Here is a 144,179-nt window from a genome sequence, read left to right as displayed (position 1 = left end):
ACACACATACACACACACACACAGACACACACACACACACACACACACACAGGGACAGCGATGCCGGGGAGTCTGGGTAAAAAGCAACATATAGGACTGTTTCTTTTTTAATTATATCACGTCGTTACGGGAGATGAGCTTTTACCGTTGCATGCATTGTAAAAAGATAATTTAACTCCGACAGCATACACAATTATTGTAACACATTTGTACGCTATAGTCAGACTCAAGAGTGACAAACGCATCAATTAATACTGAGGATGACTTCATCCCAAACGGCTCCCTGCTATAGAGGGCATGCGCGTGACATCATCATCATCATCATACCCGTAAGTTATGCGGGGCCTGTTGGGTGGCAAGAAACTACTTTCTGGCCTCGACAGCCCCATACATCCAAACAGACAAGTCCTATCAGATTGCATTAACACGACATTAAACAACGTTAAACTCCCTTTGCCATTCACTTTATGCATGCCCATATACCCTCAGTCTATCGAGCTCATCAGAACCATGTGAGCAGTAATCAGCTATATGGGGTGAGGCTGATAACAGAAACTCACCAGCAGGACTATACCTAAAAAAATATGGTAAAATGGTGCATTTAGCCATTTTGTTAAACCGCGCGCACTCAGGCTTTTGCTGCTGTGGAGCCATCTCGACAGAGCCTCGGCCGCTCTTCGCTTTCTGAGCAGTGGCACACAGTCTCCAATGCCCAGCGAGGTGTGTCTGTCTGTCCGTCCGTCCGTATGTCCCCCTGAGTAGGACCTTAGACTCCTGTCTGAATGACCCTGTAGCTGCTTACGTCAACAACTGTGCTTGGCTCCAAAGCACTCCAAGGCACCACACACACTATAACACAGTATTAGAGCACACAGTCTATATATAAATCACCGACAGGGTGATTTATATCTAAACAATGGCCACCTATAGCCATACATTATCGCGCTTATTACACAGCTACTTAATACATATACCGGTAAATTCATAAATGGACCCAAAAACACAACAAAACAAGGTATTTCCTATACGATAATGAAAGTGTCGCGCTGGCCGTCTGCCCAGCTGCAGCACAGTCGTAAAACAAGGAAGTGAGTTGATCAAATAGAATCCATTTCCGGGTACTGCATCGTCTATATTTCTCGCTTCAAATTGTGTGTGATTTGCGCCACATTGTTCACGACCTTTCAAAAATAGCAGACCTACAAGCACGTAGCGCGCGCTATATGAGCTTGTAGATCTGCTATTTTTCCAATAGCTAAAGCATGACATAATGATTAAAACACCGACATAGGGTTAAACAGCCGCCGTCAACAGTCCTTAGCGTCCAACGTGGCTGTCACAATATTACTGCCACATTCATGCAGAGTGAGGCTGACCTAGTTGGAAGCCACAACGTTTCTGATGGTTGATGGCTTTAAAACTAGCAAACACAAAACCAAAATGGCCACCCAGACATCGTGGTTAATGTTTAAACGTGGGCACACACGTGTGCACATACGCACGCACGCACACACGGCGCTGACAATGTCCGGTATTCAAAACATACTTGAGTAACGTTCAAATATTCTTAAGAAAAAGTCAGTTTGCAGAATGTCCCATTTCACAAGTTTCCTGACCGAATGTATCAAATGTATTTTCAAGTTCAGCATATAGTGCTGAAGTGCTGAATGTATGTTTTGCAACAATAATACAAATCTACAAAGTTAACAATAAAGTTTTCAAATAATTGTAGTGGAGTAAAAAGTACAACATTTGCCTCTGAGATGGTAGTGGAGTAGAAGTAAAAGTATTGGAAATTGGTGTACTCAAGTACAGTACTTGAGTTAATGTACTTATATTTTAAGTCTTTATATACTTTAAGTGGTCTGACATGGGTGGGCACGAGTGCAGTTTCAGGTTGACGCGCAAGCGGCGCAACTGCAGCCGGTTTTTGCCCAATTGCTAATGGGTTAAAAGAAAGGCGTCTTGCTGTGGTCGGTGTGGTTCTGGACACGGACATGTGCACTGCAGACATGTACTGTACATGCAGGGTATGGGGCTGCCAATGTCACTCTGAGGTGAGGTGGAGAGTCTGGTGATGCGAAGGTACAGTATACTGCCAATGTATAGGCTATCTTTTGTTGTTTTTCTTGTTTTTTTGCTCCAGTATTTCAGAAGCTATAGACTGGGCAAGATCTCAATTGCCTGGGCCTGCAATCCTGCATGCCTGAGTGGCCCAATGGACACTACACGCTTCTGCTTGAGAGAGCGACGCATAAGTGCTGGGTGTGTGTGTGTGTGTGTGTATGTGTGTGTGTGTGTGTGTGTGTGTGTGTCTCAGTGTGTCTCCGTGTCTCTGTCTGTCTCTGTAGAAATGATTGCATGTGTGTCTCTCTCCTATAATCTGCCTCAGTGGGACGTCCTGGATTTAACCACCAGTTTTCAATCAAGTCCACCCAGATTCACCCTCCTCTGTGGCCAGTGACCTGCAAATCTCACACACACACACACACATGCTCACACACACACGCCCGCCCGCGCTCTATCTCTCACTCTCTTACACACGCACGCACGCACAAACACACACATACACACACACACACACACACACACACACACACACGCACACCAATCTGGCCCTGTCAGAGATCAGGAGGTGGACATCATTCAGTGAGAGTGTTGCATGTCACTCATCCCTCTGACACTAACAAAGGGAAAAATTACATTTTAATCCCGTGATGTGAGGGAGAGGTGTGTGTGTGTGAGTGTGTGTGTGTGTGTGTGTGTGTGTGTGTGTGTGTGTGTGTGTGTGTGTGCGCGCACGCGTGCAAACTGCATATGCGCGCTCGGCCACTTGCCTTGCTTGTGTGTGCAGCTTACTATGGTGTTTCTGCCTGCCTTTCCGTTTGTCAGCCGAACAATGTGCGTTTCCCCGTGTATGTGTATGTGTGTGTTTATGAGAGAGTGTATTCTTATATTGTTGTGTGCGTGCGTGTGTGTGTGTTTCTATGTACGTGCACATTGGTGCGGCCAGTGCTATCAGGCCAGTCGGAGATCAATTATATGATAGGCATGCTCAGGGCCAATGCAACCAGCAGCCTGAGCTGTGTGTGTGTATATCGTCAGCGATGGGAAAATAAGTACTCACATGTATTACTTAAGTAAAAGCATCAATACTGCAACGTAAAATGTTACATTGCTCCGTTTACGCCACACGTCATTCCCGCCATTCAAAATGTATACTTCGGTAAAAGTATCGGCATCAAAATGTACTTATAATGTATACCAAAACGTATAGTAGTATACTTATCGAGACGTACCATGTCTGAGAGAGGTATAGACTAGGGTATATAGCCAACAACGCGGCCGGCCATGGTCAGGGTTATTATACCATAATATATTACCTGCTTCTTTATGGCCTCCCGTTTACCCAAATGAGACCATAATAGCTGTGTCAACACCACGGGTCGCCATGGAGATGGGCGGTGGGAGGGGAGGGGAGGGGGAGGGGGAGGGGGGGGGGGAGGGGTCGCCACTCCGGGTGACCCACTTTGTGCTTGTCGCTGTGTGTCAAGCACCTCTTCCCAGCACTCCACTCCTCACGCACGCACGCACGCACACACGCACGCACGCACACACGCACGCACGCACACACGCACACACACACGCACGCACGCACACACGCACGCACGCACGCACGCACGCACGCACGCACGCACGCACGCACGCACGCACGCACGCACGCACGCGCGCTCTCTCTCTCTCTTTTCACATTAGCTCCTCGTCACATGCACCCTCTATCTATTGATCACTGATCTCAGCACAGCTATATAGTATCCGTGTCACTGGCCATCAACTGCTGCAGTCCTTTTAACCCAGCTGCTTTTCAACCGTTTTTCATATCAAGGTCCATTATATATATATATATATATATATATTATTATATATATTATTATATATATATATATATTCGCCATTTGATCCACGGACGGGACCATACCGTTTGATGAGATTTATATAGCCTCTCAGACCCCAAAACTATGAAGAATGTGTTATCGTCGGCACACAATTCCATAACAATTCTTCTATACATTTTCTATAATTGTGTACATTTCCAAATTCTTGTATATTAAGTATAGGCTAATGCAGATAAGTGTAAGAATAATGTAACTCTAGAGAGATCTACACAGAGTCCATTTGGTTACCCACTCCATCATTTAGCTGGGTGGAACCCCCTCCTCAAGGACCACTGGTTGAAAACCACTGCTTTAACCCATTAACCTGTGTGGCCGATGTCTTCTAAATCGTAACAGTTTTGTGAAAAACACAAGTTGCTACGTCAGCGGTGCTCAAACCTGTTCATGTCAAGGACCACCCAGCATCATATGTATTTGACTAAGGACCCCCCCCCCCCATCTCCAAATAATAGTTGTTCCCCCAGAAGCCCAAAAGTCTAAAATAATTCAAGATCTTTCAAAAATGTGCCACGCTATGAGTTGTACGGTATATATCTGCTATTTCTGAATAGCCAAAAATCATGTTTTTAAGCTATACGATCTCAAATGACACAGATGCTTTCCCAGTTTGAATGGGTTAAAGCCCAATGTATTGCCCGGAAGTATATATACGACGGCGTCGCTCGTCGAAAATAACTGCTGTTTCAAGGTAACTGTATAAACGTGCGATGGAGGATAAACTCACTCAGTTTTACTCTCCTGCCCTTGAAGCTTGATGAACACAGCCACTGCTGAGACGTTCGCTCTTTCAGGTTGAGTGCGTTTGGTGTAGTTTCTGGTCCAGTGGAAGTCTCCTATAGCGCGTGAACCTGGGTGAATACATTGCAATTTATGAGGGTTACAAGATAAGAGTGTAACTGAGAGTTCAATTGATACCGAGGGTTTTAATTTGTATACACTTCAAGGCGGTCGACTCCTCATGCATATAGAAGGAAACATGAGGTCATGTCCGTTGCTCTCCCCAGGTTGACAGAGGGAGTGTCCCATGGTTTACATAACTTACATTAGATAATTGACACTGTGGGGAAAAAAAGGTTGCACAATCAGTGGGATACAACATAGTAATTTAACCCAGTACTCGATTACTATTAATTATTAGACCATTATTTATCCAGTTAACCCATTAAAACCGGGAAAGCATCGTGTCATTTTAGATTTTAGCAGTGTCTATTCAAAAATAGCAGATATATACCGTGCTTGTGCATCTGCTATGATGAAGTGTTTGAATCATTACAAAAAAGTTTGAGAACTGCTGATTTAGAAGGCATATTATGTTTATTTATATAGAAGGCCTCTTAAAACTCTTTCAGCGCCACCTGGTGGTCACCAGTTTAGGCTCTGAGTGCCAATTCTCCCATTATAAAGAAAGAAAGAATTTGTAATTCTATTATGCATGTAATGTGCATGTCATCACCTGTACACCAGATTAGAGGAATTTTCAAAATATGGATGCATTTTTTTTATTTTCATTTTAAGGGAGAGATGTCTTGACGCCCGTGGCATCCATTACTTAATAGGCAATTAGACGTCTTGACGTTTTTGGCTACTGAACAGTTTTAATGGGTAAACTTCCTGTTGAAATCTGATCGTCATTGGTGTGTGAATGCAACCAAAATCAACTGACCCAATGAAATGCAACAAAGTAAAAAATAAGGAGCGTTCATTTAACTCAGCTATATATGTAAACATGTTTACATATATAGCTAAATGAACACTGTATTTTACTGTGCACTACTAATTATCCTGATAGCAATGTCTTTGACCTCTGTCTCCAGGGCCACGATGAAGCTATAGTGGAATGCAGTGGCGTGCACAGATAGACACTAGAGGGTGCTAGAGCATACCATAATGCTAACACCAAAATGGGTTCCCGCCCCAAAATGGGTTAAGGCAACCAGCCGGTTCCACGCGCTGCACAAGGTGCCCTTTCTTTTCCCACTTGAGCACCTGCCCCTCTAAATGTCTGTGCGCGCCACTGGTGGAATGGACTCATATAGTGACCTCTAACACACACCCTGGCCGGCAGATATTCCGAGCGCTGCCCTCTGGGAAACCAATAGCAGTCTCGGGTCAAAACAACCTATAGAAAGGTGTGCTCAGTAGAGCGCGAACCTCTGCCAAGAGGCATGATCTATAATAATAATAATAATAATAATAATAGGGATGTATATGCAGTAAAGTTTCTATCTTTCTACAGCCATTAAAGAGTAGCAGGGCCACGGATTTCCAGTTGTTCTGTACCTCCAGTGGTGGAAAGTACATTTACTTACTGTACGTGCAATTTTGAGGTCGTTTTACCTATGCCCTTATACCAAGTACAGCATGGGCCCTTATGTAAACAAGTCTTGGTCATTTTTCTCGTTTTATCCTCTTAGCAGATGTTGTATCGACCTGTACTTTTCCTTGAACTGTACCCATTCTTGCAAACTGTTAATTACATTTTCAATCAATACTTGAGTATTTATATTATAGGGCCTATATACTTTTACTCCACTGCAATTATAATTTCAGATTACCGTGAAAACCTGAAAAACCTGTCTGTCAGTCAAGTCAGTCCCTCGTGAGTCGCGACGCACTCCATATATGGCCGTCAGTCCGTCACGCCTCGTGTCAGTCCGTCACACCTGGTGACACGCTCCATTATATGGCCGTCTCCATCTATGAAGATCACAACACTGACCTCATCAAACCCTGGATCCCTGCCCTACAAGTCCCAAAAACATAAAAATAAAAAAAAAAGTAAAAAAAAAAGAAAGAAATCCATATATGGGCATTCCCATGCAGACCTGTTTTAGGACGAGGTCACTTCTCGCCCCTCAGGGCGTCTTACTGGCTGGAAAACTGTAGTTACTATAGTTACTTTGTAGATTTACTTTAGTTACTTTGTAGATTTTGATTAGAATTACAAAAACACAATAGCTTCAGCCTGTATACTGTACATTTCAGCCATTTTAAACTAGCCGATCTACAAGCTCACAATGCATCACAATGCAACGCCTTGTGAGCTTGTATAGATCTGCTATTTTCGAAAGATTTGTACACATTTTATTCATTTGAAAACTTGCGTAATGGGATATTCTGCATAATGAGTACTTTCTACATGTGGCACACATGTTTATTACTTTTGTAGTACTCAAGTAATTATTTTCTTCTGGACTTTTACTTGTAATAGAGTATTTCTACATTGCAGTATTGACACATTTACATAAGTAAACGTTACTTTTCCACCATACTGTTTACATCGCCACATCGACACATGTTTTGTTTCTTTAATTCAGAATGATCGTTATACGCAAGTGTCAGTCAGCTGTGTACAAGGGCTCACTGACTAAATATCTGCAGACATTAAGACTATTGTAATTTGACGGGTAATTTAGTCACATTTAGGTTCATTTTGGTGTTAATCTAATGGGAAGCTCACATGTCTGCGATGGTTTTTGCACAAGCTGGAGGTACAGGAACAATGCAATTAGGCCTATCTAGCCTGGTAGGGCGCTTTTCACGTACTGTATAGTCTGGAGGGATGATTGCTCAAGAATTACATAATGAATACGATTGTATTATTAAAAACGGCACACCTTATCCACACATGTCTTCCCCAACAGATTTTTACACTACTACTGGTATCCAGCACCTGCTCTGTAAGTGCATCATCATTTATTTATATACATTTGCAAGTGTTATATTGTGTAAATTATGTACAGATGCGCTACAATACATTCTGTTCGTCTATGTGACTAGATGCCTGCAATATTCAATGCAACGCTAAGTGCACATTCCTTATTGCTCCTGAAAACACTGTTACACCAGCCAATGGATAAAACGGGCTCAACCTTACAGAGATTATTATGCAACCCATCTATTTTTACTTTTTTTTGGGTTATGTTTTGTATTGCGATTGTGTACAGAGCAACAAACCAAATCAAGTATGCATTTCCACGAACCAGAATAACGAAAGCTGCTTGTTTACCAATACAGATCTCTGCGTAATTCTTGAAGTAAAACCCTCTTGTCTTAAATCCCACAGTGTTTGCATAGTTTCATCCTGTCCCCTCACAATATTTTTCTTTCACAGAGCATGTCGACTAGGCCGTGCGGTTTCCAGCCCGCTCTCGTAAACAACGAGGTGGCTGACCTCTTTTCCACATGCCTGTCTGAGTCGCTCCACCAGCATAAACAAAACGCCGGTCACACCTCACGGTAGCAATCACTTGAGTCAGCCACCGATGTGGAGAAAAAAAAAACATCTCAGAGGGGACCGCAAGGCAAGGAATCCAGGCCTGTAGAGGGGACACACGCAGCTCCCTCGTCCCATTTTCAAGATTTTGAAAGGCCCAATTAAAGTGAGTTGATGTGCTCCGTTGTTGGATTGAAGGTGCACAAGAGTGGGAGGACATCGTTTCAGAGAGAGAGAGAGATGAGATTCTTACACGTGTAAACAAAAACAAAACAGAAAAAATCACACCCGTGTGAAGTGAGGGGCGCTCTTATCACCTTACATCTATACATCATCTCATTCTGGCCAATCACAATTTGCGTCCAAACTTTTGTCATGGCGCACTCATGAACTAGTCCTATAACTGTCCCTGAGAGACAGCTGTCTCCTCTGTGTCGCATGGCTCGCAGTGCATTTTCAATGGAAGTCACGTGGTTTGACGAGACAAGCTCCCCCCCCCCCCCCATGGAGCAAGCTTGTCTCCGTCAAACCACGTGACTCCCATTGAGGCCCCTTGCGTACACACTATTGAAACGAAATCGCTCGATCTCTCTGTTCCGGGGGGGGGAGAGGAGGGGCAGAGCAGCTCGCAGTTCATTTTCAATGGGAGTCACTGGGTCTCAGCCATGGAGCAGCTCTGCTCCACGGCTGTGTTCTCTTGACTTAGGCCCTAGGAAACTGTAACAAAACAATCAAAAAATAGGAACTAAAAAAGAATCCAAAAAGGGCGGAACATTGCTTTATTGGCTCACACCAAAAAGGAACGCTTACGTGTTTGGGCTATGCGGCCTTTCATCAGAGCATGATGCGCAAGCTCTTTTTCTCATGTAGCAAAACACCATGTTTGTGTTTACACTCTAGTTTTTGAGTGGTGCAACCACTCCAAGGAACAGCAATGTCCGTGTTCACCTATGTATGTGACGTTCACCTACCTATATGTATGTGATGTTAATGAGCACCAGTATAATGAGCACCAGTAGGGGCGCTGTTTGTCAGAAACAGAGAGAGAGAGACAGTGCTGCACTGTTGCCTGCTAATGAGAGAGAGAGAGAGAGAGAGAGAGAGAGAGAGGAGGGGGAGGGGAGTTGCACCACTCAGTTCACACGGGTGTGATTTTTTTACACACACACTCAAAATGAGTTATAGGTGGTAGTGGTGGTACTGTAGGAAAACAATGTTTGTGTTTACACAAACCCTCAATGCTGGACATAGGACAGCGCCCCTCAAAAGAAAAAGAAAAAGAAAAAAAATGGATGTCAACACAGAGAAGCTTGTGTCCCATCTTCCAAACCCTGATATGCCCCCCTGGTTATTTGCAGATGCTAAATGGTCTGCACTGTTCTACAATGCCTTTATCCAAACATTCACCCCACACCCGCACGCGCGTGCACGTGCACACGCACGCGGCAGAGGCCATGCAAGGCAATGGAGCCAACTGCTCAGTTAGGGGGTTCAGTGTCTTGCTCAAGGAGCTGAGGATGAAACCATTTTATCATTTATCATTTTTGAAAACTTCTGAAACTTAAAAAAAATAAATAGGGACAACAACTTGAAAGCAGTTCAAAATCAGGACACATTGGCTTCATAGTTGCCACAATTGCCTTAAAAATATATGACAATGGCCCACCTTCCGGTTCAACCTCCTGAACTTCTGTTTGCTGTCCTAGATGTCAGGCCAACATCAGCTGACTGCAGCGTATCAGAGAGTGGATTATGTTGCTGAACTTAATGGCCTTATAATAGACGAGGATAGTGTGCAGATAAGACAAGATCAATAGCACAGAACATGTCCCCCTCCCTCTCTCTGTCTCCCTACTGCAAATGCTGTGCTACAAACAGACTCTAGGTCAGCTGATAGAACATATCAGATGTTCTCTCCATTTCTTTTTTTCTTTTTTTTTACCAGTTGCTTTGAAGTTGTTTATATTGATAATAATTCATTTCACTGGACGGAATGTTGCAAATGTCTGTGGTATCATCACGACAAAATTCACTGCTGCAAATGTCTCATAAGTAGACCTAAAAGGGAGTTTATATTACATAATTGCACGCATTCTATAGAGAAATCTCACATTTTTGAGCTGGAAATCATTGATTCCATGAGTCGATCAAATTGCGTGACAGTTATCTGAAGAGGAATTTATTTTTATCGACTCTCTCTCTCACTCTCTCTCTCTCTCTCTCTCACTTACTCAGAAGGCTGTATAAAGGGTTTCTGAGAAGAATTCCTAGCATTCTTTCCCCCTCAATCCACTGGTGGTGAGATTTACCAAGAGTTTCTGTGGTTGCTGGAAATAGAAATGTACAGTCACTTGAATGTCTCTTTCTCTCTCTCCTTCTGTGTGGTTTGGGAAGTGGATATATACACCGCTTTCAGGTTGTTTTTGTAGATCTTTAGATCCACGTTCCTCCTTCCCAGAGAGGAACGTGGATCTAAAGATCTACAAAAATATGTTGGGCTGAGACAAGAAAGAAACCACATCATTTGTCATCATTACCGGTGTTACTACACTGTCTCCATTGTCACAATCAACCACAGGGTTTACATAAACCTCCACCATTTCCCCCAACAAATTGCTTTATTTATATACATTTTAGATATTGTGTTTGTTTACGCTTTGTCTGTATTCAATAAACGCACCTGCACATTTCAGTCAACGTTATAGCTCAACTTAGCGGTAACTCACTGCATCGTTAAAAACCTCACGTTCAGGTGTGAAACGCAGCACTTGTGGAGAACATTCTTTCCAGGTGTATTGATTGGTATAAAATGCAAACATTACTGTAAAAGGCTTGTATCAGATTACATAATAATACATCCCAATATATAACAGCGACAGCGTATAGTGACTACCAGAAGGGTGAATTATGTATAGCAGAATGAAAGCATTAAGCATTAAGATTGATATGGTATATGGAGGTTTGGGGAACAGAATAACATCACGGGAAGTGGAGTAGTGCCTGGTTTATACTTTATACTTCTTATACTGATTTGTACTACTCAAGTAGGCCCTTACTGCACTTAAGTAAAACAACAAATGGAATTTCTTACTTGGAGTATTTTCACATTTCTAAACTTTTACTTCTATTCTAATACATCTCAGAGACAGAGATTGTACTTTTTACAATTGCTTTAAAACTTTTTATTAGTTTAGATTTTGATTATTTCGACCAAACGCACATTAACCACTTTAGCCCTTGCCCTTGCATAGTTTCACATATTGAACATTCTGCCGCGCTCTCTCTCTCACTCTCTCTCTCTCTCTCATTAGCAGGCAACAGTACAGCACTATCTCTCTCTCTCTCTGTTTCTGGCACAACAGCGCCCCTACTGGTACTAATAGTCATACTCGTGCTCATTAACGTCACATACATAGGTGAACAACACGGACATTGCTGTTCCTTGGGAGTGGTTGCACCGCTCAAAAACCTTGAAAGTGTTGAAAAAGCTTGAGAACTACATGGTTTATATAGAAGGCATTCTGTAGAAATCTTCACGTCACTGTTGGTATTAGAGGACAGATGCTGCATGGATGGAGGAAAAACCTCAGCTGGCTGTTTAGCTCGCGTTGTGTCACTGCCGTTTAGCGTCTATGGCGGGAGTAAAGTGCACGGGGGTAGGGTGGGGGGGGGGCTCTAGATAGCGCTGACATTTTGCACGCCACTGCACGCCGTCTCGTGGCGTTATCTGGATCACACGACCACGCACTGAACATATGACAATACACGCATGCTTAACTAAAGGACCACTTCACCCGTTTTTCAAAACACATCTTCATATTCATATATCGTTGGTCCTCACTGATAAGACGGTGTCATTTTTGTCTACTCAATCATTGTCTAGGCCTGAGTCTCAGAGGAGGGCTGTGGACGGTTCAGAAACCATTATCGGATGGTATAAGGCATGTTTGGCCATTTCAAACATGTTTATTTTTATTTTTCATTAATGCCAGAACAATGGCTTCTATGCCTGCTATATCTTTCCAGGAGATACCAAAGAGTATTAAAAAAAAAGATCACCCCCGTGTGAAGTGAGGGGCGCTAATATATTGTTGATTAGGTGATGTAAAACAGACGGTGCCAACACAAACATTAAACGCCCGTAACAATAAAGAGACAATATGACGTAATGAGGCATTTTTCCCTTCATTGTCAATGGCGTTTTTAAAACAAACATTGAAGGGAAACAAACCGGCTATAGCGCCCCTCAAAAACAATATAAGATTGATTCCTGCTGGTTGAGAGTATCTTCTGTACCTCAAGCTAACGGGAATCTAATAAATAAATCAAATCAAATGCGTACACATGTCTTTGCAGTTCTCTCTCTCTCTCACTTAACGCTATACGCTTAATCTACTCAGACTGAGATCTGATCCAACAAGCTAAGGACACGTTGCGTGGCTTTGTAGATCAGTACTGTCGTTATAGCACGGAGTACAAACTATTAAGTGGGCTGCAGATTCTCTCACACAACGTGCATTATGCACGCCCGCACGCACACACACACACACACACACACACACACACACACACACGCACACACACACACACACACACACACACACACTCTCTCTCTCTCTCTCCTGGGGCATCATTCCTCTCACAGATGGCCTGTACCCTCTGGTCCTGTTGCTGAAGGCTACATACATCCTCTCTCCTTCTAGCTCGCTGGTTCTCAACCTGGGGGCCGGGGCCCGCATGGCGGGCCGCGGCGAGGGTATCGCAAAGAGGACCGGCACAAAGTAATAATGCAACAAAACAACAGAAAGAGTGAAACGCCTTTCAAAATAAGACGCTTCTCCCATAGAGAATCAGAGATGAATGCTTTGCGGTTCTCGTGTACACACAGATCAGCCATCAGATGGTGCTGCTGGCGGTGAGCGAGTTTAAAAAAAAAGATATCAACAAACAAGAACCTAAAATATATATCACTTTTAGTTCCGACACACGCACAGTCGATTAGTTGATCATTAGATAAGCAATTCACATGCTCTGAAAGTGAACCCAGATGCAGGGTGAGCTGGCCGTGAATGCTTTCTATTGTGACTCCTGATCCAGAAGCGTTTGGGTATACTGTTCTGGCTTCTTCCTCTGTGTTCGTCTGACAGCTGCCACCCTGACCCTGCACTGCACTGCGCTACGCTCTATTGAGACCTGAACTTTCACCATTATTCTAAACTTCAGTTGAAAAATAGCAAATCTACAAGCTCTTCGTAGATCTGGAACAATCCCTGGAACAATTATTGTCAGATGGGGGTCGGTGGCCAATCATTTTGTGGGGTGCACAGTTTGAGCACCACTGAATTATAGAAACATTTGTTTTTCAAAACTGTCTTTCGAGTCAAAAGTCGTACACGTTAGTCACACACGTTACCGCAGTGAAATATGTTCTCCGCATTTGACCCATCTCTTGGAGCGCTCTGTAATCATTTGTTGATTTGAACCAATCCAACCCATTGATGCTCAGTGCCAAGCAGGGAGTCTTTGGTATATGACCCGGCCGGGGATCGAACCCCCGCGACCTCCCAGTTTCAGGGCAGACACTCTAACCACAAGGCCACTGACTGGTCTGGACTGTCTGGACTCTCAAGTGGGCCCTGGATCTATATAGAAAAGGTTGAATAGCAGAACCACTGAGTTCAATGAACACTGAGATGATGTAGCAGCATGCTGATGGTAGGTATAGTGGGCTTTGTGGATGTAGCCTATATATATCACCTCATCCTCAGTGGTGTATGTGTGTGTGTGTGTGTGTGTGTGTGTGTGTGTGTGTTCAGATACAGATGGAGAGAGGCAGGGACGCTAGCAGATGCCAGATGAGCTTATACAATGTTAGCTATAGCCGAGTAAACAAAAACAACTGTGTGTGTGTGTGTGTGTGTGCGTGTGTGTGTCTATACTGCGTGCATGTACTGTATGTGTGTGTATATGCGCATGCATGCTTATGCAAGAATGTGCATGTGTGTGCATGTGTATATATATACTGTATATACACACACAGAGAGAGAGAGAGAGAGAGAGAGAGAGAGAGAGAAATATGTGTGTCTGTGCGCTTGTGTGTACAGTACAGTCTTTGCATGCATGCTTGCAAGTGTGCTAACGAGTGTGTGTGTGTGTGTGTGTGTGTGTGTGTGTGTGTGTGTGTGTGTGTGTGTGTGTGTGTGTGTGCATGCGTGCGTTTGCGTGTGCGCGCGCTGTACAGGCAGGTCTGTAAGCGGTAATGACATTGACATACTCCACATGTCTGACTCTAAAGTGATTATAGGAGGTCGTGGATGTTTGGCCACATTCTTAAACCACAAGCACCTTTTGTCTCCGTGCATCTGCACGTACAAAACATCTGCTGTCACACAGTGCGTGCGCGTGCGTGCATGCGTGTGTGTGTGTGTGTATATGCGTGTGACCGTGTGTGCATGTAGTACGCGTGCGTGCGTGTGTGTGTGTGTCAGTATGTGCATGTGCACAGGGCAGTTTGTGCTCCAACGAGAGGCTCAGGATGCCAACCAAACCATGAAGACATGCTGGACAGACGGACAAAGGGAGACCACAGCTCCTATTTGCTGAGCACCAAAGTGCAACAAGGAGACTCTAAAGAGAGATAGAGAGAGAGAGAGAGAGAGAGAGAGAGAGAGAGAGAGAGAGAGAGAGAGGGATTTCACCGTGTAGAATGGGATAAGGTCCCACTGGATACAAATTGTATCAAACAAGTTTGCGTGCCTAACAGCGTTACACTAAAAACTGTGAACCATAAAATTAGGTAATGGCTGCAGTCCCATCAGGCACCTGTAACCCAGCATGCATTGCACTGACTGCATGGATGCGTATGTCACGTGATCGGGTTGGGCCCAGACAGCCATCTAATAGAGGAGTTGCGATATTGAGGGGGCAGAAAACAGCCCGGTCACGTGGTTTATATGGTTTATGTACTCGCGCGAGCCCATAGACTCCAATGCATTCCATAAACGTCTGGTTTAAAGTAAAAAGAATCCTCTCAGGTTGGACAAAATGGGATTATTTTGTTTCTCAACTGATTCTGACCGGACATGAGGTCTAATAGCCAGGATAAAAAAATGCTAATACCCTAAATTTGCCTTAATCTATTTATTATATTATAGGGCAATATTTTCTAAATTTCATTATGCTTTAAGTAGCATGTGACGTGTCAAACTAGGGGGTTTTCATGATTCTGAATCCATTCCAAGCATTAGTTTTGCATGAAAAACACTCAATTTGACCATAGCCACTTACCCAAATGTCCCCAAAATCTGCTGACGACTATGGCCGTTTTTAGCCCCAAGGAGTGTTTTTTTGTGCAAAACTATAATGCTTGGACTGATGAAAACCCCCTAGTTTGACACGTCCCCCTGATACTTAAAGCATAGTGAAAGTAAAAAAAAACATTGCCTTATAATAGGTTGTCAATGGTGGCATCCTGGCTAGTAGACGTCCTAATGTCCTGTCAGAATCAGGTGAGAAACAAAATAATCCAATTTTGTCCAACCTCTGCCATTTAATTATCGTGGACTGTATGTGGAGTCTTCAATTAGGGACAAACCAATAGCAGTCTAATATGTAGAAGAGCCGCCATTGGACTGTCTGGCCCCATGAAGTGTTTGCGTAACTCTGTCTATACTCTATGGCTCTGGGTTGGCCCACAGAGCACAGACGAGGCAAAGAAGACCATGAGGACAGAATGTCCAGCAAGGTAATTGTAGTGCGTTGTCTGAAAGAAAATGCTGTGGTATAGAAAATACACTGCGCATGCACACATAGTATACTGTATGTGGACGACTGTCTTACTCCCTTATTAGCATCAGCCTACTGTGTTTTGCTGGCGTTTTCCTTTTCTTTAATTGCTTTATTATTACCTTATGTGCTTTTGCAAAGTCTTGTGGACACACACAAATATGTTTTACACAAGCTGTAACAATAAAGAAAAAGTTTATAAACTGTTCCTTCCATCTGCGCGTGCACGTGTGTCATGTATGTACTTGCATTTGTGAGAGTTTGTGTGTGCGTGTGCGTGTGTGTGTGTGTGTGTCCATGTGTTTTTATGCGTGCAGCTGCGCACATGTGTGTCTAGTGGACAGATGCTCATGCTCGGATCATGTGTGTGATGTACATTCCAGAAGAAGTCTAAATGCTTCTCTTGTGCCTGTCTTTAACTTGACCTCAACTTCGTTATGATGTCAATCAGCTCTGAGAGTGACCTCGTCCCCACTCCTGTCCATTCACAAAATAAAACAACTCCTTCCGAGTACAGTGCCCTCTTTCTTAGGAAAAAAAATTGACTTTTCCTTCCTTTCCTCACATTCTTTAAAAATTCCAAAAACACCCCAGGCTCAAAACATCCTGCAAAATGACACGCAAAAAAAAATGACCGCGCCCTATACAGCATTCCACAAAGATGATTGGACATAAACAAGAGATATGAGAGAGTGGGCCGGCTGAGATTTTGGTTAAGGTATCCTGTTTGGTTTATTCCAAAATGTTGTGACGTCCCACGTCCGTCTCATCTCATTTCTGCAGTTATTTCCCATGGCAACCACATTCACAAGTTCCACATGGTTTATCAAGCGTATCCGACCTCTGTGTGAGATTGAATCTCGCACCGGCCGGCCTGTAGCCATCCCCAGAGTTGTTTTCGTCGACTAAAACGAAGACGGAAAATGTTCGTCGACTACCTTTTTTCACTGACAAAATCGAATGGAAACTAAATGAAAATTTAGAAGACTAAATATACTGACAATTTCGTCGACAAATAAAAACTAGACTAAAATGTTAGGAAGGGACTATAGTGGACAAGAGATCCAGTATAAGTAATTTTACACTTTGGTTGCATGCTGAAAATAGCCGATCTACAAGCTCACAACGTGTGAGATTGTAGATCGGCTATTTTCAGTAAAAACACTCATTGCGACGGCATCAAGGCCCGACAAAATACATTTTAGTCGACTAAAACTTATGACGTCTAGTCGACTAAAACTAGACTAACACTAAGACATTCCAGGTGACTAAAATATGACGAAAACTAAATGAAGTTTCAGTCCAAAGACTATGACTAAACTAAAATTGAAATTTGCTGCCAAAAACAACACTGGCCATCACTGCAAGAGTCCTAGACCTGGCATTGCCGCATGAGTGGTGGAATAGCCGGAAGTACATGCTTTTAAAAATACTTATTGCGACAGTATATTATCACAGTTTACTATGAAAACCTGCATTTGATGTCAGTCAGTCCGTCACACCTCCGAGTCCTGACACTCCATACATGTAGATTGTAGAGTCTACACTTTCTTTTTTTTTAAATGCCAAATGGAACTCAACAGCGGAACCCATAATTTGTTCCCCCTTTTTTCTAAACTGGATCACACTGGTTTAAAACGATTACCATGGCTTTTTCCCTCCACAAGTAGCCTATAAGTGTTCCCGCGACTCACCTCTCCAGATTCCACCTCACCCCCCCCCTATAGCCCCCCCTCCTCATACCCTGTTGTCGCCTATTTTCTGATAGACGTTATACTATGCGGTATAATGTTCGTCACATGTTCACATTATGTTATTTAGATTCGGTTCAGCTTGACAAATGCTATAGGAATGCCGTTTAGAGAGAGAGAGAGCACGTTAATAATAATTAATTGTCCCGAAGGATATTCATCTGATCCCGGGTCTGTTCAAACACCCACATCAAAACAACACGCATCACCAAGACAATACGTGGACATGTGATCCCCACAGTATGCAGAACCATCCTATCGACTGTCTGTTTAACCCATTTTGACCTGAGATCAGATTCTAAAAATTGTCTTCTTCATCCTGACCGTTTTCTGAAAAAGCCATGTTTCTATGTCAGTGGTTCTTCGACTTTTCAAATATAGCAGACCTACTCAGGCCACTCGGTGGCGCGCTATGAGCTAGAAAGTGCACAGTCATATCAGAAAGTGGGTGTATATAGGAGAAGTCTGATGATCTTGGAAGCAAGCCGGACAATACTGAAAAGTTTGTTTTTTTGTTGGATATGGACAGTATGGCGTAGAAATACGTTCTCTAGACAGATGCTAGCTTTGATGTTAACCTGATATCCTAGTTCTTCTTTGCGTTCCATCTGTGTGACCATTTTTACCCTGCCGTTTGTTGACTCTGGTTCGTGCCATTAACACTCGCACTTTTAAGACGCTTTGGATACAAGTGTTTGCTACATGCGTAAAATGTTAATAATTGTACTACAGTGAATGGAACAGTAGACCCCGGTATCGCTCTGTACCTGCCACCCTTGATAACAGAAAATCATTACCTCTCTCGCGTTAACGACTGACATAGAAACATCGCTTTTTCAGAAAACTGTCAGGATGTAGAAGACATTTTTAGAATCTGATCTCAGGTTGAGAGAGGGGGGGGGGGGGGGGAAGCCCAGAGAAAATAGAATGTAGGTTATCAATCAAGGACGGCTTGGGGGTGAGGTGCGCGAGGTTGAGAAACGTAACAAAAAAGCAACTGAATTACGTACATTACACAGCCTAAACTCTAAAGTCAAGGAGTTTAGAGGAAAATGGAATGGCAAAAAAAGAGCCAAGTGAATACCGGTAAGTGAAATCTAATAAGTCAATCAGTTCAACTTAATGCAGACAATTCGGTATTTAAGCCGTAACGTAAAGCGCCTCCTCCAGAGCCACTCTACTCCACCTACTGTTTGCGCCGCTTTTGTGTCCCCATAGACTCTATGTATGGGGACACAAATTCCTTTGAACTGACCGAAGGAAGGCATAACTCTATGCCATAGAGTTATGCCCTCCTTCGGTCAGTTCAAAGGAACGCTCCAGAACATTTTTCACCGCGATTGCTCCTGCCTCAATTGATTTATGTTACTGGTTGTTCTGCATTTAAGTTTTAACTTTGTAATTGTGCATCCTGATTTACAATGTTGTCGTGTTGATGTATTGTTTTGACTGAATTGTAACCTCGGTTACATTGAAAATGAGGGCTTGCCCTCAACTGTATTTCAGAGAATAAATAAAGCTGATGATGATGATGATGATGATACCGTGTCCCTCCGTCGGAGCGGTGTTTGAACCGATCTGAGACTAGAACAACCACTAAAGTCTCATTTTACCGCTTTCCTCGCAACAACAAAGCTACTGCTCTCCAAAATCTGGCTGTGACAGGCCGTCTGCCTCACACTGAATACTATCGCCATTTTATTTCATTGAGTCAACTAAATCCTCCATTAGAGATCGTATTCATGCAATATATACTGTAGATTCAACGTACTCAACCCTGCACACATTCTAAATATGCCCCCCTGAGCAAATGGACTGTTACCACCTTCAATAATAATGATAATAATAGTCTTTATTGTCTCCACATCATATATTTTCTTTGTCATGGACACATGTACAGAACATTAATAATTCTACTCGAGTTGGAACTAAGCATTAAGACCCATTTAAACCCTCAATGGCTTCCTTTCTGAAAAAATAACGTTATTGTAAGAAGATTCACACGTTTAGATATTGCTATCTACAATGAGAAGCGGACGGGAGCTGGTGCCACTTGGACCCGGACGGAACGTATAGGACTACAAAATGACGTCGGGACTAAAATACCGAATTAGATCAATCTCTAAGTGGGGGTGAGTGCGCATACAGTACATGTGTATACCAGCATCAGTCATTGACTCATCAGTGCTCTCAGCTCCAGACTTCCATGGCAGAACCAGGCCTTGACGGCCTATTGCCTCCAGCTTTATAAAACACATTCTATTTTAATGCGGCGGCATGGGCGGCTCACAAGGTCGTATGTCACTTCAGAATGACAACGCAGAGCCACGGGCCGTTCGCGCGGCACAGGCGCGGTGGGATCAGCAGCTGTCCATTATGTGAGTGAGTGTGCACACTTCCATTTTGAAGACGCGTCCCAAACTCCCCCAACAGTCAAAGCTCCTGCCACTGAGACACGTTCCGACAGTGAGTGCCGCGCAGCTACACAGGCCTTGTGTGGTGAGAAATGTGTACAAAGTCAGAGTGTACCACATGCAGATTATTTTATTTTATGATTCCGTTTTTGTTTTGATCAAATACTTTGTGTATAACTTCTGTGTGGGAAGTGAACGTGATATTGTTTATTTATGTTGTTGGTGTCTTATAATCCCGTAAGGGATGGGTCTTAACGACAAGACACGAAAATAAAAATTCATTCATTCATTCGTGCAGACCTCTCAGGAATCAATAAACTTGATTTGATTATTCCTTTTTCTGCATGGATGCGCACGCAACCATAAAACCATAAAACAACATTCTCTCTTGTTAGGACCTGGAAAATAGTCCTCACAATGTCAATTTTTCGTATATATATTCAACTATATAATGTGTTGTAGGCCTATAATAATGCATGCGGACATGCATCATACATGAAGAGTATGTGACTGCAGCATACTCTAATGTTATGTTGCACATTTACAAACTCTTTAATAGTAAGTATGCGGTGTGAAGGACACATGTTGCAAACATGTGCTCTATGCTGTGGTGATCATGTGATGTCCAGGCCCACTGCTGTGCTTTTGAACACAGAAATATATATATATATATACGGCCCCGTGTCACACGCTGGACGGCTGCCAGCTAGTTTCTCTTATACTTCTGTGTGTGCGCCTTGCTGCCGTTTCTTGACAACTTACATAATGGTTTATATTTAGAAGCCTACTGTTTGCTAAATCATTTTGAACCCTTGATGCCGTTGCATGAGTGAATGTGGTTTTGTGTGTGTGTGTGTGTGTGTGTGTGTGTGTGTGTGTGTGAGTGCGTTCTGTCTGTCTGTCTGTCTGTCTGTCTGTAATTATGGATGATACCGCATGTAGTTTCGAGGAAGCATTCTGATTGGTTGAAATAGCTCTCCACCCGTGCTTCAAACGAGCATCACCTAATCAAAACATAAAAATCAGCTGTGCTGGGCAGTCTCCGCAGGCAGTGGCTATACCATCTAAGCTGTAGGTGTTTACACGGGACATTGTGATTTTTTTTCGTCGGATATCTTTTTAGGGTAACTGTGGTATAATCGCAATATTACACTCATTATATCACACCGTCATTAATGGCCCTTCTGTGCAGCTTACGGAACACACCTATAGCGGCTCGCTCCTGCAGCAACGCAGGCAGGCGTGCCATTAATGACGGTAACGCATTCGTGGCCGATGTACAAGAAGAACGAAAATATAGGGTGGTTAATCCTTTCCAGAACTATTTGGTTGATATTGTGGGTGATATAGGGTCATGTTGTTGTACATGATCAGAATACATGATTGGTAACTCTGAGAGTGTCCATTTGGTTCCATTTACACACTTTCAGAGTTATGGGGGTCCATGGCAAAATGAAGGTTTGAGAATCACAGCTAATACTCCATTTGGTTCCGCTCGGTCTGCTGTGCTATATACTTCATTACACTAAATTATTCTCCAACTTTTTATTTCAGTTTTTTTGGCAACTTGCATACAAATCCATCATACAATTATTATTTGCATTCCACGTTTATTCAGTTGGGGATTCAATTCAAAGTGGACCACTGCACTGATGCCAGTTGACTGTGGTTTATTGGACGCCGCTAAAGATGAAGCTGAACACTGGAGACGTTCCGCGTCCAAGAGGAGACCACACATTCATGTTTGATTAGCACACTCTGACCAACCACCGCGCTCCGAGACGCGCTGGAAATAGCTGACATTTGACTCAGGAATCCTCAGAGGAGACGATGGCGGAGTTACAACAATCACGCATGGATGAGTGTGTGTGCGCACACGGACCCGCTCACGCACAAAAACACACATACACAAAAACACCCGTTTGCACGTGCGTGAAGTGAGTGTACACATACTCCGCAGGAAAAGAGGGAGAAAAGTCTGGGTCTGTGCTTGAAATTCTCCCCCATGAGAAGCAAAGAGTTCCATCCCCTAGATACGTGAGTGCCATTTGAAGCGTCACATCACACGAGCACAAGCACACACACACACACACACACACTGACACACAAGCACACGCGTGCACCCAGAGCTCACATCCGCTGGATACGTGAGTGCCATGTGGAATTCATGACGGTTGTCATGGAGTCCACATAGCAACCATTTATACATGGGTCTGCTGCCTCCGGTCGGCATGGGGGGGGGGGGCTGTAATAGAGGAGTGGGAGGCACTGAGGGTCAATACAGTGCTGGGAAAGTGAAAGGGTCTGGGAGGATTTCTGTCTGTGTGGAGAGAGAGAGAGAGAGACAGACAGACGGACTGATAGATTCTATATGATATCTATACTGATAGAACTATATTTCCAGAGCGACTTACAATAAGCAATTAAGGTAAACGCAGGCATCAAATGCAGAGAGACGGTGTAGTGCCTCAAACTAGGATCACCAAGAACGTCAATAATACATGACCAAATTACATGGTCGTCAAGCAAGACTATAGGTCTAAGTGCTAAGGTGGAGTCTGAAGAGTCATGGCCGGTTCAAGCGAGGAGGCTGAAAACGTGAAGCCTAATCATTTATGCTGAAAATAGCAGACCTATACTAGCTTACAGGGCGTCATGAGCTTGTATATAGCTATTTTCGGCACACGTTGCGATCGTGCAGCAAACTACGAATCGGGCTTAAAAACTATGAGGGAGGCACGGATGGAGGACGTTTAGGATGGATGGATGAGTGGCTCTCAGGTAGAAATGAAGTTATTAGTGCAGCCCGGCGAAAAGTAGAGTTCTCAACAGGCACGAATATTAAGGCCCGGCCCTACCTGGGCCCTCATGAAACCCTGTACACTCAAGACACTGCCCCGATAAATAGGTACTCATAATGCTCGGGCTGCCGTGTTAAGTGGCAAGATTAGTGGGCTGTGAACACGTTCAAGATTCTCTAGTGGACCCTGATCCAGAAAAGGGTTGAGCATGCCACTGCGCTATGAAATTGTACTAACTGTACATCGACAGAGTGTTATGGAGGACGAGAGAGAGAGAGAGAGAGAGGGCTCTGTTAATTTGTCCTCCTCTGGCTGGCTGTGTTGAGCGCACACAGCTCAGCTCAGCTCAGCTCAGCTCATGGGTAATTGATGTAGAGAGAGTCTTATTTTGGGAACTGAATCAAGCGACAGGGCATCATGCATCACCTGGCAAAGAGAAGAACGAAAAAAAGGAAACACTGCGAGTACGCGCACACACACACACACACACACACACACACGCTCAGCTGAACACACACACACACACGCTCAGCTGTTAGCTCGAAAACACAAGACACACTCACACGCTCACCTACAGAGAAACACACGCGCACACACACACGCGCGCGCACACACACGCACACACACACACACACACACACACACACACGCGCGCGCGCGCACCAGGAAGGGTACATGTGAAGTCGCTCTCACACAGAGACACGGGCACACATACATGAATATTTCAGTCTGCTTGAAAAACGTGCAAGCCAAGCGTCCCCCATCCCCCACCCCAGAGCCCCCCGCCTCAGCCTCAGCAGCAGCTATGGAGTCCATGGAAGACAGGGAGAGGGAGAATGACAGGCAGACAAGACAGAATGGAGAGAGAGTGTGTGTGTGTGTGTGTGTGTGTGGGGGGGGGGGGGGTAGGAGAGATAGATGAAGATGAAGTCTTCATCGGAGCCGACAGTGGTGACAGACCTGCAATTAAACACGGAATATATTTTTGGCTGTTGTTAATAACACACTCTGCCCTCTATTTGGCATACTCAGGGGTTGTAATTTTAAAAGCAGCGTACGTTGCGTGTGCGTTTGAACGTATACAGTTGTGCGCGCGCGTGTGTGTGTGGCCCGGGGTGCGTTGGTGGTGGTGGTGGGAGGGAGGGAGGGAGGGGGGGGGGGTTATGTATGATGCAAGCTGGTGAAAGCAGGAAAACTAATAGAGCTCTTAAAAAGAGAAGACCTGAGTGGTTACTGCTATATACTGTATATGTGGTGTCAATTATTAAATGACACTTTACAGTACTATACCGCAACATGGAGTAATGTTCTCTATTTTATGTCACTGTTCCTTTCGCTGCATGTTTTTTAATGTATTCCGTGCTTCATATGGAGAAGGTCGAAGAGAAATATGTCTGAATTGATACACATACAGTAGGGTATATAGGCTGGGAGGCATAGGCTAATATCCATAAAATACCTTTTCACCGTTCGGGGACTTTTGTCAGTTGTTCTGCTGACTGTGACCCTTATTGAAGCACAAAAAAGCTTTTTTCCGTTTATACTAGTAGCTAAAGTAGCTAGCTTGCTACACTACAATGACTGAAATCAGTCGTCGCGACTGACAACTATTAACACCTGGGTTGAGGTTGGTTTAGGTCCTAGAAACGCAGTTCTATAGCAGTGCAGCTGAGCTCTGCAGAGAACCTTCTACTATATGTGAGTCGACACACTGAGCAACGTTTTGACCAGGCACCAAGCAATCGCCACAGGATTTGAAGCCCACTCAGTGTCGCCAGATGGGACATTTTCAATTATCGTTCCGGAGGCTTAAAATTATCATAATTTGAAAGAAAACTACCGTACACAGCCAAAAAAAAGAGAAACCTTGTTTGAGCTTGGATCTTATACACAAACACAAGGCTGAAACTGGTCTTGAAAGACGCGAGTCATGTGAGCGGTGTTTTGCAGCCAATTTGGTAAAGTCACGCACTTTTTGTGATATGGCGAAATCATCATAACTTTGGGCATTTTGGGAATTATTGATCGCACAGAGGGTAAAGTTATCGTACGAATACGATGATTATCGTACATCTGGCAACACTGAGCCCACTTCCGGAATCTCTTACCCGTGCAGTTCCCATTAATGGGCCAGCAGATGTCGCTATTTCACCTCCTACGGGCTCCATAAAGGGGCAGTGATTTAACAGGCCTATAATAGCTCATTTTCAATGAGACCTGCGTTTTTGTTCTGTTATAGATCTGCTATTTTCAAACATATTTCTATACATTTGAAAACTTGAAATGGGACACTCTGCATAGCGAGTACTTTTTACTCAGGTACATTTAGAAGTCAGGACTTTTACTTGTATAACGAAGTTCTATACATTGCAGGACTGGTACTTTTACTTAAGTAAGAATAATTGAGTACTTTTTGCACCACTGCTGCTCTCTGGTGGGTCAGTGGCTCTTCCTGTGGGAGGCTCAGCGGACGAGGGAGGGGTCAAAGGTCAGAGGGGAACTTAGGTCCGTGGGGGGGGGGGAAGACAATCAGCAGGATTTTACTTTCTGAATGAGATTCCATTGAATTTAAATGGGATTTTATTGTCATGGGAAACATTTATTTATATGAACTTTTAAGTTTATATTACCTGAGCATGGTATAAGTGTGAAATGAAAGTGGCAAATGTAATGTGACGATAGAATGAAGGACGTTGCAACCTCGCAATGATAGAAAGCAAAACCTTTACAACACTTTTTTGGCTTTTACTGTTTTTCTTTTACTTCACACACACACGCACACACACACACACACACACACACACACACACACACACACACACACACACACACACACACACACACACACACACACACACACACACACACACACACACACACACACACACACACACACACACACACACACACACACACACACACACACACACACACACACACACACACACACACACACACACACACACACACACACACCTCGTTCCATCTTGCCTTGGTGTTAATCTACTCATTTACACTCTTCTGGAGATAACGGCATCATTAGCACACATTAACATGTCTGTGTTATCATTCCCTCCCTGCCTGTGTCTGTGTGTGTGTGTGTGCGTGCGCGCACACGTGCAAAACTGTGAATGAGATGAGGAGTGAATGTGTCTTCTCAACAATACCATAATATTGCTGCGCGTGTGTGTGTGTGTGTGTGTGTGTGTGTGTGTGTGTGTGTGTGTGTGCGCAAAGAAAACTGTGAATGGGATGAGTGAATGTGTCTTCTCAACAATACCATAATATTGCTGCATAACGTTATCACCACTGTGATGTGTGTGTGTGTGTGTGTGTGTGTGTGTGTGTGTGTGTGCGCGAGCGTGTGCGTGCATGTGTGTGTGTTTGTTTGGGTGTGGGGCGTAAAATATTTGCTGTAGGCCTATACATTTTTGTATGGAGCCCAGAGGGTTCAATAATACACCATCAGCTTTAAAAAATAAAATGTCATTTTTAGATGTTAGCTGTGGCTATTCCAAAACAGCAAATATACAAGCTTGCATGTTATTTTGGAAAACTTTTTGGAAAACTTTGAGGACTCGGACCCTGCAGGTTCTGTGCGGGAACCCCTTTTGGGGTTAGCATTATGTTACGCTTTAGCTATTGAAAAATAGCAGATCTATACAAGCTCACAGGTTGTAGGTCCGCTATTTTTGAAAAGAAGAACGACTGACATAGAAACACAGATCTTAGGTCAAAATGTGAGTATTTTTTCCACCACTGACCAATAGTCAGCTGCTCCTATAATAGTTAGGATGGGTGAGGGGAGGACACATTTCAACCTAGGCCCACAGCATGTGACTAATACCGGTAGTTAGGATGGGTGAGGGGAGGACACATTTCAACCTAGGCCCACAGCATGTGACTAACAGTTAGGATGGGTGAGGGGAGGACACATTTCAACCTAGGCCCACAGCATGTGACTAACAGTTAGGATGGGTGAGGGGACATCAAGGAATGTTTAGGAACAACACCACCACACCAACTCCATATTACAATTCAGGCATTTATAGCAGACGCTCCTAATCCCGAGCGATTCACAGTGGAGCAGATGTGGCAGCTGTGCATCGTCCTGTCTGCAACAGGAACCACAACCCACCTATGTCAACACACACACGCTCGCACGTGTGCACACACACACACACACACACACACGACAACGACCCTAAATGACTCACACCTGAAAGAGCCGTCGAGTCAATAAACCCTCAGATGAAAGGGTTAAAATGTCAAAGCCATACTTTAAATACTTCCCGGATCAGGAACAGGTGAAGACGTCACGCCATCTGCTTCTTGGAGATAGTATAGGTTATATAGGCGATGGTCTTTTATTATTTACAGCCATAGATATCTCTAGACAATGATGTAGGAATGTATTTATAGCCATAGATATCTGTAGACACTCGGAAACCCAGACGTTTTTATATTTCCAGGGAGGAAAGAAAAGTTCAACTTCAATTCGGCATAGAGCACAGTGCAAACGTCAATCACGCTCTGCTGATTTCTGATCGTCTGCACCTTTGTTAAATTGACGCACGCGCACACGCACACGCACAACCCATTTTAGGGCAGTGCTTTTCAACCCTTTTCATATCAAGGCCCATTCTTTATTCTGCATTTGAGCCACATACGGACCACCATTTGGTGACATTTATAGCCTCCCAAAACGTTGAATATTTTATCGTTGGATAGGGTTTCGTGCCCACAGTTCCATGCGTGCTGTGTTGATGTTATTAAGAGAGATAACAGGCACATGTTGATCAAATGCCGCCACGTAAAACGTGAGGGGGGGGGGATAATATTCGAGAGTGAGAGTTGAGACTAGAGAGCAACTGCAGTTACTGCACGTACGGTATAGGCTATACAGCCAGAATGGTCATTGAGCACCGGAGTCTGACGTCAATATTGGTATAGAGGGTGCAAATCCACAGGTTTGTGTACTTTTTATTTGCATTGTAATCCCCATAGGGGGATTTTAGATCGCCTCATATATAAGGACTCTGTTTGAAAAATAAACTAATCATCCAGGACGCTTCACTCATCATCATGGATATGAAGAATCAACCGACTGAGAGAAAACGCTACTGTTACCGCTACTGAATTAGTTACATTTTCACTATAGAAACAGCATATATGAGTGACTGACTGTTGCAAAACGATACAGAGACACCTCCCTGACAATAACGCAGAGGTAGCTTGTTTATTTTCGGACCACAATGCTTATAGTAGACATTAAGATCGACATTAAGATCGCCCCATGTTATTCTCCATAGAGGAATGACTCCCGTGAACCTACAGGGGAATCGAGGGGATGAGCGAGTGACGCCAGGACTTCGGCGCTCTATTGCGCTGCGGCAAGCATGCGGCGGCAGCCTATAATTACACATCGACGATTGCGCAACAAAATGGGCGCTAGAGAGACCACCAGCGGCCGGCCGGGTAAAGTATATAAATCAATAGATCAGTCATTCCCCCAATAGTGCGGGGAGTCACATTCAGACCCTCTCCTGCGCCTATATGCCCCCGGACAAGGGTATTTAGCTGATGGCTTTCACTCCGTTACATTTTAAATAGAAATATTGTACTTTTGACTCCACTACATTTCTAAGAAGGGACACCTTGGGCCAGAAATGTACAAAAAAGGGGGGGGGGAATCAGACTATTTCTGACAATTTCGTACCATTTCTGAAAATGTATTTCGTAAATCGGCACTTTTGAATGCTCGAGTATTTACTTGCGAAGATATACTTTGACCACCACTGCTGAGCGCAGCATTAGCAATATAGAGCCCCATGATTATAGGCCAAAATGATAATCCAGAGTATTTAAGATTAAAACTGTAATCACAATTACGAATCAAGCTTATTGATAGTGAGGCCTTTGGTAAATGGTGTGTAATTTATGCAAAACCTATGTGATATTAGTGTGTGTGTGTGTGTGTGTGTGTGTGTGTGTGTGTGTGTGTGTGTGTGTGTGTGTGCATGCGCGTGCGTGGCACGTCTGGTAGGTGTGGAGATTGATACAATATCCTGGTTATTAACCCGTTGTGTAATGGTGAGGAGACGAGTTGAAGGCCAAGGTGCAACAGCTGAACCAATAACATCTTTTAATTAAATGTCAAGTTTCATGATTTACACGATTGTGGGACATGACATCATGATTTAAACGTTACTTTCAATTCATTGTGCAACCTTATTAGCAACATTTCAAAAAGGTTACAGTTGCATTTACGTGTTTCCAGATCATTCATGCCAAAGTAAACAATGGGCCTATGTAGCTGTACATGTTGCTGTGTTCAGATCAGAAGGTGTGAGACTTTTCTCCTGGTAAGTGAATGGATGTCTGTTGTAGAAGCTGCTCTCAAGACGTGTGTGTGTGTGTGTGTGTGTGTGTGTGTGTGTGTGCGTGTGTGTGTGTGTGTGTGTGTGTGTGTGTGTGTGTTTGTCTCACACTAAGAAGACTTAATTAATTGCCATCTGGAAAGTGGAAATGCAATCTTTGTGGTCTAATATTTGCATTTTATAATATAATTTGCACTTGGAGTGTCATGAAGGTTATAGCTACACTGCCACTATACTTCTTTTGCCTCTTGTGTTTGCACTACAGTGGCACTATGAACGTAACACAATTATTCATATTGCACTCAGCAATATTATGTTACACCAATTAAAGAGTAGGAGTCATTTTACATAATCTATTATGGTGACATGTAACATGCAACATATGCATTAATGCAGCCTACATCTCCACCAAGGGGATTCAAGTCAACTTTAAGCAGATGGTTTTGTTTCATAACGACGCATGGGGCACCTGTTGTCAAGGCACAGCTGCACACAATCAGCACACAGCAGCACACAACTAGAGCTACTCCGTTACAAGTAAAAGTACGGAATTGAAAATGTGCTTGAGTAAAAGTATCGTCATCAAAATGTATTTAAGTACTAAAAGTAAAAGAATGCAGAATGTCCCATTTCACAAGTTCAAAATGTGTACAAAGTCTATTGAAAATGCCCAAAAAGCCATGCATTGCACCCCATCTTTAATTATTTTCCTGCCAGCATACGTATTATATTCGTATATACCCCCCCGTTTGGCTAATGTTTCACCAGTGTTTAAAATATAGTTTTTTTGTTTTTGTTTGGGGGGGGGGGGGTATTTAAAAGGTCACATTGTCATTTCACTGTCATCTGGGACGCCCCCAAAATCACGTGGGGACCCCCCTGGGGGTCCCAACCCACAGGTTGAGAACCACTGCTCTACTCCGTCCGTCTCAAGAGCTTCCGCGTTTGCCTCACGTTGCTCACTTCAACAACCCTAGAAAGTAAAACATGCACATGCGAGTGGCCTGGCCGCCCCCGTTTACATAACCTCGCACATATGCAGGCCTCATTTTACTCTCTTCACTTGCATAATGGGGAGACTTTACAGTGACGTCATCTACAATAGTCCATCAGCCACGGTTATCACAACAACGTTCTCTTTGGACTGCTTCACCTATACAGTAATCAACAGGTCACACAATGGGACCATTGATATGCGCCCAGTCGGGGTCATGATTCCCATGTTAATTTGCGCCGTTGGCAGCTTTTGTATAAGACGTGGAGTGGTTGTTTTCGATCGATTATGCGCACTCCCGCGGATACGCATAGGTGCGAGGTATGGTATATGGGGTGAAGGAATGTGGAGTTGAACGAAGAGATTCTCAAAACAGCTGTATTCAAATCCCCATCCGTCTAATCCCTATTCCTGTCCATGATCCTTAAACGGTAAAAGAGAAAACCCTCGAAGTGAGACTGTCTGGTCTCTGTCCCACTGCTGGGGGGGGGGGGGGGGGGTCCTGCCTAGAGCAAGCTGCCTCACCCTGCTTGACCTCGCCCCTCCCTCCCTCAGCCAGGCAGGCCTTAATCCTGATCAGGCATGTCTAGACCACTCATTACAACATAACCAAGGCCCAGAAGGACGAGGAGAGGAGAGGAGAGGAGAGGAGAGGAGAGGAGAGGAGAGGAGAGGAGAGGAGAGGAGAGGAGAGGAGAGGAGAGGATGTGTGACCCTTCACAATGACCTCCCTCACTCTCATTCCACTGTTTACTCCCTCTGCAAACTTGAGAGCAGAGTCACACACATGCAGAGAGAGAGAGAGAGAGAGAGAGAGCTGAGAGGAGAGACAGGCGGAAAACGCAGAGAGGGGGATAGAAGGCTGAATAGAGATATAGACACCGAAACGAAACCGAAAAAGAGAGAGATAAATGTTTAGAGAGAAAGCAAAGGGGAAATCAGCAGGACAGGAGGAGGGAGTGAGTGATGGAGACGGAGACGAAGAAGAAGGCGCAGAGACACATTATAGAAACGGACGAGAGGTTGTTATATATAATACAGAAAGGACGTTAACAATGAACGGAGGAGAAGAAGAAAGGGAGTGGGATATTGCCAGTGACGTGTTTGCAGTTCCCATAAATCCACCCACTCACCCACCACGCACCCGACCCTCCCCCACCTCCCCCTCTCTATCTCTCTCCATAAGCTCAGTTCTGTCACGTTCCCAAACATGACCAGCCTCTCTCTCTCTCTCTCTCTGTTCCAGTCAGTCCACTGGAGTGTGACTGTGTGAGTTTGACTGGATGGACGCGAGGTGGTGGTGGCCGCGGCTACATCGCCACCAACAATGGGTCAGGAGTGGACCCGTGTTTGGGTCGCTGACCGTTATTTTATGGGTCACGAAACAAAACCAAAAGTTTTGTGTCGTCCATAAAAAATAGAAGGAAAAAAAAAACATGAAGAAAAAAAAAAACACGTAACTTTTCATCTTCCAACATAATTTTAGTTTGGGGGGGGGGGGGGCAACTTCTAATTCGTCTTTTGGGTCTTGAGCTAAAACGGGTTGGGAAACACTGTGCTATATATATATATATATATACTGTATATTATACTGTATATGTGTGACGCCTGGATGGATTGGATTTTTAGCTTGACTCACCAAATCCATCAAAACGGTACGGGAAAAAAAATCTCTCTCAGCAGTCGGCCATATTATATATAGGCTACATTCCGCAATCGCAGATGGGCAATGGGCATGTTTCAATAAATAACGCATGCTAGCACCCAGGGGGATAGAGACAGAGAAAGAGCTGTGTTGTGTGCGTGTGTGCGTGCGTGCGTTGGTATGCGCTGAGGGACTCGGAGGCATCTCACAGACTCACACACGTGGTGCTTCTCTGTGACAAGTCTTTCATGTGATCGAGCACAATAAAGTGATCCCATGCAAAATTCACCGTGCAGCACAATTCAATTCTATACACATCTATGCCAGTTAAAGCAAACGGTTCTACACATATATACACCACCTGTAGTTAAACCCACCGCACAGCACAATACTACACACCGCAGTTAAACCCATCCCCCCAACTCCACATTGGGACACACACACAACACATTCTATACTAGGCTATCATACACAATAAAAAAGATGGATTCCGGTACACACACACACACACACGGTATACCATAGTGTGTCACACTGATTCTCTGCTACGCGCTACATGCCCTATAAATACATGACGAGCTGTGTGCGCTCCATGTTTCAGACTGCGAGCAGTATGAAACATTTATGTGGGCCAGTGCTGCCATCTTAGCATGTACAGTATCTCACTCACGCGCATTCATCTCTCTCTCTCTCTCTCTCTCTCTCTCTCACCCACATGTCAAATGGCCTTAGTCTTACTTTCTTGATCTTCAACCCCCTCGCCTCTCTCTCTCTCTCTCTCTCTCTCTCTCTCTCTCTCTCATCATTGGTAAGTTCTCTCTCTTTAAAAAGAATAGGCCCATTCGCGTCAAATTATCATCTCTCTCTCTCTTCTCTCATCACTGGTAAGTTCTCTCTCTTTAAAAAAGAAAAGGTCCATTTGCGTCAAATTATCATCTCTCTCTCTTCTCTCATCATTGGTAAGTTCTCTCTCATTAAAAAAAAAAGGCCCATTTGCGTCAAATTCTCCTTCCTTATTCAGTGTATAGCTTCCTGTCTTCTAATTATCTCCCATTGAATTTAAATTCTGACGCTTAATTTATTATTGGCGTCTTGTGCCAGAAAATCACCTACAATTCAGTCTCCTCTTTGCATAAAGAGGAGTGTTAAGAGGTAGTCCGTCCCCCCCCTAATTAGTTGTCTGGACTCTATTCAGGATTCTAATTGGTTGTTGGTATGAATGTGTATAAGTGCTTGAGCCTCGAAGCCCCATGGGAGGGATTCATCTCCTTGGCTGTCAATCATATAGACCCAAGACCACCCACATGGTCCCTGCCAAGGCAAACACTCCAGTGACAAAGGTCCTCCGTCCCAATTGGAATGACAATCCGAAGAACTGAATGGCCAAATACGGATACGGGGTAGATATGGACTTAGCCTTGAGACGAGGTGACCCCAACTTTCCCAACATTCAACAATAACACTTCTACAACAAACGACTACAATTAACTGTTTGTTGCTGTTGGGCAGAAGCAATCATACTACAGTGTCACATGAAAGTGTAGAGGTCAAAAGAGCTTGCGGATCGGCTAGTTTTGCGCAAAGAATAACAGTTTTCACCCGACAGCAGTGATAATATGAACAGCAGACTCGAGGACAGGACACTGCAGAACATGCATTCAGACAGCAGACTCGAGACCCACAGCTTCAATTTGAGGTTATATTTGGTCAATTATACAGATCCCAAAATAATAATTACGCGGTCGTGACATGTAATGCCATTTACTTTGATGGGATTCTAAGGGTGGTCTGGGGGGGGGGGGGGGGGGGAGGAAATGATGATGATGGGGTAATTTGGACAATAAAACCATGAGCGCTTAAATGACCATTTCGACCATTCCGTCCGTCCTCCTCCTCCACAAACAAGCGGAGCGAATCAGCCACTGGCCACAGCCCAACCCTAACTGTGTTCTACAGAGTGCCAGAATTCAAGGAATGTTTATCAGCGTGAATGCCACAACAGCCTCTCTCATTGTGTGCTCAATGCAGTGTGACAATGCGGCCGGACGGACGCTCCACCAGGCAGTCCCTCCTGTTGCCGTTGTGTTTATCTTCAGAGTGAAAAAGAAAAAAAAAAGCCAGCCATTATAGTGGTTCTGGTTCCCAAACTTCTAAAGCGCAAAGACTCAAAGGAGGAATTAGAAGTTTGCCTGGGGGACCCAAACTATAGTTTCTTCATGAAATTATTTCAGGAATTATTTTAAATTCATGGAATAAAAAATGCTTTTTTTTGGGATAGCTTCTTTGAAAATGTTTTGAAATAACAATAATTTGACAAAATGTAGGAAACAAAATAAAATAGAAGTACCCATAAAAATGTTGTCCACGACCCACAAATGGGTCCCCCACCCAGTGTTTGGGAACCAGCGCATTAGCATTCTCCTCAGAGCGGCGTGCTTCACACACACACACACACACACACACACACAGGGGGACGCGGCCGACGTGTTGCATCTCAATGGGCCTCTCATTGAGACAGTCGGGGAGTCAATTAGCTTATCTGGGCCCGTTTGGTTGATGTCTGCCTTCAGGTCGTCTGCCTACGCAGGTGGGGTCGACCTGCTTCACATGAGCTCAATGGCAGTGGAGAGTCATAATGGGCCTGAAAAAGGCCTATTCACACCTAAGAAAAGGCCTATATTCACACTCCACAGTCCAGTTTTGGGAAACGGTGGTTTAGTAAAAAAAAAAAACAGAGAGTTGTGTTGTGTGAGTGGTGGCCACTGCGGCGTGACGTCATGTTGTCGTTTTTTTTGGTGGTGACCCCACTCTTAGTCTTCACCAACGAAAACTATGGACTATGAACAGGCCTTAAGGGCCAGCCCCGGGCACGAAAAACAGTGGCTATGCCTCACGCACGCGCGCCGCGCATGGATGCACAAGGTCTCTGGTCTCTCTCACGCATGCACGCACGGGAAAGAACGGACACACACACACACAAGCACACGGGGCGGGTATGGGGGTACATGCACATACACATCCTCCTGGCCTGTAATTGAAGGCAGGATGTCCCCAGTAGATAAACGGGTCCTATTGATTCATTATAATTTGACTCAGAGGCCACCATAATGACATTATGGTGTGTGTGTGTGTGTGTGTGTGTGTGTGACGTGTGTGTGTGTGTGTGTGTGTGTGTGTTTGTGCGCATGCACATTGCATTTTTATGTGAAGGTACTTTTCCTGCTGTAGTGAATGATGACACATTACACAGTTCGCCTGAGGCACCGGGATTAGAAATCTATATGAGAGGTGTGTGTGTGTGTGTGTGTGTGCGTGAGCCTGTGTGCGTGAGTGCGTATGTGTGTGTATATGTGTGTGCGTGCGTGCATGGATGGTTCATTGATGAGATAGTGGTCGGAAAGCGCTAGTAAACTGTGGCTTGTCTTACGGTGCGTTTTCCCCCCCGCGGGGGCCATTACTATATATAAATACAATGTATATCTGTAGAGAGAGACCCCCAGTAGATCAATGGGGCCATCACAGTAATATGTGGCCTGATAATGACAACACAGGGCTGGACGGAGAGGGTGGTGTGGTGTGGTGTGGTGTGGTGTGGTGTGGTGTGCGCAGAGAGACGGACAGAAGGCGTGTGTGGGGCGCGTGGTGGGCGGTGGTCGTCAGGACATTAAAGAAAAGAACGTGAGAGAACAACAGACAAGAGAAAGAAAGACGCAGAGATGAAAAGAGACAGATTGGGGGAGAAAAGAGGCTGTGCTATGAGATGGAGACTAGAGAGAGATCGCTCAAGCAGGTCGTCTAGGTCCATAAAGTCTCCAGTGAAATTCCAATCACTCCCCAAACACTGCAGAATGTAAACACAGATTTAAGATATGCTAATCGGGCCATCTGCTTGACTATCTGGGGATCTGTTTTTTTGTTTGTTTGGTTTTGGGGTTTTAGTTTTTTTGGGGTGGGGGGGTCTGTGATGCATTTCACAGTTGACAGACAGTCATTTGGAATAAGTGTGCGGCGTGTGTGTGTGTGTATGTGCGTGTGTGTGTGTGTGTGTATGTGCGTGTGTGTGTGTGTGTGTGAGCGTGTGTGATGTCCTTGCGATAAACTGTCAAGACTTGGGCCTACTTTGGTGTAGTAAGTTGTTCTCTCTCGCGCTCTCCCTCTCTCTCTCTCTCTCTCTCTACAATTCAATTCAAACGAGCTTTATTGGCCTGAGAAAATGTACACGTTTACAATGCCAAAGCAAAATGCATATTGACATGAAGACGCATGCGTTGGACGACTCTCTCTCTCTCTCTCTCTGAATGTCTCCGGTGAGAGTTCCATGGCCATGAAGGTGTATAACTGCACAGTGAAACGTCGCACGTCGACATTCAGGAGGTCAGGAGAAGTCGCGGTGCTGTCACCGCCGCTCCGCGTCACTTTGCTCACTTCCACCTGGCTGAGTGTGACCGAAGCTAAGTGGTGTCACGCGGCATTCTGTCAAGCGGGAGGACAGGTAGCAGTGGTGGAGACTAGCGGCCGTGTACTTTTACTTGAGCACTAGCCGTACACAAGCAGTGGTGTAAAGTAACAAAGTACATTTACTTGGGTATTTCCAATACTTTTACTTCTACTCCACTACATCTCAGAGGCAAATATTGTACTTGATTATTATTACAAAACTTACATTAACCTCTTCAGCCATTATATACGTACATTTCGGCCATTTGAAAATAACCGATCTATACATGCTCATAATGCGTCCCATTGTGAGATCCTAGATCGGCCATTTTCAAAATATTTGATATATTTGATAACTTGAAATGGGACATTCTGCATAATGAGTATACTTTCTACTTCTGATACTTTAAGTGCATTTTAATGATGATACATTTGTACTTTTATTCAAGTACATTTTGAATTCCAGACTTTTACTTGTGACGAAGTAGTTCTACAATGCAGTATTGACACTTTTTACATTCCGCCACTGCCGCTTACAGGGCCCGCGGAGGCTTTCCGTCATACAGTCTGGAGCAACGGAAGCTCCGAAGCTCTATCATAATTAAAATAATAAAGCGGAAAGTGGAACCTCCATCCACCCCGCTTCCGTTTCGTCTTTACATTCACGCTAATTTTCCCGGGGGGGAAAAAAAACAACCGCAACTCTGGGGGAAAAAAACAAACAAGCCAACATTGGCGGGAAACAAGCGGACTTGGCAACCCAGTTGTTTTGGGAGCCAGGTGGGCATGTTGTCACTGGCTGTAGGTGTCGCCGGGTGTTCATTAGCATCATAATAGCAGCGACCACTGTCCAGCTTGTGATGATCTCGGCGGAGGCATTGTTGTGGTGTGAAAGGTGTCTGAACTCTCCATACGGGTGTGTGATGTAAATGCCCTGACCTGCCTTCCCCGACAGAAATAGCAGATCTATACAAGCTCACAATGAGGTGCTCACAGTCACAATATACTGTAAATCTGTCTTTTAAAGTGACAGTATTGCCAACTTTGCCAACAACTACTACCAATAATAGAAATGGAGCAATGGTGAGATTGAAAAGACGCACACACACACACACACACACACACACACACACACACACACACACACACCTCAAGCAGTCTCAGGCATTAAAATATAGCGCCAACAATTCTGCCTACACGAGCAGCCATTTGTGTGGAATTAGGTCACACACCATCTCTCTCTCTCTCCGTCTCCCTCTCCCTCTCTCTCCGTCTCCCTCTCTCTCGGCTCCTGCATATTAGTCTGGGGGCCGAAGCTGATATTAAGACATTTGCTAACACCTCTGGGTAGAAGCAAACAACCTATCCAGTATTAATCTTTAACCATAACAGGCACAAATCTGGAATTAGGCATTTATTCCAAAATCTTACAAGATGTTTTTGTGCCACAAACTGGCCAATAATAAAGGTCCCTGCACACAGAGCTCGTTTTTCAGATTTTTAACAGCGTTTCTCCATCAGGTTTTTCCGAAGAAAAACGTGTCCAGTGTACAACCACCTTAAGTACATGAATCTTGCCTCCTCCAAACAGTAAAACACTGACTGCTACTTTGCAACTTGCCCACAACTTTTGTCCACAACAATGGATAGCCTACTACTACTAGTAGCCTACTAACTAATCAATATCACGATATTGGGAGGATGATACGATTACGTTCAGGAATACCAGTTGGTAAAAGGGCAACTTCATTGGTACCACTACAGAACACTGCCACAGATGGTACATAACAAGTCTACAGAGGCAAAGCTGATGTCCACATGTTCCTCCACACCCAGCAGAACAGAAAGGCCATTGACACTTCAAAGCATCTCCAGTGGTCTAATTTAATTGTCAATTAAGACATTTAGAGACTTAATTAGGCCACCGTGTTTAATACACATTTCTGCTAAATGCTACTTTCAGGGGCACTGCCTGTGTGACTGTGACCAGTGTTGCCATATCAGCTTTTTGTCCTCACAAGTATGTCCTCACAAGTACTGTATATTACAATTTGAGAAATAGACATTGTGAGGACAATTTCCCTGGTCCACAACAAGTCCAATACAATGGTTGTTTTGTGGTTAAAACATTTTTGGGAAGTTACAATTGCTTATAGCTCGGCTATTTTTGGCTTCTAGGGTTACGGTAATCAATGGCAACATCTCTATGAAAATGGCATAAAACATTCTGGCATTGCATTGTGAATAGTTGATGTCCTCTGGACTGTTCAGAGACCTCGGAGAGCTCAAAACCTTGAACAGCATATACAGCCTCTGCATTTTAAACCACACAGCGAACCCTGTACTGGACATATGTTATCTAAGAGCCGAGAAGAATGTTTGGCCAAAATAAAAGTGAACACGTGTGTCGTGAGTTTGTAGATCGGCTATTTTAGCCAAAGAGATTTTGCGTAGAGGGAGAAAAGGGGGGACGTGGATTTCAACCTTTTTAGTTCGAGACTCAAAAGAGAAATGTGATGTCTCTCCCGGGGCTCAAACTAGTGAAAATAGCGGGGGGGGGAAAGCACACTTCTTAATTTATCTATGATATTTGTTTGAAAAAATGTTTTAATTAGTTTTCACTTTTGTTTGTTACAAACTATTTTGAAATAATAAAAATGAAGGACAAATGCAGCCTACCCATAACCCATAAAAACAGTGTTTGGGAGATGTGCTGTTTAGGGTTTATGTGGTGTATACTGTAAATAAAGGAAATGACAAAAGAGCATGGATGAGTAAATAGCCTTAACTTCTGTGTGTGTTTATGTTTAGCATACATTTTAAAATGGAAAGGAGAGGTTGCACAACTCGTGGTCCCGGTGCCAAGACACGTTTTATTTACCAACGTTTCGACAAACGAGTTGCCTTCTTCAGGGTATAACAGGGGAGGTAGAGATGGTTGGGACAAAGGTCAAATAATTAGGGAGTGTGTTGTATGTTTAGCATACACACAAACTACTCCCGTGTTTGTTCTAGTGTTGATTAGGTGATGTAATGGTGATGTAAAACAAACGGTGTGTGTGTGTGTGTGTGTGTGTGTGTGTGTGTGTGTGTGTGTGTGTGTGTGTGTGTGTAAGAGATGTATATCTCCATACCTGACAGCGGCTTGTAGATCGTCTATTTTCAAAATGTTTGCCCCTGTCTTTTATTAGATGACAATTTGGTCAATGTTTGACTAGTTTTTATTATTTATGTTAAGGTATTAAAGGTCTTAAAATGTCACTGCGCTGTCATCTGGACACACTCCCGAAAATCAGGTGGGGACCCCCGTGGGGGTACCGACCCACAGCTTGAGAACCACTGCTATAGACGGTCAGCCTACTACAGAGCCATGCTGTTAAAAACGCCAATAACAGCCACAACACAAAAGGCACAATCACCTCAAATCAGCCAAAAACATTCATTATTCATAGTCATTGAAATGATTTATTGCCAATCTCCAGCCTTTGGACCCCAATACAGCAGAGCAACAGCCTGAATTAGCCTGCAGCAGTGCACAGCATAGAGCCACATTTATGTGCTGGTCGTACAACGGTGTCATGTGCCCAAAATAGCATATTAATATTAATAACTATGTCACAACGCGTCCGTCAACGCGTCCGCCATGACTCATGGGGACGAAGTATAGACCAGGCTTAACGAAGACAGGCAGCGACAGACATAAACAAGGTGCTAACCTTGTTGTAGCGAGTCCGTCTCTTGACCTCTGCAGAAACGTCAGTGGTCAGGTCAGTATAACACATTGGCCATATCCACAGTCAGAGGACTTCAGATTAAAAACTATGCATGTCTGGTGATATTAATTCATACAGTAGGGAAAATTACACATGCTTCCTTGCAATTCTTCCTGTCAAGGACCATCCAATTGATATTTGTTTGGCCACTGCTGACCCTCGTTTGAAAGGACTTTGTGCCAGGGAGTGGACACAAAAGATTTTCAAAAAATGTAACAACCAGTACAAAGTAGGATCGATGCAACATTAACTCATTTGGCTGGGGACCCCTGGAACTTCCCCCTGAATTAAGAGATGCTAACCCGCCCCACCATGGAAACAAGATTCTCAAAAATTGGACGCATTATAACCACATCTACACTAGCATCTATATTGATTAACTTTAATTAATTAGATTAATTCCTAATGTAGCCAAACCGAACACTGTCAGATTGAATCAAATTACCTCGATTAAATTATCCTCAATTTCTATTGACCCGTGTTTGATTTCATTTTGCTGCCTGCAACCCTGTCTGCAGTAATCACTGGACAGTTAGCAAAAGACACTGCATACAAGATGGGCCTCAGATTATATGCCGGTAATATTTGTCTCCACCAGGCCGAAGGCATGGGGAGAGAGCATGTTTTGCATGTCTGTCCGTCCGTCTGTCTGTCTGTCTGTGTACAGCTAATCTCCGGCACCGTTAACCCGGTCGATACCAAACTTTGCACACACACTCCCTGGATGCCAACGATGAACCTCTGTCCCAGATTTTCCAGAAGGGCCTGTTATAGCGTCACCAGGAGGCCGACTTTTGTAAAACATATTTTGTCCAAAAATCCCGCTAATCGTTACACAGTATCTCTATAGTCATGTGCTCAAGACAGATCTGTCCATTATTCATATTTCATCCTGATTGCCTTACATTGGCGTTCAAAGTCTGCAGGATTGGCCCGTTTTCAAATCATGAACGCAGCGTGCAATTTCCGTGAAATCTTTCACAGACGTTCCTACTAGGCTGAGGAATACCCACCCTTTTCACATTGGCCTGTTATAGCGCCACCAACAGGTGGATTTTTTGCAATACACACTTTTGGAACAAAATGCCTCAAATCATTTTATATTGGGTATAGGCCCTGACATCACAATGCCCGTGATCACGGGGAACTTTGGCTAGACTTCCGGTTTGTGGTTTCCTGCCCAAAGACTGCAAATCAGTGACTATACAATATGACGTAAGTTACCATACCATCCGCTCCCGGCCGGATCATGAACCCGAAAAGGAATGCTTCCCATGAGGCTACACTCCATCAATATTATGGTTTCCAATATTCCATTTCCCACTCCCTCTATATAACCTGTGTATGACCTCCCTGTCACACTGCTGCATGCCAGCTACATGCCATTGCAATTCACTACACCTCGTTGCAAGAATGCTACGGATTCTCCACATTCTTAACGCTGACGTGACCTGCCTGTCGGTGGTCTGCATGCCCCCCCCCCCCCCCCCGCCCCGCCCCAGGGCAAAGGGTTAATGACCAAGAGTTTACATAGCAGTGAGGTCGGAAAATGAAAGCTGTCCCTTTAATAGCGCCGCAGATCCCTCAACAAAGCCTTATCTTAAGTAAGCAGTGTTGAAGGTTGCCAACCATATGGCCAACAGAGACTCTTTGTCACTTTTTATTCATCCATTTTCACTGACTTTGATAGTGACTGCGAGGGGTTTATATAGTGGAGAGTGTGGAGCTGACACGCCACCAGGGCAAATACCCACCCTTCACCGAGTTCTCGCAACGGACCGACTAACAAACTTGACTGTACACAAGGCAGGAGTTGCGTTTTACTTGTAGAGGTAGTCTGTATTGTTATTTTAAATAGTTGAAACTATACTCACCACTCACCACTCTGTCCACTCACAATTACCATTTAAAGCGCCCATGACACTGCAGCTACATTTCAAATGCATGGTACAACAGGTACAACAGGGTTTTAAAAAATAAAGTCATTGAGACATTTCATCACCTTGTGTAAGGAATATCAGTGAGGATCATGTGGCTACTGGTTTCAGCACTATCCCTATTCACTTGAATTAACACAATGTATGGAGGAAGCTTCTTGAACTGCTGCCAGTGGTATGTATGTATGCACAAGACATTTGGTACTGATCGGTCCGGCGGTTTGTGAGATTATTTCCGGAAACACACAGACAAATAGACAAGACGGATTTGTACCCGTCTTGCCGCCAACAGAGCCACACCTGGTGTGACAGTGTAATTAAGCAACAAACACTGTACCTTGCACCTGCAAACGGCCATCTGCCGAGTTCATGTTTAATGTCTAACCACCTTACCTTACCAGAAGACTGTGATAGGGTAAGCCGGGGAAAACAACATCTACAGATCCGACCGACATGATATGATTATATGACATGCTACGATTATATGACATGCTACTATGATACGCTATATGATAGGACGTTTACTACCGTACTACTGTGCTGACATTTAAATCAGTTTACACTTCATCATTCGCCAAAAACTAACAATTCGTTTTTCACCCAAAACATACATTTCTTTGGTTGAAAATCTTTGGTTTTCGGCGAGCGACATGGGTATACCATACGACAAAGTCAAAAATTGGGCTAAAAGTGACTGACCTCACAGTGACTCACATTGACTGGTGTCTATAAATACGCCTGCCAGCTTTAGACGCTCAGCAGTGTGCAGGTTGTGCAATGTGTGGCACTTGTTTCCTGTGCATGAAATGCACTGCTTCCTGCCTTTTAGTAGTGACCTTAAATGCCAGCCAGCTGGTCAAAGTGGCTGAGGTAAAGACGTCCACTAGAGGAGACATACAGCGTGTGTGTGTGTGTGTGTGTGTGTGTGTGTGTGTGTGTGTGTGTGTGCACGCGCGTGCGTGATAGTAGTGTCCTTGTATACATTTCCTTTTGTGCGGACATAAATTGTTAAAATGTTCACTTCAGAAGGGCAGGAGCAGCCAGTGGCGTTGCAGCAACATTAGTAGGTCAGTGTGCCATCAAGTCATTCATCAGCACTTCTCTCTCTCCCTCTGTCTCTCTCTCTTCCACCTCCTCTGTGAGTCACCATCCATCTATCCACCCACACACACACACCACAACACCACCACCACCCACACACCACCCCTCTCCACCTTCTCCGTCCCTCCATCTATAACCCTCCTCAACCAATCATCCGTCTCGCTGAAAGCCTGGGGTTTCCTGAGTTCATGCCATTCATCTTGCGTGCGCTCAACGTAATAGAGATGAAACAGAATGCACGTTGCGAATATTTACACACTTCCATTCTTTCACCTTCGCCCCTCCCCCAATGCCTTGCTTTTCCCCATCTCTCCTTCTGCTGCCTTCGCCGGCGTTTGGATAGACCAGCAGTGATTCCTAAGCTTTTCAGCTCGAGACACACACACACACACACACATTTGACCAAGCTTACGGAAATGCTTCAAGAAATTAGTGAAAATCTACAAGCTCACAACGCATTGCTATGCATTGTGAGCTTGTAGATTTTCACTAATTTCTTGAACAGTAGATCGTTTATTTTCACTAATTTCTGAAATTCCTTTGAAGAATGATATGTTTCTGGGGGGGGGGGGGGGGGTTTAAAGTCTTATAGTCTAAATATATAGGGAATAGTTCACCGCCAAAAATGTATCCGTAGACGTTTGTAAACTACTGGGATATAGTATAGAGTAGAGGAGGAGGAGGACAGATAGAGGATGTGGGGGCGGTTGTGCTGAATCTGCTCACATGTATGAAAGCAGAAACGTTTATTTTGAGAGTCTCGTGTCGTGTGGGTGAGCACAGATTTGAAACTCACACACACAGGAACGCACAAGCAACACACACAGGAAGCGAGAGCACTATAAGCCCACGGTTAGGGCTGACCTACCTTTGTAATATCAATCTGTGTTTGAGAGCTGCTGCTGAAAGGACGCTTTCCTCCAGGACCCCGAATAATATACCTGTGCTGGCAAAATGGAACACACGCACGCGCACACACACACACACACACACAGAGAGAGAGAAATCAGGACAAATAAAAGGAACATTTGCGGGAAAGCCTCCTGAAGCGAGAGTAAAGTGAAGGAGGCATAAAGAACAGAGAGTGAACAGTCAGTGAGTTGCTTGGTTCCTCGCTCAATAGCCTCACACGTTGTCGAGTCATATATTGTGTCAGCGTTTGCCGTAACCTTATTATCCCGTTGAAATCTGTTGTCATGGTAATAAGGTCACTCACATGCTCATATGTCACAAGGGATTTATACTGGGCTGACACCATTTCCAGCACTCGCATGTGCCAGCCTGTGTGTGTGTGTGTGTGTGTGTGTGTGTGTGTGTGTGTGTGTGTGTGTGTGTGAGACACACAAAGGCAGGTTGATTAATGGCCAGGATAAGTCCCACTATTATTAATGAGCGGCTAAGTATTTCCCAAATACTTTTAAATCAAAGAGCTTAAGCGGTCAAATCTAACCCCCATGGGCACTGACAGACAGACAGACAGTCTGAAACCCATTCAATTGCTAAATATCTCTTACTATATATCTCTTACCCAACATTTTATCTCTAGTATCGTCACTGTCGGGTGGAAACCCCTGTATGTCCAAAACAATTACTTTTCAGGAAATGCAGAAAAAGAAAGAGCCCGTGTTCCAATGGATCCAATGTAGCTCTAGTTTCGCTGCCTTAATTTGCCACCCGGCTACATTTGCCTGACACACACACTAAAAGGTTCCCCGCACACTGTTGCATTTTCGGATTTGAATATCGGAGCAAATTTCTGAGCAGCCGTTTTTTTTTTCCCCACACCACTTTTCCTGAAATAAAAAAAAAAAACAGTCTGCAAGGACCTATCTGAAGAACACGACTCTTTTACAGTATGTATGACAAAGTATAGGAATGAACATGAAGAGGTTTGAATGTGGATGAAACCGTTATAGTTTTGGGGAAATTAATTATGTACCGACATTGAACACGCGGCTGATGAAAAGCCTTTCAGTGAATTCCAGCTCTTTGTCCATAAATGAGTGAGTAATGCAGTAAGTGAAAGTGACAGTACAGGGTAACATTGTTGGAAGAGCCATAAAGTCATTGGTAGGAAAGTACCCTGCACTCTGCCTGGTGAAACACTCTCATTCTAATCACTTCTTTACAGTGACATGATAGCAGCACAGTCAGCAACCTCTGGAAATTCCCAAAACACTACCCTGGATGGCAATCCTTTCTGCAAACAACAACCCCATTTACTGTTCTTACAGTGTGTGTAGTTTAGACATTAGTACTGTACGTCCCGGATTCCGGGCCGATGTTTGGAATAGGTCTACTCTTCACACTATATAGCAAGACCTCACGTACTAACTGAAATACATCTTTCACACTTGTTACACAGTGTTGGTTTATCCATTTGCAACTCAGAGCAATAGTCTCAGTGTTGCTTTTGCACCCCCCCCCAATATAATGGTGGTCACTGCTGACGTTTCTTTTCTCCCTTTTCTCCTGTACATAGTTCTGTATTTGTTGATGAAGTATTAATGTTTTATGCTATATTGATTCATTGAATTACATAGGACCACAATGGAAAACAAGCCCCCTTTTTTGTGTCACTCTTTAGCCTTGACGTCTGAATGTACCTCATGCCGTTTACATTTCTGACTAATAAAATATTCAGTCAATAAAAGTAAAAAAAACACAGACACAAAGAGCAAGTAGACAGACAGAAATTGTACCATCTTGGGTACCACTAACGAACCAGTCATATTAAAGATGGGGTTGAAAATGCGCTCCTTTGGATTAAAGTCGGAGTGCTTCTCTTTGCCGCTCTAGACAAGATGTCCATGTGACCCATTTAGTGGAGACTGTCCTCCCCATCCAGCCACTGCATGCTGTTTGCACCCAACTCTGACCTTTAACCCCTCGGCTGCCTCGACTGCTCAAAGCTAAAGTCATGATTATTTTTCCGTGCTCTCTCTATTTGTCTCGGGTCGGACATCTGTCAGCTCAGGCAGCAGGCCATATGCTACCCATTGTCTCTCCGCAAGTAAAAACCGCTGCCAAACGCCTGTCTGAGCAACTTGCAGGAAATACCGTCCACGGTCTCTGGCTTTTGATTAAGATGTCCGATTTATAATCCTGAGCAAATGCTGTATTACAGCTTAGTCTGTACATGACATGTGACTATTATTTACTGATAATGCAGGTCTAGAAATGTCCAACTTGACCCTATATTGGTCTGCAACTCTGTACAAATGTACAAATGGAACCAAAATTCGGATCCAAGTGTACACTCTCAGAGTAACGGGCGTCCTTGAAATTATAAAGTTAGTTATTCTATAGTCCTGTTACTCTCTGTCAGTTCTACCGCACCTCCTCACTGTCCCTCCAGTCGGGACTTGTGATACTCATCCATAGGGTGATAAGGCAAAGGACAATGGGCCCTTTAGAGAGGACCAAACTCTCCTTCTGTATGCAGGCCTATAAACAACCAAGAAATACATACACAAAGAGTCATTGACTTCAAACGGGAGAGTGAGAGAGAGGAGGTGGCGGAAGAACCAAGAAATCTGTCGATGGGGAAAGAAAACCAGCCGTGACCTCCGCAGATTCAAGGAAAAATATTAATAATCAGAGACACTCTCTGTATTCTTATCACAGGCTGAACGGGGGGGGGGGGCATATGATGAGCCTCAGGAGTTGACCCTCGGGTCATGTGATCAAAGGTTGTATGAGGTGGGGTCACAGGGCAGGGGCACACCCCCGGAACTCCCCTGAGGGATTGTGGTCCGTCGACGTGACTGTAAACACATTACAGAGAGAAGTAGTGAAAGGAATTTCGAGAGCACAAAAGGGTTACAAACGGAGAAATCAGATGGCGATATGCTTAACCACTTACAGTCTTACACCCTATACTTGTTCCCCGAGGGGTCTAAACATGGCCCGGTCCTTTTTCCAAACCTTTCGTTGCCAAAATAGCTCTACAAGCTCAGAACGTAGCGCGCCGTGACGCATTGTGAGTGTTAGCCCAGAATAGGGACACTATAGGGTTGCAATGCTCACCAGTTATTTTTTGGGAGGCAAAACTGTTGCACTACATTAAGAGTATGTGGGATTACTGGGATACTGCAATGGCCTAAAAGGTTGTGCCGATCAACTATGGTCTAATCGTCTCAAATGCATGTCTTAAAAGAAAAGGTTTTGTCTTCTTCGACTCACCCTGCTCTTTTTCTACTACAATTTCTGCCTCTCCCTCCCTCTCACCTCATACCAAGAAAGAACTCCTCTAAAGCCTCATATTTTAAACACTGCCATCTCCCGCTCCATGCCTAAATCGCTACAAACCCTCCAAAAAAAGAAAATAAGGTACTTCTATGATCACATTGACTTCACGCCCCATTCTCACTCCACCTTGCAAACCAAAGAATGCATCCCTCCTGGGGAGGGGGCCGTTTGATACCATGCACCCCTCCCCCGACCAGCCACACCTCACCCATCAGTCAGCTATCAGCGGCATGTCACTCCTTCTCTATTCGCACAAGGAATGCAAGACCGAAAGGTTTCTAAATGACACACACACACACACACACACACTTTTCAGTCTTAAGGCCCTTGTTCCTTTTATCATACAGATCAGAAAACTTCCCCCCCCCTCCTCCTCCCTGCATTCCACCCCCCCTCCTCAGTCCCTATACACATCTATGATGAAGTCTGTCACAGCTGATGCCTTCTTTGCCCCCTCTGTATGCATCTGTGTGTGTGTGTATGCATCTGTGTGTGTGTGTATGCATCTGTGTGTGTGTGTGTGTGTGTGTGTGTGTGTGTGTGTGTGTGTGTGTGTGTGTGTGACTGTGTGAAGGATTGCTTTTCTGTGCCTTTCACCCCCTGACTCTCACTGGCCCCATGACAATGCTTCTCTTTTATGAACATACTATCACACACTATCACACATGCATGCGCACGCACACACGCACGCCGCACACACACAGTTTTGAGCGTAGTGATGAGGTGGGTCCAAAGTGTGTGTGTCGTCATCATACTCGACTCCCTCGTCATGACCCGCCGCACGCACGCCCGCCGACGGTTTCAAGGAAACGGAACAAAGGCACAGCTGATTTTGAATCCATCTGTGAAAGCTCCTCTCATGATGCCATTCCTTAAGCCTTCACCGAATGCCCCCCTCCTCCCCGGGGTGGGGGGGGGGGCCCGGTTACCTCAGGCCCGGGCCGAAGAAGAAGCCCCCCATTCAGCGGAGGAAGACGGCTTCAGGAGCCGGGAAGAACCGGGAGAGGGGCCGACGTGCCAGGCATTCCACAGTACACAGTGGACACATTATTATGACATTTACAAGGCCAGTCAGATAGATAGAGCGTGATACAGTGTGTGTGTGTGTGTGTGTGTGTGTGTGTGTGCATATGTGTGGGTGTGTGTGTGAAAAGGTTGTGCTATCTGTGCGATTCCAGTAAGCCAACACTGTAGCAGTTCAAACTTTTTCATGCCATGAAGGCCCGGACAGATCCAAATTGATAGGCATTGGGCCACGGACCCACCCCCCCCCCCCCCCCCCCCCCTCCTTCCGTAGATAACATAGGACAACTGTGAAACTTCTATTGAGCCAACTTCTAGCCTAGTGAAAATAATAATAGTGACACGGAATCCAGATTTCTCTTCATTTCGCTGGGGACCAGCTGGAAGCCTATCAAAGCACAGCACTTTGAGAACGACTGACCTGGAGTAACCTGAACACATTGTAATACATTCACGTTTACATTAGAGAGGGCCGCTGCTGCATAGGAGCAGAGTAATGGCACTTCTAAGCCTGAGTCTCCAAGTCTCTGACAAGTCCGACAACTCTAACATCAATTAAAGAGCAGAAACATGCATTCCAGCATAAATTAAAGAACAGAGACGTATGCATTCCAACATATACTTCAACTCTTTCACAATCAATTAAGGGTTGATTGGTCACAGAAAAGATCAATTTGCGACGCAGCACATTGAAGTGCATTCCTCCCATATTCCACAGTTGTATGTTTAACAACCAACGGCAGTGGGGTGATTTTTGAGTTGAGGACGGTCAGATGGAATGCTGTGCGTGATTATCACATTGGCATTTTTCTATCTTGTGCCTGGTGCGGTATGTTGTTGACAGGCGGAAGTGAGCAACAGGCTGTGTCACACACATGTGAACAGACTTGCAGTTATTCTCAGATGTAAAAAAAGAAAAAAATGCCCCTGTTTGCCCCAAGAACGCCACAAAACACAATGCTGAATAAATAAGTGATTAAACTCTCATTCTCCATTGTGTGAGTAAACTTGGTCCATTTTGCTGCTAGTGATTCAGTCAGCTGGCCCCGGGCCTGGACTTTGTGGGACTTGCATGTTATGGTGATGAGACTGCTGGGGGTCTTCTGGAGGGCGGAGCTAAATCAGACCTTTGGACGCGATTGGACAGAACTAGGTAGACCACGCCTACGGGACTTGGTCTATCTTCAAGCGTTCAACCAGTGTTGCATTTAGTGGATCTCTGTCTACCAACGGCGGCAGGTTGAACAACGGGAGCGCACTGGGAATTAGAAGCACGAAGAAAAGCAACATTTTTTTCTATTCGTTCCACCGCTGGATGCATATTTCGACCTGGACGTTGGATTAACCATAAACCACCTTTTTTAGTTTTTCTTTTTAATTTACTTTAGGGAAAAGAAGAAAAAAAACACCTCTAAAACAATGGGTTCTCATGCATCCAAGGGAGGAGTAGAAGTCGTCGGAGCTGATGCTGCAGCTGTCAAAACCAACGGACAGGTATGATCAATTGCTCACTATATATCTCTTCTTGTTCCGAGGCGCGCGCACTCCGCGCAGAGACGGCCAAAAGATTGCATTTTGTTTTACACAAATCTTGACGTAGACACGTTTTTGTTTTTTTATTCTGACTGCTGGCAACATTTTCAGCTCGCTGGTGATTGTTGGGCACAGGAGCACACTTTTTGTGTCTGTTAAATGGAGGACCAAAAGCATAATATTGGATTTAAAAAACGGTATTAAATAAATGAAACGTTGTTATTATCGCCGAGGTTCATCCTTGTAGCTAGGGTAGGTTCATCTGCCCAAAGCCCCCCATTCAACGTGTTCCATGTAGGGGGAGGGGGGCGGTTTGGGGACAACAGGCTGCACGTAGGCTACACACACATAGTAGGCGAACTCCTCCCAAAATAGTCACAAGATAATATCGTTTGTTTTATTGTGTTAATGTATTTTCGAAATGGATGTATGTAGTAGCCTACATTTAGTGACAGAAAGTGTGGGTAGTCTAGTCTGCTGTGATTGTCGCCGCACCCCAAAATCTTGGCAACTCCAGACAGACCCGGCTTTCAACTGATGGACCTTTTAAGTGAAGATTTCCCATTATTTAACGATGAAAGGCCATTTACACTTTTCAAGTGTGACGTTTCAAAAGAAAAAAAAATGTTGATTTTCGTGAAATTCCGTGGCAGCGGGTTTTGCCTTCTCCATTTAATCGATGAGATTCAGCCTTTCTTTGTTGAGGGATGATCCGTCTGTCTGGTTGTCTCTGATGTATGTGGTCGGTGTGGTACGGTCGCCGCCTATCGTCTGATTGCGGCATTACAAGGCGTCGCCTGTAAGCTTCACCAGGCGACACGGTGCCTAATTAATGAGCACGACGATGCTTTCAGCGGATTAAACATGTTTTATTTTGAATTTGATGACGGTTCGGAATGATTTCGAACCAACAATGTATTTTCTATTCACTTTTCCCCAAACTGCATGTATAAAAAAATAAACAAGTAAATAAATAATTAGGCTAAAAGACTAATTTTGTGACCTTTTATGTTCAACATTTTCTAGGAAAATGGTCATGTGAAGACCAACGGGGACGTGTCTGCTAAGGATGGGGACACAGCTGCGACCAACGGCTCTGCAGAGGCAGCCAAGGAGCCCGAGGCGGGTGCGGGCGGCGACGCCATCGTGCCGGCGCCTGCTGCTGACGGCGAGGCGGCCAAACCCGAGGGCGAAGCCGCGGCCAAGGAGACCCCAAAGAAGAAGAAGAAGAAGTTCTCCCTCAAGAAGTCCTTCAACTTCAAGCTGAACCTCAAAAAGACCAAGAAGACCGGCGAGGCCGTTAAGGAGGAGGCCGCCGCCGCCACCGAGGAGAAACCGGCTGAGAACGGAGCCACCGCCGCAGCAGCCCCCGCGGAGGAGAAGGTGGAAGAGGAGAAGAAGGAGGAGGTGAAGGAGGAGGCCGCCGCGGTCGAGGCCCCAAAGGCGGAGGAGGCGCCGGCTAAGGAGGAAGCTCCCAAGGAGGAGGCCCCTGCTCCGGCCGCCGAGGCCACGAAACCCACGGAGGAGAGCAGCTCGACTGTCGCTCCCTCTGAAAAGAAGGAGTGATATACCTTCCTCACAACGAACTGTGTGAACTGTTTTTCAAGAGAGAGAGAGAAAATCTAAGAGTATATATATATATTTATATATATGTGTATATGTATACATATGTATGGATATATGTATATGTATATATACACATGTATGTGAAAGACTCCTTCGACGTGCCACTTTCGTCATGGTTAACAAGACGACAGACTATTCACTAGATCACTTCCCTGGTTTACTGGTCGATATCAGGACCCCGACTTGAGAATTAGGCTGTGTGTTGGTCGCTATACGTGGAGAAATGGATTTAAATGGCCGGGCTGCGAGCAAATGACACCGTGAAGGATGGATGTATGGATGAATGAATGGATGGTTGAATGGAATCAAAGCATCTTCTCCCCAAAACATCTACTGCTCATGATGTCTCCTTGTGAAGGAATGAAGCGAGATTAGGGTACTACACAGTTGGACACCACCACCACTTGAAAGGACTGTTACACAAACGACACAAAACGGAAGAAAAGCAAAATAAATCAGAAATTAAGAGACTTGCCAACTTTTTACATTCCTATATTTTAACCCAAATTTGAAGTATTTTGTGGTGTATTATAGAGAACCATGTTAAAAGATTCAGAGAAGCTATGTCTTGTTTGTTTAAAAGAAAAGAAAAAAATTGACGACTATGATTTTTATCTTACTATTAAAAAAGAAAATACAAGAAAAAGAACACTTGAGCTTGCTATGTTCACTGTTGCGGTTTGAAAATGAAGCAGAGTTGTTTATCTGTCGTGTGTGAGTCTGAATCCGCTTTGTCTCTGTAAATACATTGGATTGATTTCTGTTCTTTATTTTGCTAATGTTGACCAATGTTACTGGTTTTATTGTAAAGTTGATAATGGTAAATAAATGTTGGTTACCTGCCCTTTCATGCGTCAATGGTTATTTGAATTTCACATACTTTAATATGTGGTACTACTTCCGTGGGGTGAGCCTATAGGGCATATTTAGGGCTGCAAAATCAATTATATTCTTAGAAATGATTATCTAAGTGCATTGTTTATCATAAAAACCATACATTGTGTGTGTGTGTGTGTATATATATATATATATATATATATATATATATATATATATCTTTTAAATTGACTAAATCCATTAGTCTGATTAACCACCTAAGCCCTATTTTATACTTTGTCCTTCAACGGTGTCGCACAAAAATAGCCACTCACAAGACTGCGATGTGCACTGTTGTAAGCTTATAGATCTGCTAGTTTCATGACGTTGTAATCGATTAAATCAATACATTTGATTAACTGTTGCACCCCTGCAGCAAATATACAGTCAAAGTTTCAGAATGAGATTCTGTGAGTTTGGTGCATTACTCTGAACAGGATAGAAACATTTAGATCATTATTTACAACTTTCTTTAGTACATTAGTCAACTTGGTCACTGGAAACAGCTCTTATGGTGGTAAGTCACACACAGAAGGGGTTTCTAAAGTCACACAAATACTTGTGTCTTGGCCTTACTATGTTTGACATTGCATGCATAATAGCATGCATATTACAGTTAACCACTTTAACCCTGGCATCCCAATTTTGGGCATGTCACAGGCAAGAAATGTGAAAGATTTTGGAAATAATTTAGAACATTTTGGTGGTTATGTTTAATGGCAAATTGGCAATATTACTGGATAGTAGTTAAAATCTTCTCCTTTCTTCTGCTCTGTCAGTATGGGCTTATAAGACCTCAAAGCCTGAGGGATTAGAACAGTTATATTGATTTGAAACGCCACTGTTGAAGACATATAGTCATCGATATAGTCATCATATAGTCATCAACAATCAATAATTAATTTGGTCCTGTAATCTGCCGTCATTGGGGTGACATTAACTCCAGCATTCATTGAACAAAGATCGGAATCTTCAGCACAAATGATCACAAAAAGACTAAAGAAAAAAACTACTGTGTTGATTACAAAACATTGATTTAGTTGAAAATGTGATTACAAAGGGCATAAACAGCTAGTCACACATCACACTCTTGTAAAAACATCATGACTCTAATCAGATGATCCCTGGTAGGAGGATACACACCACCATGTGACATCCAATGACCTATGGTTCTTTAACCACATGAACCCAGGCTAGTCCCTCCCTATTCTGGGGGGGGGGGGGGGGTAACAATATTTGGCAAAAATGGCAGATTTACAAGCTCACAACAGGTTGTGGGCTTGTAGATCTGCTATTTCCGACTAAAAGTTTGAAGTGGTGATGGAGCAGATCTGGAATAGAGCTCTTTAGGGACCCCAGTATATGGTTTAAGTTGTTAATAGGTGCTCCGTTAGCCTCATGGCACTGATGTCATCTCAGGGTGGTATGGCCATATACCTTCAGGATAGTCTAACCACATTGCATCCATTTTAATCCAAGAGGCACCTCTGCCATTGGCTCAGTGAGTGCCAACCGATAACCTTACTACCATAGCAGTATAGTGCAGTCCTGATCTGGTTGAAATGACCTAGTTCACATGGTGATATGATGAGTTGAGATGGGGGCTATATATAGACATAGGCTTCAAACAATAATGAATTATTTAAAACAAAGCTGTAGCCCCCGTGTTGATATGCATCGTTTGCTTCCTTGCAGCAGGGGCCGTTTTGAAACCTGAAAAATGCATGTATTGCAGTAATAGGCTTTAACTGGAGGAAATGTGTTATTTAAACATCTAAATGGCAAACGCCATACCTGTCTCACTTTGTGCAGTTGAACTATGGATGGACTGTAATGTAGTGCCTATCTACTCTTCTTTTAACAGTCAGCTGATTCAATGTATTATTATTATTTGAATGCAAAATTCTTGATTCTATGACAAACACATGCAATTAGTTGTCTTTTCTTGACTGTTTTTCTACTTCTGATATTCCATCTTTCCTTTGGCCACAACAGGGTCTGTAAACGGAAATGAGCATCTACTGCCGCCTGGTGGTCTTTTGATGTAAAGCACCATTTATCCTTCATAGTATGACCAAAAAGAACTGATCTACAAGATGGGACACCATGTCAGCTTGATGGAATTACAAAATAATAATAACAGGACCATCAATTTCAACATAGTTATGACATCCACAATGTCAAGTCTCATCTTTCATTTTTAAGGAACTTTAAGCAAAAAGTGATTTGAAATATGCCAAATGCTATTGACAAGGAGGTAATTTACAATTTAGGCATTTAGCAGATGCTCTTGGGCTGCAGTTTTATCCCCCATAAATATGAGTGAAGCTATGAGTGACGTGAGCTTTGAATCCAATAAGCACAACTTCCCTATTCCTCTGAAGCTTGTCAACAACAAGCTTCAGAGGAAAACTCTACACGTTGGATAATATGCAGGAATATCGTTTAAAATGAGCTTAAGCCAGAAAGGTTTGCAACGGTGGTTATCACCCAGAAATGTAATGAACTGTATAATATTACTTAGTAAACATTGAAACGGTCTCACAGACCCAAACATCATGTAATCCATATTTTGAAACATACCGGGCAAGGACTTTGTGGACATCCTGGCCTTCAGGAAAGTTGCAGCACCTGTTGGAAAGAATCCATAACAAAACATAAGTTCACCGACATACCCCAGAAGAATACAGTGTACACACACACACACACACACACACACACACACACACGGTACGGTCGCCCCGTTTCCATCTCGCCCCACTACTCTACTTAGCTGTAAATAACAAACATAATTCATGTTGGTGGTGATTATATAAAAAGGTATTACCGGTATCATATTAATTTTATCATTGTTAAGTTCACTCTGTATATCCACGGGCATTATAGCATGATGATGCCATTACAAAACATGGAAGTAGTCGAGTATAGAGATCGACTACTATGCAACCAAATAAATCTGTATACAAGATAATTTCAGATTTCAGAGAGGGAGGGAGATACTAAATTAACTGTTAACATTAACACATTTTGCGGGGGCGAGTTGAAAAAAAGCTTTATTGGCGTGAGAAGACAATGGGTGAGCATGATGAGTGCACTGTATTACAGTATACTGTGTTTAGTCATGCTAATCATTACTTCCAGACTCTCTTGGGAATCCTACCAGGTTATCAAAAGGTTGGCTGTCATTGAGGTGTTAATCGTCTCTCACAAAGTCCTCCATGCGGTATCCAACGCCTCAACATGGGTGGCTGAAAGGGCAGGATCCCTATTGGCCAAGGCTTCTGGCCTCCACGTAGTGTAGATGTCTATGAATTTGTTTGAAGACAGGAAATGAGATGATGAGGAGAGGCGACAAGGACGGGAGATAACAAGAAATGAGGTTATAAATCCTAGCATTAAGAATGTCTCCTAATCAGCTTGCCCAATGTATCCTGTTCAATTTAGTTTAGCTTCATTTTTTTTTTACTTCTTTACTTGACTTCTACTGCTGCTATGCCACCAAAATGTGGAATGCCCTACCAACAGCCATCAAAAGGCTCCTGCCCTGAGATCCACCAGGACAGTTGACCATGCTGACGACAAGGCAGAATTTCCAAAACACTGAAATCTACTAACATCCATTATGTGTGTGCCTATTGAAGAAATCATGACCATGTTTAAAAATAGCTACAAAACCTGTGTTAATCCAGTCAAGTTGACGGGTAAATTTTGGTCTGATAATGATGCACCATGCATGTTCAAATCTTGCTCGTTTAATACAAGCAGATTGGACATTTCTATTTGGATCAATGGGCTGTCAATGGAGGGTATTGCAACTCTTAACTCTAGATTCAAACCATTATTTAAAAAATCACACCAGTATGAAGTGAGGGCGCTATTATCGTACATCATCTCATTCTCAACCAATGGCACATCTCCCACCCAACAATGTTTGTGTTTACACACTTTTGTCTTCAATGTTTGTGTTTACACAGATCCTCAAAGCTAGACATAGCCCCTCAAAAAATAAAAGGATGCCTCATGGTAAAGTTGAAGCAAAGTGCTTGTAATACATTTGAAGCTTATGTTGTGTATGGTTGATGTAAAGCTTTATGCTGTTTGTTTTGTCTCAGCCTGTTTGATACATTACATGCATGATTATGCCTACCCCAAATGACCCCTAGCCTACTTAGGGTGCATTTGCATCTCCCCCACAGTCTTCTATGCTAATACTTACTTTCAAGATGCATAGAGGTACAAGCAGACCCGCCAGAGAGACTGTGCTTCTTGGTGTTCTTCTTCTTTGGTCTGTACTAGACAGTAGACTGTGCTACCAATACAAATGTAAATAAACCGGCCACCCGTGTGAAGTGAGAGGCGCTCTTATCGTCATACATCATCTCATTCTGGCCAGTCACAATTTTCGTCCTCACCTTCCTCTTCAAAATCAATCAAAACTGCATCCGAATGTACATGAATGAAGCCTCAGGATTGTATACCTGTGGGTAGACAGGTTTCAATTTACCACATCCGGCCTAGAGCCCGCCTACTACTGCATTAAGTACACCCCCCCCCCAGGTCGGTTCCGTATCCGCTCCAGGACGGATCTGCAACTGGCAAAGAGAGTTTGATCCCAGACATCCCGATTGGTCGATAGCAGCTCCGAGGACACATCTGATTGGTCGTTCAGGGCTGAGCACGAGTTCCGTTCCCTTGTGGCCGTAGAGAAACGAGAGAAACCATAGAGTAATAAGAGAGAAACCGGCGAACACAGAACAGTACTGTAATCATTGGCGTAAAATGGCGCTGTCTCAAGGAACAAAGAAGAAAGTTTGCTATTATTATGATGGTAAATATATACATATTTATTTATATTTATTTCAGCCACTGTGGTCTTTGTTGCAGCTTTCGCGCGTGGAGAAATTGACCGAACATTGCATAGGTTTCGTTTTCAAAGTGGTGCCTAGTAACGGCTAGTTTAGCAACTGTAGTTAGCATGCTAGCTGACTCGTTCACTAACGTTAGCTTGTGCTCCCGATTAGCATTAGCATTGAGTTTGCTGTACAGTAAGCTAACTGTTAGCAATGTGTACTGTACCATCATCTAGCAGCTAATATTGGGTTTGTAAATGGTTAAATATATTCGATCGGATTGTGGAATCTGCCCAGAGCTAGTTCACTAATCTGAATCCGAAGAAGATGAGGCTCTAAATTCACCACATTGTTTTGTAAAATAGACCAAGGCCAGTTTACGAAGACTCCAGTCTTATGTGCATCAGAACATGTGTTTTATTTATCAATTATTTACCTGACTTTAGCCTTGGATCAAGGCTATTATAGATGTATTTTATCGAGTCTGACGATGCGAAAGCAAAAGTCAGACTCGATTAAAAATTAATAATAATCACACCCGTGTGCAATGAGGGGCGCTTTTATCATCGTACACCATCTCATTCCGGCCAATCAGAATTTGCGTCCTCACCATCGTCTTGTTGTTTGTGTCACTCAAAATTGTCCATTCATTCTCTATGGGATTTAATGTTTGTGTAAATCGGACAACGTTTGTGTTAGCACATAGTCTTGAATGGTCCAAAAGACTAACCCTATTTTTTTTTGGCTATTTATGAATTGTTTTTATGTTCAGAACTTCACTTGAGGCTATTGATTGAATAGACATTTTTTCTGAGCACTATTTAAAGCAGACACTGAAATCTTCTTCGCTTGAGATGTTTCATGTGACCTCAGCGTTCTCTCTTGTAACGTTAGAAGTCAAGAGAGATCTGGTAGTGGTAACGCAAACAAAAATAAAAGCAGAGGCTACTGGAAACGTTGAGTGATTCTCAAAGTGGGGTCCCCAGGTAAATTGATGTTAGTCTGCCTCAAACGTTACTCTTTTACCTGCTTTTTACTAACATTACAAAGATGCCCAGAACATCGAGATGAACCTGTGTAGTTTATGGCTGCTCCAACAGTAGTGGCAACATTCCAAAAACGGAATGTTGCCTGTACATTATACCTCATACTAACATCAGTGAGTCACTCCATTCCCTGTAGTATAAGAGGTGCGGGTTTAAACCGCAGATAATTTGTCGTCTCCGCCTACAGGAAATACGTTGCCATGATACCCGTTTCTGAATCAGTCTATAGCCACAATCATCGATTCACGGAACGCAGCGATGGAAACCCATGCTAACAATGATTGACACAGAAAGCATACTGCTGTCCTCGACTGTCCGTGACTGTGTGTTATTCCGCTGATGTTTTTTTTTCTCCATTTCTTTTTTCTCATCAAGGTGATGTGGGGAACTATTACTATGGACAGGGCCATCCCATGAAACCTCATAGGATCCGCATGACCCACAACCTGCTGCTCAACTATGGACTTTACAGGAAGATGGAAATATATGTAAGTTGTACATCCTTGGAGTCTCTCACGTCGCATTGATATCCATTGCAGTCTAGGGTGGCTTTTGGCCAGACATTAGTCAATGAAAAGAAAGCCTGTAGCTTGAAATGTCACGCAGCCAGGCACTTGTGGATGAAATAAAGACCACGTTTCAACTAGAGCCCAGTATTGTGCGTGAAGTTATGTTTTCCGAGTCCTCATCAGTTAATCACTGTCTTTTCGCATTCAAGGGCCGTGCATTGGGTGCAATGGGATCTTTGCGGACCGATGCAACTCAATTGACCCAATTATACAGCTATGCTCGATTACATAATTTAAGGAGGGAATGTTACCCTCACACTGTAGCGGAATCGGGAGCAGTACTATTTGGCACCTAGGGGGGGGGTTCTTCCGAGTTGAAATGGAAAACATGGCACATGCTGACTTGCTGAGTGACTATTCTAAGTGCAATTGTTCACACCGGCCTAAAAAAATACTTTACGGAAAAAAATTAAACATCTGTAGTTGTCTGGGACTACCTTTACTTTTTGGGTACGATCTATGTAAAACGCTTTGGATAAATGCACTATTTTCCATTTGACTATTTACCGGGATAGCTCCTTGTGTAACCTCTTCTCGGAGCTAATAGCAGAGGGCGAGGTTCCAAATGGGGCTAAGGGAACGTAAACACGAACTAACAATAAAAGCATTAGTGGAAAAAATCCCAATAATGATAATGTAACAAAGTATTGACAGCGGCATGGTCCTTTAACCTCCATGTTATTTGTGTGTGCAGCGACCACACAAGGCCAACGGTGAGGAGATGACCAAGTACCACAGTGATGACTACATCAAGTTCCTTCGGTCCATCCGACCTGACAACATGTCAGAGTACAGCAAACAGATGCAGAGATGTGAGTACATAACCACACAAACAGCCACCGTCGGACTAATTATGAATTTCTTATTCATATTTTAGAGACGGTAAATCATACATCACACACAATTTATATCCTAAACTTGCAGGATGGATTTTCATTTAATTTACCATAATTATTATGCTATAATTGGTAAAAAGGAATCTTAGTTATTGAATGAATATGTATGCAATATTGATTTCATACTGTCGTCAGTTCTTCAGAGTTTTCTCTCATGTGGCTGCTTTCTGTCCATACACTACTACAGTCTGTCACAGTCAGTTACAAGAGGGACAGACTAGGCACCTAAGTGACTATTTTATCATTTATCTCTGGAAAAATGGCCTCGGTCAACTTAACGGCTATGTGCTTTCCATCCACAGTCAACGTAGGAGAGGACTGTCCTGTGTTTGATGGCTTGTTTGAGTTCTGTCAGCTCTCGACGGGTGGCTCAGTCGGTAGGTCTCTCCAACTACTCTTCCCACAGTTCTTCTGTACCTCTTCTTCTCTGACCATATTCCTCTTCAAACATTCCCGTTGCTCAGTTGATCAAACGCACTCGACATCACGACTTCATTGTTTGTGTATCTTTCCAACGTCCACTAAAGTGTCACATAAATGTCAGATATATTGGACTACTTTACATATTTTTCTATTATAGTATCGCTGTCACACACACATTTCTAAACTGTAAAACAGGAGACATGCACATCCATTACTCTGAAGTTGTGCTGTTAACTCATCTTTTTATTTTAATTTTATAATTATAACACTGGTTAAACTGAAATCGATGGAAGCATGAATTTGTCATTTGTCTCTTGACTGAACGTTACACTCTGTGCTATTCTGTAGCCGGGGCGGTGAAGCTGAACAAACAGCAGACAGATATCGCCATCAACTGGGCTGGTGGTCTCCACCACGCCAAGAAATCCGAGGCCTCTGGTTTCTGCTACGTAAACGATATTGTCCTCGCAATTCTGGAGCTGCTCAAGTAAGTAACTGATCTATCTGTTTTTCTCCACTTTAAATTCCTTGATGCATTTACCGTGTACTCATACTCGTATCTTCTCCCTAGGTACCATCAGAGGGTGTTGTACATAGACATAGACATTCACCATGGAGATGGTGTGGAGGAGGCCTTCTACACCACAGACAGAGTCATGACTGTCTCATTCCACAAGTACGGAGAGTACTTCCCAGGCACTGGAGACCTACGGGTTAGTTGTGTACACAAGTGTCCATTTGTGCGCGCGCGTGTGTGTGACTTAACTACATAAACAGTAGCTTACCTATTCTTGGCAGTGGTCGCTGACACTACTGGTTGCCGACGGCCAGGTGGAAGCTCTTACGTGTGCCAGTACAAACTGATCTCCAAAACATGTCCGTTGAGTTTAACTTTGCTTTATTTTCTGCAGTCCTTTTCCTATACAACATACAGATAAAATAATAAGAAAGAAACTGTAACAAACACAGACGACCAGCCCCCCTGAACACAGTAGAAAACTGTCAGCTTCTGCTGTCTGCCACTGGCAACACCTGTGCCTGATTAGCAGCCTGCTTAAATACCTGGGCTGGCCCCGACACTGACCAAGCTGCAGTGACATTGTCAATCAGCAAAACATTAGGTCATAATGGCTCTTACAGTAGGTGAACATTCTGTGAAAATCAGTGAACACGAATTCAGCGAAACTAGCACAACTACAGCCTTTAAATCTTTGTCTTGTATGCTTGAAGATACGTTGTTTCTGGTGAAGAAGAGATTTGGTTGAGTGTGGGGGAAAGAGCATACCAAGTACCCTGTTCCCTGCTGGGAGACCCCGGTCTGAAATTCTGAATTACTTTATTAGTCTGACATGTAAACGGTGCGAGGTATAGTCAGACATTAAGGCTAGAAAGATAACACGGCATGTACATGGCACAAAAACATGTACACTGAAATACATGTCTTCATCAACAAATACAAACACTATGTCAAGCATATAGGGCCTAAGTGGTTAATGGCCTTCTCTTATGCATGCAGGACATCGGGGCAGGAAAGGGCAAGTACTACGCAGTGAACTACCCTCTGAGGGACGGCATTGATGACGAGTCCTATGAGGCCATCTTCAAACCTGTAAGTCTGCTTCAATCACTACGATTATTAAAAACCAATGTGAAAAGAAAACGATGTCTGTTTCTCAAACGTGCATTTTATTTTTAGATCATGGCTAAAGTGATGGAGATGTACCAACCCAGTGCAGTGGTTCTCCAGTGTGGCGCCGACTCTCTCTCCGGGGACAGATTGGGTTGCTTCAACCTCACCATAAAGGGTATAGAATAATACACAACTCACCGATACATACACTAATGCTCGTTTGTAAATGAGTGTTTCATTCCAAAATTAACGTGCTCATGTGACATCCCGTGGAAGTATTCAATGCCCTAGTGTCGCTATTCTGGGGTTTAACATTTGGTGAAAATGGCCGTTCTATAAGCTCATCAAACATTACAAGCTTGTAGATTGGCTATAGAGCGTCGCAGTCCCACCCCCTTTCAGAACGACGAGTAGCCCAGGAAATAGTTTCCAATGCATTTTTCCCATAGACATTTCAAAACGTATTTATTTAAAGACCTTATGAGCGTCGTACGAAGCCAACTCTTGTCGTGACAAATCATGACAACAAAGACAATATTTTGGACCAAACAAATAACTACAAAGAAGAAAAACAAAAAAAAGGTGTTTTAAGCTGCCGTTTTCTTCTTCTTTCTAATTATTTGTTCAGCCCAAAAAGTTGTGTTTGTTGTCATGATTTGTCCGCGGCGTAAACGTCTTTAAATAAATACTTTCTGAAAAGTCTATGAGGAAAATGAACGGGGGGGGGGCGGGACTGTGACGCTCTATATCCCAGATATTTAATGTGCAGTGGACAAAGAGGGGTCCACGGGAATCCCAATCGAAGCCAAATGACCCTAACACTGTGGGCGGTCGTTTCGTTTGTCTCGTCGTTCCAGGCCACGCCAAGTGCGTGGAGTACATGAAGAGCTTCAACCTGCCCCTGCTGATGCTGGGCGGCGGCGGCTACACCATCCGCAACGTGGCGCGCTGCTGGACCTACGAGACGGCCGTGGCGCTGGACTGCTCCATCCCCAACGAGCTGCCGTACAACGACTACTTTGAGTACTTTGGGCCCGACTTCAAGCTGCACATCAGCCCGTCCAACATGACCAACCAGAACACCAACGAGTACCTGGAGAAGATCAAGCAGCGGCTGTTCGAGAACCTGCGCATGCTTCCCCACGCCCCCGGCGTCCAGATGCAGGCCATCCCGGAGGACGCGCCGCACCCGGACAGCGCCGACGAGGAGGAGGAGGACCCCGACAAGCGCGTCTCCAGTAAGACCGCCGGTGTTCATTGAGTTGTAGTTATGGAATTGTCGCTATTTATGTATTTAAACAATATACGGGAGAGAAATGGATGGATCTATTTATGTTGTGGAAAACATACAGATTTATTATTTCTGTTCGGTGTTTTGAGTTGTCCCAGCGTGATGAATATAATATGTTTTGTTTCAGTCCGTGCTCATGACAAGAGGATAGCGTGTGAAGAGGAGTTCTCAGACTCTGAGGACGAGGCTGAAGGCGGAGGAGGAGGCCGCAGGAACGCAGCCAATCACAAGAAGGCCAAACGAGTTAAAAAGGAGGAAGAGAAGGAAGGAGAGGAAAAGAAAGGTAAGAACTTAAGGGGCCATAACCATTTCTGTTATGTTAATAGCTGCAATGAGCAATTATTTTTGTCAATAGTTTTCTCGGTTGCTTGTTTGGTTGCTTTATAAAATATCCGAAAACTGAAACATTGCTTTGTTTTGTCCGTTTAATCTTCCAGAAGTTAAAGAAGAGGAGAAAGAGGAAGAGAAGATGGACACATCAGGGTAAGAAACTTTCACTATATCAAAAATGATACCAGCTGAAGCCATCAAGACTATTAAGCATCCTGCACACACCACCATGAAGTCAGGCATCCGTCAACTGTTTCTAAAATCTGATTTTGTGTTCCAGACCAAAAGAAGAGGTGAAGACGACTTGAAGAGGACGGCATCGTCCAGAAGACCCCACCTTCCCCTTCCTTTCTTCTTGTACTGCAATGATGTAAAGGACTGACTTATTTTCTACTGGACTTTTACTGTGTCGTTACCCCCCCCAAAACCTGCCACGTATAGTGTTTGTTTGAAGATTGCAAGTGCCAGGTGGATTGATTGGGCACTCAGTGTCAGAAAGTTGAGACCATCGAAGTGAAGTATTAAAATTAAACGTAGCATACTTTACCGATCAATATTTTATCAGAATCTATGAAATGAGGAAAACTCATTCATTTGGTGCTCAAAGCAGTTTAAAAAAATGAAATTTTAAGACACTATTCAAGTCAGGCAAAAATATCCTGAGTTGATATATGACAATATACAAAAATGTGAGACTCAAATCAGAGTTCACCCTCAAAATCTGCAGTCTAAGTTAAGCCTAGAGCTGACATGCAAAAAGGCTTTTTCTTAGTTTATAACATGATACTGTTAGAATAACCAGCATTTGATGAACAGCTGTTTGTTGTTGCGTTAGTTTAATCAGTGAATGCATGTTAAAAATGTCTGCCTTCTGCATGTGTATATATCACGCTCCCTTTGTGCAGGTTCATTTCAGAAGCAGCCAGACACTTTCCAGGCAATCCCTTAACTTGTCTTTTAGTTAAGTTATTTTAAATGATTAAAAAAACGTTTTAGCCTGTCTTCCTATGAATATCTGCTCAGTGTTCCCGCCCCCCCACCAACCAGTTTCTTGAGTTTTGTATGTTAGGTATGAATGGGTGTGCACCTCTTCAGAGGAGGATGTTGGGCAGCGAGTGGCCTGTGTTCTAGATATTTTGTACCGTTATGCATTAACAGGTGGAGACAGTTCAGCTGGAAATTTGCCCTCCACATGTGGTTGTTTGCGTTCTTTTGTTAAATGTATTATCATAATTGACTTTGTTATAAAAATAAAGAAAACTTCAAGGTTATTTCGTCATTTTATTTGCATAATCAAATTAAATACACTCTGGTGTCTGACATCCGTACAAAACAGCCATCAATGTACTGAATGGTACGGTATTCTTTAGTGATGTTAAATGATTGCCCATTGAAGCAGTGGAACATTCTCATTCTACACAGTCCACCCTGACCACCTCTTCTGACCACCTTTTCTCCATTTGCACCGATCTAAAAGAGTCACACGGGCCAAATTAAGTCCCGGACTGTTCTCCGCCATGACAATGATCTGAAACGTCAGATCAGTTCCCATGAAGGGAAGGCGATGAGGAGAGGTGGTCAGGGTAGACTATGTGAACGCACCGTCTACTTTGTTGGAGAGAGTGTGGGCTGTTTGACTATGGGGAGGGTAGCGTTGATTACAGACGATGCTATGAGGATGAAGTTCCTGTGTGTTTTATGCCTCCAGCTCAAAGTCAAAGTACTGTGGGTCAAAGTAGTGAATCCTTGTGTATCCGTCCTCTCCTCCGCTGGCGTAACTGCAAAACATACCGATAGGGGAAAATAATCAGTACAGAGAAACAATCACAATACTACATGGACTTGCCATAGACGACGACTTATTTGTACGGGGGTTGTGATTGTCTTACCTCTTGCTGTCAGGGTGGAATGCCACACAGTTGATGGGGCCGAAATGACCTTTGACCCTGCCAAATTCCTCTTCGTAGGCTGCATGAAAGAACCTGAGGGTAAAACAACATGCGGTTATAAACACTGTTCAACAGTACAGTGGTACCACTACTACCGCATACCTATAGCGACACCTAGTGTCAGCGACTTATGGTGAGGTGATATTGCAATCTGTGTTAACACATATATGTTTTTGGTTTTTGTAATCACACTTGTGAAGTGAGCGGTGCTCATACACATACGCACATAGCCGTGCATAGGAGCAGCTGCAGCGCTCAAAAATAAAAGGTTTATTGTCCGAGTCAGGCAACTGTCTCACACCCTGATAGTTTACAGCTCAGATCACTACTTATCTGTGAGCCGATGCCTGATCTGTTCTGGTGACGACATGAATGTCAGTATCTTGCCAGCTATGCTTATTAAGTCTTTCTTGATTACACAAATAAAATACCACACCTATCAACATCACAAGTGGAGCTCTAGTAGAACAAGCATTTTAAGCTGATCAGCTTGAAAATTGACAGGCCCAGGGTGGGAAGATGGCCATCAACATGCCCTTACCTGGCCTCAAACTTTCCGATTCTTGTGGAGGTAGTGGTCACCTCCATGGCCTCTTGTCCACCACCCATCACCACCTGAAAGAGACATACACACCCAAAGTCTTAATGGTCAGTGGCGAGAGTCAGAGTCTTAGGGCAGATCAATACATCAGTCTGGCAGATTGACCATTATGCAACTTTTTTTGTTGACATCTGTAATTGACAATTATGCAGCCGATGTTTCCCGGTTTTAAACCACTTTTAACCTGACATTTTGGGTGTGGCATTACAGGGGAATTCTAAAATTCTTTAAAATAGCAGAACACCTAACATTGTGACGTGTTGTGAGCTTGCAGATAAGCCATTTTGTAATATTCTACAAACTAAAAAAGAAATCCCACAATGTTTAGAATTGATTCTGCACTTTGACAAAATGTTGTTCAAGACTCACTGGTTCGCTGGACTGTCGGCACCAAATTCTAGATTATATGAACTTCTTATTTGTCATGATAAGACTCTTAAGACATGGTAAATGTGTTCAATCCGTGAGCTTTGTTCTTACATGGTCCATGGTGGGTGAGATGGCAGCGGAATTGATAGGCCTCTCCGTCTTGAAGGTCTTGATGTGGTCCAGAGATGTAGCGTCAAACAGCTGGGAGGGAAACAAACCAAGGGAAACCCATTAAACGCTCTGCCCTATAGCTGCGGTTCTCATCCCTGCCGTTTCAGGTCTGAACTGTCCCCTTATTTAGACATCTAGCATGACAAGAATCTCAACTACAAGAAAAGAAAATAAGCTTCAAGTTCGTTTTCCATGACGTCACATTACTGTGTGGATACATAAGAGAAGGCCATGTTGGTTCGGTACCTTGGCGGTGTTGTCCTTGGATGCACTGATGACCATAGTTAGGTCCACGGAAGGCTGCATGTCGTTGATCTGTTTGGTGTGTTCCTTAACAGTCTTCACGATCTCTCCAGTCTTAAAAGGTACACAAACAGTAGCGTCAGGGACTTCATGTGACAATGCGATAGCTGTATATTTACATGTACAGTATATAATTATATTGATAACTTAATTTATGAAAAGTTAGACATTACTCCAACCCAGTCAGTCCAAGTACAGATGGAAATGTCAAACTTGTCATCTCTCTCTAATCTAACCTGTATCAGTCCTCTACTATTTCATGCCTACTGCGGTGCTGCTATGACACCCGAATTTCAGCTTTTTAAACACTGGAAATTCAGGATAAATACGGATAATTTTATCCATTTATATAGTCGGTAGCTCAACGGATAAAACATCATCCACATTTGGCGAACAGATTGTGCGCATACTTTGGCGCTGAACTGGTTGATCTCTCCGCTCTCGTGTCCGGCGATGACAAACTCTCCCATAGGTCCCCACACGGCACTGGTGATCTTGGAGTCATTTTGGGGGACCGTCAGGTAGGGCTGGTTGTCCTCTACAGAGACATATAGAGAGACACACAAACACGCCCTTAACAAAGCTCACAAACTTGCATCATTCTGAAATGACATCAGGCAGCGCTACGTATTTAGAGGTGGAGGGTAATGTCGTACCGATCTGCTGTGGGTCCCTCAAGTCGAAGTAGTTGAGGAAACACTGGTAACCCATCTGTTTGTCTGTAGAGAACATGATGATATTGCCGCTGAAGTCGAAACCGCACGTCCTGACTGCCGAGCTGGTCTTGAGCAGCGCTAGTTGTTTGCCTGAGGACAGATGAGGTGGTGAGCCATACATATAAAAAAATAATTGATTGCAAAATTGCTTATTGTACCAATATGTGCATCAGTAGGCCTAATGAATCAGGTAATAAGAATGCACTCTTTGTTATAAGCCTGTATCTGCATCCATAATCATCACCTGCCTGAAACATTGTTTTGTAACATTATTATGCATTAGAAAGTCAATCAAGAATGAAATTAATAAAGGCAAGCATGCAATTAAAACAAAGGCAGTTATAAACTAAACTATATGCAGATGCATACCTCTACATAAAAAAAAACATACATAATATTAGTACACACGCAAAATCTTTAGCTCATTTCAACGTACCAGTCTCACAGTCCCATAGTCGACAACTGTTGTCAGCCGACCCCGTCAACACGTTTTTAGTGTCCCCTGTGTAAGCGTCATGTTAGGGAATGAAACGTCTTCTCAAACACACACACACACACACACACACACAACCAGAAAAGCAGTGTTCCAGACAACAGTGAACAACGTGAGTTTGACGTGAATAGGATACAGTCGCAGTCGACGCACCACACAGCGCCAGTGTGTCCGTTGTAGGTGCCGAGTCGCTCTCCGTTGACAGAGTACCACACGTTGACTACCTACAATGTAACAGACATACCGGTCAGATAGAAGGCAAGCATTAACCCATTCTGACCTGAGATCAGATTCTAAAAATGTCTTCTACATCCCGACAGTTTTCTGAAAAAGCTATGTTTCTATGTCAGTGGTTCTTCGATTTTTCAAAAATAGCAGAGCTACAAGCTCGTAGCACGCCACTCGGTGGCGCGCTAAGAGCATGTAGATCTGCTATTTTTCAATAGCTAAAGCATAACAAGGGGTTCCCGCCCAATATGGGTTAACTAGGGATACACGATATTGATTCTTTTAAACAGATACCAATATCAATAACTTCCTGCTTCTCAAGACCAGGAACCAAACGAGTCAACAATACCGTGCAGTGGAAAAGTGCTGAGAAGTAATGTCAAAAAGCGACTAAAAAGGTGTTGTTGGTCTTTCCATGCAAGTACTGTTGACTTACTGTGTCTTTAGCGACAGAGAACAGCAGGTCCCCTTCTCTGTTGTATTTGATTTGCGTTATGGACCTTTCATGGCCCTGGAGCAGAATGGGTTTCTGTGGGAGACGAATCATAAGAGCAGACAAATCGTTCTTAGTAAAGTAACTCACCGTCATGTCAACAGTATGTGTTAGAGCAGTGTTTTTCAAATGGCAGTACTAGGGGTGCAACTTAGCAATTTACAATTTAAGCATTTAGCAGATGCTCTTAATCCAGAGCGATTTACAGTAAGCAAGAACAAAACATGGTAATACATCATGTACAGAAAAACAGTCATCATGAATCATATATAAGCTGAGAACCTAACAGTGGAATATCTATAATGTATATATAGTATATGTATTATATAGTAGAGCTATATCTACATAAATTGCTATCTAAATTAGATTAGTTAGGGCAAGTGCTACGGGATAAAAATTAATCTGAAGAGGTGAGTCCGCACTGCAGTTCTGATTGCAATGGGAAGTGCATTCCATAGTTTGAGCCAGAAGGGAGAAGAGTTTGGGATGTGTGGAGCGTTGCCCCGGCGTTTTTAGTGAAGGTATTTCCAGCTTCCCTGCGTTGGCTGATCTGAACCTAGCCTAGGGTACTCAAAATGTTCTGTTCTTGGTCTAATATTGGTTATGAACATTTTATTTAAAAAAAAATCTGTGACTGGCATATACAAGATTTTATGTTTGCGTGTATGTATGGTCGTTTTTGATGGGTGGCGTATATTGTGAGATTATCACAATATATGTCAAGCAAAAAAAATCAAGTTGCCAGCTACCTGTTAACCTTTTCTGAATTACCCGAAGTTCCCGAACTGAGTTTCAAAACATCAATAAAAGTCAGCATCACTCAGGAAGAATATTTTGTGATGGTTTACGGGGATGCTCAAATAATAATAGTAAAGACAGTTTGAATATGAATGAATTGATGAATTTGTTGAATTGAATACACAGGACCACAAAACAAGCCCTTGTGGCGTTTGTGTTACCCTTTTGGAATCATTGAATAATCGTACCAGTGGTACCACTGTAATAATTGCAAACTTGATAAGTATTCAACCAATCAATGACAACCACTGTTAGAGAATAAAATAAAGGCATGCAATATAGCCAATTAAAATAAAGAAAACTATGTGAAATAGTAGCCTTGGATCAAATTCAAGACCATCATAGATGTATTTTATCGAGTCTGACTTTTGCTTGATACGAAAGCAAAAGTTAGACTCGATAAAATGCATCGATACGGTCTGGATCGAAGGCTAGTGAAATAGCAAGGTAGCATTACAGATCCAGAGGGATGTGCCTGTGCCAGTAATGGTCATTGTTTATCCTTGTACAAATGTATATCATATACATGTGTTTATGAACAAAGGTGACAACACTGAATACACTGTGCATAATTGCAACAACCAACGGCAGCTATTAACTTTAAACTAACTAAGTAAAATTAAGCAACCACGACGTAGATAGCGTGTGACATCTGTCTGCGATGCATCTCGTCAACGTCTAGTTAGCTCACATGCTAGGCTAACGGTAGCTCTGGTCCAATGCGTTATGGACCAGAGCTAGGCTAACGGTAGCCGGGGCCGGGGTGGATAAACCGGGGCCGACAATCTCCATAGATTAATAAAACACCTTCCTGGTAAACATAATATTCGCCGGGACATTTTCCAATGTGCTCACCATCGCTGTAACCGGAGTGTTTCCACTCAATCCTTTATGGTTGTTATTTCTCCTCAATAAAGAGAAAAGACCATCATAGAAAAACAACTCGTGTTTCAGGCGGCGAAGATGCGGAGGAAAAGGAACGTGATCACTTCCGGGTACGAGTCCAACAGCGTTGATTTGTTCGCGCGCCACCTGGTGTCAGGCCAGGAGCACTGCGGGTGCCTGGCCGTGTGTATGAAGAAAGGAAGGACCTGGTCGCCATGGCAACACAGATACACAAGACTAGTGTTGAATGTCGCGTTCAGAAAGCATTAGTTGTGGACATGTCGCGTCGCCATGACAACAGTGTTTACATCGTGTGATGTCAGACGGCATCAGCCAATGAGCAACGGGCAAACCAACAGAATAAAGCCTGGCTGTACATGGCTAGCCTGTTACACATCACTTCTTTTGGAGAGACAGTACAGATCAGAACCTTAGCAGGAGAAGACCTATACTATCCCTTATGATGGCGCTGACACTAAGTTATTACTCTGGTAGTTTCCATGCTGTGGTCGACCACTCAGACCTGGCGGAGACGGAGGAGTGCAGGGAGGAGAGCTGGAGGATCAAGGAGGATGAGTGGCAGGCGCTTGTGGAAGAGTTTGAGGAGAGGATGGAGGAATGGGAGTCTCGGGTGGATGACTTCTTTTCTCTCCGTAAGGTGGAGAAGGCGACTCTGTCAGAGTGCAGTGAGGAGGAGCAGTTGAGGATCAATGAGGATGAATGGCAGGCCCTTCTGGAGGAGAAGGAGGAGATCATGGAGGAACGGGAGTCTGCTGTGGCAAACTACTTTTCCCTCATGTCACTGTGAGAGCTCAAGATCCTGTAGTCCCCCCCCCCCCCCCCGGCCCTTTTAAGGGCCACTTCCTCTCCTTTTGCTGTGACCTTGCCGTGGTGGAGAGGCTTAAGTGATTCAGTGACCCTGGGTCCTATACTGGTGGTGGTTGACCATGACAGGTTTAACCACACCGGTTTGGCCACAGGTGAGAGTCCAAACTAACAACAGCAATATCTAGTCTGACACACCCTCTCTATATGCCTGCACATACAGTACAGTACAGTATAGCCTACACCTGATCATGGCCCAGCTCAGTCTCCAAGTCTCGAGCTTTTCAAATCCATAGAATTAATGTAGAGGGGCATATGATAGACCCGGGCTCCCTGGACTTCCAGTCCCCTTCAAACCTTTTCAAGTCAATCATTTTAAGTGTGTTCACACACTTATTTGATATTATATATATTTTATAAGTGTAGCAACAATTAAAACTAAGCATTCTTCAAGATATACATGATATATCGCAATATATTGTGATATATCGATGTATCACGACACAGTTGCAATACTGATATTGCACATGTTCATACCTCGATAACGATATATTGTGCAGCCTTATATACATCAACAGTTTCTAGGACAATAAGACCTTTAAATATAGCACCATCGATGTATTTATATCAATATCAATCCAACATTACGTTTGTGGAGGTATCTCCACCTTCATTAAGCTCAGCCTCCCTCTTACAGAACATAAGCATTTTTAGGATAGTTTGGTCATTTAAGAAAACGGGTGCACTATTTGAGGCCAAGAGGATATAAAAAAAACCCAAAGAGATCAGGCAAAATCACATTCACAGTTGTATCATTTATTAATCAAGAAACATAATATACAAGGCCAGATAAAAGTAGACAAAGGGAAACAATCTTTGGTTCTTGTCAATCATGGAGTCGGACATGGCAAGTCTGCAGTGTGTGTAACAAGTCCATGGAAGAAATGTTTGCATTACCATTATGGTAACAAGTTAATAAATCATTGGTGGCATAAATGACCAGACCAATGACATACCGGTATATTAAGTAACCCAAGCAAGTCTGCGGAGTGTTATGAAATGAAAATTACATGAACTGCATGTCTCTCACTGTGATTTACACACAACCATTATGCCATCTTAATCCTAATTTGAGCAAAAGCATTCATTTAAATCACTATGTATTCCTAGATTTGTTTGTACATCCATAAGCTTGATCTATAGTTCTGAGTGCCGTTCACACACCAGTAGCAGACCTGCAAGATCACGAGTCACACGCAGCGCCACGTTGGGAGTTTGTAGATCAGCTCTTTGGCACGCGGCGACGACAGCCAAAATAGGATAAATCAAGCTATAAACTGAATGCACGTATGATTTGATTTCTAATGAATATACATTCACAGCTAAGTGCTTGTCGTGTCAGAATGCCACAGAACAAAACCAAGAGACAAGGGTTGCATAGAGATCCTTTAACATTCTCATATATTATACCAGTTACTACTGCAATGACCGAGGTGGGAGTCCAATAGCTAAACAAAAAGCAAAGAAAATACAGACTGATTTACAAAAGATGGACTTAACTGGCCTAACTGTAATTGGTCAAGTGACACGTCGTGACTGCAAGAACAGCCAATAAAATCAACCGATAGAAAGCGAGCAAAGGAGAGACAATAATTAGGAATGGAAAGTTGTTCCAAATAAAATACCTTCATAAATGATCTCAAGTATGAAAAATAGACTGATTTATTTTTTATAGTGGTGTTTTTCCAAGATACACACTTTAAAATTGTAAACAATAAATACAATCCACAAGATGAGAAGCAACTAAACAAGATGGAACAAAACAAAATCAGAAAAAAGAAAAAGGTAGTAACCCTAAAATGGTCTACGAAGTGAAACTGAAACTTCAGGATAACAGAACAAACAGAACTTATACTGCCTGAAAAAAAATAAGCAAACCTAGACCATAATGAAAAATTTAATTTCTATATCTCCCCATATTTTGTGATTCAAATTAACAGTATTGTACAGACTAAAGACATTATATAATCGACACCTGCATTAAGACAGTAAAAGCCAAGGTTGTGCTACTAGAAGTGGCCTTTACAATACTGCAAACTCTACAAACAATATCCGACACGCATGAACACATACAGGTGGAACTCATGAACACAAATTACGTGTCTCCAATTTCATAGGAATGGACTAATTTCGGTGACTTTTGCCACCCTGAGCAGCATTGAATCTCTTACCTTGCACAAATATCTCTCTACTTTGCACACCACACGTGGAATGTGAAGCAAAAATAATAAAAAAAAGAGAACAGGACAGAAACAAGAGATGCAGGATAAGAGCTATCCCTTCAGAAGGCACAATCTCCCCTTCGTTACCGCGAACCCCAGACAAAACCCGGAAGGACACGAGTAAACCCTACCACCATCGCTGTCAAAACATTTACCAGATAAAAGCAATAACTGCTACTGCAACGGCACTTAGTAGCAGAGGTTTGCACGCTAACGTGTGTGTGTGTGTGTGCGCGCGCGCGTGTGTGTGAGGGCTGCACGCCTCAGTCTTCGGCGGTGAGAGACTGGGGGCATGCCTCTCCCATTAAACCCTCTGTGTCCAGCTCTGGGCCACAGTGACAAGAGTGGGAGCACGGCGTTGCGTCTGTGGCGGGGGGAATGCTGGCGACCAGGCTGGGCACCTGAGGTATGTCCGTTGGGGGCGGAGAGGGGGAGTCGGCCCTGGGGTCCTCCTGGGCTCCGCTGAGGCTCTGGACCTTCTTGCTGAGCTCGTTGCGTTCGACCTTCAGCGCCCGCCTCAGCTTTTCCAGCCGCTGGACTTTCCCCTGCAGGGCGTCGAACTCACGGTCCCGCATGGTTTTCTGTGCAGAGAAAACATCGTCAGTGAAAAAGTTAAAATAAACATAGCATCAACATGCTGTGCTATTCTTGGAGACATTAACGCCAGGCATCTGGAGTGGCTTACCTCCTCTGCCATCTCCAGGAGAGCCTTGTTGCTGCTCTCCCATCTGGAGCGATACATTGTGGTCTCCTTCTCCAACTTCTTGATCTTTTTAGTCATCTGCAGATACACAATTACACATATAAAAGGTGAGCTCTTGAAAGGAAATGTCTTTCTTTCAAACATAGGCACCCACCAACACCCCTTACCTTCTCCATCTCCTGTTTGAAAGTGGTGAAGACCTCGTTGCTCTTGGATAAAGTGGTTTGAAACTCCTCAAACTTCTCGGTGTATAGAGACAGCTAGGAGGGGAGGAGGAAACTATAAGGATACAATCACATCTGAACATTTAAAGCTCCCTCCCAACGTTCTCAACAAACCAACTACAACGTGGTTGTGGTTCGAAATCATGTCACGCCGCTATGGAAAACAGAGCAGAACAGATTCCACTACATATGGAATCTGATCAAATCTAACATGGATGTATAGCTCTACAAGTTGGCACTGGAAAACATCAAACAGCTCAAACAATACTGGAGGGGGAATTAACCTAGCCAAACCAGACTAGATCAGAGCATATAAGATCTTCAGGACAACCATGTATTTGCCATCTTATCGTAGGCCTGTAAAAAAAACTAAATTTGTATATTTGCTTCAATAACTTTACAGACTGGCTGTTATATTAGTAGTTATATTGACATTGATTTAGTCTACTTTATTATTATTACTACTACACTAGTGCTACAAAGCATCCAGTCAAACCTGTTGCTTGAGGTGGACTTCCTGTTGTTTCATCAGCTCACACATCCTTTGAGACTCCACAGCTTCTTTCAGCAGCTGAGAACAGAGAAACCAGTCATGGAATTGGGGGACAAAAAAAAACATGTTTATGTTACAGTATGTAGTACGTTTGATTGATTGAAAATGTTATTCACAGTATATAGAATGGGTACATTTCAAACGAAAGCACAAGTCAATTACTGCTACAAGGATAAAATCATAAAAAGAACTAAGACTTGTTTACACCAGGGTACATTTTCTATTCATCAGAACATTTAAAGACAAATATATAAATATACACTTCCATAAATCATCGTATATACAGTTTAAGAAAATTTAAAAAAGGGCAAAAACGTGTACAGTTTGGAAAGGTAGGGGGGGTGGCGGACTTACAGGGGTCAGTAGGTGCTCTTTGAGAGCGGTTTTGAAGGAGTCTAGGGATATTTCTTAATGGACGTTGGTAGGGCATTACACATTTTAGTGGCATAGGAGTGAAATTAATTTAACTTCTTAATCGCTCGAGCGAATCTGGGTTGCACATGGTTTGTTGAACTCCCTCTGGTGTTGTGGGTGTAGACTTCGTTGACATTAAGGAAGTATTTAGACAGGTACATGGTATCTTGGTGGTGTAGCGAATGTTGTAGACCAGGCCCATTGCAAGTTGCTGTACTCTGTCGTCAAAACCTAAGCCATTCCAGCCTATTAAAATGGGCAGGGGTGGGGTGAGGTGGGTTCTGGGAATAAGGCCAAGTAAGTATAATAGCCTGACCAGTTTGTTTTGGGATGCCTGGAGCCTTGTTTTTAGGGCCTTTGAGGTACTGTGGTACCATGAGGTGTAAGAAACCTTGTATGAGGGCCTGGTAGATCTTCAAGGTATTTTTGTTGACCAGTGAGGAGATCCTGTATAGGAAACTTGTTCTTTGATTTAGTGTTTAGATTACATTGGTGGCCATTTTATCAAAGGAAAGATTTGCCCGAGTCCAGGATGGAACCTAGGTAGGTAATTACATTTATTTTCAGAGTTCAGAGCTGAGGTCTATCTCAAGCTGTATGGCATGATGTGGGTGATTGACGTACAAACTCTTTCTCTCTATCGTGGCGCTCCTCAGACTCCTTGAGCAGCTCCTGGGCCTGATGCAGCTTAGCGTCCACCAGCTGCTGCTGCAGATCCTTGTGCTTCACCAATTTGTCTATGTGCTAGAGAGAGACACACAAACAGTGGAGATCCAGGTGTGGATTGGAAATGGAGTATAAATGGAGTATAAAACAATTTAGTCCCGTTTTCATATAGTTCTTTGAAAGTATGCTGCGAGTTTCAGTCTCAGTTTACTGTATATAGCATCTTCTTCATCATACAAAAAAAGCCCCCAAAACAGAACAGAAATGTTAAGAACTTGAAGACAATAATTCTGCTAACTCCCTCGTTAAACAGAAGGAAGTACCTCCTCTCGCAGCTTGTACTGTTCTATGAGCTTCTTGAGCTTCTCGGCCAGCTCCGTGTTCTCCTGCCTGAGACTGGCGTTCCTCTCGTTGTGCTGCTCCATCTGCGCCTGGATGTCGTTCAGGGTCACCTGGAAATGGGACGTCACCTCCTTCCGCTTCTCCTCCTCCAGGCGTGCCCTCTGCACACCTTCGTCCTGGGGGAAAGAAGAGGGGACTGCGTGAAGATGGTTTCCACATTGGGGCAGGGGTACACCGGTAACAGTAAGATGAAGCCCGTCAGTAAATCGCCATCTGTCTAGATCTGTTTGGGCCCAGCTGGCAGGGGTACACCGGTAACAGTAAGATGAAGCCCGTCAGTAAATCGCCATCTGTCTAGATCTGTTTGGGCCCAGCTGGCCATTGGCTGGCCCAGACAACGAGGCGGGACTACCCCCCTTCTTCTTCGTTTGTTTTTATTTTGACTCGAGCGGGGGTGGGGGTCCCGATCATAGACTGCAACGGTAGCCACGGCCTTCAGAACATACTCCACTTTATGGTAATTATTTTAATAAATGGGACCATAATTTTCCAAAAATAATATTATGACATGAGAAATGAGACTTTAAACTAGTGACTGGAAGCATAAAGTATTCATGAACATGTTTATTAAGGTAATACAGTCTAGGTGAAGTTGGGCCCAAATACATGGACCTCTATGGAGCTATGGGGTTTTCTGGGCCCAATGACCGCGCCACAATAAGCCATTTGTCAGGAAGTCAGGATTTCCTACTGGCTTCAGACACTATTGGCTTCACTGCCCCCTTGGTTTGATCACATAGACACTGGGTTTGAGTGTCGTCACTGTCGGGTGGAAACCTTGTACACGTACGTCCAAAATTGCCTTTCAGGAAATGGAAAAATAACCTGCGTTTCAATGTAGTTATTTAATCACAAGCTTGTGTTAATACTTTTCATTGGTTCAATATTTGTAAAACGCACAGCCACGCTTAACCCCTTTCACTTTTAAAAATCACGATGAAACATGTTATTTCTGCAATTTTTTACTAAGTAGGACATTAATTTACAGGGGGAAAAAACAAAGCAACAATAATGTCCTTACCGTTCTCTGCCCTCAGTGTCCTGTCTCTCAATTATCCTATCCTATTATTATCCTAAAAAGAAAAATGTTCCAATGCAAGGACACAGTGTCACTATGCAGACCCAAAGCAGTGACCTCTACTTTATTTTTAAATGCTTTTATTAAACTTTTGTTTAAGAGCAGCAGCTGCAGCTCATCACAGTATTTCTTTTATCTTCTACCAACTTCATGTTTCTGTAGTGTAGACGGTGTTGCTTAGCTTAAAAATGTTTGTTATTGGTGTGCCTGCCTTGAAATAGATAGTTATTAATATGATGCACATCCTTTCACCGTTTGCTCACAGCTCACTGATATGAAGTTAGAAACAAGTGGCTTTATTTAGTTCAGAATAATGCCTACACCTGTATGACATTAAAATAAAAGCTGTGTGCCGACTATACATTCCCCAAAGACTTTTGCTGAATTCTAAATCTGTTAGTTATAATCATTTAAGCCCAAATTCAGCTTGTAGCCAGGTCTGCTATTTTCAAAATATATTAATGAATTCCCATGTCCCATTTGCTAGCTAATGTTTCCCTTGCTAACTCCATGCCAGTTCATATGTCAAACTGACTACATTTGCATACAGACGGTGAAGGAGGCAATAGGTCTGCGGCAGTAGGATGGTAAAAGCTCTAAAGTAGTGATGTCAAAGCACTGGCAGCCAGACTTGCGTTCCCCCCCCCCCTGTCCTGCAGATGTCTGCCTCTCCCTGCTGGCTATGTGCCACTTTACTTGGGCTCTGGAATCAATCCAGCAATACAGGTTTTACATTTGGATTCATTTGACAAATTCTTTCATAATTGCAAAATGTAGCAGTTATCACAACAAACGCTAGACAGCTCGTGTACAATTGTGGGTTTTGAAAACAGGTTTCTCTGTGTAGTCCATACTTTATCCATGTGTGTGGTGTTTGTGGACTACCTTGAGCGTTCGGTTGTGTCTCTGCAGCTCTCTGCAGAGGCTCTCCAGTTTGCTGCGGGCCAGGATGGCCTTGCTGTGCTCGCTCCGCAGGTTGTCCTTCTCCTGCACCAGCTGCGTCTGCTTCTTCTGCAGCACTCGCATCTGCTTCTGAGAGTTACGCTGCTCTTCCAGCTGACACACACACACACACAGAGTATATTATTACTATAGTAACAGTTGTGAAGACGTCAACATTTTACGGCGGTAAATTGCTAACTGCTAACTCTAAAAATCTGTTTTAACCGTAAAACAACAGTTTATCTTGCGAGGAACCAGGGACATTGTACTCACAATGTCTATGTCTAAAATTATGCCATTACTTGTGGGGGAGTTTGGTATGGCAAAGTTGCATGTTGAAATCTATCATTTTATGAAACCTGAGAAAATTCCAACTGCAAGTATTAGGAAGGTGTCCAAAAGGGAAATCATCAATAGTCACAAAGATAAAGATTCCATGGCACTCTTCAAAATATAAAAAAAGCTTAAAAAAGAAAAACAGGCTAGTTCACCATTGAACAGATGTAGCCTTATTATTAAAGTCACACACAAACACACACTTTCTAGGATAGAGGACGTATACTAGGACAGAGGTCTGCATTGCACCACTGTGTGTGTGTGTGTGTGTGTGTGTGTGGCTGTGTGGCTGTGTGCATGCGCGCGTGCATGCGTGTGTGTGTGCGTGCGTGTGTCTGCACCAGCTAGAAATCAGTACCTAATTTCCATAAGTCACTTTGTGCTCAGCTGTCCAGGCTGAGAGATCAAAGTTTAAATAAAATCTATCAAATGACGCCCTGGTCTTTCCATTCAAGCAAAACTCGATAACCCTAATCATTTACTACCTTTGAGACGATCGGATCCGTTTAGAAACATATCATCGCTGTCGGGAAGAAAACGCTTGTCTCCATACTTTGTTGTTTTTGTAAAGAGTAGAGATGAAAAGATATATGGGGCAACCGCAACATGCTGTACAGTGTACACCATCAGCGTGTTGTGAAATGTCTACATAAAGGCAAAAAAGTGGCAGCGGCGGTCATGTCGGGTCGTTCAGTGTGACAGGATCAAGAAGAGCCGATGCACTAGAGGCTCAGACTGAGGTCTGTAGTGTCTGACATTTTGGGCCATGTTCGTGCAGCGGCTACCAACTGAAAGGACAAACCACTAGATCAGCTCATTTGGGAGCGCCATTTTCCCCCCCATTGTTGAACATCACGCCATGAAGATATAAAGGTACGTTCACACGAGCGGATGCAAAGATACAGTCTACCATTCATTTTCAATGGAAGCCAGTGGCATGAAGTTTACAATGCAAATCTAATGTTTGTTGTAGCTGCTGCAAAAGACACAAAGCCACAAATTGTTGAGCTAGGTTCAACTTCCAGATTCAAAGTTACAAATCTACGACTGTAGCTGCCAATGTGACGCAGCAAAGCGCGAAACGATCGAATTGACACACTGTCTTACGTACGGTCTGGTGCCCGGACCGGGCCGACATGTTTTTTTTTAAGGGTAACTGACAACTGTTGTGCAATCGCAATATTGCACTCGAGCGTGTGCTTTACCATGATCATTGGCACTTCAGTGACACGGGAACCTGGCTTCCTCCGCCATGGCTTGATGACATCACAACTGCCGTGTGAGCAGCACCAGATACAAAGCCACGCAGGATCGGGAAGTGTGATGTCACGTCACGACAAGCCTCTCCAGCAATGACACAAAGGCAGACCTTTAAGCAGAAGCACTCACCAGCTCAGCGTACTTCTTACACAGTCCTGCTAGTTTCTCATCGGGGGTGCTCAGTGTGTTCAGAGTCTGCATCAGGAGAGTGATCTCTTTACCTAAACCACACAGAAAGCATGACGTCACAACACCATCGCTCCATGCGACTATTTTAGACTCAGAATATGTTTTTCTGGGTATTACAGCATAAGTAAAAACTGTGTTTCATTCTAATCCACCGACATGTTACGATTACTTCCTGTCAAGACATTATGTGCAGGTTATTTTTGAGTGGTGCAACCAGCTGTGTGTGTGTGTGGGTGGGTGGCTGGCTGGCTGGCTGGCTGGGTGGGTGGGTGCCTGCCTGCCTGCCTGGGTATGCACTATGCAGCATGGTTGTTTTTCACCACCTGGTGACCACCTTGCATCCTCCTACTACAGTATCTAAAGTGATGTCAGTGGATTTTTATGAAACAAACACTGTGCGGATAGAAAGAGGATAATTCAAGCTTTTTGCACAGCTGCAATGTTGGTGAGTTTGACGTTGTTTAATACAATCAGATAGGACTTTTCTGTTTGGATGAATGGGCTTTCAATTGGAATTTGCACCTAGTTAGCACCTTGCTGGCAATATGGCTGCGGTCTGAATATAGTCAATAGAGCGCCCCCCCCCCCTCGCCCTTTCAGAAAAACGAGTGGCCCAGGAAATGCAAACCCAATGCATTCTCCCATCGGCACTTCTAATATAATTTATTTAAAGACGGTTACGCCGCGGACAAAGCCAACTCGGATCGTGACAAATCATGACAATGAACACAATGTTTTGGGCCGATCAAATCGTTAGAAAGAAGAAAAGAAAGTCAGGAGACAACACTATTTGTTTTGTTTTTCGTCTTATAAATTATTTGATCGGCCCAAAACATTGTGTTCATTGTCATGATTTGTCACGATCCGAGTTGGCTTTGTCCGCGGCGTAACCGTCTTTAAATAAATTATATTAGAAGTGCCGATGGGAGAATGCATTGGGTTTTCATTTCCTGGGCCACTCGTTTTTCTGAAAGGGGGAGGGACTGCGGCGCTCTATAGGCTGTTGATGGTGACGTAACTAGTAAGGTAGGTATAAGGTCAATAACGGGTCTAAAGGATTTAGAACAGCAAGACATTAGACATTAGTTAGTAGCAGTACTTCCTCGTTCTGCTTGCGCACAAGTAGGCCATGTATGGCCTACTTGTGTGCAAGGCGCAAGAATGCCCCTCGACAGAGACATTTCTAGTTTTGTGTTCGGTGTCGGCCCGTGTGAAGTGAGGGGCGCTCTTATCATGACATAACATGTCGATTTGCTCAGACACATATGACGTACATTCTTCATTCATTGTCAATGGAAATGTAATCTTTGTGTAGGACAGAAATAGCCGATTTGCTCGTCCACATATGACGTAAATACACCATTGTCAATGGGAATTTAGTTTGTGTAAGACGAAAATCTACACCAATACAATAGCTGAATACAGGAGGGGGTAGTGGCCGGTGTAAAAATCACACCCGTGTGAAGTGTGGGGCACTCTTATCATTGTACAATATTAGCCTCAAAACTAGTTTACTTTACTGCATCAAAAGTAAATCAACAAACTAGACTATAAACACTGATCAAATCAGTAGTAAGAGAGCGACAATAATTGTGAAAATAGGCGATAGGTAGGCGAGGTAGATAGCCTATTTTCTGTGGAATCGATTCAAACTAAATGTAATCCCTCAACTGCTACATTCCAAATGCTTGTCAGGGTGGTTCAAATATGATTATTTTGTTTGGGGGGGTGGGTCCCCAGTTCAAATATGATTATTTTTGGGGGGGGGGGGCCTGAAAAGGTTGAGAATCACCGTTCTACAGGAGGAATTCAATGGAAGCTTCCCCTTACCAAGTCCCTTCACTTTCCTCTTTTCCTTTTCCATCTTCCTGGGCTCCTTCTCGCCTCCCCCTCGTCCTCCTCTGCCGCCGTTGACTTTGTCCTCCACAGGCCTGTCGGCCTCCCTCTCGCCGGCCAGCAGCAGGCCGTTGAGCTCAGTGCCGTGGGACTGGCCGTTGGGCAGGGCGGCCGAGTCGTCGGCCATGACGCCCAGGCAGTAGGTGCTGAGGATGTCCTCCAGCTGTCTGCTCAGCTCGTCCGCCATGTCTTTCTGGGACATCACCGCCTCCGGCACTGGATTAAATGGATTAAAGCAAAAATAAAATATCACATATCTTTTGTTTGTTTTCTTAGGAAATGTGTGGAAAAATGATGAAAAGGAACATGGAAGGAGCAGGTGCAGTACTTAGTTTAGACAGTTTTTGGTTTAGACTAGTCATTAGTCCTACAACTACAACCTATCTCAAACCCTCACCCTAAACCTATAACCTCCCACGGGGCAGCACACCTAAACCTAACGTTAACCCATGTCTAACCAATGACTAGTCTGAACTAGGTATGCACCCCACACAAGACATCCGGTGGTAGGAAGTGTTATTCTGTGTGCATAGAGAATATTGGTTCCTCTCCCACACACATTTGTGTTGTCACTGCTGTATCCTACTGAGGATGGTGCGAGGAGTAGGACGAAGGCTCTTCTACGTCCTCCGAGGCTGTAGAAGAGCCCTACTCCTTCGCGCTCAACACGTGCAGCGACAATTTCCGCCCGGCTTCCCTCCCCTGAACACGGACCAATTGTGTTCATGTATGTAGACAGTCGACAAAGACCAGATGCACCACGGTGGATTAGAACTTTACCACTGCGCGACCAAAGCGCCTAGGATCCAAGCCCTGCTGACCAATATACCAAAGTTATGTTGGTGTACTGGCAGTGTGCAGAATAAATATCATCATAGAGGTAAAAATGGAAAATAACATATACAGTGAGGGGAAAAAGGGTGGGTGGGGGATTCAGATTTTACAGGGCCAGTTTTGAATTACAGCCGTCCTTTGAGAGCCGTTTTGAAGGAGTCAAGGGATTTGCATGTCTTAATGACTGTTGATAGGGCGTTCCACTGTTCCACATTTTGGTGGCATAGGAGCGAAATTTATTTAGTCCCTTGTTTGTTGCCGAATCTGGGTTGCACATGGTTTGGTGTTGTGGGTGTGGACGTCGTTGACATTAAAGAAGTATTTGGACAGGTAGGCCTACTGTACATGGGTATCTTGGTGGTGTATCGAATCTTGTGGACCAGACCCATTGCAAGATGCTGTACCGTCGTCAACCCTAAGCCATTCCAGCCTGTCAAAATGGGCAGGGGTGAGGTGGGTTCGGCAAGTGAGGCCTAGTAGTAACCTGACAAGTTTGTTTTGGGAAGTCTGGAGCCTTGTTTTAAGGGCCTTTGAGGTGCTGTGGTACCAAGAGGTGCATGCATAGTCGAAGAAACCTTGTACTAGGGCTCCTGTTAGGGTCTTCAAGGTGTTTTTGTTGACCAGTGAGGAGATCCTGTATAGGAATCTTGTTCTTTGGTTGGAATGTTTTATTAAGTTGGTGGCCATTTTATCACTGGAAAGATTTGCCTCCAGGATGGAACTTGGGTAGGTAATTTCATCTTTTCGTGTGATAATATTGTCACCCACTCTAACTAACAGCCTTGTTGAGATTACTATTTGATGAGAATGGATTCCGTTTTTCCCCAGGTGTAAAGATAGTTTATCAGCGAGCCAGATGCAGATTCTACCGAGCTCAGAGTTGAGGGCCTTTTCAACCTGCAGTTTGTTCCTGTCCGAGAACAGTCATCTGCGAACAGGAACAAGCTGCAGTCACAAGCTGATGTCATGTCGTTTATTAGGAACAGTAAAGACCCTAGTATGCTTCCTTGTGGAACACCACACGTAGATCTTGCCTGGCTCAGTAAAACCCACTAAAGCAGCTTTACCTTCAGACTCGGCCCCATCGCCTTGTGGAGGTGTGTTTGTCTGCGGTGTCTCTGCCTCAGACTCTTTAGGACTGCTGCTGTCATCAGGAACTTCGGGAGCATCTTTTGCAGTAGTCGTTATTAACTCCACCTCTCCTGTTGCAGGTGGTGTGTCCTGGGTAACGGACTCTTCCGCATCTTGCTCCTTCATCTTTCTTTTCCTACAGTATCTAAAGTGATGTCAGGACATTATTTCGGTTATAAAATGTTATATATTTGTTCAACACATTTCCCCTCATAACCATGATTTAACATTAGGTTATCTCAGCTTGAATGCACTGTAGAGTTGCTTGCCTGCTTATCTTTTGAACTTGTCCAAAACGCTCTCAACCTCAGATCAAATGCAAATGTTGTGCCCCCAATAAAATCTGAGGCTGAGAAAAAACAAAGCCTTGCTTTTGTTGGACCCTGGCCTTGGAATGCTACCTACAGATCACCAGACTCAATTTACTCAAACGGGCTTCTGTTATTCCCTTAGTGAGCTTTAAAAGGATTGCCATGGGCAGTGGGCACACTTCCTAAACTGTTTACTGTGTCTTACAGTAACTTCTCGAGAATTACAATAAATAAAAGACAAGGTGGACATTCAGATAATGACACATTATGGAGGTTTAGAGAAAATGAGACAACAATATAGCTTACCAACAGAAAATATAGTGAGGATTTCAACTCAGTTAAAGTCACTGATTATGATAACACCACTTGGCACACCTTCAATAATAGATTGAGTTGCTGTTTATTTTTATTTTTATCAATGACCTGTCCTGTCAAATCCAGCAAAAACCTGCTAGTAAAGTAGCCAGTGTTAGCTGGCTATGGCTATGAGTTAGCTTATGTCAGCAAACAAGCTAAGGAAAACACCAGTGAAGTGCACTGCAAACGTCATTCAACGTTCCATAGACATAGTAGTTGCCTGTTGAAAGAGCAGGGCGTATTGCATTACCTTGAACTATGTCTCCGTAAGTTGTTATGTGATAAGTATGATGATGTGCAGTGCAGCTTCAAGCTTTCCTCAGCAGCGTGAGCTGTACGAACCAGCAGCACCGTTCCGTCAGCTTCAATAATCTCCCTCTGTACGCGGCTCGTCAAGTCTTACTAGTAAGCATTTAACTTCCGGTCAGCGGACAGGAAAATAAGAGTCCATAGCTCTAATGCAATTCCATAGCTCTCTGCATTAACGCATTAGAGCTATGGAATCAGATTCAGAGCTAGAGTATGGACTCTAGCTATATAATAATAATAATAATAATAATAATAATAATATTTCATGAATAACATAAATTACAGTGGAAAAGGCACTTACTACTATATGTTGTAAATGATAATAAAATGATCATAAAGTAGTGGATTTTATATTGACAAAACAAAGGGTGCGTTCGGGTATAGACATTGACCATACCATAGGCACACTGCATGAGGGCACTGCCAATACAAACTAATAGGCGAGTGGGCTCCCGGACAGTCCCAGTGAACATTTCGGAACGCACCCAAACACTAACGAAACCAACTTCCGGTTATTTCCCTTCTTTCGTTCAGTACCATAACAACACATGTGCGCCCTCTACTGTCTGTTTGACGCAATTACACAGTTTGAGTTTACTGAGACATTAACAATAATAGAGAATAAGGAACTGTAGGCCTTAGATATATACTCAGATACTCTAAGTCTAAGCTGTAGGCTGGGAACTGGGAAGGATACAAATGTACAATGTACAACAGAGTAGACAGACAGACAGACAGACAGACAGACAGACAGACAGACAGACAGACAGAATGAAAGAGGCCACAGGTTCGTCTGGGTTTCCGAGGCTACATAGCCGGTTGACCGACTGACCGACCCATTTTTAAGGGACCAAGCAGTCCTGAAGGTACCTACTTGATCCCTTATTGTTTTTGTCTGTTCTTTTCTTCTCCTTCTGCCAAAAATAGAAGTTCTGGCTGGACCGTGCAGTCGTTTTTTGTGAAACTCTGTAATATGGTAGAGGCCGGGCCATACCAAACGGTGAGGATGCGAAGAAGCCCACGACCATTGGCCAAAGGGTGGCGCTATAGCACTCAATTGAAAATGCAAACTTTGATCACGCATAGCTCATGAACCGTTTGACCGCCGGCAATCATGCCGATCATCATGCCGAACAAGTATCGTGCTCTTACTGTTGACCTCTGACCTCTAGATCACCTGTCATTTTGAATTTTATGAAAATCAGTATCTCCTCCCAGGATCTTTGATCGAAATACTTTGGACCTATACGGACAAGGGAATCACACCACAGGCGTGATTTGAACCTGTGGCCTATTTCCACGGAAAGTCACTGTGAGAGCTCAATACCTGGCCTGTAGCCCACCCTGTATACTACCCCCCCTTCCCCGGGCCCTTTTAAGGGCCACTTCCTCTCTAGCCTCAGTCCCAGGCTTACTCATCTGCGAAGAGAGCTTCCTATGCTTTTGCTGTGACCTTGCCGTGGTCGAGAGGCTTAGTGATTCAGTGACCCTGGTTCCGGTTGACCTGGACAGGTTTAAGTTACCACACCGGTTTGGTCACAGGTGAGAGTCCAAACTAACAGCAATATCTCTGTAGAGTACACAAAATCATTATATTATGTACCTTTGCCTTAAAAGTAACTTCCGTAACAATGATATAGAGATGTAGATATAAATGAAAAGATGCATTAAAGGGTTGCAACATAATCTTTATTTGTTTTGTACAGTATTTCAACTGGACAACTTTAAATTCATTATATATTTTTTCTTTACATTTCTAATATTGTTAATGCTTTCTGTATGTTTGTAATTCTTATGTTCATGTTTGTGTGTCGTGTTCAGTTTAGGTGTATCAGTTTCTCGTCGCTCATTCATACCGTCGGTAAAGTCAAGTCAAGTCACAGTTTAAGATGGGTAATTGTAAGCAAATGAACATCAAGTAAGATATTGAAATAAATATTTTTTTAAAGAAAGAAATGAGAGGACCAGAATAGAGAATATATATCAAGACTGGTCGGTGAGAGCATATGAAAAAATATTTTTTACAAACATGTAGCATTGTAAACATTTGTAGCATAGACATTACTTGACTAAGCCAAGCATGGCTTCATAGTTTTGATATAGACATCAACAGTTTCTAGGACGGAAGACAAGAAAGTCAGATTTGAGCTATTTTAGTGATTTTTCTAATCAACAGATAGTAGGTTCCTGATTATTTCCTGAACTGACGCCTGACAATCTTGTGGTTTAAACACAATTACTCAAAAATATAGCCCCAAGTATCCAATAACCACATCAGGCAGTAAGAACAAGAAGACCAGAAAATCACCTTTTAGTCCCTTGGTGACGGCACTCAGCATTTCGCCACTTCTCAGAAGTGATTCGAAGCGCATCAGAATTGAGGTGTGACAAGGGGGATTTGTCCCTGTGTCAATGTAATGTATCAGAACATACATATACCTCCATTTAAATGTTTTGATCACGTTTTAATGTAAATTACTTCACAATTTCGGAAGAAGAAAAAGTCTAGTTGCCTCTTTTAACTCCACCCAGTGGAAGGAGTACAACAAGAAAAAGGTAGCTTCAATATAGGTACTCCCACAGTCGAGACACGAAGATGCAGCTAAGAGCAGGAGTCATTTCTTGGTTTTTAAGCACCGCCTATGCTGCAAGTTGCAGCTCGCTTGCCGTTTAAAAACCAGGAAGTGACTCCTGCGCCAAGCTGCATCTTGCATCTTCGTGACGCGACTGTCTGGATGCAGGTTATCAGTCTTAGCCTCTGGAGGGGGTGCCTGATTTTAGATCTTTTTTTGAAAATATTATTGCAGTTAAGTTTCGTGCAGTCTCTTTGCTTTAGCTCCTTGCCGATAAAAACTAAAAAAAGTAACTGACCTATCAGACCTTCAACCGAGTGTGAGAGACTAATCTATTGTTGGCTGCGTGAAGATTGCCAATTACAGTCTAATGACTAAAGGAGAAAAACCTTAAGATTAGTATTTCACTCAGCCAACGAGCTTTGGTGAAATAACTTTTGACAAAAAAGTAAATGTCCAATTATTGTCTTCCGAGCCAGGTGAGTTTTGTGCCATTTTACATAACCATAGTTCTATCAGCGCATACTTTCTTTGCACACCAAAAGTAGAGGGGCTACAGCCCATGAGCAGCACTAGCTACGCTGCATTCTATACCTGATACTTTGTCCAACAAATTGAAACCTAATTGGACAGCCTGTAATTTGCAGTCCTCCCACAAAAGATTAGACAGCTAAGAGCATTGCGCCAGTTTCACACCAATAGACCGCAAACTGCTTTAGAGACCAGTATGCAATAATAAAGTCTACCTTTTTTTTCTTCTTTTCAGACAATTAATTCTGATTAATTGGTTTTGATTCAATTCCTTATTTAGGTGCCCACATAAAGAATGCCACTTCTTGGAAGAAACAATGGCAAGCAATGTAACTTTTTAAGATAAGAAAAATAGAGCAGCAATGTTTTTGCACAAAATGTGTGCACATTCAAGTACAAATGAAAGGAAAAAAGTAAAGGAAAAAAAACAAATCTATAAATCAAAGGGATACACATGAACCTCCAGTCTTTGTTGGTCGGATTGGCACTTTAGTGAATAGGAGTGCATTTTGTTTTCTTTCTCATAAATATAAATCTTTTTGATACATGGGTTCTTTTTAAAATTGCAATGCCACCGATCTGCTGTTCTTTGTAGAGCATGCACAGAAGTGGACATGCAACTGAAGACTATAAATACTCCACATATAAGTGATGCAGAGTTTAGTTCTTGTTGCTCAATTTTTCATAATTTCACAAATGCCTTTTACCATTTATGTCTGCTAGGAGCATACCGTACATGTTCTGTGGATGACATATGTTGCAGCACTGGCATGTCATATGCCTGCCCTATCACCAAATGCTTCACGCCTTGCAACATCTGACACTAGCATGCTCTGTACTGTACTGTGTTGAGAAGATGACAGCTGAAGTAAAACTAGAATACCAGAACAGATAAGACAGTAGATACAGGTGACAAATTAAAGGAAAAGCCAGTGTCTTTGTTGGTCTCTCTATTGAGAAACATATACCCTGGTGTTGGGTGGGACATGTACTGACTGAAGATTTCTGAAGATCGTTTTTTTTAACTGGATTGGGCAATAGATGCACCATCAGTGATTTAGTTCAGACATCGTTGCAATTGCCTCTCTGTCAGGAAAGGGAGTCAACTGACAAGATGTACAGATTGTAGCTTTAAATAACAAAACATTGCAATTTAATTTGTCACCCTCAGTATACAAATGTTCACAAGTCCTATAAAATTAAGGGAAGTTAAATGTTATCTATAAAGAAACACTAACCTGCTTATGACAATTGCATGACCATTTCATGAAAGGGTATTTAGCTGACCAATTGGTTTTAGAGTATCGCTCTATTTAAATGTACACAGCACAATCCTCTGTGTATATAGTCAATGATTTATGGGCTTAAGCCAGTCTGTTTTAAACAGTCAATCTACAGAACATGAGCTCCCAGTCAGACTTGGATAGGGGACACAGTAATAGCATTAGTCGATCTCTTCCTCACACAGTGCTTGTCAGTCAAACATCACACTACCAGACAATTCTGAGCCATGAGCTCCGTCCACAACCCCTTCACGCTGATCCTGGAACAGCTCTGCCTGCGCCTTCCCCAGTGGTTTAGGGTCAGTTGAAGCAAACCTGATGCAGGATCACAGTTTCCAGGGCAAATTCAAACCAACATTAAGTCATGTGGCTAGGGGCTGGAAAAGGCTTCCATAAAACACCAGGAGATTTTTGGATAGCCGGAAAACTAAGTTTCTTTATTAAACTCTTCTTCAAAGACAACAGGATTAAAAAAAAGAAGAAATTGCTGTTGCTTTGTGAGAGAAAAAGTGCAGTTTCCTTAACGGAAGTGCAATGATAAAAAAAAAAAAGCTCTTTTCAAATTTCCGAGGTAACCGACTAACCGTTGAAATGTCGATAATAAATAATCTTTGTGATTATGGAAGCCATTTCCACATTCTACTAGCCACTCATCTGTGTGAGGTGTGTGTACAGTGTCTGCTGGTGTTGTATGCAAGTGTGCATGAAGTGTGTGTGCAAATATATATATTCTGTACTAGAAGTTTCTGTTGCGGTTAGGCTTGTCACTTGTCTTAGAGAAATATCCCCAGCCAAATCCTGGCTGTTTCGAGACCCACGGGGAAAGAAAAAAAACAAAACAAGTGTGTGTCTCACACTTTCCTACCAGTCAGGCAGGCAGAGAAGGATAGGCTATATATCAATACCTAAACATATTACAATGGACCCATGCGACATCACTATCAGCTGTCACTTCCATTCCTCACAATACAGTGATGTAGAATGCAGAAGTTTAGATATCAACTCTAATTGCTAAACAAGACAGCACCACCACTACACTAACACTGTTAAATGCCAGTAAAAACCAACTACATATGGCCCAAAGCCTATACCTTTCCACTTTGCATGCTGCAACCACAAATATCGATGTTCTCTGCCTATCATCTCATCTTTCTGAGCCAACTATCTGCGTTTGGCCAGGGATACTCTGTGACTGTTAAGTAGGGTAATAAAACGCCATGCAAAAACCCTACCACATATGCTGGGGGGAAACAGGGGGGGGGGGGGTCGGGGCAGGTGGGTAGCAGCACAGGGCCTAGCTAACCAGCAGCAACTTTATTTACACCGGGATTCAATTTTAAATCAAAAATATAAGCCTCGAGTTAGAGTCCAGTGAGATCCAACGTGAACGCACGGACCTCAGTGGACACCTTGACCCCACTCTGAATCATCATGATCCCTTGAAAGCCAAAGCCAATGTAAACCAGAATTTGCCCGGAGAAGTTTCAGACGCAATGTGCTGCGGGTTGGATCCTTTACCCCCCCCAGCAATGCATTGTATAAGAGTTAGATGAACACTTCATATTTCAATTGTATCGTTGTTAATAACACAGCACACGACGAACATTAGATCTCTATACTATATCAACCTCGAAAAAAAACCTGGATATTTTCATTTTTATATCAATTCCAATATGTCCCCCTCCCACGACGCCCCAATTCATTCCCTTTCTGAAATCTCGTTCAGATCCCTTCCTATGCCCACACCATTTCATTTTTTTTTTGTTAGTTTTCTTTTTTACGTTTTGAAGCCACATGCTTCTTATCTTTGATCCCCACACCCCGCCATTTGACTCAGTCCTCAAAACAAAAAATTAAAATAAAGAGGGAAAGAGGTTAAACATTGCAAGATGGCAAAAACAATACCTGCTGTAAAAGTAAAGTGTGTGTGCTGTCTGCCTTGGTCTCCTACGTTCTAGTCTTAACCGGAGCCTCAGTGTCCGGGGCTCTCTGGATTAGATTCTGAGCCGAAAAACAGTTGCACATCAATACAGGGGAGTGGGGGGGGACTCAAACTAAAAAATAAAGCTGATAAATAAAGATGAGGGAAAAAACTATAAAACGAAAGAGCATAAAATGTTACAAGATTATTATCTCTTTTAATTGCACTAAGTCAGACTGACATCAATAGCCGGGCATATTTTACCTCATGAACCCCTGAAAGCATTTTTTATGTTTGTTTGTTTGTTTGTTTCATGGGTCTGCATGGGTAATCCAATGTCCCACTGGGGGAAAAACAAAAAATAAAACTCTGAGGGAAAATATAAAGATATTGACCAAAAACCATCATTCCCCGCTGAAGAAAGAATCTCACGGGTATGAAATGGTAGGAAGATGTCTCTATGTGCGTTTAGTTTTAAGCCAGGACACTCACTTTGGGCTTTTGAGGTGATTGATTCCTCCAATAACCATATTGTTGTTTTTGAGTTTGTTTCCCTTCCCTCTCTGCTTTTGCCTACAGGGCTTGCGTTCTAACGAGACGTTGACAGGTCTGTGCTGCTATAGCAGCAAGCGCGGGACAGATTCCGTAGGCTGGAGAGCAGTGTGAGATTTGGGGAGGGGGGGGGGGGGTAGAGAGTGGTAGACGCCTAGACGAGAAAGCACGCATGGAGATATGACTCGGGCATCTGGGGCCCCCACACTTCTCTAGGGGGGGGCCCCCATACTTCTCAAGAGTATGGGGAGGTGGGGGATTGGTGGTTGGGTTTTTGGGTGGGTATTTTTGGAGGAGGGGGAGAAAGGGTGAGTTATAGCTGGAAGCCATCCATGGGGGCCTCTTGCTGCGGGAAAAGGAACTGCTGGTTAGCCTGGTCTACTTGAGGCGCCAGGCTGGGGTCTTCTTCCTCCACGCCAAAGTAGTGCTCGATGAGATCGAAGGCCTTCTGGTAGATCTCCTGGTTGTCGTGGCTCTGGAGGAACTCAATCTTGTCCAAACCTGAGCAGGAGGATGTGCGTGCAAACCATTAAATACATGCAATCTGGAACTTAGTTTAACCCCTTTTGGTGTTTTAACTAAGCATTATGTTATACTTTACCTATTGAAAAATAGCAGATCTACAAGCTCATAGCGCGCCACCGAGTGGCGCACTACGAGCTTGTAGGTCTGCTATTTTAGAAAAATCTTAAAATGCGTCACACATATTTGAATACTGTATATATTCGAGCGAACGTTTATTTTTAACGTCAGGCCTAAATGGGTTAATGAATCAATGATTATTTTCAGGGTTAGGCAAACACATCGATATCGGCCAATGTTGGTTGTTTTCTTAAATAATCGGTATCACTCAGATGTAAAAATTGCCCAGATGTGAACAATCGATTGATTGCTTCGGTCTAGCTGCTGTTAGTTGTGTGTGTGTGTGTGTGTGTGTGTGTGTGTGTGTTACTAGGGTTTATTACCATATGCCTCCTCTATGAGGCTGCAGTAAGGGTTGACTCCAGTGCCGTTGTTCTCCTGCTTGGCCTCCTGCTCTCCGAGTCTCAGTATGTTCTCCAGCCCGTTCAGAGCCACCTGCACGATCTTGGAGTCCATCACGGTCAGCAGGTCACACAGGGGCTTGATGCAACCCAAGTTCACCAGGTACCTGCGTGCAGACACGCACACACGATCAGTATTTCACACGTGGAGACAGAATCCGATCATACGGAGTCAATTTGGCGAGAGGACACATTGCTCAGAGGTGTCCTGTGACATTCCGCCGTAATTCAATCTGCTCAGGCGTTTTGCAATGACAACACGTACACGCATGAGCATGAGGGAGTGCAACAAACCATGTGCAACCCAGATTCGGCACAAGGGACTAAATTAATTTCGTTCCTATGCCACCAAAATGTGCAACAGTCATTAAGACATGTGAATCCCTTGACTCCTTCAAAACTGCTCTAAAGGGGCACCTACGGACGTCTGCAATTCGAAACTGGCGCCCGTAAAATCTGAATCCCCCACCCAACCCTATTCCCCCTCACTGTATATGTTATGGTGTCGTCCATTCACAGTTAACAGTTTTTTTGTATCGATTTGTACTTGAAATGTACTGTAATTCTGAAAACTGTTCAATCAAAAAGATGCACATATTACACACACAAAGTTCAGAAGACATCTAATGTCTCTGGGGCCATGAAGGCATTTTGATGTGATTTCAAGTGATTCACACAAGTTAGCGATTCCAGCATCATGAGAAAAAAGAAGACGAATATTCCTAAGATCTGAACTACCCGCTCCCTGATCAGGCCAATAAGAAATAAATAAAAAATAAATAAACATTTGTTTTTTTTGTCTCTCATCAAAAATCACCCTTCAAGAAAGCAGTGTTAATAGCAGCGTGGCTTCCATATGGCTGTCAGTCATCTGTGACACTACAGGGGCGCCTGCCACTGTTTATTGTAGCGCTACAGTGCTACAACTCCAACACGGCAGTGACGGCACAGCATTTCTTGACAGAAAGTAGCATCATAACGGTGGATTTTTATTATGAAACAAACTATTTGCCGTTTGAATGAGGATAATTCAAGCTTTCCCTACAGCTGCAATGTCGGCGAGTTTAACGTCGTTTGATACAAGCAGATACAATTTGGATGAATGTGCAGTCAATGGATGGTATTGCAACTCTAGATTCATCCCATTATAAAGAAATCTAGTGTTTCAAATTGCGGCTAGGTGAGCATAAGAAATGTGGCACTGGTCGCTCCAGAGGTACGGTACGGTACGGTACAGACAGACACACCTTCAGAAAGACAAGGAATAGAGTGGAAGACAGACTGAGGCAGGCAGTTCTCAACAGAGCTGTCATCTCACATAATTAATAACGAAATGTTGAGTGAAGGTTGAAAAGAGGAAAGGCTCATTTGTCAAATTTCGATTCGTCGTCGTTAGTACATGGCGGTGTTCTGCGCAGAGCTGGGAGGGACGTCTGACCTGATCTGTTCTGGCGTTCCTCCAGACGTGGCGTTGGTGATCGCCCACGCCGCCTCTTTTCTGGTCCTGAACTCCGCCTTCTGCAGGATGTCTATCAGAACCGGGAAGATGTTGGCGTCGATCACCGTCTGGGAGGACAGCCAAAATAATAATAATAAAAAAAGAAACAGCATCAGCAACCTGTGTGTGTACTTGGCATATCTCTGCTGTCAGGAAGAAACCACCTAACTCATTTTTCTGGAATTTAAGAAAACCTTATGTTTTTCAAACAAAGCAATACTGCCTCAAAGTTGGTATTGTGACTTTATAAATTGTCAATTACTTACATGAGAGGTGGTGGAATTGGCTGCTTTAGCAGTGCTTTTTACGATTTTCATTGGTTCAATATTTTTTAACCAACAGACGTAAAAGGGTGTTCAATAGCATTGATTGATCTCCCGAAAATATGTATCGACAGCATTTTTTAGTAGCTGCCATTCTACCAAACAACTTCACAGGTGAGGCAAGAAACCCAAGGTTAATAACACATAACTTAGACATTTTTTACATAAAGAGACAAACAATGCAAAAAAAAGAGTAAGTATTCAAATTAACCAATCAATTACAAAAAAAAAAATCGTAAAAAGATACACAATTAGGCCCCCGTTGCACGAGAACAGTATCCATAGAAAACGGCAAAATAAAGTATTGTTTGCTGGGGTCCCTTTAGACGAATGCAAATGCAAATATAGCGACTAGCGATGTTGAATGTAAACGATGATGTAAACAAACAGCCTCGTGAAAGGAAGTAGAACGGAAGTGGTTCTTGTACATGTGTGCCTGGCATGGTGCCTCGTCTATCTGGAAGTCCATCACAGCCACCTGGCATGAACTTACAGCACTGTCAGTCATTACGGCGTCTCCGTGTAAAAGCTGAATAAACAAAATGACGCAGCAGGCCTTTGCCGTTTTCTCTGGAGCCCGTTTCCGTCTAAAAGTGGTCTTAAGATAAACATTTTTCACGTCTGGGTACTTTTCTCCAAGACAGAACTGTGAAGTTCAACGTCGACTACATTTGGGCTATAATTTGTCTCGTCACCTGTATCTGCGCCCTGTTCCCCGCCGTGATGTTGGAGATGGTCCAGCACGCCTCCTTACGGATGGACTCTTTGGCGCTGCTGAGCAGGTGCAGCAGGCAGGGCAGGGCGGAGCAGTTCAAAACCACCTGTACGCAGGGCGAGAGACACCGGCTTTTGAACAGAGGCCACACTGACGGGTTTCACTGATCGATTTATTATATTTGTCATAGAGTATATACTGTAGGCTAAAGTGAACTCTTCACATTAGGTACAGGAATTTCACCTTTTGATTTGTATATGTGTCCTCTTGGGAGTGTCATAATCTAGTAGCTATGTCTCGTCTGTATGTGTCCATTTATGACCAAATATGGATATCAGCAATTGTTCCATACAGTATGTATGCAGCACAGCTGTCAGTAGGCTACTTGAATGCAGCAAACGAGGCCAACTGCCTCGTTACAAATGGCGCCTACAAGGTGAACCGCATCCAAATCAAGTTAAACAGCCATCTGTTTCTGGAAACGTTTTCCACTTGCCTTGGGGTTTCCTAGCCATCTCTATCAGCTATACACGCTCTCAGAGCAAAGCCTTTCATATATTTGAAAGCCAAGTCATTAAAAACAAATAAGACAATTAACTAAGGGTTTATAATATAGAATACAAAGCCATGTGTCATGCCATGTGTGTTTTGATGTTAATGTTATGGTTTTAGTGGAGGCCAGCTACATTGGATATTTGATCCATACAATCATACAGAGGATAAATGTTAATATTGCGGCTGTGGGTCAAATGGGGTGGTTCACTGCTATGCCGCATGTGGTTGTAAAAGCAGCATGTGCCCTAGGATGACACAGTTGTAGTACAAATTAATGTGTTAAATCATGCATAGACATAATCATAGCCTAGGGCATTTCTACATGTGGTCTCAATTTTGCTCTGTAATTACAACATTGGCATCACAGAGCTCCAGAGTAGTGTACATTGAGATAAGCTTGAAATGTAGTATTCCGTTCAAACGACTTAAAACCCTATATACTGTTGACCAGTGTCCCCCAGGGGTCTATAGTTAGTCCCCTCTATAGCACATATAAAAGCACCGCAGTGCAACACATTATGAGCTGCTATTCTTTGCAGAACATTTGCATATTATGATATATCCATAATAACAGGGACGGTTAAAAAAGAAAAAGAAAAGACAAACCACTCACCTGTGTTTGGATGTCATCTCCAGTGACGATGTTCCCTACAGCTCTCAAAGCAGGGGATGCCACCTTATAGTCCGTGTGCCTGCAGAAAGGTGGGTTCATTAAAAGGATAAATACATACTAAAGATGTCCCGATACTGTATCGGGAAAAGTATCGGATCGACCCTTATTTGTCATATCGGGTCATATCGGCATCGGTGAATATGCCAGTCTAGCCACCGATCCGACGCAGGGGTAAGGGGTTCGACATGGCAGGTAAATAAAATGTTGGGACATGTGGAGTTTGCTTTGGAGTTGCCCCAAACTGAAAGTGCATATTTGATTGAGGAGTCTGCTATAAACACAACACGAGATATAAAACTAGAAACACAGCATGAGATCACGACACTGGTATCGGCTAGCACAGAAATTGTGTTATCGTAAAGCGAAAAATCGGGACATCCCTAATACCCTTATGAATTCGGCTCATTGTATACACAGTACAATGAGCATGAATCATGACTTGTTGTCTCACACAAGTCTAGCCGGGAGTCACCACATTGTCGACTCATGTGTCAACAATGTACTGCCTCTCAGGCCGAGAGAATGTCACACTTTGTCGACTGACTCACATGAGTAATTCTACGAGGCGCCTGCACACGCCCGAGTCAATGACGGCCTGGATCTTGTCGTTGGGTCCGTCCGAGAGGTAGGACAGAGCCCAGCAGGCGTCCGCCAGAAGGTCGGGATCACTGCTGAACAAGAGCCTGGAAAGCACTGGCAGACAGGGAGACACCTAGAGGAAACGCAGATAAACAAACGCATGCTAATATATTATGAAGACAAACATGACATCCTGTCATTACTTTCCTAAATTGTCAAAAGATTAATCAATCGACAAGGTTGAAACACATTGATTACAACACAACTAATCCTTATGGGACATTAACAGCAGAGAAGCAAGAAAAAAATGCACTGATCCAAAACATGACATTTATGAGTCGTGTTTACAAGTGACAAGCGACAGAATGCTACTTAGTATACCGTCAAATAGGACATTATTACAGGCCGACATATTAGATAATTTAGGCAGATCATGAACTACTCAAGGCACGTGTATAGCTTGACAACACCATTATTCTGGATTTAAAAATGTGGTTATTAAAATAAATGTTTTTAGATGGGCTTCCACTCTTTGGCACAGGCCAAGACGATCATCTGGTTTCAATGTCATGTTGGACCACACCTTCTCAAAGACGGGCGGGGGGTTCTTCCCTCTGCAGAGGTTAGATAGAGCCCACACTGCATTCCTTGTCATGGTCAGTCTAGTGGATTTGGTCAGAAGCCTGGGGAATAAAAGACAATTCATGTCGAGGTCACACACACATTAAATAAAACTCACCAGCTAGAGGGCTGCATGAGTGGCATGTCAAAACTGGCAGATAGGAGACTTACATTAAAAGTGGTGGAAGGATATTGCAGTTTAGCACGTAGTCTCTGCACACAGCGCTGTCTCCTGCAATATTACCCAAGGCCCACACAGCCTTAAGAAAAGACAGAAATAAACAACATATTATATACGGAATGTACAGTATGTATGTACAGTATATGTGTGTATATATAAAAAATAATCTTTCCCCTTTTTTGGTCGTTATGCCAATTCCCCAATTTTCCTCACAGATGTTTAGTCTGTCACTGCCAATCCCTAGTTGGTCATGTGGGAAGGTGTAGACAAACACTGTCTCTACACATGAAGTCGCCAGCTGTTTCTTTTCACCCGACAGTAAGGAGTTTCAAAGGGAGGGCGTCACGTGTGGAGGAACACGCTATCCCTCCTAGTTACGCTCCCTGAACAACCTGTAAAAGTCTATTCATACTCCAGTGATAAGGTGACCACTGAAACGGTGGTTAGTAAAAACAGAGATGTTTTCGGGTGAGTCGCTTATCACCACGGTGTGACATCATGTTGTAGTTTTCCCAACCACCGTGGTGGTCACCTCATCACCTAAAACTGGAGTATGAATAGGGCTTTAGAGTTGCTAGTGCAGCGACAGATCAGGCACAGTCAAACACGGCGAATTGTGTTTGATGCCCATGTGTTAGTCCCCGTTGGGGTGGGCAGGAATTTTGCCCCTGTGCCACCTGGACACATTTGATCGTACGAGCTGTGTTTTTCGTTTCATAACTAAAGTGAACAGTAGTGGCCAAAGCAACGTTCCCTCTGACTGACCTGTTCCTGGACATCTTCAAAGTCCGAGTTAAGGAGTTCTATGAAGATGGGCACTGCCCCAGCCTCAATCACTGTCTTTGTCTGCATGGATGTGCCTGAGGCTATGTTAGTCAGCGCCCAAGCTGCCTCGAACTGCAAAGAAATGGTGAGAAAGACCTTTCAGAAAAAAGATTGTTGACATTTATACAAAAAAGATAAATAAATAACCGTTAACCGAGCGCTGACCTGTAATGTGCAGTTGATGCTCTTCTTGAGGAATTCTACAAACCTCTCCACTACTCCTGGTGTGTTTATCACCTCATCGATTGGTGGGTTGGGTTCTGCGCACACACAGACAACACAAAATGTAAGACTGCATCCATCTACACTACAGTACACATGTTCGTTTGGCCTCAGTTATTACTAAGAGAACGAAAAAGTAAAAATGTAGCCTAAACGTACCTTTGGAAAGTAGTTTTCTGAACTTTTGTGTTGTGGTGAGTTGGAGCTCTGGGTCCTCTGAGAAAAGCATCTCAACCATGTCTCTGGTAATAACTCCTTCCTGAAAGACAGCACAAAAGCACAGGCGATCACAACACTACAGTCAACCATCACACTCCATCACCACCATCAACTCAGTGTTCCAATCCACCGGCGGTCTCTATGAGTCTATTTTTGAGGGGCGCTAGCCTGTTTTATGTCCAGCTTTGAGGGTTTGTGTAAACACAAACATTGAAGAAACACTGAAGTGTGTAACCACAAAAGTGAGGACGCAAATTGTGATTGGTCAGAATGGGATGATGTATGATGATAAGAGCACCCCTCACTTCACACAGGTGTGATTTTTAAGGGGAGCTAGCCCCCCTATATACAGCGTTTGTCCTCACACGTCTCAATATTTGCCATTGACAATGAAAGGAGAAATTAGGTCAAACTTCCACCAAATATGACATAAATTAAACATCAAAACATTAAACGCCATTGACAATGAAGGACAAATGTACGTCATATGTAGACGATCAAATCAGCTAACCAATCAGTGGCCAGTATGAGATGATCCATGATGATGTATGATGATAAGAGCGCCCCTCACTTCACACGGGTGTGATCATTTTCACATCAATTAACTAAAGTAAGTATACACCACTAATTTAATTTAATCTGACTGGGTGGGCTCCGACTATACCCGTAGTCTGGTGACCGGTGACGGGTGACAGCCGGAATGTAGACGGCACCCGGGTGAGCAGTATGGGTTAGCGCCCCAGCCTGTGTCCTCCGTGAGGAGGAAGCCCAACAAACCTCTGTGAGGCCTAAGGCCTTTAGGAGGGCCATTATAATACACCACTCCTGAATGGAGTGCCTGGTGCTGGGAGTCTGGTGCAACGCACAGGTCCTGGGCCTGGTGAGAGCAGGAGTGGACCTGGTGAGACGTAGGAGGGGCCCGGACAGGAGTCAACCCACAGAGCCTAGTCCTTCCACGCGCCAGAATTTGGTTCTCCCAGTCCCGGCAGAGAAATATTTGATGCCGGCGGCGGTATATAAATATTTGAAGTTTTTAAGAAAACTTAGGTCAGGTTTTCAAGGCATTTTTAGAATCGGCCTCAGTCAAATGGGTTAAAACATGCTGCTGCAGGCTAGATGATGCTGATTAACAAAGCAGCTTCCATCTGATACAGTATGGTGCATCTGAAAACACTGATCCCTGCCCAGGATTACTTCATGAGAATCTAAACAGCACATTCTGCAGTCGTCACTTTTGACATACAGAAATTGTACAGAACATTTGGCCCACTTTGTCATGTTCCCCGACTGGAAAGCTTCCAGGATTTCCAGGAATGCGTGGGAACCGAGTCAAGTGAAAAGTCTATGTTGTGTGTGTGTGCCGTTTGATGTAATAAGACTTACTGTTAATGGGGAGGTGGGGTAGGAATCCACCAGTGGACTCTCAAACATGGCTGCCTCTTCGTTCAGAACATCCACGTTTCTCCTCTTGAAGAGCTGTGATTAAAAAAGCGTGTCAGAGCCCACCCAGTCAGGTTAAATTAAATCACCAGTATTAACAGCACAGGAAGAAAGTACAGTCAAAGGTGCTAAAGGATAGCACAAAACGCCTTAGGGGCTTGTTTCCATTGTACTCAATTAATCAGTAAAATATGTATACAATACATAAAACATTTGGGGTAGAATCACAAGGTATATTTACAGAGAAAGGAGATGTCCAAGGAGTTAAAACTACGCTAACTTGTATTTTGAGGACAGGAATAATTGTAGGTTAGTTTTGAGAACCTTTATGTCTTTTGGTAGGTCATTCCATTTTTTATTAGATTATTAAGTCTGAGGAAATCATCATTATTATAGCAACATCAATCCATGATAAAATAATAGAGCTTAGCAAAAACTAATTTTATCCACTTCTTTACACCTGTAAACCAGTGATTTGACAATAATGTTGATTATTTTTTATTCTTGATAATATTCCTTTCACACTTGACATACATATAATTGTTCAGATTCAGTATTTCATATTTTCTGGACCATATACCTGTTGTTCTCGTTTTTGTTTCCTGAGCTGGATGCCCTCTTCTTCTCTCCTGCGCCTCATCTCCTCTGGGTTCAGGGCTTTGTTCTTGTAGCGGTTCATCCTGTAGTTGTCTTTGGCCGGACTGGTTGACGGCTCTAAGGCATCAGACAGACAGACAGACAGACAGACAGACATCAGGGTACTGAAGCTGATAGGAGACAAGGAGGGAGGAGGAGTATTTTGTTCCAAAATAGTGCTTGCCGAGTACACAGAGAAGTGAGCAATCAATCACATGATTTATTTTGCCAATGTAATTTGTCAGGAGTCCTGCATTAAGTGTTACCTGTTTTACATGTCACTGCACCAAATGCTAAGGCAATTTCAGTGTAATGTAACCCATAGTTGACACCAATATGTTTTGGGGGTTGTGAGTGACTGGATGTAGAAATCTCCCTTTGGGTCTCAAACTAATAATAGGTCATGCTGATGAAACTGGGTGGGTGCATAAGGTCTATAAATATTTGTTAGGGCTGGGCAATATATACTATAAGCATTGAATAAACAAGCTCATAACTCATAAAGAGGGACTGAACTGCTAAACAAAACAATAACCTAAAAATACCACACACACATGCACACAAACAGTAAAATGCCAGGCTATTCTTCAGCTGGTCAGCTGGCGGGCAGAACAAACGTATTTATTCAGTGGCTTTAAATCGCAGAGTTAGCATAAATCGGGAGCCCACACAGGACAAACCGGCCATTCTCAGCATTTGTGCAGTCATGCCACCAGAACGGGGCATGGGGCAGAGCCCTGAGTCACTGAAATCTGCCACTGGCTCTAAATGGTGCCAGCTAACAATGCCAAAGGACCGTCCTAACAGCAGGGCGTTCTGAGGTTAAATATCAACAACAAGCAGCGCAAATTGAGGTCATGATGATGATTTGGGGGGCATTCACACTTCAACCTTCCTAGGTAAAAAAAAAATCAGCGCATGCGTGTCTAATGCGTCCAGATGGTCAAGCCACAGGCGTGCGGGGGGGCATGGACATAGGTTGTGGCTCTGGACGCCCCTGCTTTTGTTCCCTCCTTGTCGCTGAGCTGTCTGTAGCTGCATGTGTACACTACAAACTGGCCCTATTGGCTCTGTGAAGCTCACAAATAGCTTGGCGGAACACTGTCATTTCAGAGAGATGAGCCCCTGAACCTGCAAGTTGTAACCTTCAGGATGAGGGAGAGCAGCAGCAGTGGAAGAAACATCAAATAATTAAGACAGGTTTTGTGGCAAATGGTCACCAAATCGTGGCACAACAGCATTATAAATAATGTACCCAAGTGGTCCCTTAACATTTTATTTGGTTACATGTATAGACTCTGAGTTAAAATAACTCAGGGTTTTGTCAGGTAGCATCTAGTCATTTATTGCTTCTTCAAGTGAGCCTGAGATATATGAATCCTAATGGGTTCATTGAGCCTCTCTAGTTTGTATGGCTCATCCCCTTTCACAGTCCACTTCCTGCTGGGTGCTTCTGCGTTTTTTCCACACCAACAACAAGTCAACAACATGTTTAGGCTTTAGGGCTGTGGTGCCGACAGACACATTCAACTGTTAACATTAACAATGCTGAACTGTGGTCACATCACTTACTCTACTGAAAATGAAAAACGTTGGACTTCAGCTTATTATGTTTATTTTTTTTTACAAGGACGTCTCCATCAGGCTCCACCATCATCCGTGTCACATGTCAACAAACGCCCACGCTGTATCTGTCTTGTGTGTGTGTCACACGCTGTCAGACAGTCTAATAATAATATTGTTCAATGCTCATTTAGCCGACTTCAATTTCACCACCTCGTCTCAGAAGTCCGAAACGACTGTAATAATTAAAAAACAAGTAAAGGAAAAAGGGGTACAGTTACAGTATAGTGGGGACGTCTCGTTTGAGCTCGAGGCTATGATGATGATCAGCTGAGCTAGCAGGCTAACGTCAATCCACGTTCGCCACCAACGTCAGGTTTAAGTTGAATTTTAATATTGGTTTTGTTGAACGTTGGATTTTGATATTCGATATATCAGCCTGATGATAGCAGTATATCCATTAATAACGCGCTGTTACGGAACACAGTTCCTCTATACGGTGTGTTCTTATATGTCACAACTAAGAGCTAAGCTAGCCGTTTACCCGTTACCAAGCTAGCACGTTAGCCTAGCAAAACAACACATTTGACAACCGACGGTGGGTTTTAACCGAGACACGTATTTACACGTCTATATTCCTGGTGTATGTCCATTACTTACCCATTGTGTTTCAAGTACTGAGTTTTGTTGCTTACGACGACGTCAAATGAATCGTCCTTTTTGTATTTTATCCTTTTTTGTAGCGCTGCTCAAATCGCTCCTGAAAGCAGCAATATGTCGCGACGGAGGAATTACGGGGTGCGAGAGATGTCAAACATAACGGCAGTCGCACGCCGCAAGAGGGGGCCCAAGCTCCACGTTTAAATCATAAATCCCCTCGTTTAAAAAGTCAACAACAAACCTTTTATCTAACAACAACTCTAACACAACCCATTGTTCTTTGTTTGTCCAATGTGACTGCACACTTGCTGCATCTGATGCCACAAATAAATACATAAATAAACATAGATGTTAAAGGTGATTATAGCTGACAACGTATTTCCATTAGTAAAAATATCCGGATCACATGTTCCACTGGGTGGAGTGAGTGAGTGACGGATGGATGATGACGAAAATAGCCGATCTACCAAACTCGGCTATTTGCGTCGCACGACACCGTCGTCGCACGAAGTATAAAATCAGGCTAACGCATAGCTGAAATCGTGTTCATGCCTTTCATATTACAACTCTGTGTTCATTCACCATTCATGAATCATGAACCTGGAATTGGGGGATTGCAATATGCACGCAGAAGTCTCTCTGGGGGTGTGTGCGCAGTCACAGTGTGCACTTAAGTGTGTGTGTGTGTGTGTGTGTGTGTGTGTGTGTGTGTGTGTGTGTGTGTGTGTGTGTCAGGGCTGTCAACATTGGAGTGTCAGAATTCAGGAGATTGGAGGGGGGGCACACACCCCCAGCACCCTCACACAACATATAGGCCTACAACTAGAAAAAGTTTACCAGTTGTCTAGCTAGGTGGACCGAAAGGCTAACATAAACTTTTGTAGTGCAGTCATTTGATCAATTAACTGTGTAATACAGTGCAAGCTAGGCATAAGTGCATTCGCCATCTATTTGAAAGAAGTCTAAATGACATTTTTGTTTGTGTTCCTCCTTAGGAATTAGTTTTAAGTTTATAAATCTCATTTGGTTCTAAAAATGTGTTTTGATTTCGATTTTTAGATGTATAATTGGCTTATAATTTGTTTTAAAACTAGGTTTAGAGTTTACCATAACTTTTAGGTTTTTAGTCTGATTTAGATTTGTTGAGGTTAGGGTTAGGCTCCTCGTGGTGAAACCAGCCAGTGGCAGGTTTATGACTATATAGCCCTCCCGTGGCTTCCTGTGACGTTAGGTTTAGTGTTAGAGTTTAAAGTTACTTATATTTAGTCTATTTTTTAAAACGATATGTTTTGGTTATTTTTAGTTAGTTTCCTCTATTTTTGCAGGAGCTCACTCAGGCATAAAGCCATTCTTCTATAATCACATTTACATTTCAAAGTGTCTCGTCATGTTGTCCTCCTTGTTTAATTGTTTAAGGCTATTGGCCTATTTGGTGATGACACCTTTTCCCCCTGTTGACTTGGTGTGGTGTCCCTTATGAGGCTATACCTGCTCATAATGTATAATAAGGGCTCATAATGTAATGATTTAAATGTAATAAAAACTCATAATGTAATAATCAGCTCATAATGTCATTAAAAAAATGAGCGCATAACGTAATAACAGATTTTTCTATAATGTAATAATGTATTACATTATGAGCGAACACATAGCAGCTCATAATGTAATAAAAGTTCATAATGTAATAATGGCCCATGTTGCTGAGAAAAGTCTTACACTGTCATGTATTACCTCTGTTGACAAATGTAGACTTTCTATATGGCCCATATTGTTGAGAAAATCATAGTCGCTTTTCTCTTTACATTATGTATGTAACATGATAGCCTACTGATCATGACACTGATCACTGGCTATGATATATTTGTACATATGTCAATACAGGTAATAAATATGACAGTGTAAGAATTTTCTCAACAATATGGGCCTTAAGAAAGTCTACCTTTGTCACTATAGGTAATAAATATGACAGTGCGGTGACAGACACAAAAGAGCTGTCTGCAGCAACCTCTTGTACACTTTAACACTTCTACTTCACTCTACACTTACACTTACACACACACACACACACACACACACACACGCGCGCGCACGCACATGTGCACGCACATGCATAGGCACGCACACACACACACACACACACACACACACACACACACACACACACACACACACACACACACACACACACGTGCGCGTGTGTGTGTGTGTGTAAAGGGAAAAACATGTACATGCAGTATGGGGAAAAAGGGGGATAGATTGACTGACTGATTGACTGACTGTATGACTGCATGACTGACTGACTGTATGACTGACTGACTGACTGACTGACTGACTGACTGTATGATTGACTGTATGACTGACTGACTGTATGACTGGCTGACTGACTGACTGACTGACTGCCTGACTGACTGTATGACTGACTGACTGACTTTACTTTGCTCCCAGCCCTACACCCTTTCTCCTCATGGCCTGTAAAAGCCGTGTGCTCTGCATGCTCACAACCAAAGCTCCCCAGTGCTTTTTCTTAAATTGAATGTGACAGAGTAATACAGGAGAGGTGCATCTGCGGTCAATTTGCCAGGAGCAGGTGGAGGTAAATTACTGCACTGTATTGTGACGCACCATCGTCCTCTGACATGGGCCCCCGAAGGAGAGAGAGGAGGAGAGATATACATCAGAAAAGAAAAAGAAAAAACTTTAGGGGGCAGTGTTGTACAATTAAAATGTACACACTATACACTGGATAGGATACATTCCATATTGTTAGGCATGCATGGCTTTAGCACCTCATAATGCAATAAGGGCTCTTTTCCCTATATTGGAGGCTCTTATAGAGGTCAAACCAACTGTAGCGTTACCGAGATGCTTTCCCATGATTACAGATTTGTGTCAGACGAAGAGCAAAATATCATTCATGAATCCTGACTGTCGAAGGGCAGCCTATAGGCGTTAGTTTTCAGCTGAGCCATGCAAGGCTGTTGGAGCCAACAGCATTTAGCAATACGCTGCTGACACAGGGGCTGAAACAAAAGACAGTGTTCTCCACTATAGGATCAAATAACACACAAACACAGCAACACAGCAGACTATTCTGCACCACTGAGGTCGTAGGCTACTTCCATGTACAGTACCAAGATAATTTCCCGCCAGGTTGTAGTTGGTGCTCACTGATCTGATCTCAACACCTTTGTTTCTTTTTACATTTTTTTGCCTATTTGTACGACAAATAGTAAAAAGCCCATCTACAAGGTTTCACGACACATTCTGAACTATTATTACTTGCGCAAGCAATATGAAACATTAAATAATACTAGGTGTTTACATGCATAAAGTAGGTAGGTATAGCAAATAGTTACACCTAATAATTAGACATTTCAAACGTTCCTTCACAGAGATACTGAGATTTGACAGTTTATAGCGGTCGAAAGTACTAGTTGGCCATTTATGGCCTACTAGTGTGCAACAAGCAAGTATGCACTCGACAGTGCAGTTCTATTTTTATTTATGGAGCACCAATAAACCATTTGAAAATAGAATATTTAAATTTCAAATACTGTCTCAGCAGAAATTTGTAAATGGCTACACAATGGCACAACCCTTGGTTTTATGCAGGCCTGCTTTTTTATTGAAGTGATGAACAATATGAAACTAATACTTCAAAAAAATCCAGTGAATTGGTAGACACTCCCTAACCAGGCTTCAAGCGCGCTCTTTAAAACCCTCCGGTAGCCACGCCCCCTCCCCCTCGACACACATACACCCACCCACACGGGCTGCAAACTTTTGTTTGTTATAGTAATTAGTAAACATAGTGAAAAATATAAACAACTTATAATGTAACTTTGCACTCCATGAAGTGGAGTAGTCTGGCGTGTTAGGAAGTGAAAACTGCTCAGCCACAAGTGTGTGACAGCTTGAAAGAGAAGTTATCTTCATAACAACAAACTTGTTTTCATTCTGCAGGTGAGTTAGCTACCTATGCTAAGTGAGCATTAACGTGCATGGGTGCGTGCGTTCGTGTGTGTGTGTGTTTGTGAGAGAGAGAGAAAGAGAAAGATAGATAGATAAGGGGGGGGGGGGGGGGGGTGAAATAAACAAACAAAGGTGCTTGAAGTGCTGTGTGCACAAAGTGTTACATGAATTGCACACAAACCTGAGTTAGCTACCGGTACCTATGCATTGCGAAGCATTAACGTGTGTGTGTGCGTGTGTGTGTGTGTGTGTGTGTGCGCGTGCGCTGTGCGAGAGGGGGGGACTGTAGGTGTTATTTTCTGCAAAAGCGCATTATTGGCTATTTCTCCAATACCATAAACCCCCAATGAATTGAATTGAATTGAATTGAATAGGGCATTGGGGTGTTGTGCTAATTTGCTTATTTCCATTGCTCAAAAAAATCATAATGTAAATAGTATCCCAAGCGGCACACTTTACTACTTATTTCGATGGAAATAAGCGAATTAGCACAAAAATCCAACCGCCATTGTGGGCTTATATATGGGGAAATAGCCAATACTTATACTCAAAGCTTATATGGTCTCTCTCTCAACCTGCTCCACAGGTACACGGGCCAGGGTGACGACCCCAGATCCCCAAGATCAGCTTCTTCTCAGCCCTGACACGCTGTTAATGCTGGCCCCTATAGAGCCCTGACATGCTGTGAATGCTGGACCCTATAGAGCCCTGAAATGCTGTGAATGCTGGACCATATAGAGCCCTGACATGCTGTGAATGCTGGACCCTATAGAGCCCTGACATGCTGTGAATGCTGGACCCTATAGAGCCCTGAAATGCTGTGAATGCTGGACCCTATAGAGCCCTGAAATGCTGTGAATGCTGGACCCTATAGAGCCTATGCCCTAAACCCCTGACCACGACATGCTGGGAATGCTGGACCCATAGAGCCTATGCCCTAAATCCCTGACCACGACATGCTGTGAATGCTGGACCCTATGGAGCCTATGCCCTAAACCCCTGAATGCTGGACCCTATAGAGCCTATGCCCTAAATCCCTGACCACGACATTATGTGAATGCTGGACCCTATGGAGCCTATGCCCTAAACCCCTGAATGCTGGACCCTATAGATTGAGCCTATGCTCTAAATCCCTGACCACGACACTACAGCAGAATGCTTGTACAGTACGAAACATCCAGACCAAGGCTGAGTGAAAAGATCAGGCAGCCAGGATAATGAGGCTGGTTGGGGGCCATTGATACTGGGAGGAGAGTACTGCATGGCCAGCTAGCCAGCCAGATGTATGGAGGATGGAGATGACTGGAGTCTGGAGAAGCTGCTGGAGGTCTCATCATGAACTGGAGAGAGAGCCACAGTTTTCCCCTGGCATCACTACAACTAACTTATGAAGTCAAGTGGAAGAGTCGACGGCGCAAGGTATGAACTTTGTTTTTGCTTCTTGGCTGCTGCTTGTGTTTTTAATGCGTGTGTGATTCAAGCTGGTGTGCTAGTGCTGTCATTGTGGGACCCGTTGACCGGGTGGTGTAGTACTATTGCTGTCATTTTGGGACCCGTTGACCGGGTGGCAATGACACTGTTTCTGGCTCTGGAGTTGAATGCTAGTCATCATGTGAATCTAGAGTGTGTCTGTTGTGTTGTATCTGCCGTATGTGAGTTCAGTTGTTGTAACAGGGAACAGTATAAATGTGTATGTGGCTCTTGATCACTTCAATAATCCCATGAGTGAATTTGCTATTTCCATTTGGTTGGAGATAGAGCTTTTGGGCTTTGACATAACAGCCATCAATTCCAATGGTTCATTTTCAATAGAAGACTGATTGACATTAGTTTATGTACGTTGTTTCGTGGTAGCTGAGGTTTGTTGTGAGTCGTTGTGACAGGGTGGCTGTATTGTATTGGCATGGTGGCAAAGAATGTCCCTATGTAGGTCTTTTCTATCTTTCTTTCTTTCTTTCTAGTCCATGGACTTTATTGTTTGTTTAGGGCACTACATGGCAACGTAAGACATCATGTAAATAGTTGTATTTGCTACTCTTGTTTCTCTGCCTGTCCTGAGCCCATGCAGGCAGAGGCCTTTTTGGGGCAGTTCTGGTGGTGGGGTGAACAGTTGTCGAGGTGTGTGGATTACAGACGCACACACTGTTGGGATAAAGTAGACCTTCTAGGCAGTTACCATTACTCATAAGAGTGTGCACCCTAGCTGTGCTCAAGCAAGGTCACAGAGTGACAGAAAGATTCCTATATAGTGTGAAAAAGTAGAGAGACGTCAGAATTCTCCAGGACAGACAACCCCTCTGGCTTGCGCTTCAAGGGGCGCCCCGATCAACGGACTGATATGATCAAATCTGATTCGTGATTCACTTTTGATGCGTATGCAAATAAAACAGCAAATTAAGCCTGATTTGCTGGGACCAGATTACATGGTGTGTATATGTATAACTAGCTCTCAATGATGACGTAAGAAATATGTGGATTAAAGGACCCAATGCCAGAGTGTAATTGGTTTTCGATGGTGACGTAATGACGATATGTTTTAGTGTTGGGAGGATTAAAGGTAATGCTCCTGTGTATACATGTATGTAATCTGGTCCCAGCAAATCAAGCACAATTTGCTGTTTTATTTGCATACGCATCAAAAGTGGCGGGTTGGCTGGGACGGTTTTAGGCGCAAAGTAACCACAGTATACCGCTAATCAACTTACAAATGACATATATATAGTATATGTATAACTAGCTCTCAATGATGACGTAAGAAATATGTGGATTAAAGGACCCAATGCCAGAGTGTAATTGGTCTTCGATTGTGACGTAATGATAATATGTTTTAGTTTTGGGAGGTTTAAAGGTAATGCTCCTGTGTATACATGTATGTAATCTGGTCCCAGCAAATCAGGCACAATTTGCTGTTTTATTTGCATACGCATCAAAAGTGGCAGGTTGGCTGGGACGGTTTTTGGCGCACAGTAACCACAGTATACCGCTAATCAACTTATAAATTACATATATATATATAGTATATGTATAACTAGCTCTCAATGATGACGTAATAAATATGTGGATTAAGTGACAGAGTGTAATTGGTTTTCGATGGTGACGTAATGACGATATGTTCTAGTGTTGGGAAGATTAAAGGTAATGCTCCTGTGTATACTTGAACCATACTTAATAATACTAGGTGTTTACATGCATGAAGTAGGTAGGTAGCAAATAGTTACACCTAATAATTAGACATTTCAAACGTTCCTTCACAGAGATACTGAGATTTGACAGTTTACAGCGGTCGAAAGTACTTGCGCGCTGTGGAGACAGACGGCAGATATCCATTATAGTCAATGCCACAGTGCAAAGACTGCCAGTAAAATGGAATCATAGAAGCGAGGCCTGGCATACTATCTATGTATAAAAGGACGGTGTTGGAGCAGTTCAACCTGCAGGAGCAGAGGTTAATGGAAGCTTTCTACGTGCTAGGCAATACAGGTCACAGCAGCTACTTGTACACAACCAGCTTCCAGTACGTGTTATTAACCCCAACTCCAATACAAGGGGGACAGCAGGCAGACAATTCGACAGACAGTTGAATCCCTAATTCAGTTACATTGCAAATGATAATAAGGCCCGTTCGTTCGCTGAAATGTGAGTCCGCCTGGACTGCTCGTGGGACAAACAACATCTGCAAGGCTCTATTCGGAGTGTTTCTTTGGTGGACGACGGATAGAGAGTTGAGGGAGATAACACCACACAGTGTGCATAGAGGAATGTGTCACCGTATGTGGGCTGAGAATGGAAGAGGAGAGATATGTCTTTATTGTAAAGTATAGTGTGGAACTCTCCATTTAACACTGTCCCTTCCTTCTTGCTTTTACTGGTGCTGACTGTCTCTCTCACACTCGCTCTCTCTCTATCGGTCTCCCTATTTCAATCTCTGTTCACCCTCTCCTCACGACTTCCAGGTGGTGAGGTAGATAAGGAGAATGCTGAGTAGATGATTCTGCAGTATCATTCCTGTGCATCATCCCATATCATTCCTTGCGTATGGGAGAATCGAAGGAACCGTTTGAAACCTTTCCATAGTTTTCCATCTCTCAAAATAGGGGCGAAAAAGAAAAGAAAGAAAAAGAAACTAACAAAAAACAAACCAAGCAAAGTGAAGTAGTTCTTGTCCATCAAGCGATCAAATACGGATTTCGGTAAACAAACATAGAAACCATTCAATATTCAAGAAGAGTACAATTTTGTTTGATCTCATTCTCCCAACTAGGGCAAACTAGTACTAGCTGGCTGATAACCACTCTGTTTTAAACAGAACACTAAAAACTTTGTTACTCCCCAATGTTCATAATCATGTAGCTTTATTTTTTTGGTCATAGGAGGGATGGACCACTAACCTGGTTTATACTGCAAAGTGCAAATAGGCTGGGCAGAGGATGCAACAGTGACAGTCAGCTGTTGCCAGAGAGAGAGAGAGAGAGAGAGAGAGAGAGAGAGAGAGAGAGAGAGAGGACTCACATCAGAAAACACTTAGGGACCATAGTGGAGTAGATGAAGCAAAGGGATCAATATAGCACAATTATTGTACACAGACAGTAATTGATGAACACATAGCCTGGGATACGTCCTGCTCGGTTCCCTGCTCTCTGAAGACTTACAAGCCAATTCCAGCCCAATCGAATGAACTCAATAATGCTTATTAAGTCCAAGTGCTTTTCTTTTGCCGTGATGAAGGTCGGCCTTTTCTATCGAAGACTTTCTCCAATAATTTACTTACAGAGTTCATAAGTTATGCAGAGCTTCAGCGTGTCTAATAGTTCCTGGATATCATATGATACCACGGCATCACATTTCCTTTCTATTTTCAGTAGCAATACTGCAGTAATAATTAAGCCGCTAGTAGATTAACATCAGACTTACTGAGCCATATCCTGACAATCCTATCACGGATATAGTGTTGATTGATGTTACAAAATTCAAATATATCAAAGGGGTAAGAAAACACAGAAATAGAAAGTTTCTTAGTTTGTTTTTTATTTGCATGGGTCTGTCCTTGTGGGATACCGCTGCAGAAACTGCTGACCGGCAAAGTATATAGTTTCCTCAATTCAAACTTCTTTGGAATGCCAAAGAAATGCTGTTGCTAACTTTGTGTATGTTTCATTATCTAAACAGCTAAATCCAACTCCCGCAGAGTTACAAATACATAACTTGTGTGGTATAGGGAGCCATTCATTTACCCCATTTGTAGTTTTATTTTTTTAGACGGGACATATGTTATTTGGAGCTTTTAAGATTTCAAAGCGGCTTTTGCATATTGCGCTAATCAGAGCAATGGCCATTTGAAGTGTTAAACACTGCAGCAACACTTAGTTTTTTAATGAATGAGGTCCCTGAGCAGTGTCTGTGCAAAGTCCAGATGTTACATTTGTGGCATCCAATGTCGACGCAATTTCAATGTAGGATGTTTTATTCTATTTGTATAGAAACATCTACCAGCATTAAATAAACGCATTACAGTCCCAAAATACAGCAAATTAAATACTAATGTATCTGTTGTAGTGATGGATAGAATAAACCTTCACAGATCCAGCCGTAAATGAAGGTTGGAAGGTTGCTGGTTAGACCCGTGGCTTAGTCTTTTGGTGTCCCCGAGCAACATACTTGACATGCCATAGTAGTAATAATTTAAAATGTTAAAATAATGATAAAAAAGGCTCACACCTGACGGGTTCCCATGCACCCGTATAATACCAAGGTATCAAAAAAACACAGAAACGTATAGGTTAGGATTAGAATGTGTTTATAGAATGTGCCTCGGGTCTAAATGGGTTATGGATGGTACTGTGTAGGACAGGGGTAACCAACCTGGGGTTCGCGAGCTACCGGTAGCTCGCGGGAACCTTTCACGTCGATCGCGAAGTGACGGGCGGCCAGCCATCACTGCCAATACACAGCAGAATGTCGTACGCAAAAAAGAGCAGATCTACAAGCTAACAACGTGTAGAGGCTCGATGCATTTTAGCTTGAAGATCTGTTCCCCTTGCTTCCACCGCACCGCCCTCGGCCCTCCCCCTTTTAGCACTATGTGCTCATGTGCTGCTGTGTCCTGTGTGTCTGTTGTTCCCTCGCAGTCGCAGGCAGCACACAGCGTCAGAGTGAACGCAGTATGATAGCGTCCCCGACACGTTGAATACTAAACTTATTTGTAAAGTTCGAACGCCAACTTTTAACCAAACGTGGGAGAAACACTGTGCACGGCTGCACGCACAAATAAAGAGTGCACTCACGCACGCACACAGATTATTATCGATCAAAACAATCCTTAGCGTCGCTTACAAAAACATGTGTTGCACAGCATGAATGATACGGCTTACTCGGCTGCCGTTGCTCGTTAAGCAGGTCACACAATGGATATGGACCACTGATATTTATCCAGCCAGGTCGGTGATTACTTATCATTCATGCTGTGCAACCGTGTGCAACACATGCTTTTGTAAGCGACGCTAAGGATTGTTTTGATCGATAATAATCCGTCATGTGCGCGCAAGTGCACTCTTTATTTGTGCGTGCAGCCGTGCAGTGTTTCTCCCACGTTTGGTTAAAAGTTGGCGTTCGAACTTTACAAATAAGTTTAGTATTCAACGTGTCTGGGTCTGGGACGCTATCATGAAGAACTCGTATGACTGACTCGCATCTTAATGACACCCTCAGACTGGCAATCACTAAATATGAACCAGATTTCAAAACACTTGCAGATAAAGTGCAGTCACTTCATTGAAATGAGAAACAAAATATTGTGCTGTAAAAGCATTTTGTTTTATTTAAAAAAACTCAACAAAGAAGTTTATTTGTATTTTTGTCCTAATTTGTCTTAATATTATTTGACATTGATAATATAACTTACTATAAGTATTTATTCTAATTTAAGCTTTAGTCTGTGTGTATGTACATGCATTGAGCCTGTCAGAAATAGCAAAAAAACAAGTGTTTTTTCTAACATGTTTTAGTGGTAGATCTTGGCTTACAATTGGGAATAAAATGGGCTCTTGGGCTTGAAAAGGTTGGTTACCACTGGTGTAGGACAACACTGGCCATGATGACATGTAGCTCCAGATCCTCTGGTCCAACTAACTACCTCACTAAGGGCCCTCGCTGGCAGACCACAAAGGCCATAAATCCTCTCTGTGATTGGAGAGAGGAGCTAATGAAGGACCTGGGGCACAATGAGCACACACAGGCACGCACGCGCACGCGCACGCACGCACACGCACGCACCTCTGTAAATAACACCAGTGCTGCTGACCCTGGCAGCAGTCTGATCATTTTGGTCCACTTGCAATCACCTTCCTCCAGTAAATCTATCTACCGTAATTAACTCTGGGACAGAAACAGACGTTAGCCTTCACAGTCGCAGTGAGAGAGAGAGAGAGAGTGGTTGAGAGTGGAACGGTTTAGGTTTGAATTTTTGTGCATATATGTCTATGAAAGATTTTAATGTGCAATCCAATTTTATACAATATGTAGTGGGGGTCCTTGCTTCATCTGTCTCTCAGTTAAGGGGTCCTTGGTCTGAAAAACTTTGAAGACCGCCCCGATCTATACTTCTAACTTAAAATGTATCCCCCTGCACTGGGAGGAAAGAAATAGGTTTGTGTTTTCTCGGACTGGATCCGATGTATTCCCTGGCTTTAGGGTTGTCTCCTAGCTGTTATTCTGCCCAGTCCATTATCTGCTCCACTTGCAGTTCGAGCTGGAAATCGGAAAGAACCACAGCATGCAGTGATAAGTGGATAAGCAAATTGACTCTATGACCTTTTTACACGGGGTCGGAAAATACCAATTCTTTACCTTTACTCGAGCCACGGCTGACCTTTCCAATGCACGAGTATAATTGAATGAGAAGCAAGATAAAGTTAATTGGCTGTTTCCAAATAATTGGGAAGCTGTTTATAATTAATCAAAGAGAACAAAGGCCACTACATTACCAGGTAATTACTGGTAAACACTTTGTAGTCTCTTTACACTGCTATCTGTGTGTGTGTGTGTGTGTGTGTGTGTGTGTGTGAGTGTGTGAGTGTGTGAGTGTGTGAGTGAGAGAGTGAGAGAGTGTGTGTGTGAGTGAGTGAGTGCGGCGGGCGTGTGTGAGTGTGGGTGTGCCTCATTACGCTCTTAACAACTGCTTTTGATCAGGGCAATTAATTGGATACATTATTGAACATATTTGTGAATATGATTAGAAATGAATCATGTCTTTAAGATTATGTTTTAGACTTAGTATAGTATATAGTATAGTACAGCAATAGCTACACACACACACACACACACACACACACACACACACACACACACACACACACACACACGCTCACAAAACCCTGTTGCTATAGCAACATCTAAAACGACACAGGTGCCTTCCCGGTTTTAAAGGTATAACAACAATGTATATATAGGCTTGTCAGGGTTAATAACATCCACAAGCCCCATCCCTGGACATGAAAGTGTATTCAATCTCGACCAGAAAAGTTCCAGCTAGTGTACGTACGGAAATGAAGCCCCGAGGGTGGAGCCGAAGGAGAGGCTAGACGGAGCGAGAGACGAGGATGATTACAGAGGGATGTGCCCACTTGTCACTGAGAGAGAGAGAGAGAGAGAGAGAGAGAGAGAAAGACAAGCGCAGAGCTGAGACAGATGATGGCAACGGGGGAGATATATATCGGGTGAGAGATGCTGCTGTACGGACATGATGTGCAAATGTCTGGCATAATTATCTTTCTGTTTTAGTACTCGTTTTTATTAGACTCGTTACTTAGAGTTAATTCTTTTTTTGTTTGTTCTGCCGTGCATCTCTGATGTAAAGTTATGAATAACAAGGAACTTTTAACTTAACTTAAACTGGGTGAAGAAAGTATAATATCTGGGAACTTAGTATAGACAAGACCCACTGGCCTGCCTGGCAGTGACATGAAAGTACTCAGCTATCGACTAGGACAGTGGTGGTCCAGGGACCACCAGCTGTCGACTAGGACAGTAGTGGTCCGCGGGGACCACCAGCTGTCGACTAGGACAGTGGTGGTCCGCGGGGACCACCAGCTGTCGACTAGGACAGTGGTGGTCCGGGGACCACCACTGTCGACTAGGACAGTGGTGGTCCGGGGACCACCAGCTGTCGACTAGGACAGTGGTGGTCCGGGGACCACCAGCTGTCGACTAGGACAGTGGTGGTCCGGGGACCACCAGCTGTCGACTAGGACAGTGGTGGTCCGGGGACCACCAGCTGTCGACTAGGACAGTGGTGGTCCGCGGGGACCACCAGCTGTCGACTAGGACAGTAGTGGTGGTCCGGGGACCACCAGCTGTCGACTAGGACAGTAGTGGTGGTCCGGGGACCACCAGCTGTCGACTAGGACAGTGGTGGTCCGGGGACCACCAGCTGTCGACTAGGACAGTGGTGGTCCGGGGACCACCAGCTGTCGACTAGGACAGTGGTGGTCCGCGGGGACCACCAGCTGTCGACTAGGACAGTGGTGGTCCGGGGACCACCAGCTGTCCGGGGACCACCAGCTGTCGACTAGGACAGTGGTGGTCCAGGGACCACCAGCTGTCCGGGGACCACCAGCTGTCGACTAGGACAGTGGTGGTCCGGGGACCACCAGCTGTCGACTAGGACAGTGGTGGTCCGGGGACCACCAGCTGTCGACTAGGACAGTGGTGGTCCGCGGGGACCACCAGCTGTCGACTAGGACAGTGGTGGTCCGGGGACCACCAGCTGTCCGGGGACCACCAGCTGTCGACTAGGACAGTGGTGGTCCAGGGACCACCAGCTGTCCGGGGACCACCAGCTGTCGACTAGGACAGTGGTGGTCCAGGGACCACCAGCTATCGACTAGGACAGTGGTGGTCCAGGGACCACCAGCTGTCGACTAGGACAGTGGTGGTCCGCTGGGACCACCACTGTCGACTAGGACAGTGGTGGTCCGGGGACCACCAACTGTCGACTAGGACAGTGGTGGTCCGCTGGGACCACCACTGTCGACTAGGACAGTGGCGGTCCGGGGACCACCAGCTGTCGACTAGGACAGTGGTGGTCCGGGGACCACCAGCTGTCGACTAGGACAGTGGTGGTCCGGACTAGGACAGTGGTGGTCCGGGGACCACCAGCTGTCGACTAGGACAGTGGTGGTCCGCGGGGACCACCAGCTGTCGACTAGGACAGTGGTGGTCCGCGGGGACCACCAGCTGTCGACTAGGACAGTGGTGGTCCGGGGACCACCAGCTGTCGACTAGGACAGTGGTGGTCCGGGGACCACCAGCTGTCGACTAGGACAGTGGTGGTCCGGGGACCACCAGCTGTCGACTAGGACAGTGGTGGTCCGCGGGGACCACCAGTGGTCCTTGAGCTTTCCAGGTGGTCCCCAGTTAAACTTAAATGATGGAGAGTTTCATTGATCTTTAACTCTTGAGAGCGTAAAATGAATCCAAATGGACCCTTAGGAGTCCATTTGGTTAGATTTTACGCTCTCAAGAGTTAAATTAAATTAATTAATAATAATATAATAATAATTAATTAAAGTTATCGTTAAACATTTGCATTGCTTCATTTACAAGAGTGCATTTATTTTATTTATTTTTACAACTCATTCCAAGGAACCAAGATACTGAACTGATGCTTGTTAACTAAAATGAAATCTTACAGATTTCATTGAACATTATTTTTTTACTTTTAATCCTACCATGCAAAGAAAATATGTCCCTGGAAAAAACATGAAATGCACTTTTATATCAGTAAACAAACACTTTATGGCTGTTACAACAACACTTATTGATTTCCCTCGTATAAAAATACTATAAAACTTTTTACTTGAGAGCGTTGTCCTTTGGCTTTAAACCAGGTTCATGTCAATACCAAACTAGACATACTGTAGCTTCTCAGCCCCAAATGCTTTCATAAGTTTGGGAGCAGCACTTTTTCATTTACAAGATAGGAGATATTGAATGCGTTTATTCATCTTAGCTGGTCAATATAGCTGGTGTGTCTCCAAAGATGAAAATCGTATTTCAAGACGGCTCCTGCTGAGAGGTAGGACTGTGGGTTGTTGTAAATCATCGGAGACGCATTGGCTTGCCTGGCCTAGACAAAGGCCGGGCAAATTGGGCAACACAGCGATGATATACGGATTTGTTAATCAGTTAATTACACCTTTTTACCACCACATAAACATGTGTTTGTTGTGTCACGTGTTGATGCAAGCCTCATGTAAGCGTTAATTTTACAATCCCTCAGGTCTGTTGTGGCCAAGGTCTGTACATTTTACAATGCCTCAGGTCTGTTGTGGCCAAGGTCTGTCTACATTTTACAATGCCTCAGGTCTGTTGCGGGCAAAGTCTGTCTAAATGAGATGTGGTTTACACTGCCTCTCTCATCCTCCTCTCCTTCCAGTTCCAACCCCTCCTTCCGCACCCCCCGCCAGTTGCATGGTCCTTTTATTAAGGGATGTAATATCCACCACACCGCAGGGCCTGTGTTCTTCACGGCTTCCAGCCTCCCCCTCTTCTTTCTCTCCCCTTTTCCTTTTCTTATTCTCACAGACGCACGCACACACACGCAAACACACGGACACACATGTGCGCACACACAAAGCATGGCAGGAGCTCCATCATAGAGAAATGAGAGGAGCTGGGGAGCAATTAGTTTCAGCTGGAGACTTTTTAATGTAGACTTTCCTCACATGCAGTGTGGCTTTACCCTGGAGAGATCTGAAAGTCAAACATAGGAACTGTGGTCATGTAGGCCTACAGCCATATGGCCTGGTTGTGAGACATGGACCACTGGTGGGGGCACACAAAATGTACCTTTAAAAACATCACATGGAATTTACTGAGTGAATGAGCAAAATGACAATATATCTTAATCTTTCTAAAATATACAGTAGCATGTTATGTCTGCATAATTGCAGACATGACAAGTTTGTGTGTGTGTGTGTGTGTGTGTGTGTGTGTGTGTGTGTGTGTGTGTGTGTGTGTGTGTGTGTGTGTGTGTGTGTGTGTGTGTGTGTGTGTGTGTGTGTGTGTGTGTGTGTGTGTGTGTGTGTGTGTGTGTGTGCGTGCGTGCGTGCGTGAGCGCGCTCGTGTGTGTGTGTATATGCTCGCTTGTGTGCGTGTGCTTTTTCCCCTCACTGTATATATTTATTTTCCCTTTTACCTCCTTTATGATGAATTCCTGTTCTGTTCTTTGGCTATATAGAAGTGTCTATTTGTACGTCTCTAAATGTCAATCAATACTCCTTGCTATGCTCAACAGTTATGATTAGAAGAACCATCTGCTATTCAGCCAGGTATAACTCATTCCATATGAATGCTGTGCTGACTATAAAAAGCAGTCATTCCCCCGGAAGTTCCGGAACGGATTCTGTTACATTATTATTTCCTATGCATGAATCGCTGGCCAGACACATCATCGTACCAAGGTGTTTCTTCCAGGAGGAGGAAACTATAACAGCATTTTGATTTCTTACTAGCCATCGCTGCATATCACACCACTGTGCGTCCACTGAGGAAATGCAGTTAACAATGACAGTATAAGAGGACAGTTTGTTCTTTGATTTCTTTTACGATGGTTGCCTTTGAACACTCAAGGTCTGTGTTTACTCCAGAATGCTGAAGTGTACTTATTTCTGAGAAAAGCGCTATTGGTGTCTGCCCAACCGCATTTACAAAATTGCTGACTGGATGGGATTTGGTGTGAGGAGAGAGAGAGGTACAGTGTAGCTATATGTAGTGTATTAGAAATCTCTCTCTCTCTCTCTCTGTCTGTCTCTGTCTCTGTCTCTGTCTCTCTCTCTCTCTCTCTCTCTCTCTCTCTCTCTCTCTCTGTCTCTCTCTCTCTCTCTCTGTCTGTCTCTGTCTCTGTCTCTGTCTCTGTCTCTGTCTCTGTCTCTGTCTCTGTCTCTCTCTCTGTCTCTGTCTCTCTCTCTCTCTCTCTGTCTCTGTCTCTGTCTCTGTCTCTCTCTCTCTCTCTGTCTCTTGTCTCTCTCTCTCTCTCTCTGTCTGTCTCTGTCTGTCTCTGTCTCTCTCTCTTACCTGAATTTTCTATCTGCAGTCCCTGGTGACAGTGGTGAGGCAGAAAAATAAATGATACTGATATCATAGGCTAGCCTGGACTCCATATTTGGCCATGCCTGGCATGAAACTCCATATATGGACATAAAAGGGACATATAGACAATTAGACAGACGGATACAATAATTGCCATATATATTGGCATAAAGGGATACAGACCGACAGACGGGTACAACAGGTACTGACAATGCGTACAATGGTTATTGGTAACTGTGTGGGCCATGCATTTCCAACTGGCATCGTTCCCAACTTGCATCGCTCGCGTAGTCCAGTAGTCCAAAAATGTAGTAGTGCAAAATAAAGCACGCACACACGCACGCACGCACGCACGCACGCACACACGCACGCACAATAACATAGTTAATTAAAACAATTATACCATATCACACATACCATATGGCCTGCTTGGTGTAGTTGCAACAGACTCACGCGCATGCATGCACGCACGCACATGACCAGCACATGCACGCACCGTCGCACGCACCACAGCTCAGCATGATTATAGGTGCAAACTGAGTGTGAAATAAGACATAGACAGTGTACTGTACACAGTGCACGCAGACTGTATGTACATTATTCTACGCAATATACAGTGCATGATAACGCTGCGGTGCGCCAGCTGTTCAGTACCAGTGTCAGCACCAGCTGACACTGGTGATTTTAGATTTTAGTTTTAGATTTTAGTTTTAGTCATATAGTATCTTTAATAGTTTTCATTTAGTTTTAGTCACATTTTAGTCACCTGGAATGTTTTAGTGTTTTAGTTTACTTTTAGTCGACTAAATATCATACGTTTTTAGTTGACTAAATCTACAGTTGATTTATTTGACTAAAATGTATTTTGGTGGGCCTTGATGCCATCGTAATGATTGTTTTTACACTTTCTGAAATTTTCTGCATGCAGAATGACTTATACTGGATCTCCAGTAGTCCCTTCCTAACATTTTAGTCTAGTTTTTATTTGTTGACGAAATTGTCAGTATATTTAGTCTCATAGTTTTAGTCATCATAGCTTAGTTTGCATTTCGTTTTCGTCAGTGAAAAAAGAAACATCTTTCGTCTTAGTTTTAGTCGACAAAATCAACACTGTTCAGCACCCAGCCTGTCTGTGTGGAAAGAAAGTGTTGGTGAGACAGGAGCAGTCTGACAGAAAGGATGGAGAGAGAGAGAGGTAGACAATGACTTATATGAGAGAGAACGAGGGACGGTGTGCATTGTGCAACTGGTTCTCACATGCCATGCTTCCTGTTCCACGTATAGTAAATTCACTGCACTATAATTATTATGAGGATTTGCTCTTTATTGAGTGCACCTTCTCCACATAATTCATTCTCGCCGCACAAAGCCATAATAAGCACACTTGTTTGTTAACTATTTTGTAGTCTTGTCCATTCAGGTCTTGCGGGCAATCGGCTTGTCACAAATTAAACGTTTTATATGCTAATATAATGCAAATCCATGTTTTGAGAATGTTTTGTGGTGTTGATTTCATAATTGAATTGGTCCAAACTCTGTGCTTTTATGCTGATAAGAAAAAGCAAATCACGCGCGCGCGCGCACACACACACACACACACACACACACACACACACACACACACACACACACACACACACACACACACACACACACCATATTGTATGGTCATAAACTGTGGACCCGTGAAGACCTCTACTTCGAAATGATTACAATACAAAAATGTTTCAGAGCACGGTAACAATATCACCACTATGAATCTATTTCCCATTTACAATTATAACATTTTAAATGGCTGTCCATGGCCCTAATGAAAGCTAAATTGGCAGTATGTAACAAAATACACCCTTCGTAATCCATAAGAAAAGAGTCGAGAGAGCGAGAGATCCGGTTTTAAAGGGCAATTACACACACTGTTTGAGCCTGTCTCCTAGTCCTACTGCACTGCACAATTTTGAAAAATACTCTGTGCAGTGCCAGTGAGGTAGCCTACGGAAGGAGGGGGTGGTAGTGTCCTTGTGATCAAGGAGCGTACCCCCCGATCTATCCCATCTCTGTGGTGTCCTGCGACAATTCTCCTCTGTTTAAATGTATCTGTTCAAAGAGGTATTCTTTGGGTGTATGCATGGGTTCACTCAGGCTTAATGTGTGTCACGCTAAGCTACTACAACCACTAAAGATTTATATACAGACTCATGAACCGTTTCAATTTGGCCTCAATTATATGTGCCTTTAGAGATAAAAAATAATAATTATATTCATATTCTACAGTAATTGCAGTAATTTAACTTAATGTTAATGTTGTCGTCGCAAGTGTTGGCTGTAGAGAAAAGCACAGCACAGTGTATCATTGTTTTTTGTTTTACTTACAGTAACGGTAACCTAAATAGTTCCTCCTTTTACAACATTGAAAGTCCACCACCAAAGGGAGCTATAGAAGCCAATCCTTTAAAGAACCGGAAATGATGGCGATGCAACATGTGCTTGCCGATCTGCTATTTGAGGACGAATGTGGGCAAAATAAAATCACACATTTTCCCCAAATAGTGTTACAGGGTTACAGGGTTACACTTAACTAAAAACCTAAATACCTTAAAGTCTGAATACCTAAACAAAATAATATCTAAATGAATAAGTAAACTACATGGTACAAGATGAATAATGGAAATTGAAAGTGTTGAAGCAAAAGCTTAGCAGACAAAATTGGAACGGGAACACAGGGAGACCTGTGTCACTGAACAAACACTCCATAGCAATGATTACCATCAGAATATAGAGCTTAACTTGTTAACAAAACAAAATCATTTAGAGTGCCTTTAACATTTCGCTTTATTAAATTGTTAAATTGTGATTTTCCAGAAGGAAATGCATGTATTCATTTCAGTATGACCAGAAGTAGAGATAAAACATATCCCCTTCTTGGCTGATAAAAATGATTAACCAGAGCGGTTATCAAAAGCCATGGATTCCCGGCCGCAATCGCCCCTCAGGCAAAATCCAACCCCCGATTGTAAATACGGTTCTTGGCAATAATTATTTGAGACTGCGGGGAAATCCAAAACAATGTCATCGAAAGATAACTTGATATTCCCCAATATACCTAGTATCAGCTTATCATCAATTGACCGTGTACTAAAGCGCAACCGTATCGGGATGAAAGAAGTCTATCGGGTTCCATTTGAGCGGAATGTGCACGGGGTAAAAAGAGTTGCACTATATCAATAAGTGCAAGTGAGTACAGTAGGTTACTGTAATTGATCACATCCTTTCAGTATTCCGTGTCGATATATTGCCGTTTGCTCCGTCCGCACGTGTCTATGCACATCTGTATGCGTGGCCGTGTTCATGTTTTCCTGTTCACAGAGGGCTTGAACTTGATGCCGATGCGCCCCCCGCAGGAGCGGATAAGGCAGGATTTGATCTCACCAAAGACCAGACGGCGGGGAAGGGCAACGTGTTCCGTTTCATATATAGGGCACACAAAGACATTTACAACAACAATAAAAGGGTTAAATTACTCTTCGTAAAATGCACTTACTTTCCACCCGGTGTCCCTATCTGGGGGCGTGCTGTTATAGCCGAAAAGTTCCTGACATTTCCACTTTTTTTCCTTTCGTATTGCTTTACACTTGCCTGTCTTTACTGGAGAGTCGAGCTGTCTATGAGTCAGTCTGTATAAGTCAGTGTGTCTGTCTTGTGCAAACGGAAGCACACACATCTTTTATTTTTGCATATTATGATTGATGTTTGAATTGAAGTCACGCATCACATACACTCATACAGTATATGTCATTGATCGAGGTCCACGTTGGAGCCACATCATTCATATGGATGCCTCGATCCATGTGGAATTGTTTTTCTTTTTGTAGCATTTTCAAAAAACAACGACAACTAGAAAAAGTGTCCCTCAGGGCACAGGTCTCCACCAGGGCAGGTCAGGTTGTGGCCTCCTGGTGGCGCTATAATAGGACAATGTGAAAAGGGTGCCATTTGTTCTCATGGCAATTGGATGATTTGAGGCATTTTGTCCCAAAAACGTGATTTGCTAAAATCCACCTGTTGGTGGCGCTATAACAGGTCAATGTGAAAAGGGTGGGATATATTCCTCAGCCTAGTAGGAAAGTGCGTGAAAGATTTCACGTCAATTGCACGCTGTGTTCATGATTTGAGGCTTTTTGTTCAAAACGGGCCAGTCCTGCAAATTTTGAAAGCCAATGTTAGCCAATTAGGATGGAATATGAAATATCGGACAGAGCACATGACTATAGAGATACAAAATCTGGAGGAATAATGGCAACAAATGTGTTTTACAAAAGTTGGCCTCCTGGTGGCGCTATAACAGGCCGCTCAGGAACGTTGGGGCAGAGGTTCATCGTTAGCATCTAGGGAGTGTGTGTGCAAAGTTTGGCATGGATTGGGCCAACGGTGCCGGAGATTAGCTGGTAACAGACGGACGGACACACACACACACACACACACGGACGGACACACACGGACGGACAAAGTGCAAAACATACTCTCTCCCCATGCCTTCAGCCTGGTGGAGACAATAATAACAGCTCTGATACTTTGTTGCCTTTCACCGTCCAACTAAGTATAGCCTAAGGCTTAAGTGGGCAAGCATTTAAATCAAGTGTATATGCTTTCCTCCTATAAAAGTTCTAACGCCAACAGCAAACACCACAGCTAGACTGCGTGGCATAAAAATAAAAAATGGATAAGAAAAAAGCCTGGAAAGAGGCTACACCTCTGCATCATGGTCTCAGCAGGACTGAGTCTAAAGCTGCTAGTTGACAGAGGACAATTCTAAATCCTTTCCTCTGCTGTTCCCAAAGATGCACGCCTACGGCGTACTGTACACACACGCAGGCACAGAGCAGCTTTCCAACACACGCCCTGACACATGAACACACTTATTTTTAGCCACTTTCAACCTGGTGTCCCTATTTGCAACGTTTTTAAATATAGCAATAAATCCGGCTTGAATGCCAAGTTGTCACCTATAATATCTTACCGGAACATCCACCGCTGACAACAACAGAAGGCACTGCTCTGAAGGAAGTCATGGACTTCAAGTACCTCTGCTCATGAGTCAACTCCACCAAGATCAAGATCTGAAAGTGAGGAAGGCACTTATTGAGGGCCCTGAAAGGCATGAACAGTGTATGGAACTCCAACCTCCCTCCATGAAATCAAACTCAGCTTCTTCTATGCAACGGTAGAGTCTGTTCTTCTATATGGCAGTGAATGCTGGACCCTGAAGCCAACCCCCTGCAGAGGTTGGCTTGCATATCAGCAAGAATGCACATACTTACCAACAAGATCCTGTATGAGGGAATTCCAAAGGGTAGAGTGCCTGGATGGTAACCGCAAGGTTGCCAGTTCAAACCCGGGCTCCCACTGTCGAAGTGTCCTTGAGCAAGACACTGAACCCCTAATTGCTCCCGATGTGTGTGTGTATGGGTGAATGTAATGCACAATCTCTGTAAAGCGCCTTGGATAAAGGCGCTATATAAATGCACCATTTACCATTTACATCAGGAACGGCCAGCCAGCAAATTGGTGCTGTGGGAACCAACACATGGGCATCGATCAAGAGGACGTCCCACATTAACATACGTGGTGGATGTACTCAAGAAAGATGCAGGAGTGCAAAGCACCAACAAACTGGCCAGATGTATGGAGAACCGGGATGACTGGAAGCGACGATGGAGGCCTCTTCTGAGGACGACCTTGAGAGAGAACCATTGCTATAGAATATTTGTTCAGTAACAGAAAATGCGTTTTCAATGTGGGCCCGTGAAGACCTCTACTTTGAAATGATTACAATACAAAAATGTGTCAGTGACTATAGTATTGTTACAATATCATAACATTTAGACACTTTATACAAAACATATAATAATAATTATTATTATTGGAACAGGAACACTATACATTTTAAACTGGTTAATGGGTACTCCTGTCCTGATTGGATAAATTTGGCAGCCCAGCTGAAAATGTATTTCATGCTGGAGAGACCCTTGTTACTGAACAAACACTATAGAGCTTTAATCTTTTAACTGAAAACCTTTTTGTTTTAAATAAATCAATATCACTTATACACTACCTTTAAGCTTGCAATGCCACACACAAGCTTGTAGATCGTAAGTATAATAGAGTTTCTTTACACAGCTCCGGTTGTTTTACGCTTCGGTGAATATATTCAGGCACAGGCAGACATGGAAAATAGTACACGTTCAACCGCCCTGAGACCAAAAAACCCATTTGAGACACATCACATGCACGCCACACACGTGTGCACGACTACACGTGCACACACGCACACACAATGACAAAGCCTCTGTCTGAACCGCGGGGCAAAAGCAGACCGCTGGGAGGAAACCCTGCCTGTCAGAAACCACTGAGACAACGGTGAACATGACCCCAAGCCATTTCCCCGCTGAACCACCACTGCTATTATCTCAGTCTGCTCATGGATGGAGACGGAAAATTTCTGCAGGGGAGCGACCATGCAGGAGGTTATGGAGAGCTCACTGTCCCCGCCGGGAACAAGTACTATGTACTTAAGTACTTTTACTGTACTTGAGTACAGTAGAAATGTTCAATACTTTTTTCCACTATATCTCAGAGGCAAATAATAATAGTGTTTTTACTCCACTGCATTTGAACACTTACGTTTCCCAGTTACTTACCATATTTTATAGCCTTTAAGCAATTTGACAATACAAGCTCAAAACGCTCGCATGGGAGCTTGTAGGTCTGACATATTTGTAAAGGTTTGACACATTTTGAAAGCATTTAGTACTTTTACTTTGGCACTGCAAGTACTTTTGCAGTTTTACTGCTACACCCTCTTTGAATGTTATCAACTGATAATCACCAGTATGTTCTTATCAAGACCATGCAATGCAGCCAGTATGGACATTTACACATACTGCCTAGTGCGAGTAGGCAAAATCGTGAAACTGACTTGGTCGATTAAGACTGATACGGGTTTAATGGAATTACGTTTATCGGTTAAGGTTACATTATAGATCCTTAACTACAAACTAATACATCTTTGGGGTATTCCTGAATGTCATATTATGGTACATAATTATGCAATTCTTAACCCATAAGACACAGTACAAGAGAAGTACATGAAGGCAGTGTGCAATTTACGTGGAATCTTTCACAGACTTTAATACTATAGGCTGAGGAATATATCCCACCCTTTTCACATTGGCCAGTTACAGCCACACCAACAGGTGGAGCTGTTGTTGTTGTTGTTGTAGTACCCAGCACACTCAAACAAAAGATGCTGATGACCCACCCTTGGGCCCCCTCAACTCTCACTATAACTAGACACTTTACCCCCCTCTCTCTCTCTCTCTCTCTCTGGCTTGGGATATCCGTGGATATCCACGGCTTGGCAAGCCGTGTATATCCACTACCAACTGTGCCACCGTGCCCCCTGTTTTCTTATCCTGCATGGCGACTGCCACGCAGTCTAGCTGTGGTGTTTGCTGTTTTATAGGAGGAAAGCATATACACTTGATTTAAGATCTACAAGCTCCAAGTGTTGCGTGACGTGTCACCATGCAGCGCGTCGGTGCCCCATGCACTCACCATGAAAAGCAGAGGTCCTCACAAGTATACTTTTACTCAAGTAAAAAAAAAAAGTGTACAGATTCTGGACTGAGTCTCTCTCTTTCTCTCTCTCTCTCTCTCTCTCTCTCTCTCTCTCTCACGCACACACGCACGCATGCATACCGATGCATATAGACACACTGCCGCCCATACACATACACATACAACCATATATATAGGCTACTGTATAGGCATGCAATTCTCATTTGGTTATATTTATTTATAGCAGAATTCGGACCTGTACAAAAGCAGATGTGCACACACTCACATGTGCAACTATACTGTGTACACACATGCAACGCATACACTAAATACACATATGGGAGCAATGGGGGGGGGGGGGGTCCATCTGTATACACTTTAGTATTTATTGGATCAGATTGGCTCCAGATTTGCCTTAAAAGAACGCGGAAAATGCACAAAATTGTGCGCACGCTTAGCACCAAATTGGTCCTCCTCCAGTTATGAAATTCCCTCTGTGCCCCTGGTATGATACAATTGCACATATGCATGCGTGGGCGTGCACACACACAACACACACACACACACACACACACACACACACACACACACACACACAGTTGCTTTCATGCCTCATACGCACAAAGACTGCTGTGAGACCGTCTCCCGGAGGCAAATAATCAGCTTTCCGGCTTTTATCGCCCCAGTGGAGCTCATCCCTCTCTGCACATCTACTGTGGCTAGACGGCTTAACGTTAGATATACCCCACGCTTCACACGTCCAGATAAAGACACAAGCTTGGATTAGCCCCGACGCAGGCAGCAAACTTATCGACTCTCACTCGCGGCAATTATTGCACACGTGCATCGGAGGACGTCACCTTTGCTCCGCGCCTCTCTCACCTCTTATCGTTCCTCTGTCTCACTCTTAACACTTACAGCGCTATAGCGTGTATTGACAAATTATGATATAATTCACACCAGCATTTTTTCCTGTTCAGCTCTTATTTTGAAGAGCCAAAAATCTAGACCGGATGTGAACTTATGTTGGCTTGTGTTTACTACCACGGTAGGAGCAGCCACCGGGCGATGTGACTGCATCTACTGCTATATGTCCGTGCCTGTCCCTGCGTCTGACCCTTGTCACAGCCCCCTGTAGTTTGGCCTACTAGGGCCTGTGTGGTTTGTTAGGCCTTTGCTTCCCACAGGTTCTGAATTGCCAATCAGTGCATTGGAAGCACCTGGCCAGTGTTCCCAGTGTGCTCTATAAAGGGCTGGGAGTTGGCTGGCCTCACTCTCTCTCTCTCCTTCCATGAGCTCGCAGTTGAGACTCCATGCAGGAGCTGTCTCCCCCACCGGCCGTCGTGCCGCCAACACACATCACTACTGACGCACGATGGATGACACACGCACGCACTCTGACATTTCACATTAATGCACCCCCTTAATTTGAAAACACACTGGGTCTATGTGTGCATGTGTCTGTCCTGTCTGTATCCGTGTGTGTGTGTGTGTGTGCGCGTGCGTGTGCTCATGCGCATTGAGCGCGCAGGAGCGTGTGGGAAAAAAGCAGAAGGGGGAAATGGGAGAATGAGAGAGAGAGAGTTTAATTACACTGCAGACTTAGCCTCTGGATCACTTTGATTGAATAGGGCCTCTCTGACTGCCATGTACTCTACAAGCCCCCCCCCCCCCTTTAATAATAACCTCCTACGACCTTCATATTGTCATCCTTGTCTTTGTTAGTCCTCAAGCAGCCAGAGGGGAACGAGGACACTGGCTGTGTAGACCCCTCCCCCACCTCCTCCACCCCCTCCACCACCACCACCAGCAGCACCACTGCCCACACCCCATCGCCCCCCCTGAGTCCCCCTCCTTCTAGGCTGTCTGTCTGGGTTATATTAACGCTGGATATATTGACCTGCTAAATGAGATGAGGGCTGTGTGTGTGTGTCTGTGCGCGTGTGTGTGTGTGCGCGCGTGTGCATGTGCGCACGCACGTGCGTATAAACTCAGTTCTTCTGTAGTGTACCCACATGTGTACAACATTGTGTGCATTTGTCTGCTGTTGTGTACCGATGTGTAGATGCATACACACCTGTTTTTTTCTTGTGTAAACTGACTGATATCCTTATAACGACGTGTCACGCTGCGTTGACATGAGATGCAACAATACAGTCTACCATTATTTTTCATTTGAAGCCAGCGACATGAAGATACAAAGATACATCCGACGTGCGTAAGCAGCCGTGCAAAAGCTACACAGCTACAGCCTACAAAGCTACAAGAAAGTTGAGCTGGTTTCAACTTCAGCTACAAAGATTCAATTAGCTATACAAATACACTGTGCAGCTACAGATACACTTTGTATCTTTGTATATCTGCCAGTGTGCACGCAGCATCACACCCTGAAGCGTTGTGGAGCTTATCTACGTAAGGTGGAAATACGTCATCCAGGTGTATAAAGTACAGCTATTCGTTGATGCAGGGAAAATAAGGCTACATTTAGGCTACTATTTCTTAAAACCATGTACTCTTGAAAAAGTATGTTTAAAAGCAGGTTGAGTAACATTTTGACTGAGCTACATTTACTTGTAGAGGAGTAAACTTGTAGTGGCCGGAGACCAGGAGTATCTTTACTCTTACTCAAATACAGGGTACCCTGTCCACCTCTGGCCAGAGGTCACAGAGAAGTGTGCGTTCATTCTAAAAGTTTGTTTTGTGTGTGAATAAAACACTGTGTGTGCTTAAAACTCTTGCGAAAAACTCCTTATTAGTGCTTAATTCTCCTGCTTAAAACTCCTTAAGGCTCCTTATGCTCACCACTACGGAGGTTTTGGCTTTTTTTGGGGGGAAAAATGCATTGAGATTCATTTCCTACTCTATATGCACACAATTGCCCCATGTTCGGAATAGGCCGGTTACCGTCACAGCATGTAATCGTATGGACTGGGGCGGCAGATGTCAGGGGAGTGTTGTGCGGGAGGAGTAGGTTAGAAGGCTCTACAGCACGTCCTCCCGGTGGTGGCTCCATGCACACTGGCAGGCGAGTCAGGTATGATACAACAGCAGTGACAAAACACAGCATTGTGTGTCGGGAGGAATTCATTGGCATAATGATGACTAAATGATAGAGAAAAAAACAAAAAAATGAACTCCTTAGTTAGGTTAATTAAAATTAACAGTGAGGATTTTCGCTGTATGTTTGTTTGTACTCATGAATAAGGAGCGCATTTCCATACCATTTTGGTCGCATTCGTGCAATAAGTGCAATTAGTTAGTGGCTTCCTGTGTTGATGTTGTTCACACCTGTCCACCCCCGGGCGGAACCCTCCAAACATCTGCTGCATTCGTAAATTAGGCTCACCGAGCGCCAGTTACTATTCTCTGGCACCCGGCAGCACCGTCGACACAATTCTCATTTGGTTATATTTATTTATAGCAGAATTCGGAGACGGCGCACGGAAATCAAACTACCCAGCAGTATTTGCCGTTTCACACAATACTGTCCTCAGCAGCTGTCAAGTCTGTCTGTTCATACTAGTAGTCAGCGGATTTCGTAACACTTCTTCCTCAGTCAAAAAGGTTTATGTGCGATCAAGACCTGAATGTGTCTGTCTGATACCTTTTTGCTGCCGTCTAATTGAACCAGAGAACTCTCTTGTTTTCTGAAAAACGTAGCCTATATGTTGTCATGTCATTGCTGCTCAAACGTTCTCACGCCATGAAGGCCGGACCCCCAAAAGTATATGTATTTGGCCACGGACCCCCCCCCTGTCAAGTCAAGTTTTTTTCTCTCCAAAGAATAGCAAATCTATAAGCTCATATACCGCGGCACAAAGTGACGGCTATGAAGCTTGTATAATATTACAAGAGCTCACTGGAAATGCAGCATATGGCATAATGTTGTGGTGAGAACTGAACACGGCATACGTTGTATAGTCAGATAGTTGAATGTCATGCGGTGACATGCGGTGAGAATGCACCAGAGCATGCGTGCTATAGACGCTAGTCAGAATGCAGCATGGCCATGCATTGTATAGTGATAGATATACACTGTAAAATCCTCAAGGTTGAATGCACATTTTTACCTACTCTCAGAGTAAAATGATCACTGTGGATTCTGTAGTGTAAGTGCAAGTTTCAATTATGCAGGGTGGCCCCTTAAAGATCTCAATCTGTATGTTCTTTGCGGCTCTAAAAGGACTATACAAGCCTTTTTCCACACATGGGTCCTTTGGCACTCTTGCTTTGATATAGGATTTCATACCTCAAAACCATTTTCTGTTATTGATGATACGGTATGTCGGCCTGTTATTGAAGTCGGATTCCACTCAAAACATATACTTAGATAGCATGAAATCACACACACAACGTGCCGCACTTAACGTAAATGCTATTCTGATAGTGCCATATGTCCACATAGTTGGCATATGAATATAATCCATAAAATGCTGTACTGTATATGAATGTGAATTGGGGGGGGATTATAGCCTATACAGAATGTCAATAACAAAGACAATATCAAAAGACGATTTTGAAGAATGAAATCCTATCAAAGTAAGCGTGACAAAGGACATACATTTGAAAAAAAAGACTGGTATGGCCCTTTAGAGGCTTCACCGTCATCCCAATATATCCTCCTTTCAAGACACGCTTTTCAACCGAAATAAATTGCGTATTTCTGCCCCTCTATATTTAGTTTTTCCTTTTCACCAGAGATGACATTTTCCAAACACAAAGAAATGAAAAACGCTTTAAATAAAACATTCCCTCCCCGCCACAGAAATGGGGCCATAGAGCATTGAAAATGGCTAACCTTGTTTTTTGTGACAGGCGAGCAAGAGCGTTGTTGGAGATGACAGCAGAAGTCCACAAGGACGTCTCTGAGAAAAAGCTCTTTATATCTGTTCCTGCACAGATGGGCTGTATTCCACGCTTTATTTCCTCAGCATTTCATGACCCCCGCCGCCCCTCTCTGCTTTTCTCTACTCTTCTATACTACTGGTTCCTTACAACCCATTTTCTTATTTTGTACAGCATGCTCGTTTCGGTCTGCACCACAATGACGCGGGCACAAAAACAAATTCTCTGGCTTTGTACCGGCACACCAGGAGACAGCAATTCACTCTGACCTTCATTTGACGTAATAGTCCCAGACTGATGGTCAATCAAAAGCACGTCAGACAATTCCATCTGTTAATACAGGCTACAAGTACCTTGGCCTTGCTGTGCTCTAACCATAAACTTGCACCACATGCACCCATAGTGTTCCAATTCGGTGTGTGTGTGCGCGCGTGTGTGTGCGTGTGTGTGTGTGTGTGCGTGTGTGTGCGTGTTGGGGGGGTATAGCTGATCTACAAGTTCACAACGTGTCACACATGCGGGACTGTCATGGGTTTAATTGCTTAAATGGGACCCGTGGACTGACCTTGTAAAGCAATTAGGACACAGACCAGAATCTACTTTATTTTTAATGTCGACAACAAAACGCACCAAATGCTTCACTGTGCTTTTATTGGAAGTGCTTTAACCTTCTGCATCATCTGCTCGTTTTGGCAATATGCTACTAAGGCTCATTTGAAATGTTGCCATCTCTGCGATATAGATATACTCCTAATACTATTCTAAAAATAGTGGTGTTGGACAGTAATGACTACTTGAGTACAGTCCTATTTTGTTTTTGTTTTTGCCAACTTTTCTCCCCAATTTAGTCGTTATGCCAATTGATTCCTTTGTACACACTACACACAAAAACAATATAACATGTTAACAATGTTTAATGTTTGATTAATCAAACTGTGATGTGTGATTTATGCCTATACTACTTGACAAAGGTTGGATCATTTGATAATTGCCACGTTGACGTGGGCGTATGCCAATACATTTACGGCAGAATATACACACACACACACACACACACACACACACACACACACACACACACACACACACACACACACATGGATACATTAGGGCCCATAATTGTTTGTTTGTGCGAGGTGTATGTGTAAGTGCAAGTATGTGGTGACATTTGTGATCTTGTGATGAAATGTTGGTGATTGTGTGCATTAAGCCAATGCAGTACCCCCCCCCCCCACAGCCAATACAGCCAATGCAGTACCCCAAGGAAGAGACAAGCATTGCTGTCACAACATATTTTCTCTTCAGAGGAGAAAACAGAAAACATATTGGATAAATAGATGTTTCTGTATCGGCAAAGAAAGCACAGTCTGTAATAACTTTTGTGAGCTGCTTATAAATGTTTGACTAAGAACACATACCCTTGGTGACGTCAGCGCACTGTGCACACAATGCTACGTTCTCTGGCGGCATGTGTGTATTGTGTCTGTGTTTGTTTATGTATTATGTCAGTCCCTCAAGCTGTGGCTGCCGTTATCTTGTGTGGCACGTCGTAGTATGACATGAATCATTGACGATGATGTCACATCACTAAACACATCTGCTGTCCCCCATGGCTTGACAAAGGACCAAACCATTATATTTCCATAAATAAGTAACTTAACAATCAAAGCCATGCTCACGAAAATAATGTACTTACGGTATGCATGAAAGATCTAATGTAGTGAAGGCATTATGTTGACAAAATGTAATATATTTGAATGCACCTCCTTTAACCTGGATAAAGTTTCCCTAAGCTTGCACAACAAACTGACTATTATTACAGCTGACAACTCATATGCACTAGTATATGCAGCTATCTAAATCCAGGTCTTCTCCTCAAATCCAGACCAATTTGACCAATCTATTTGGGAAGTATACTAACTCTGTCCTGGCCTATCTCTCCATTGGCTATAGAGCGTCGCAGTCCCGCCCCCTCGAGAGACCCGGAAAAGAAATCGCCGTTCATTTTCCTCATAGACCTTTTTTAGTAGTAGGTAATAAATGGTTGCCAGCTAGAAAATAACCTTTCTGTTGAACCTCTAATTGTAAACATTATTTTTTCCAATTTAAAAAATCCCATAATATCCTTAAGCCACATAGCTATAGAAGGGGAATTTGGGGATTTCCATCCCAACAATATTCTACGTCTCGCTATCAGTGTGGCAAATGCTACCATATTAGACTGTTTCTGGGTTGGAAGTTCAAAATCTGATGGTACCCCAAAAATAGCGATCTGGGGTGACGGCTCCAAACGAACCTCAAATATATCAGACAAAATCTCAAATATTTTAGTCCAATAATGTACCAGCTTGGGGCAAGACCAGAACATGTGTGTGTGATTAGCTGGTGAGAGAGCACATCTATCACATTTATCATCAATTCCAGGATATATTGCAGTTTAGATTTGCAGTAATGAAGTCTATGAAAGACTTTGAATTGAATGAGACCTAGTCTAGCACATGATGTTGATGTGTTGACTCCATCGATAGCCCTGCATCCCACTATCTCCATATCTATGTTTTAGTTTTTCTTCCGTAAATGAATGGTTTCTGCCTGACGGCAACGATTCTCTTTTGTCTGCTCAGTAACAGTAAACTATGTGACACTGTCTCGCTGTCACTACTATTCTCTGAGCTGGCACTTGCTTGCAGCCAAGGGTAATTCAACTGAATGACCAGTCACCACCTTTAATAGAGGAAACGATTTTAAACGGTTTCTTTTATGTCTGGGGAGGCCTATAGCCAGAGTGTCTGTCCAGAGCTATAATCTTGCAAACCGATCAGCGGCACCATTTCTTGTGCACAGTGAACGCTGCCTATATGGCTACACACATCTCCACACATCCTTTAATTTGCACTTTGTGATATATTTAACTTTAATTTGATAAAGCAAGTGGATTGACGTAGATATGTGAGTTGGCTGATGTCACAGGCTGGCCACTTGAAGTCTGAGATCCACATAGGATATAGGAGCCATGGCATGGGGCTCCATTTTCGTCACTGCTAAACCCCTTATCCCTAAACTTCTTTGCATTTTTTTTTACTATTTCGCAAAACATTTTTGAATAGTTAAAATGGCCAGTCTACAAGCTCACAAGGTGTCAATGTAGATGTAGGTGTAAATGTTTTTCAAAATAGTAAAAAAGGCAAAGAAGTTTATGGATAAGGGGTTTAGCGGTGACTAAAATGGAGCCCAATGTGTTCCTTATTCCCATATGGATTCCTTTTCTTTTCTTTTTTTTAAAAGCGACATTTCAGAAGCGATAGTGCCAGAATGGCTGCATCAGATATGGTCACACATGGGAACAAATGAGGGAAATGTCAGTGTTGGATTCAGAATAGTAATGACATTCAGGGTATGGACTATAGGTTATCCCACATGACTCCAAAGAGAAACAAGATCATGTAGGAACCACTTTCCACTTGGTGTCCAGTCAAAGATGTTTAAATGTGTGTCTATTTGCCATGCAACACCAAGATTGACTTCATTAATCCCGGTATTCAACTATTCCCATTAATAACCCCTCAGATTGGGTGTTTAAAATGGTATGGTATGATCATGGCATCATTAGGTCAGTCAAAGATTTGTTTGACGGTGGCATGTTTGCTTCATTTGATTTGAACTGATTGCTCGAAAATGATATGATCTACCCAGTACGTACCCACTTTATCCGTGATCTTGCAAGTCCGTGATCTTGTTCGTAAAAAGAAATACCGGTATTAGCTTCCTGAATATTCCACCTAATTCACCCAATTCAACTCAAATAGCATCAGCTCCTCTTAGTCTTATGGGAAAGATATCTCTGTACCTCATTATTTGGTCATCATTTACCCTCAACCACCGCTTATAAAAATCTTCGGGCCCAGGACCCAGGATCTGATGCAACCATGGGAGGCCATTATGGCTCGTGTTCATACATCAATATGTGCAAAACATGGGCTGTTGCAATGCAAATCTCTCCACGGGGTACCGTGTACTGGACCAAGATTAGGTTAGCCAATATTATGATAATGTTGATCCAACATGTGATAGATGCCGCCAGGCTCCAGCTAATCTCCTTCATAAATTATATGATTTGGACCTGTTCTCACTTACAGTCTTATCGATCATCTATATTTGATACTATTTCGGATGTATTACAGTTGCCTAAATATCAATCATATTGTCACTTTTGTGACTCTTCTGGCGAGACGTATTATTCTGATCCACTGGAAAAAAGACCTATACCCTCCCTCACATTCCTGTTGGATCTCTGCAATTTAAAATTGGAAAAAATATATATACATTGCGTGGCTCCATCTCCAAATTAAATTTGCTTAAAAACGTCAAAAGAATGTTAAAAAACATTACAAAATGTATTCAACCCAATTATGACTAAGTATAATTTATAAACCAGACTTAATTGCCTTAAGTTTTAACCCGTGGTTATCTCGCATGCTCTTGAATCATGGCAAAAGTAGTCCAAACCTAGCCTCGCATTGCGATACTATAGGCCGACCACTGAACTGCTTCGGCAACATGCACTGCAAAGGCAGCTGAAGGCTGGCTGCGCCATGGGCTAGTCCAGACCCCCCCCAGAGAGACATCTGCTAAACTGGGAAAACACGGAGGATTTAATTTCCCAGATGGATTTATTTATTGACTACATACATTTCCCCATCTCTTTAGCTCATATTGCAGACACATGCGCATGTGTGAATAATGTAACTTAGTTTTGCAAACAGCGCAACTGAAGGAAATGGAGTGCAGTACGCACGCTGAAGCGATCAGTCACGAGTGCACTTGAACGGTGTGATGCTTCCCTAAAGCCCTGAAGTGGCGACTATAGGTACAAACCGAAGAGGGGGAAGTCTTCCGGTCATTTTGTCGGATGAAATCACAGGAGGGGACTCGTAGCCTACTGCAGTGTTTCTCAACCTTTTATGAGCTTTGGACCACTAGCATATTTACAGTAACAACCTTTTATGAGCTTTGGACCACTAGCGTATTTACAGTAACAACCTTTTATGAGCTTTGGACCACTAGCATATTTACAGTAACAACCTTTTATGAGCTTTGGACCACTAGCATATTTACAGTAACAACCTTTTATGAGCTTTGGACCACTAGCATATTTACAGTAACAACCTTTTATGAGCTTTGGAGTTTGGACCACTAGCATATTTACAGTAACAACCTTGTATGAGCCAGCAGCAATATTGTATCCTATTGTATTATAGGAAGCAACACACTGTAATTTCTATGTTATGAAAATATGTTAATTTGTTAACATAAAAAATACATATTTTCTATCAATTACAGACACCATGAAGCCTTGAATTCATGGATCTTTTTTATAATTCGAAGACCGGGTGGCTGCTCAGTATAGGAAAATACCGGAGACTCTGCCGGTCAACAAATTATTATCTTATAGGAATGTGACAAAGGGCATTGTATTATTGCTTGGATTAATGGAACAAACACATTAAGTTTCTCAAGGTTTTAAAGAAAAAATACAGATTTTTTGGAGCGACATCATTTTTTCATATTAATCTTATGGGTGCAGTGTTTGGAAATTCGCACTGAGTGCACTGGTGTGGTCTCTTCTCGTTCATTTATTCGGTGCGTTGTCGTTCGAAAATCTGGTGCGTTGCTTCCCGGCAGAAAAAAGCAAAAAAGAATGAATAGAAAAAAAAGAAAACACATTCACAGTGTGCATATCCAAGACAGACATCACAGGGATGAACGTGTGCTGGATGTTTCAAAGCTAATCATCTCATTAGCAATCCCCGCTTTCATGTAAATATTGAATCACTAGACAGACCGTCTCATCACACGTGCACTAACATTGACGAACAAACATCCAGTCCACGAACAAACTTTTGGAGTGCATGCCATGAGGTGGAATAATTGATGGTTAATTATGTAAGTCCACCTGTATTACAAATCTTGTGAGATTTTCACAACAAAGACGTTAGCATTTTTTATTTCATAGTTAGTTTATAGCTCTGAAACCAACATTTTGGGCATTTGCATGTTCATTCTTGTCTAGAACAGCAGGTGTTGAAATGAAAGGCAATTTACCATGAACATTACCATATAGTCCATACTGTACGCAACGGTACCTTAGTCTAGCTGCCCCTAAGCCCCCCCTCCCCACAAACCCAATTGACTTCTATTATGTAAACCAAAATTAGCCACCGCTCTAAATGGACAGTTCCTGGAGCCATCGCTGTTTTCGGCAAGTGACACTGTTGCACACTGACGTATAAATCATTATTAAATCCCTTGTTTCTGTTTATACTCTGAAGATGTGCCAACTTCTCACTTGTGTCTATTTTGTGCCGTGTCGCATCACTCATTTTCAGCTCTAATAGCTGCCGCAGCTAGCGACAAATTCCTCAAGGCTAAAACTGCTAACCCGGGCAATTCTTCAGACGTGTCAACCCAGAAAGGAGGCGATCATTTGGGGCCAGGGCATCCCAGGCCGCCTCCGGGCTAATTTAGCTTCGGCGCTAACCACCCGGGTGACCTCTGCTCCCTGCCCGTCACCCCTCTCCCTGACTGTGCTTCTGTGGTGTCAGTTAGCAGCAATCTCTTTCACCTTGGCCGCCTTGCAGCCTTTTTCATCCCTCTCTGTTTTGTAGTCCAGTTTGTGGCTAGTTGGATCACGACCTGGCAGGGGGTGGGGAGCGGGTCTGGAATGTGGATGAGGTGGGGAACTGGGATAGACAAGAGTAAATTGACTTCCTTCCCTTCTTCAGAGAAAGTTTTGGACCGTAGTAGTGCAGAAGCAGGAGTGTAGTTGGGCTGCTGCTGACAGTAAAACTCACCAGAATTGATTGCTGAAGCCCCACAGAAGTGTTGTGAAACCGATTTGTGCCATGCTTCCTGGCTCTTCATTCCATCAGTCAGGCATACTATTCCCCCCGTCCCCCCGCGTCACATGCTCCATGGTAGTCGAGCAGGCTCCCCGTGACCTCTAGGTGGCAATGACCTTGAAGAAGGAAATTGCGGTAAAGAACCTTTGCGAGTTGATGAGAAGAGGGCATATATTTGAGGAAGATGCATTAATGATCTGACAGGCACTAATTCAAGCTGAAATTCTCTCTTGCACCTACGCACACACACACGAGCACACACACACACACACACACACACACACACACACACACACACACACACACACACACACACACACACACACACACACACACACACACAAACAAGAGTCACGAGGCCCATGGATCTTGATTAACTATTGGGGAGAGTGTGCAGGAGAGACGTCAGAGTCGTTTAACATAAAGTTTGACACTTTTATGAAGCCTGCTTGGAAAATGTGCGTGCACGTGAGTGCACACACCACACACACCTTGTCGAGCACTCATTCCTCTATATATATATATACAGTACTGTACAGTACAGACCTAGCGTACTGATGTCCGTCCAGCAGTATTTCCCATAAAGGTCTGGTTGTCGTGAAACATTTAATCTCCCACGTGTCAAACTCTGATCCTCGCTTCAGGCGGCGACCTTTGACCTTTATACTCAAGACAACACCATTTCTTCAAGCTTCATTTAAGAGAGTGTGCATGTATGCTTGTGTGCGTGTGTGTGTGCGTGCGTGCGTGCGTGCGTGCGTATACATACTGGTTGTGAGGGCCTACACTTGTGAAGGCCAAAAAGTATAGTAGAATATAAGAAAATAGGCATTTTTGCCAGTTTTTTTCCTGCTCTTCACAAAATAAAATAAATGGTCATTTCTTTACAGTTTGCAGTTAAAGTTACAATTAGGGAAAGGTTAGGTTTAGGGGTTAAGGATAGAGGGTAATACTTTATATTAAGGTCACAAGTATAATAATATATATCAACATTTGTGAGTGCATGCGTGTGTGAGGATTTTACTGTGTATATTTGTGTGTGTGTGTGTGTGTGTGTGTGTGTGTGTGTGTGTGTGTGTGTGTGTGTTTGCATGTGTAGGCTATTGTCTGTTTGTTTACAATTGTACATCTGAGGATTTTACTGTGTATATTTGTGTGTGTGTGTGTGTGTGTGTGTGTGTGTGTTTGCATGTGTAGGCTATTGTCTGTTTGTTTACAATTGTACATCTGAGGATTTTACTGTGTATATTTGTGTGTGTGTGCATGTGTAGGCTATATGCATATGTGTTTGTTTGAGTGCCCGTGTGTGCTTTTGATAGCTCCCGCGACCGCACCCGTGTGTGCCTACTAGCACGCGAAGAGTCTTCCCTTTGTGCTTGGGCGCACGCAAGCTATATGGAAGCACATGCCTCGCATTGTCCCGGGATGCATTCTGGGTCTGTCAATCAATAGCCTCCAATTACGAATATAATACACTCAATTGACTCTCCAGATTGCAGCGGGAAAAGCTATTAATGGGGTGGGGCGGGAAGGGGCGAGCGGCGAGGCGAGCCCCCCGAGTTGTGCCACAGGAGAGAGGTGGAGACGGACAGGGCTGAATGGAGGACGCTGTCAGGAACTAATAGCTTTGGGATGTAGTGCTGGGGCTGTGTGTGTGCACAGCAACCTCACTGTGTCTTCATGGTGCGGGGGGGGGGGGGGGGGGGGGCTTTACGTTACGGTGCTGATGAGACGTATGAGGAGGGGTTCCGAGACGCGGGGCATCTGGGGAGAGAGGGTGATGGACAAGGATGTGTGTGTTTCACTATACTGTAATACTGTATGCGTGTATGCGTTTCGGTGTGTGTGTGTGTGTGTGTGTGTGTGTGTGTGTGTGTGTGTGTGTGCGTGTGCGTGCGTGCGTGCGTGCGTGCGTGCATATTGGTGTCTCTCGTGCATGTGTTTGTGTGTGTGTGTGTGTGTGTGTGTGTGTGTGTGTGTGTGCGTGCGTGCGTGCGTGCATATTGGTGTCTCTCGTGCATGTGTGTGTGTGTGTGTGTGTGTGTGCATGATTGTACAGTATGTTTCACAGTGTTAAGTGGGTGTGTGTATTTTCATTTTGCATAAACACGATTTGAGTGTAAGCATGTGTATTTATTAAGTATGTGTTGACTATAAAATACTCAATTGACTGCATGGGTTCCCCTAGAGTCCCAGACACATCCTATTTAAAAGAATTGGCTTTTTGAGAATAGCTATGCTGTGACTATGACTCATATAACTACTGCATATACTGTATATTACTCTATATACTACTATTATTATTATTATTATTATCGGCAGTTCTTAGTCAGTATAGAGTATATGGTCTGAAGATCTTCAGAACATATACTCTGTGGTCGTAGCCTATAGCTAGCGTTCAACCATGTCCCCGTAATGTCGTATCTCTCATATCCTCTCCTTGAGAGACGTCACGTCCAGATCACCACGTCCTCCTGCCGAAGGGTTAATCTTCTGTGTTATGGAGATGCACATATACAGTCAAATGCACGGATCGGCGGCGCGGCATATAGCCGCGTGGGTGTGAGGGCCGCTATACTGTATGTGGCCCCGGAACCTCTAGTATACTATAAGAATGCAAACACAAATCCTCAAATGTAGTAATAGTAGTAAATGTAGCCTATACAGCAGAGAGCACCACAGTGTGAGGATATAGAGCCATAGTGACATACAACCAAGGCCAGATTGAGAGCCACCTCCGCTCTGATATACCTGTGTCAAATATAGGCTTGGCTACGGGGAAGAAAACATGTGGTTCTGAGATAGCGACGGAACCGTAGAGGTGGTGTGTGTGTATGTATGTATGTGTGCGTGCGCGTGTGCGTGCGTGCGTGCGTGCGTGCGTGCGTGCGTGCGTGCGTGCGTGGGTGTAAGTAGACCCCAGAAATAACGAAGGAGTTTGATAGACAGGTGCAATATGGAGAAGGAAGCAGAGACTGGAGGGGTGGGCGCTGGGCGGGGGTTAGAATAAAGGAGAGAGATCTGATGAAATGACACAGAGAAAGAGAGAGAGAGAGAGATAAGGTTTTGGACAGCTATTTATTCACATAAATATCACTGCAATCTGCTCGCAAGGCCTCCTGAATTCCCTCTAAAAGGGAGAGAGTATAGCGGAGACGGAATGTGATGACAAGGGAGAGCACGCAGGCAGGCATGGAGAGAGAGAGAGAGAGAGAGAGAGATTAAGGTGGAGAGAGATGTGAAGAGATTCTAATATTAAGTTGAATTAACTCCATGAACCCCAGTGTCCTAGCTCAATCTATACAACTTCACAACACGTGTTATTTTTAGCAGAGATATTTGGTGCAGAGAGGGCAAAAAAGGAATTAAGGGACGTCGTACAAACCTCTGCGGGACTTTGTTGTGTATAATGTTACGTTTTAAGTGTTTAAATGGATGTGTGTAAATGTATAGCTAATTGTAGCTAATGTGGAGCGGTTCATGAAGGCAACAAACAACAAGGTGTTACTGACGCCGCCCTCGGCCAGAATAGACCGGCGTTGTACGCATATCGAACGCAACATCCTTCTTCAGGATTAGAAAACGTATATCGGGAAATGTGAAACAGATATGAGTGGGTCATTTCTCACACTAAGGTGATGTGTTACCGATCTGTACCCAGACACACTCTGAGGAATCTGTGCCTTTTTTTCCATCTGTAGTTGTCCTCCATATCCTCTTTCCCGTCACACACACAGATATTATGGTTTAAAACAGCCTCGCGCAGCGGCTAGACCTGTCACCTTGGCTGTAGTTTAGAGTCATTAAAGCAAATATTGACCAAACGAGGAGACGGCAAATTCATTCTGAAGTTCAACTCACAGCAGCAAGTGCAGTTTCACGACTTTGTTCTCCCAAA

The 144,179-nt window shown here is 43.5% G+C and overlaps 5 protein-coding genes across 5 annotated transcripts; 2 read left to right on the top strand and 3 right to left on the bottom strand.

Annotated features, from left to right (window-relative positions):
* The first annotated feature begins 49,687 nt into the window (after positions 1 to 49,687).
* On the top strand, positions 49,688 to 52,461 carry marcksl1b (MARCKS-like 1b). Its single transcript, XM_080787508.1, has 2 exons — positions 49,688 to 49,958; positions 51,024 to 52,461. The coding sequence occupies exons 1-2, from the start codon at positions 49,884 to 49,886 to the stop codon at positions 51,561 to 51,563; spliced, it is 615 nt and encodes a 204-aa protein (XP_080643634.1). The 5' UTR covers positions 49,688 to 49,883; the 3' UTR covers positions 51,564 to 52,461.
* Positions 52,462 to 57,207: 4,746 nt separating this feature from the next.
* On the top strand, positions 57,208 to 64,805 carry hdac1 (histone deacetylase 1). The gene is made up of 12 exons (XM_080788290.1): positions 57,208 to 57,327; positions 58,771 to 58,883; positions 59,659 to 59,776; positions 60,163 to 60,237; positions 60,632 to 60,770; positions 60,855 to 60,996; positions 61,800 to 61,892; positions 61,980 to 62,088; positions 62,771 to 63,151; positions 63,332 to 63,487; positions 63,642 to 63,687; positions 63,815 to 64,805. The coding sequence occupies exons 1-12, from the start codon at positions 57,279 to 57,281 to the stop codon at positions 63,840 to 63,842; spliced, it is 1,449 nt and encodes a 482-aa protein (XP_080644416.1). The 5' UTR covers positions 57,208 to 57,278; the 3' UTR covers positions 63,843 to 64,805.
* Positions 64,803 to 70,617, bottom strand: eif3i (eukaryotic translation initiation factor 3, subunit I). Its single transcript, XM_080788292.1, has 11 exons — positions 70,511 to 70,617; positions 68,801 to 68,893; positions 68,273 to 68,360; positions 68,080 to 68,145; positions 67,584 to 67,733; positions 67,338 to 67,465; positions 66,871 to 66,981; positions 66,565 to 66,654; positions 66,025 to 66,098; positions 65,424 to 65,516; positions 64,803 to 65,312 (listed from the first exon to the last, which is right to left on the bottom strand). Exons 1-11 carry the CDS (start codon positions 70,511 to 70,513, stop codon positions 65,231 to 65,233), a joined length of 978 nt encoding a protein of 325 aa, XP_080644418.1. The 5' UTR covers positions 70,514 to 70,617; the 3' UTR covers positions 64,803 to 65,230.
* A 1,543-nt stretch (positions 70,618 to 72,160) lies between these two features.
* Positions 72,161 to 85,326, bottom strand: txlna (taxilin alpha). The gene is made up of 11 exons (XM_080787421.1): positions 85,194 to 85,326; positions 84,212 to 84,420; positions 82,245 to 82,526; positions 80,355 to 80,446; positions 78,573 to 78,743; positions 76,531 to 76,725; positions 76,166 to 76,285; positions 75,071 to 75,145; positions 74,518 to 74,610; positions 74,333 to 74,428; positions 72,161 to 74,228 (listed from the first exon to the last, which is right to left on the bottom strand). Exons 2-11 carry the CDS (start codon positions 84,399 to 84,401, stop codon positions 73,911 to 73,913), a joined length of 1,632 nt encoding a protein of 543 aa, XP_080643547.1. The 5' UTR covers positions 84,402 to 84,420; positions 85,194 to 85,326; the 3' UTR covers positions 72,161 to 73,910.
* A 1,593-nt stretch (positions 85,327 to 86,919) lies between these two features.
* Positions 86,920 to 103,987, bottom strand: kpna6 (karyopherin alpha 6 (importin alpha 7)). The gene is made up of 14 exons (XM_080787680.1): positions 103,866 to 103,987; positions 101,587 to 101,720; positions 100,950 to 101,042; positions 99,507 to 99,606; positions 99,291 to 99,385; positions 99,066 to 99,197; positions 98,291 to 98,379; positions 98,082 to 98,181; positions 97,468 to 97,631; positions 96,860 to 96,938; positions 95,672 to 95,797; positions 94,594 to 94,721; positions 93,078 to 93,262; positions 86,920 to 92,613 (listed from the first exon to the last, which is right to left on the bottom strand). Exons 1-14 carry the CDS (start codon positions 103,867 to 103,869, stop codon positions 92,426 to 92,428), a joined length of 1,617 nt encoding a protein of 538 aa, XP_080643806.1. The 5' UTR covers positions 103,870 to 103,987; the 3' UTR covers positions 86,920 to 92,425.
* Positions 103,988 to 144,179: the final 40,192 nt, after the last annotated feature.

This window comes from Protomyctophum bolini, assembly GCF_963924005.1.
Source record: "Protomyctophum bolini genome assembly, chromosome: 17".
NCBI lineage: Eukaryota > Metazoa > Chordata > Actinopteri > Myctophiformes > Myctophidae > Protomyctophum > Protomyctophum bolini.
Note: the sequence above shows the minus strand (reverse complement) of the source record. Positions and strands in the feature narration are given on the sequence as shown.

Coding starts and splice junctions, on each gene's coding strand:
- marcksl1b (XM_080787508.1), top strand. CDS start 49,884: ATGGGTTCTCATGCATCCAAGGGAGGAGTAGAAGTCGTCGGAGCTGAT. Junction 49,959..51,023: donor CTGTCAAAACCAACGGACAG/GTATGATCAATT, acceptor AACATTTTCTAG/GAAAATGGTCATGTGAAGAC.
- hdac1 (XM_080788290.1), top strand. CDS start 57,279: ATGGCGCTGTCTCAAGGAACAAAGAAGAAAGTTTGCTATTATTATGAT. Junction 58,884..59,658: donor ACAGGAAGATGGAAATATAT/GTAAGTTGTACA, acceptor TTGTGTGTGCAG/CGACCACACAAGGCCAACGG. Junction 59,777..60,162: donor CAGCAAACAGATGCAGAGAT/GTGAGTACATAA, acceptor TTCCATCCACAG/TCAACGTAGGAGAGGACTGT.
- eif3i (XM_080788292.1), bottom strand. Junction 68,361..68,800: donor TCTCTGTCGCTAAAGACACA/GTAAGTCAACAG, acceptor GTTACATTGTAG/GTAGTCAACGTGTGGTACTC. Junction 67,466..67,583: donor GAGGGACCCACAGCAGATCG/GTACGACATTAC, acceptor ATGTCTCTGTAG/AGGACAACCAGCCCTACCTG.
- txlna (XM_080787421.1), bottom strand. CDS start 84,401: ATGAAGGAGCAAGATGCGGAAGAGTCCGTTACCCAGGACACACCACCT. Junction 82,527..84,211: donor CGATGGGGCCGAGTCTGAAG/GTAAAGCTGCTT, acceptor CATTTAATCCAG/TGCCGGAGGCGGTGATGTCC. Junction 75,146..76,165: donor ACGATAGAGAGAAAGAGTTT/GTACGTCAATCA, acceptor CTCTGTTCTCAG/CTGCTGAAAGAAGCTGTGGA.
- kpna6 (XM_080787680.1), bottom strand. Junction 99,386..99,506: donor CAGAAAACTACTTTCCAAAG/GTACGTTTAGGC, acceptor GTGTGTGCGCAG/AACCCAACCCACCAATCGAT. Junction 95,798..96,859: donor GAGATGACATCCAAACACAG/GTGAGTGGTTTG, acceptor CCCTGCGTACAG/GTGGTTTTGAACTGCTCCGC.